Consider the following 144,179-nt stretch of genomic DNA (forward strand, 5'->3'; position numbering starts at 1 on the left):
TCTTGGATCCGGAACATTTTTGGTAATTTCATCAACACTCTTAGGTCCTCTTTCCCAATGTAATCGGTATCCGTCAGGGGAAAGTTCTCAGGGTCCTCAAGGTGTTGATAAAACTTACCAATAATTGGATCCCCCTTCTGAGCTGTAATCAAATCAGCATCAGGGGTCTCCTTGCTCCATTGGGAAGTTGAAAGATCATTGTGAGCATTTGTCTGGGACCTAGTGATAGCAGTGACCTGGATTTCCCCCAACAGGGACTCTATTTCTATTAGATCCCCTTGGATGGCCCCAGTTTTGGCCAGCTGATCAGCTAAGTCATTTCCAGTTTTGTCTGGTCCCTCTACTTTGGAATGACCCTTGATCTTTTTCCAGTAGATGGTCATCCCATTCGATGTGACCAGATCATCAATGTTTTGGATTAACTTCCCATGTTTCAGGGGTTTGTTAGTAGCGCATAACATGCCTCTGGTTTTCCAGTTGACCAGGTGCTCCACGAACCCGTTCCGTACATAATCCAAATCTGTGATTATGACCAGTTTGTGGAGTTGATGCTGGACAGCAGTGAGGATGGCCTGATGCACAGCCATCAATTCTGCCACCTGACTACTTCGGGGACCAATTTTGTATCCAGAGGAGGGTTCTGGGAACTCCTTCACCCATGCATTCCCTACGCCAGCCACCAGTTCCTTCTCCCCGTCGTTGTCAACATGGTAAGAGCATCCATCCACATAGACAGTGGGCATTGCCTCACACTTGTCTTCTTAAAAGACTTTTTGTGGGGAATTAAGGTATGCCTCCATGTTGTCCTTGATTTTTAGACTTTCATCCTTGAGACAGTTTTCTCTGGCACAATCATGCAAGTCGCACAGACCTTGCGCGAGTGGACTCTTCTTGTTTTGGCCATATCTGACCTCCACAGGAAAGCCTTGCATTGACAGAATCCAGGAAGTAATTCGGGAATTACTCACATTTCCGGCCCGGATTCTGTCACTTTGGAGATATTGCAGAGGCTGGTGTGGAGTCTCCACTATGATGTGTTCCCCCTGGATAAACGGGCGGTAATTCTTCAATGCCCACACCGTTGCCAGGAGTGCCTTCTCACAATCGTTGAATTTTTCCTCCACAGAGGAAAAAGTTTTGCTCGCATAGGAGATTACTTTATTGACCTTGTCATGCTTTTGGTATAATACTGCCGTCAAGCACGTATTAGAGAACCCTGTCTCCAGGAAGAACACCTTGTTTCTGACAGGGTAAGCTAGGCAGAGCGCTTGTGAGAGGCGTCTTTTGAGTTGTCTTACTGCCTCGGATTGTTCTGGACCCCATTCCCACTTGACCCCCCCCTTCAGGAGATGAATCAGGGGTCTGGTGATCTCTGCGTAGCCCTCAATGAACTTTCTGCTGTAATTAGTCAGTCCAAGGAGGCTCCTTAGTTCCCGCAGAGTTGTGGGGTCTTTCAGTTTCTGAAGTGCTTCCACTTTCTTTTCCTGGGGACAGAGACCCTGAGGAGTAATCCATGGCCATGCCCCAAGAAATTAACACGGGTTCTACCCCACTGTGCTTTCTGAAAAGAAAGTTTTGCTCTGGCGGCCCTCAACTGGGTCAGAACATAACGGATCTCCACTATGTGTTCCTCCACAGATGAACTTTTGATGAGGACATCATCTACATAAGCCAGGTTACCCCTTGCACTCAGGTCGGGCATGGCCTTGTGTAGGAAAATGTTGAATTCATTGCCGGAGTTGAGGTATCCGAAGGGAGTCCGGGTCCATGTGTACTGCTGGCCCCCAAAGGTAAAAGCCAGCTTGTATTGGTCCTCCCTACTGACAGGCACAGTCCAGTATCCATTGGTCAGGTCTATTGCAGTGAATACCTGTGACCCCTGGATCTGGGCCAGCCCTTGGTCAATGTAGGGCAGAGGCCATCGGGAAGTATGGACCCGTTTGTTGAGCTCCCTGAGGTCGGCGCAGAGTCTACACTGGCCGTTTGGCTTCAATATTCCCAGCACCGGATTATTGAAGGTGCTGTGTATTGGACGAATTATTCCCTGGGACTCAAGGTTCTTAATTATTTCAGTAAGGGACTCCATGGATGCGAGAGGGAAACGATATTGCTTCACAAACACTGGAGTCATTCCAGGGTCCGTGCGAATTGTTGTTGTGTGGATGTCCGTGCGACCACAGTCATATGAGTCTACCGCAAAGAGATCTTGGAAATCCAAGAAAACTTGTTTCAACTTTTGCTTCTGTTCCAGAGTCACACAGGCATCAGCTAGGTGGACTCTCTCTTCCACCATCTGCCTGAAGCCTGGAAAGACTTCTGGTTTGGCTATTTCAGCTGCCTCCTCCAGCTGGGTGGAGAAGTCCCTGGTCAGAGTGCTGATTTGGACTGGAGGCCGCAGGTGGGAAAGGCAGCCCTCATGGACCTGGAAAATCACCTCATCCCTCCTGAAGTCACAAGTCACATCTTCCTTACCATAAGGGCAAGACGTGTACACCAGGAAGTTACCCCCATGCCGGGTAAAAATCCTATCTGGTGTTGTATTGTCATCACTGTCACTGTCAAAACAGTCCTTGGGGATTGGTCCTAACAGTTCATTTCCTAAATCAATGGAGAAATGTCGGTCATCAATCGCCATTCCAATAATGGTGCCTGTGGCTAGAGTAATACTCTGTAAGTCGCTGTTATCCACCTCTATTGGAATGGTGTCATGTTCTATGTTGACGAATGGTGTTGGGTTTACCCCTAACCCTTGCTGTTGGAGAGAAGCGTTTAGATGTATGTAAGCATCAGGGTTTTTCAAATGTTGTCCTCTTTTAACTTTCACTTCCAGGGAGAATTGTCTGGTCTGAATTTCAACTGCATAAGGTAGCAATTGAGCTGACCTAAATGCTTTTTCTGGATCATCAAAGCCCGTGGGATTATCCGCTAATCGGGACCAAGCTTTGAAGCTTTGAAGTTTATTAGGTCCAAACTAATGGCAAAGTGATTGAGAATGTCACTGCCTACGTAAAAGGTGGCAGTGACGTCTCGCACGACCCAACAATTATGGACTATGCTCTTGTTGCCAATGGAGATTTTGAGCATACACCTGCTTGGCAGGATATGTTTGGAATTAGGTGCTTCCAGGTCCATTTTCCATTTGTCTATCAGTTTGAATGTGGGAATGGCTGGATCTTTTGGGAGTTGGCGGAACATGGCTTCGCTGATGAAGCTCTTACCGTTGTTCATGCACACTCGAGCGAGAACAGAGTCCTTCCCATCATTTAATTGAACAGGGATGAACAACTGCTCTCCAATTTGCTGAATATCAGCCAGGCTCTGAGCTGATTTCACATATTTCTGTACTATAGGAGTGGGAGTTTCTGATTGTGGATTAGTAAAGAATGTCAGGCTGTTTCCTTCCAGTGTGGAATACCACCTTAAACTGGAAGGAAGGTTGATTTTCATAAATAGAGAAGACCCCCCATCACCAGTCTGTTGTCCTACTGCTATTACTGTCACATCTGGAGTTTGGTTGTTCCAGAAGTGAAATTCTGCTTGGTCAGATTTTTGTTCAACCATGTGGCAGGTGCCATTTAAACTAACACGGTTGACACTTTGTTTTAATTTTATTGGTCGGCTAGTCTGGGTCCAGAGGACCTTGTTTACACAATCTATTAGGGGTGACAACCTTCTCAGGAGGTCATTCCCTGGTAAACAAGGGGTGCCCTCTGGAGTCACTACTATGACCGGGTGTTTCACCTTGTGTCGCCCAATTTTAATGTCCAAGTCTGCAGTCCCCTCAACGGGAATTTCCTTCCCGTCAAAGTTCTGCAGTTGTCCAGGAAGAGAGGTGAGAGGAATACGGTAATTCTCCCTCCTTCCTGCATTTAGTACCTCAAAGGCCCGTTTGGACAGAAGGGTAGCTTGGGATCCAGTGTTCACCAGTGCCAAAATTGTACCCTGCCCCTGTACTTGTACCGGGGCATAGTATCTTCCCTCCTTCTCCTCAAGGGGGCACAGATAATGCACATTTTTGGACAACTGGTGGGCTAACTTTCTGGTTTTGGACATTGCTAGCGAAGAGATTTGGGCAGAATTCTGTGGAGAGCCTTGGGAATCTGAAAGAAAATGTTGGCAACTGGAGATCAGGCCATTGTGGGTTCCCCTGGTTCCGGTTCTGGGCTGCCCCCCCTTTTTGGAGGCAGTCACCAGGATGGGTTTGAACCAGGGGATTTTGGTATTGTCGGTTCTGGGATGAGATGATGGGCGGCGGTAGCTCAGTCTCCACATCTCCCCAGTCTGAATTGGCATCCCTTGGGACCCATTTTTCCTTGGGAGGAGTTCACCCATCTCTAAAGGAGAAGATCCTTTCCCCAGGATCCTCTGAGGATCCCTCACCCTCAAATTGGAAGACCTGTACCTCCTCCACAAAGTGGGCCTGTTTGGGTCCTTTGTTTCGCCTACCCCCCCTCTGCTCCTTGGGAGGCAAGCTTTCAGGGGTAGGAGATTTTGTTTCCGGTTCCTGGTTTTCCAGGGGCTGTTTACAAGTTGGGAAGGAAGCTTCCTCCAAGGCTTTACACCCCCGTCCCCTTGTGCCTCCTCCCTGGGAACCGGTGTGTTATCGGGGTGCTGCCTCCGTCATTGTTCTGGAGCACCAGCTCCCGAGTTTGGGGCATTCTGCGGTGACATGCTCATCTGAGGGTACTGTTGAGCCCTCAGTATGTGACCCAGATCTCGTGCCATATTTTGGACCTGGCGCTCAAGTTGTGAAACCCGCTCAGGCTGATACGGGGCTCTATTTTCTCCCCTGGGCTGATCCCGGGAAGGGTAGCTATCCCTTCTCTGGTAGTACCCCTGGTTGGGAAGATTTTGGTACCCCTCCACCCTTGGCCTCCCCTCTCCCGGATTAGGTTGTCTGGGCTCAGGGAATTGGGGAAAGAAGGATGGATGATTTTGGGGCTGGAAATTGGGTGGATACCTGGGGAAAAAGTTCTGCCCAGGATTTGGTGAATTTCTGCCCTCCTGGGGGAAGTTAGGAGGGAAGTTCCCCGGGTCAGGTGCTTGGCTGGATCCCCCCCCTTGGGCTGGAGGAGTCCACACATAACCCAGGATTGGTCGGTTTCCCTTGTAGCGGGGACTTACATAGTCAGGGGGGCGGGGGACCCCATTTGTGGGACTACCTCCTCGACTCCCTGTCTGTGACTAGCCCGAGGGCCTTCTGGGCTGTGAATTATTTGGTGCAGGCAAATTTTGTTTTTAGGCCCCCTCATCTCCAAATCTAAAACGGGGGCAACCTTTACCTCTGCCACCTTGGCAGCAGCCGGGGTGCTGTTGGTTTTGGGGTTTTTCGGCGCGTTATTTTTATTTTCGATAGGCTTCTGCACCTCTTAGATCCAGGTAGCCTGTTCAATGACCCAGTCTAAAGATCTTTTCTCATGAAAATCTCTCACGAGCTAGGTCATTATGTATTTGGGTAAGGCATGGAAAAACGTATTGATAAATTCTCTGCTATCCGTGTGCACCCTTCTGGTGGTCTGCGCAAAAGCACGTTTTAATTCTTGCACAAACTCTAGTGGGGCCTGATCCTCCCCACATTGCAAATTGTAGGCTGCCTTGCGAGCCTCTTGAGGATTTCTGTGAACAGAAAAATGTTTCAAGATGGCCGCCTTATAGGAGGACCATCTTAAATGATTTTGGTCCTCCAGCCCCGCAAAGAAACTGGAGTATTCTGGGGAGAATGTCCATTTGATGTACTGGATGCAGCTACTGCTGTCCTTCAAATGGAAAGTCTCCATCATTTGCTCATAGAGCTCCAAGTGTTCCCAAACGGAATACTTGGCGTTCTTATGATAAGGAGTGATGACACTCCTTATTGCCTTTATTTGCTTCAATGGGTCCTTAAGCAAGGCCCTTTTTGCCTTATTGGCCCTTTTGGTTCGGGTAACCCTGGTCCATTCATCCTCTGACTCAGAGGCACTGCTCCCAGAGGTTCCTGTCTGATCTTCCAGGTTTTCCCGGATTCTGCGAGCCTGGGAATGGCTGGCAGAATGTGGGGACCTGGTGTCCTGTGTCCTGCGCCGTTCAGAGGAGTCTTCAGATTCCTCCTTGCTGCCAGGATTTGATGGGTACCCCCCCACTGACCTAACTGGGCAGAAGTTTTCAGGATGCCCTTAATGGGCCTACTCTCCTGGGGTTCCCCACTAAATTGCACGGTGCTTGGGTGCCCATACCCGGATGCCCGCCCATCCATTCCTGGGAGGTACTGGCCTATGAGCCCCATACTTCTAGCTGGATAGTAATCTGCCATCCCCGTGGCCCTGGGCTCATGTGCGCAAGGGGACATGGGGGTGGCAGAGTCCAGGGACTGGGAGAGATGAAGGCCTCTGGTACTAGGGCTCCTGAGGTTATGCTCAGGAGATTCTCTTTCCCAGCGAACCTCATCTCTATCCGCCCCTGCTTCCTGTTGCAATGCAAGAGCCTGCACTTTCAGTTCCTCAGTTAAGGCCTTACTAGACTCTCTCAGTCTCTCCTGCATGGCTACCTGTTGCTGGAGCCTATCATTGTGCTGACAGAGAGCCTCATTTTCTCTCTGTGCCTCCTGATTGGTCCTGGAGTACTGGGCCAGTCTCTGCTGCAGGAGGGTTACCTCCTGAGCTGTGTCCCTATTGGCCTGCTCCTTTCTTGCCAGAGCATCCTCCACCCTCCTGGTGTGCTCTAACAAGTTCTGGTGTTCTTTTTGGAGGTCACCCAGTCCCTGGAGGGCCAGGTGATTTTCTTCCATTTTCCTTTTTAAGTGGCAGACTTCCTGGCCTAAGGTATCCCTTTCCTGACTAAGAGCCTCATCTCTGCCGCCAGGTCGTCCCTTTGCCTTTGGAAGGCACCAGCTTTCTGGCGCTCCTGGTCAACCTCTGCCTGGGTATCCAGGTCTTTCAAAATCAGTTTATTGCTCTCTGCCTTCTCCCTATCTAGGTGGCTTTGCAGGGTGACTACCTGCTCGGCACATGCCCTATTGAAATCTAATTGTTGCTCCAGCTTTTTCTGGCTCTGCAGTAGGGAGTCCAAACCTTCTTGGTACTCCTTCTGCAAGGCCAGAAATCTGGTATCCTGGTCCGCCTTTTCCTGTTGCAGCACATCCATATGCTCCTTTATTTTAGTGATTTACTGTCTGCTGTCCTTTTCTGACTCCTGGCTCCTGAGCAGCCTCTGCTCAGAAGAGTCCAGATCAGATTGGGCCTTCTCTAATGCCATTTGTTGCCTATTTGCCAGATCTTGGCCTTCAGCACATTTGTCCTGCATGGCTCCCATATATAGATACAAATATGCTGCTATCCTGGCAATCTTATTATGTTCATCTTTGGCTTTAGGGGCCATATATAGTTCACTCAGGGCCACATGTAGGGGACCCTGATCTCTCCATGTATCTGACCCTGTTTCAGTGACCTGTTGTGCGATTGCCTGCAACCAGAACGTTTGGTCCTGATGAGTCCACTCACCTCTCACAAATAGCTTATGTAAGAAGTACTCTCTGGCTATTTTCATATCTACCAAGGTCGTCATTCTGGAATTTGAGTTCCTTCCTGACTTACAGAAGTTTGTATTTTATTTTGCAAAACAGACCGTTTCCTTAGAGCGTTCCTTTGAGGAGTGCTTTACAGCGTAACATAGCGTGGTGATCCGACCGGATGTATGTCTCCTGTCAGTTAGCACACTGTATTAATCTGCACAAGCGATAAATCTAACCCAGATTATCCCGGCTCGAGCCCCCACTTTGTAAGAGGATTCAATTCAACACTACAGCTAAGTCAATGCCTAGTCTGGGATACTGAATGGAAACCCTTATTGATATATCTTTATGTCCAGTTCATGAGTTCTGGATGAATACCCCTATATAACACCCCTCTCTTAGAATCCCCCTGACCCCACTGAACCAAGAAGTAGTTCTGTTTTGCAAGTGTAAAAGGATTATTTGAGAAATAAAACAAAATATAGACACCACGCTTTTATAATAAATTAATAATCGATATCGCCCTTATAAATATAATGTTAATCAACAAGGGGTAATCTGACACTAGCACACTTCTTTATAAACAATGCGGAGTTGGTGTAGGATGGATAAAGTAGCAAAAATACTTTTATGATTTCAAGGGAAAAGCAATGAGGAATAAAATGCAGTACAGAAATAACTTGATATGACTTCAACAAAACAAGCAATCACTTTTCTTTGACAATTCACCCCCCCCTTTATGCAATGTAAGGAGATGAAGAGAAGAGCACACAGTTCTTAGAAATGCAATCAAATATAATTCAGTTCAATTCCCCCCCCCAGCAACTTAGAGAAATCAGGTATGAGTTTTAAAACACCGGCCCAAGTGCTTTGAATGTGGGGGCAAGGAAGTGAAAAACATGCTGAAAATGCTTTTAATTCCCTTCAGGAGGTTCAGGGTGAGTGAGAGATACTTGGGATGAGTTCAGGCTCACTTTAGCAATGATTTAGGGATGGTTCTTAAGAGGCAAACAAATTTTAGCAGTTCAGGCAAAAGCAGCTATCTTTTTACAAGTAAAGAAATCGGGCCAAATCGCAAATCGCGGTAAAATTCGTGAGTGCGTGAATCGTGATTACGGCAAAAGTATAAGCAAGTCGGTTCTAGGCTTGTTGGCAAGCTGAGATTCTAAGCTTTCAGAGGAATGTTAAACCGAGTTCGTAGCCCAAACGGTTCCCGAGATATGAATGATTTTGTAAAGGTTGTTTTTCGGATTTAAAGTAAACTCAAAATGACAGGTGACAGCTTTGCAGCTGCAGAATTGACAACTGACAGTGGTGCAGCTTTACAAAATGACAAGTGACAACTTCTAGGAGGCAGTTCTGGTTAGATTAAAATAGATTGAATTATATTACTTTAAACTAAGAGATTTGGTTTTGCCCCGTCCTAGCTGTACTCACAATATATTTGGAAGGTCTGGGTCGCGCCACATATCTGTCAGGTTTTGGACTTCAGTTCCGGTCTCGCCACGGATGGTCTCTGCGCACAGCGTCTGGTCTCTGCTCTGCTGGTCTGGTCTGGCACTGGTCTGGTCTGTCTGGATACAGCGGTCTCTGCACGGCTCCTGGATCTCTGCACTGGTCCTAGCAAAAGTTCTTGGCAAGGGATTCAAGCAGCTCGCCCGGCTGTGAGTAGCTTGCAATGATTTGAGGCCTGCTGCAGAGAACTCAGCATGTGGTTTTAGGCCTCTGATTTAGGTTCTAAAGTATAAGTTCTAGGTTCTGGAGTATGTAGCCAGAACTGGATTTTGAATGTCTCTACCTGTCCCAGCAGTCTCTTTTTATGTGCTTTGAAAATGGGTGTGTGCCTGGGCCTAGCTAAGCCTGCCCCTCTCTACTTGTCATTGGCCCAATTCTCCCCTCTCTCATGATTGGGGGAAGGAAATGTGAGTCAGAGTGATGCTGTAGGTTTTATGGGTCAGAGGATCCTCCCCTGGTCAGTTTCCACACAAATCTATATTTGACCCAAATACATATTGCACAGATACGCAGTTGTTTAAAATTACATGCACCCATCACATATCACATGAGGTATACTCTGTTCAAACTCTGCTCTTCCTGGGGGCTTGCATTCAGAAATGGCAACATTTTGTGCTTTTTAACTGGTTTTGCAATATTGGTTTTTCATTAAAATTTATACAAATGTACACCCTCCTACTGCACATATCTCAGTAACTTTCCAGGTCGCTAGCTTAAACACAGTGTCTACAATATCAATAAATAGTGGGGTTTTGTCCCAGAACATCACACAAATTGGAGTTTGGGCTTGAATTGTAGGCAAAGTTTCCATTTTAAGGTTCCCCACATTTCACATTTCTGTCATCCGGTTACCAAGAGTTATCAGTGTTTCTGTAAAATATATATTTTGCTTTCAATTCAGTTCTCAGAGTGATGGAGTCTGCCTCCAAGACTTGGGTGGGTCAGTGATCACATGTGTCTCCTGGCCGGCAGGTCTTTGTTGACAGGAAACAGTCAAAATCAACATATTCTATTCAAGTGCAAGAGCCTATTGTGTGGTCTCCAGGAGGCTGCCAGCCAGTCTGCCTTCTATCAATCAAGAGGTCATGTGAGTTTCTAACTCCTGGTGTGAATCTCTGGAGGTGAGAGGTTTCCCAGCCTTTTGGCCTGTTAATCAAATCAGATTGTCTCTGGGAACAGCAAGTGGTTAAGTTTTTAATTAAATGCAGTCTTTTGATGTCTCAGTTGTCACAGAAGGCGGATTGGCTTCTGAAGTAGCAGTTCTCCTGTCAGAGTTTAGACCGCTAGCACCGCCTTGAGGTATTTATCGGTACTGCATCCATTTTTTTGGATCAGTCTTGAATTAATGCATTCCAAACAAGAGATTTTACATGGAAGTATATTATCCAGGTTCAGCACATGGCACTGGTGTGGTTCTGCAGTAAAATCATTTTGTGCCCATTGAAGAAATGAATTCCCAATAGTTGTGGGTTGCTTTTGGCAATCAGCATTGCCCCTTTTGCAATGGTTTCAGGCTACTGTGTGTAGCCCAATGGTGGTTTTAGGCAGTGCCCTTCTGTGCCCATAACATCGGCAAAAATGGGTGGCAGCCTATTCTTCATGCATTTCCCTGTGCATTTTCTGGGAAGCTCTGGCCATCATGATGTTTTCAATACCAGTAATGCACAGTTTTTGTGGTAGGGCTCGGATGCATGGGTAAAAACATCCCACAATCTTGTAGCCGGGCAAACAAAACAGCATTATCAATGGGCGACAAAGAAATGCCTTTTGCTTGGAAAAATTCCACATTTCCTGAACTAATGAGGTCATTGTTGCAGAAGAACATCCCAGCAGCAGACAAAAAAGTATACATGCTTCTGTTGATCAGACACCTTCCTTCCTCTGGCTCGGAGCAACTTACAGTAGCAATGTCCCATACTCTGTGTGCACCCCACGTTGTCCTCCTCATGTCAGGTGTAATGCATTCCCCATCTGCAATGGCGCCTGCCAACTTTCACCCTGGCCACATCTTTGCATGCATGGCTCCATGATGTTCGGTTGCCAGTGATGAACGGTATGTGTGTCTCTGTACATTGTCCATATTGCAACTTTCTGATGCTGCTGACCTCCTTTCATGGGGCAATGTGGAAAAACACTTTCTCAAGCAAGGGTCTTATAAGGGCCTTACCATTGCAAACACAAATGGTGACATGTGCCTCCATATTGTGCAAGAGGGGCAATGGTGAACATCATATGCTAATGTACGCATAGCAGCTCACTTCTGCTGTTCTACCAAGTGTACAATGTACTCCACAACCATTGTGTGCTACTCACCAACTTCAAAGGCATTCAGAGTGACAACTGCATCACTGCATTATGTTGTGGTGACTGTGATGAAGGCCTAGGCTGATGGGTGCTTGGCCTACGGCCTACACATGCACCGAACTGTCTAGGCCTTGGGCACACTCACCACAACAAAACAGAGCCATGCAGGCGACCATGTAGGCATGTGCCAGAAATCTCAAAGACAACATACACACCAGCACTTCCACCCAACTGCTGCACCATAAAACACAGAGGCAAGGACATGTGTTCCATTTACCGTAATGCAGAAACATATTGCTGTGTTAGGCACCGCTACCCACTTCCAATCACAAAGCATTATAAGAATGCCAACCAAACAAGACAATCTTCACAACATTGGGCTAGCTCCCAACACTCTAGTATGTGCATAGAACCAATGGTGCGTAGTGCACTGCAACACTTACTAATCTGCGCAATGCACACTACGCAAGAACATAAAAAAACTAGTTGCACCATGACCTCTTCCATTAGTGAATCCAGTAGACACATTGCACGACTGGTCATAGCATCATCTCCACCCATACACCGACAACTGTAGGTTGTTCTACCAATCACCACACACATGCAACCAACATTGTGTGCACTGCAGCCGAACCACACACAAAAAGCAACAATGTGGCACCTACTTTCAACCAGTGGACATACCTTTTCAACCAGTGGACCTACTTTTCTGTGTTAGGACTGCAGCCATGCATCAGTGGGCTACAGACTTACCTCATACAGCACACCATAGTACACACTGTGTTTAAATCCTCATGTCTCATGGAATGTGCTCCCCTTCTGCAAATGTGCCTGCCACCACTCATCACAGAAAGACATCGCCACTGCAGCTGCCAAGCCATAACGAAGGCTGCCTGCAATGACCACACAAGAATGTTGCCTGTTGAAGTATCCGCGCATTGGCTGAGCATTCACGGATAGCGCTGGCACACCACTGTCTTCTTCTAATGCTATATATCACATGAAGCACATCTCACTCCTGCAGCCTTTCCATCCCTTCTTCCCACCTACAGATGCCCTACACTATGTTTTTCTTCCCCTTTTGCTGCCGCATTGTCCTCCAATACAACATGCCGCCATCATGGAACACTTTTGACACACATACTGTCACCGCACACTGCGTTGCAATCAACATTTTGACTGCATGGTGAACAGGGAAATGGGACGCTGGGGCAGAGCCAAATATGACTAATTTTACTGCGTACACTGCTACGTACAAGAGGCCCAGCAATGCACACAATGGCTTAGAACCTTGCCACACACACCACAACACTATCCTCTGATACACCATGGCGGCGTTTCCCAAAACCTTTGATGCACAGCATGCTTCCCTCCAGCCAACACCGGCCGGGTCCAATGTTTGCCGACCACAAGGCACACTGCAGGCCAATGAGACTTCGGTCCATGGAGCGAACATGGAAATGGGTCCACAGAGCGGACCCAGATATCACTAATTTTTTGGGATGTACATTTCAGTTCTTTGCAACAAAAGTACTGGATGGATTTCCACCAAGCACACAAAAGCATGCTTTCTGACCCAAGCCCCTGCTGCAAATTTTGTGAAAACCCGTCCAGCCATTTGGCCTGTAGCCGTGCACAAAGTTTTTACCCATTCAGTCTATGGAAAAAAAAAATGTTGGGATCCCTCCCCTATAACTTTGCCCCCCCTGCACAAAACCTCACCCAACATGGCGAAAAAATTCAGAGATGGACATACACTTCTTTTTTGCAGAGTTTGGGGAGGATTCCTCGAGGGGGAGCGAAGTTATAAGCCGCCAAAAAAGTGCTCTTCCTATGGGTTCAGCAACATAACATAACTCCACAGCTGCTACCGCGGGCCGTGTAATATGTGTGTTATTTATTTAGTCATTTCTAAAGTTCACTAAACCAGGAGGCATCAAGGCACTGGTTACAGGAGTTACAACATTACAACAACAAGAAACATTTTAGTGTAAAGTCTGAGGCAGGTTGAGTATCAGAGTGACACTTTCTTAAGGGATGCAACACCCCAAGGTATCTTGGGACAAAAACAGCATCTTAAGATGCTTACTAAAAGCCCAGCAAGATTGTTCCGGTCTTAGAGTTAACGTGAGAGCATGCCAATTATTAGCGGCAATGACCGGGAAACTCAGACCACTCAATCTTTGTAGTGTAAATCTTGGGGTTGTGAGGCGGTGCGTGTTGGAAGTCCTAGTGAGTCTGGCAGACTGTGCTTTATTGAACTTTTATGAGAGGTATCTTTGGGCAATGTTCGAGAGGTATTTGCGTGTGATAACTAGCATTTTGAATAGAATGTGCTCCCGAATCGTTAGCCAATGTGCATTTCTTCTGGCTGTTGAGATATGATCTCGTCTCGGCATGTTCTCGGTGGCTCTCAGCACATTATTCTGTATGATTTGCCACTTATTGATTTTTCGTGCAGACCTGCCTGCAAATAGGGCATTACTATAGTCTAGTCTAGAGCCAATGAGCACTCTAGCAATGACAAGATGACTGATGGTAGAGAGAAAAGGTCTGCAGGCATTAATTAGCTTCATGGTGTAGGGCACTGAAGAGGTGACAGTGTTGACGTGCCTAGTTAGCAACAGTGTGGCATCTAGGTGAACCCCAATGGTCTTGACCTATCCCGCGACTGGGATGCTGATGCCGTCGATAACGAAATATTTGTATGCTCAGTCAAGATTTTTTAGTAGGCATTGTTAGCCAACCAGGAGTAGTTTGGTCTTGTCATCATTGAGGCATATCATGTGTGATGTTATACAACCCTGGATGGTTTGGTGACTGAGCACAGTGTGTTAGAGTCAGTGACATAATCGCCTGTGATAGGCAAAAGTAGTTGAGTATCATCAGCATAGTTTGTATAGGATATTGCCTGGAAATATAGGATGTCAAAGAGGGGTTTAGTGAAGATATTGTACAAAGTTGGTGACACACATGAGCCTTGGGGGACACTGCATATGGCAGGAGCTGGGGGTGCTGAACCGGAAGGAGACAACACTCTCATGGATCTATTAGTCAGAAAGGAGGAGATCAGGCAGTTTCTTTTGTGGAAAAGTGAGCTGCCGAATAGAGGTGTTGGCATAGGATTTGGTGATCTACGAGATCACAGGCAGCTGATAGGTCAAGCACAAGGAGGAGGGTTAACATGCCAATATCTTTGAATTCGTCCAATTGATTCTTTAAGTCCAGTAAAGCCGTTTCTGTGGCATGACCAGGCCGAAATCCAGATGGGCACAGACCCATGATGCTGTTAGTTTCAAGGTGCATCTGGATTTGTAGGTATGCTGCTCTGTCCAACATTTTGAGGAGGAATGGGATGACCATTTTGAGGAAGAATGGAGTGGTAGTGATGGGGTGATAGTTCGAGGGATGCCCGGGTATAGACTGTTTTTCTTAGTAATGGTAGAACCCATGTATCTTTTAGGTTGGTTGGTACTGTGCCAGAGGAAAAAGAGTCATTGATTAGTGTGGAGATGGAGGGTCTTTAATGGCTGTAGTAGGGCAGATTTTCTTCTTGACATTTGGAGGGCTTGAGCCCTTTAATGATCTTGTTAACCTCATTTTCTAAGACTGGTTTAAAATTTAGATAAATGGACGTTTTGCAAAGAGGCTGAAGTCTCTGACTCAGTGTAATCAGCAGAGCTACTCAATGTGCCTTTCTTCAGCAGAATCTTCTTCTGTAATGAGGACATTTTGACTAATAGGGGAATTTGTATGTTGGTAGAGGGGGAGGGCAGGTGATTCTAGTTCCCGTAGTATGGCAAAGAGCTTCCGGGTACTGGAGTTAGCATTTGCACATACTACAGATTGAAGGAACCTGTGATTAACAGAGATTGACACATAGTTAAAATTCCTTTCAATAGCACCATTGCTAAAGAGTGAAAAACCCTGTGGCTAATGGAGGCACACACAGAATTAAAATCTCTGGGCGTAGTGGGGCGTGTCACAGTGAAGATCCACAAATCTAGGAGAACATGCCACAGAGTGTTGCTGCATGACACTAGCGTAGCCTTCAGAAGAATGACAATCACTGTAATCAGTGAAATCTGCCATAGAATTAAGATCTATGAGAGCGAGAGCCGCCTGCCACAGAATGAAGATCTAGGAGAGCAGGGGAGTCTGCCACAGAATGAAGATCTAGGAGAGCAGTGGAGGCTGCCATAGAATGAAGATCTAGGAGAGCAGTGGAGTCAGCCACAGAGTGAAGATCTAGGAGAGCAATGGAGTCTGCCTCAGAGTGAAGATCTAGGAGAGCAGTGGAGGCTGCCATAGAATGAAGATCTAGGAGAGAAGTGGAGTCTGCCACAGAGTGAAGATGTAGGAGAGCAGTGGAGTCTGCCACAGAATGAAGATCTAGGAGAGCAGTGGAGTCTGCCACAGAGTGAAGATGTAGGAGAGCAGTGGGGAATATCCACTAGTCTATCAGAGCCTGCCACAGATGGATACATAGTGAAAGATCCGGTGGCATATTATGCCCCTTGCATCACATTATGACAATAAATGCTGTTCCAAGTGCACATAGGTGTGTGACGTAGCCTGTGTATCAAGTTACCTGGCAGATTTCACCCTTAGCTCTGCCACACTGATAGCACTGGCGTGGAAATTGCAGCACACAGTACTGATCTAAGTTGAGCTAATTACGGGATAGCGTCCACATCCGTGGGAGAAGCAATCCTCAGCCTCCCCCATCCACACTACAATCCATCACTTCCACAGGCAACAAGACGTAAGACAGATTTAAGATGCAAATCAGCTCTGAGTTGCAGTACACCAGTTGTATGTGCGCCTATGCATGCAACAAAATTAAAAGAAATTGGGTTAATACCTCATTCAGTTCAATTGCTTTATGTTTTGTTCAATGCAATTGGTTTTTAGCAGTTGCTAATAATAATAATTTAGAATAGATGGGTGATCAGCATTCATTGGTCAAACACAAATGACACTAGACCTAGGCCATGCAATTGAAGAATTTAAAAGTTTTGACCATTTGCGCTACACCCTAATTGCTAAGAGAACAACTATATAATGTTCTCATGATGTGCTAGTACTCTGGCACATAATTAGACACAGAAACAGCGCTGAACACTTTCTTAGTACATATTTTTCTTTACTAGGTTGTCGCCAACACGTGTGTCGACCCATACAGAACAGGACCCCACCATTCCCTCATGTTACTGAACATCTCAAGACCTCTAGGATATAGATCCCTCCCTTGATGCTGCTTGATGTGGCTACCCCAGGACAACATGCATGCTTTATAGGTGAACCGAATATGACAAGACTAATGTCCACATCATCAAAGTGTGCTTAAGATGCTTACGAGATGTACTGAATATGACAAAACTAATTTCCACATCATCAATGTATGCTGCAGATGCTTAAACGATTAACCTAACATGTCAAAACTAATGTCCACATTACGACTGTATTCTTTAGATGCTTAAGAGATGAACCTAGTATGTAAAAACGAATGTCCACATCATCAATGTGTGTTTAAAATGCTTAAGAGATTAACTGAATATGACAACACTAATGTCCACATCATCAATGTGTGCTTAAGATGCTTAAGAGATTAACCTAACATGTCAAAACTAATGTCCACATCATCAATGTGTGCTTACGATGCTTAAGAGATGAACTGAATACGACAAGACTCATGTCCACATCATCAGTTTAAAAGATTAGCTTTTATTTACTTCACCTGAAATTGACTCACACTCTTATTATGGTCAATCAATGCTAAAAATCTAAGGGATCACTATTACATTTACTGCAATGCCAACATCTCCTAGAGAACATACCTGTGTTACTCTCCTGCAGCACTGTGTCTTGTGTTCACAGAGAGGGAAGCCTGCGTTTCACCAGCAGCAACTGAGTGCAAACTTCGTAAATTACGAGGTCTGCAAGTGAGTGCTTCTGATGGCCTGTACTTATACAGGAACCTAATTGAATGTTAAGCAAATGTCACTTTATAATTATATCAATTGTTATGTATTCTATCTATAGATTGTAGCTCCTGTGGTCAGAATAGCTAATCAACATTTGTGTTGATGGAATAACAGCATGATTTGGTTTTGCTCCAGCCTCTCACAAATATAAAGGAAAATAGATGTAAACTGAAAGGTTTAAGGATCTGTTATTTTCAGAGTGATTCTAATGACAAACCACACTTAATTAAATACATTATCTTTTGGAACCTATGCCTTGTAATTGCTCTAGACTTGTAAACAGTGTCTCGCTGAGAAGAGAGGTTTATTCAAAGCTTTTCTGAATAATTGAGGCCATCAGGTCACCTGTGTTTCTTGCATTCTAAAGTGCATGAGCAGATTGCCTGCCCTTGCAATTCAAGTTTAATGGCTTGGTCAAGCCAGTGCAATAAGTGATGGGAACAGATGAACTCTAGGCAGGCGGTGGACAGAGCAGGTCTACTATGGGACCATGTGACTGGTTCTCTCATAAGTCCCTGCTGACCCTTGTGCACCCAGATTGAGGGGTGATAATCTCAGGTGTGACTGCAGCTGATATGCCATCCTGCCCCAGCAATGTCTGCACTGGTACACTATCACATGTGAATCAGATATGATCGCATACACTGTGCTTGCTGCTGTATGTGGGCTTCTGCAAACTGCATAGCCCTCAGGCCTGTAATATGGAAATGCTTAGCAGAGGTCCTGTGATATAGAAATGCTTAGCATAGGTCTCATCGTGTGGGACACAGCAACATTTCATGGGACCGCAGTCAGCTGCTCCTGCAAACTGCATCTACCTCAGACCTGTAATATGGAAATGTTTAGCATAGGTCTCATCATGTGGGACACAGCAGCATTTCATGGGACTGCAACCAGCTGCATTTGCAAACTGAATCGACCGTGGGCCTGTAATATGGAAATGCTTAGCATAGGTCTAATCATGTTTGACATAGCAGCATTTCATGGCACTGCAGCCAGTTGCTCCTGCAAACTGCAACAACCTTGGGCCTGTAATATGGAAATGCTTAACATAGCTCTCGTCATGTGGGACACAGCAGCATTTCATGAGACTCCAGCCAGCTGCTCCTTCAAACTGCATCGACCTCAGACCTGTAATATGGAAATGCTTAACATAGGTCTCATCATGTGGGACACAGCAGCATTTCATGAGCCTTCAGCCAGCTGCCCCTGAAAACTTCATCTACCTCAGGACTGTTATATGGAAATGCTTAGCATAGGTCTCATCATGTTGGACAGCAACATTTCATGGAACTGCAGCCAGGTGCTCCTGCAAACGGCATCTACCTCAGGCCTGTATTTTGTAAATGGTTAACATAGGTCATATCATGATACACACAGCACCATTTCATGGGACTGCAACCAGCTGCACCTGCAAACTGCATCGAACTCCGGCCTGTAATATGGAAATGCTTAGCATAGTTCTCATCATGTTGGACAGAGCAGCATTTCATGGGACTGCAGCCAGCTGCTCCTGCAAACTGCAATGACCTTGGGCCTGTAGTATCGAAATGCTTAGCATAAGTCTCATCATGTGGGACACAGCAACATCTAATGCGACTGCAGCCAGCTGCTCCTGCAAACTGAATCGACCTGAGACCTGTAATATGGAAATGCTTAGCACTGGTCTCATCATGTAGGACACAGCAGCATTTCATGGGACTGCAGCCAGCCGCTCCTGCACACTGCATCAACCTCAGGCCTGTAATATGGAAATGCTTAGCATAGGTCTCATCATGTGGGACACAGCAGCATTTCATGGGACTATAACCAGCTGCTCCTGCAAACTGCATCGACCTTGGGCCTGTAAAATGGAAAAGCTTAGCATAGGTCTCATCATATTGGACACAGCAACATTTCATGCAAATGCAGCCAGCTGCTCCTGCAAACTGCATCAAACTCAGGCCTGTAATATGGAAATGCTTAGCAAAGGTCTCATCATGTTGGACACAGCAACAGTTCATGGGACTGCAGTCAACTGCTCCTGCAAACTGCATCTACCTCAGGCCTGTGATATGGAAATGCTTAGCAGAGGTCTCATCATGTTGGACACAGTAACATTTCATGGAACGGCAGCCAGCCGCTCCTGCACACTGCATCAACCTCAGGCCTGTAATATGGAAATGCTTAGCATAGGTCTCATCATGTTGGACACAGCAACATTTCATGCAAATGCAGCCAGCTGCTCCTGCAAACTGCATCAAACTCAGGCCTGTAATATGGAAATGCTTAGCAAAGGTCTCATCATGTTGGACTGAGCAGCATTTCATGGACCTGCAGTGAACTGCTCCTGCAAACTGCATCTACCCCAGGCCTGTAATATGGGAATGCTTAGCATAGGTCTGATAATGTTGGAAACAGCAACATTTCATGGGACTGCAGCCAGCTGCTCCTGCAAACTGCATCGAGCTTGGGCCTGTAATATGGAAATGCTTAGCATAGGTCTCATCATGTGAGACACAGCAACATTTCATGCAAATGCGACCAGCTGCTCCTGCAAACTGCATCTACCTCAGGCCTGTAATATGGAAATGCTTAACATAGGTCTCATCATGTGGGACACAGCAACATTTCTTTGGACTTCACCCATCTGCCCACATTCAGTCCACTTTGTGTTGAATGATGCACTAATCTGAGCATTGGCAATTCCTACTTTGCCTTTGTTGCTCTAAATGAAAAGATGTGCTGCACCTTGATGCATCCTAAACAAATGCCTTATACCGACATCCGTCTTGCAGCGCCTGCACCAGAACATTCCCCCCATCCATTGCCACCGGTTCCTCTAGAATGTACTTTTCCAAAGTTGAATCTTGTAGAAAAGGTGATGTTTCCTAGAATACATTGCACGTCATTTCCCACAGTCTGCAAGGTGTACAGAGATGGATTGTCACTCTTCCATGCACGCCCTTTTCTTTGACGCTGTTGACATTTAGGTTCATCAGCTATGAGCGTACCTTGCAGTCCTTCAATGTGCCCCTAAACTCTCTGTCTGGAAGTGGGTCATGTGGCGAGGTGAAGCAAGGAAGTGGACAAGGAGATGGCATTTTGGCTGTAGACTTTTTATTAAAATCAAAGAAAAAAAAAACTATCTTTCCCTGTAGCTTATGGGTCACCCCTATCTAACCCAATGATAACTACAGTTTTCATAAACAGAATGGTTATCAAAAAATAATAGGATTACATTGTTCGGCTCCAAACATCTGTTATCACATTTAAACATCATCATATGACTGGACTGACAGTGAGGCAAATGAATGCAGAGAACCAGGAGCTGGTGGAAAGTAGAAGAGCTACTGTACAGCGGTCTCTTTTCAAACACGGCTTTTCAAAATAGACACTAATGCTTGTGGATTAGAACACATGATGAAAATATAAACATCTATTCATTGATTGCGTTTTGATATTTCTTTAACCAAGTGAGTAGTCAAAAAGGGGAAACATGTAAAGCTATGTACAACGAGCAACAATGCATAACATACATAAAATAAAACACATGTTTTACTTAGATTTTGGTTAACACCAACTCAACTCATGTGAGACTTCTGTCTATGAATTCAGACAAATCAATCAGCAATTCCAGCAATGGATCGCTACTTGTCTAGGCTGACTGAAAATTAAATCAAGTGTCCAGTCTACGTAGCTATTTGACTAAATCCTTTCCTATACTCCATGTCATCAAGGAATAGGGCAGGCTCATTTTTCACTACTAATCCGGCCGGTATAATATTAGCCGTCAAGTACTTGCGTAAAAAATGGCCATGTATATCTGCGTGCATACATGTTTTCTTAAGTTTTAGCAGTTCCTCCCCTGTAGGTTGCGAAGTTAGAGTCAAAATAATAATGGCCATCCTCTGTCCAAAAACCCCTACTATCACCCTGCCACTAATCAACACAAACAGTTTAACAAACAAAGACAGTAATACCAGAAGAATGGCTCCCTTCTCCTGGTACAATAATTCAGTGCTTCATGGTTCTCCAACAAGCTTTTGATCTAGGTTCTGATTCAACAAAATAGGTATGACCAGGCGAATTACTCACTTCTACTGGTCTGTCTAGATCAACCTTGAGGGCTGTCTCTGAACAGTCATTTGACCCAGTTTTTAAAAGTCTCTTTACTTCTTGACAGTCCTTTCTAATCTTCTCTTTACTGGCACTGGTAGGTTTAGGGTTTTCTGTCCCTATATTATTCTCTTACGGTTGGGGAGTTGACTCCCATACAGTGCTTGACTTTTTAAACGCTATTTAACCTTGTTGAGGTCCCCTGTGTGACAAGGTAAAGGACTCTTGAGACAGTCTTGACTTTTCCTGTTTTGGATTTTATTTCTGTATCGTGGGAGATCACTCCCAAGTGATTCTGACTCTTGGTTCTCTGGGTGTCACCACTGTGATAAGGGAGATTACTCCTGAGTGATTATTGACTTTTGTTTTTTTTCGGTATGACCATTGTGACGAGGGGGCTTTTTGACACTTGGTTCTCTGCTTATCACTACTGTGACGAGTGAGATTACTCCTTAGTCCTTCGGTTCCATGAGTTAATATCCCAGCAAAAATATTGGCATACAAGAATGGTGCTGTATTTTTGCAGCAATATTAACCCATTGAACCTGCGGGGGACACCCTTGCAAGCCCCATATTATTTTAAAGAGAGCGGGTGACACCCCTGCAACACCCGCTGCCATTTACCCCAAAAATTATCACCACAAATAATATAACCTATGGCCGTTCCCGACCATAAGCTAATATTATTGTTGGGGATAATATTACCTGACACCAGTCGTTTATGACTCTTGGTTCTCCGCGTATCACTACTGTGATGAGGGAATTACTCCCGATGGATTACTGACCCTTGGTTTGACTTAGGTACCTCCCCGGACCTCACCCAGGTATACCATAACTCCCATTAAACTTGATTAGTGCAGGGGCACATCACCAGCTCTTCCTGGGGTTTTGGATTGGTCCCCTTCTGCATGTGTCCTCTGTCTGTTATCCTTAGGCTTCTCTGGTCTCGGTGTGGCTCCGCAATGTTGTTGCTGCTCTGGCAGTCTCAGCGCAGTTTATGGTTCCCACGGTCCACCTTCTAGAGGTCACACCCCCACCTGCTTCTTTGCAACTGCCAGGGGAGTCAGGTCCATACTGAATCATGGAAGGCTTTGCTGTTTCCTGTGTGAGACCTTCTCGTCTGAGGATCAACTGCCACTCAGGACTATCACTGTACCGGGTTTGAATTTGCCAGGCTGTGTTGGAGGAATGCTGTTTTCCCTCGTGGCACTCCCTGCTTTCTCCTTGTGCAAGTCGTTCATCAGTTTGTATGTCATGTAGCTGGGTCCACCCCAGCATAACTTTGAAGTCTTCTTTTTTTTTTGTATCTCTTTATTTACATTTTTTTTTAAAGGTAACAACAAACAAATAAACAACACACAAGTAACATATGCAATTCAGCAGAATAAAACCATCCTTATAAGTAAATAACAATCAGAATAAAAAGCAATAACACATTTGAAGCAAAAAATGAATCCAAATCACTAACATCTAACAATGGCTTTCCAAATAACAGATGAGAAAAGAAAATGTACACAAAAAACACATGGGACGTGACCAGACGCATATACACAATACAAACTACCACCCTACCAGACGACAACAAGCACATTCTCATACACTCTGTCTAATCTTCAGTCATAAAATTCATTAAACCATCCCCACTGTTCCACATAGACATCCTCTCTATGCTGCTTTTTAAAAGTTATCTTCTCAAAAGTTGAGAGAACGTGTACATTAAATAGCCATTCTGCCACACATGTTTTTTTTCCTGGTTTTCCAGACTTTTAATATTTGTCTGGTTGCGACCAAGAGGACTTTATTAATCCAACCTAAGGCTGCACAACCAATAAACCTACAATGTTGTGGGGATTTCAAAAGCACTGTAATTGGGGTTCTCGGAATTACAATATTCCATATCAAATCAATTTTATCCAGCAGGTCATTCCAAAAATCCCTCACCCTGTCACAATTCCACATCAATTCCCCATCATATGTAACAAGGTACCTTTCTCCTTCTGACATCCCCAGCAACTTTCAGTTTCTAACAACCCCAATCTGTGCATCCGAACCGGCGTCCAATAAAGGTGCCCTAATATCTTCTAGTGAATATAATGCAAATTCAAGTCAACTTTCGCCCTAACAGGAACTTTCCACAGATTCTCCCATTTCTTCACTGTAATAACTCTACCCAATTCCTCAGACCAAGTGAGCCTCAACTTCTCCCATGATCCTGCCAGATGAGTGTCTAATGGAAACATTTTCAAAAAAGTTGACACCTTATGTGGCACAGACTTGAGGAGGTTGCACCCTTCCGGCCTCTGCGTCATTGGAACCCCTAACATCTGTTGTCTTTCTGAGATCAAAGCCGCCAACAAACCGTATCTCCTCAACTCCCTCTTATGCAAGCCAAATTTCACTCTCACGTGTTCAAAAGTAGCCATTCTACCATCACACCAGACATCCCCAATCAACAACACACCTCTATTAATCCAACTGCTCCAGCATAACACTTTGTTATTGATCTGCAAACCTGGATTGTGCCAAATGGAAGCTTCCCTATAAAAGAACAATCCCTGTCCACTTCCCAATATCATCAATTTTACAGTGCCTTGGTAGCAACCACTGTCTGCAAGCCAGGTATAGGTTTAGGTAATCTCCTCAGTGAATACAAACTCTCAATCCGGTACAACCTCATTTTTTGATGTTCTATCTGTGCCCATAACAGAGTCAAGGAATTATTCATGTTAAAATAAGCAAGTGATTTTTTTTAAAATAAATCCTTTGCAGTAATTTTTAAGGACAGGGAGCTATAGCCTCCCTTTTGCACACTACGAACAAGTATATAACGAGGTATTTTCAACTTCTTCCAACTCCCCACAAAAATTCCTGGAACACCTTATCAATACACCCCAAGTTTTTCTTTGTAAATTTAACAGGGAGCGACTGAATGATATACAGGACTTTCGGTAAAAGCACCATTTTGATCGCGCTAATTTTCTCCCATTTGTAGTTGCAGTTTCAGTCCATCAAACAATTACGAACAGGAGTGTCTCTGGCAGGAAAAAACACAGTTTTCTCCAAATTAACCTTGTAACCTGAAAGAAAACCAACCTCCTCAATCATTTGCTTCAGAACAGAGCCCCCCTCAATTGGATTACCAAGAACAATCGTGACATCATCTGCATAAGTTAGAACCTTAATTTCATCTTCCCCAACTTTCAAACACTTCAGAAGCTGACTTTGCCAGATGTAAATCAAGAAGGGTTGCAGTGCCCGATTAAAGAGGTAAGGAGACAGTGGGCACCCATGTCACGTGCCTCTGAATAGTTTAAACAAGGCTGACAATTCCCCATTCACCCAGACTTTGCATTAATGTCCAACTGTAAAGCCCTCCTTCTTTTTAACCGCTACACCACCCGGAGCATTATCAATTTTCTGAACAAAAGATCTCTCTAAAAAAACCTTCAATTTATTAGCCAGCAATCTGCCCCCACAGTCTCCTTTTTCCCAACATCACTGTTTCAGGTGGTAAAAAGCACCCCTATCTGCTTGTGTATCAAGCTCACATCTCCACAATTGCCTAGCCTTGTCACCCTGAATGCGATCTTCTGGAGACCCCTTTTGAGCATACGTTTTCTGCAAGACTCCTAACTCCAATTCAAGTTCACTCAATTTAATTCTCCCCTTTTTCCTTATTCTAGCGGTCCAATTAATGAATTCCCCGCTAACAAAAGCTTTAAATGAGTCCCATACAATCAGGCTATATGCCGAGCCACGATTCTCCTCAAAGAAGTTCTCAACAGAATTACATAGAGCCTTCAAGGCATCTTCCTCTTTCAGGATGAAAGGTTTATGTCTCCACCTGCCAAAATCTGTTCTGCTTGATCCCATATTTAGCTTAATCCCAACCAATGAATGATCCAAGATATGTCGTTCACCAATGTCTACCTCAATTACAGCTTCAACTAGTGTATCAGAAACAAGAAGATAATCTAACCGAGAAAAAGAGTCATGAACCGGAGAGTAAAACGAGAAGCCCTTCTCCCCATGGTGTAGATATCGCCAGGCATCAACCAAGTCAAACATCTCAAGAAATTCCCAAAATTCCTTACTTAATTTTCATCCAGTGAAGGGACATGTCGAAGATCTATCAAGCTTAGAGTCTAATACACAATTGAAGTCCACCCTAACACCACCACCTCACCATTCATAGCATTCAACATTTTAACCAAGCTTGCAAAGAAATTACCTCCTCCGATACAGGGATCATAGATAGAACCAAGAGTGATAAGTCTGCCCTCATAAAGAAAGTCAATTAAAATGACCCGCTCCTCCTCATCCATAGCTACCTTATCCACATGGAGACCTAGCCCACTTCGCACCAAAATTCCTACCCCTCTCGATTTTGACGAATGGCAATTTAACCACTGCTTTGACTATTTCGAGTTAGAAAAAAGATTCCCTGAACCTACCTCCAAATGAATTTCCTGCAAAAGAACCACATCAATTCGAGCTCTTCAAAGTTTGGCCAATACTTTCTTTTTACCGGGCAATTCAAACCTTTTACATTCCACGTACCTAATAATAATAACCCCATCTTACCTTACAAATCCATAATAGTAAACCTCTATTTTGAGTCAAACATTATAACCGCACGTGGACTGACTTCCACCAGCATTTGCAGCATGAAGCAGAGCAAGAAACAATGAATTTGTATGCAATTTAGATCCAGTTGTGAGACATAAGTTCAGAGGTGTCTGAAGTAGCATTTTTTCCCCAACAGAAACAAACACAAACACAAAACATAAAGACATACAAAAATATCTATTGAAAAAAATCCAACATAAGTCAGACCTAGTCAAAATACTATTATATACAAATTGAAAAACATTCTTAACAATACCCCCCAGTAGGCTATGCCCTTATTATAAGAAAAAAAGAAAACACTATCCTTCCCTCCATATGTATGAACAATTGTGCTCTATGTCTACAAATGCCTAAGCAGCATAGGAGATTACTAATTCATTCATAGGGTCATAGAATTGTACACAACTATGCCCGCAACTAGGCTATACCAAGAAGAACAGCCAAGTGAACAGTGATGCTGCATACTATTGCGCCAATTGTTTTGAAATCACATAAAATAGCAACAGAACTTATAGCGTGAAAGCCATACCATATATACAGGAATAAACATTGTCAACATCTGAAATCACTTGCAAGCCTAGGCTAACAAAGACTGTAAAAGTAATGTACACGCGTGGTGCGTGCTTAACACCATGGTATCACTCAACACCCTTACAGAATGTAGGATGCAGTTTCCAATCTGAAACCACCTTGAAGGCCGGGAAGAAGAATCAAGGTAAGCTCTAAAAGAATGAAGTGGGTAAATATGCCCAGAGGCTCTGGCTTAGTTTATACAAAACTGAAAACCAGGTCAGTGGCAACCCTCCTATAAACGTGTAGAGCCAAGAGATAGGAAGCACACAAAGACATTGCAGCCCCCATTAGAAACCACCATAAGATGTACATATACTGTCAAGTGATCAGAGTACACATCAGGGTGATGAGTAGTACCAGCGAACAGCTGATAGGAGAACAAACCACATCAAAAATACAAGGTAGATCCAAGTCTGCCATAGGGCAGGGGAGTCATTGAACTAGCATGTGAATGCAATAGGAATTGTACTGGGAATACCGCATGCAGCGCCGGCAACCATAAGGCAAGGCCCTCGAGTGACTGAGGGGCCGATTCATGGAATACATGTGTGCCGAAAATCTTGGCGCAAGCAGGCGCAGGCAGCCGCAAGCGTCAAAAAACAGGCGCACGCGCACAATGTGCGCCAGCCGCATGCGCCTCTTGTGCCTGAATTCTATGAATCGGCCCCTGAAAGTCCAATGTACAGAAGGGAAGGCGGAATCACAATGATACGATGTAGATCGCTGCCGCTGGTAGAAAGCTGGTGCAATGTTGGTTGTATCCATGGAAAGTCATATACATCTCCAGAATCTATGTGGTAATATTATTCAGCAGCACCTCAGTGACCTCAGCTTTAAGATGTTCTTTTTAAAGACATCTTAAATTGTGTTCTGATCCATTAACACATGCACTGGCATAGAGGATAAATTGGTCTAATACTGCCACCTCAAACACTCGATACAGCTCAGCTCTGGCCCCAGCACCACAGCGCGATATTTGGGTGTTAACTGTCAAACGATGTGTAGTGAGGAAAAACCACTTTGGTACACAGTTTACACCCACAAGGAGGGCGAGTAGAGAACCCACATAAACATGGATTTTCCCATAAAACAAACGAGTCCCCTGGGCACCTGCAAACCACCAACACTGTGAGGGGCGATCAAGATTAAGGTGCAATCTGGAAAAGGAATGATAGTGCATAGCCAGAGTAAAGCTCTCGCTCTGTTATTACATACTGCATTATTGACAAATACTGTTCATCTGCACATGCTCAAACACAATGTCAGCATACTTCTTTCCATCAGCATGGATGTAGAAGAAAGAGCCCATTGCCACCACAATTCTGGACCGTTCAAAGTAGTTACGTTACAATTACACGGTTCAAGCTAATAAAATGCGCCCAATTAAAAAAAAAAATAACAAAATAGCCTAAATGAAATTACATTTAGTTTTTCTAAACTAACTCTCGTAGTGTATTAGTATTAAAAAGCATTTTGCATACATGTATGTATTTAAAAAAAAGCTTGTTCCAACGCATGACTTCAAACTTATGCAAAAGGACACATCTTACGAAATACAATTCTATGGTGCTTTGCTAATGCAAGAGTACTGCAATGTAATCCAAATGTCACACTTTCAAGATGGTTTCGGATGCGGAGAGAAGACTTTCTGCACCTAACTTCAAAGTCTTTGTGCGGTGCTATCGAATTAATCCTTATGCCTCCTTGAAGTCAACTAATCACAGTTTCATTGTAATTCAACATGTTGTTACTATGCATGTTTCCTTGGCTCTTCATTGTCTCAGTCATACCAGGTCTTAAGGGAGAGACAGAAAAGACCTTACAACAATAAACAGTAGTATTCTCAGGTTGGGCCTCAGAATTATGTAGAAGGATCATGGCTTCTGGAAAAATGGGGTTAGTGAGTTCCTTCATGGAACAGCAGTCCTTATTCCCAGGAGGAGAGTCTCTCTCGGTGCTGTCCCGCTATCCACCACCCCTAGGGGGAATATTGGATAGGGACCTCACCTCCATAGCCTCACCGGGAAGTGCTCCCCTCTGGGGGGATGTGAGGAGATCCTTTGAATCATCACAGCCCTCACTCTCCTCTACATCCATCCCCTTCTTTTTAATGTATTAATTGACTTTCACACAAACTCAGCGCCACACAGGTATTTTAGGGTTTGTCTTAATTTTTTTATTCCTTAGTCATTCAACTCCCGTGGGAGAGTCCTTTGTGATAACACGTGTTTCGGCACAACCTGTGCCTTTTACAAATCTGGGCAATTGATGTCATACGATCACATCATACATGTAAAGCGACAGAAACTAGCACACATGGTTAAACAATTAGAACAAGGTAGATAATCATATTCAAATCACTGAGATGAGGGAGTGGTGAAGGGGAGGAAGTTTCGGGTTGGATTGAGAAAGTCACATTTTGCAAACATGGCATGATAAAAATGAATATAGAACAAACAAACAATAAAGAAAAGAGGAAAAGAGAGAAAGAATAAAAGGAAAGAGCATATGATTAGATCACTACTTAAGTGACTTATTCATTTATCAAATTTGATCATCGTGCGTCGTAGTTTATTTTGCCGTAATTACGAGGTAAAAGTACCATAAATATATTTTGGGTTCCTTATAGACCATTTCACCCCCATTATATCTTGAATTCCTTAAACCTTTGTGATTCTAGATGTACATGGTTTGTTTGGGGGGCCCTTCCGATATATTCACATATTATTCTGAAGTTGTTAGTGCAAAGATCATTGCATCTCTTCTGATGGTTAGCCATAAGTAGGTGTTAATGTCTTACCTCTAGGTTCGACAGTTCTTAAAGACTATAGTCTTTTAGATAACAATAGGATCCCTCCTGTAACATAATAGTACGTCTTATTTAAAGGGTTTCATACAATTATACATACATTGTCCCCATAAACAACCCTGTACAATTGTGAATGTCATTCGTGCCAGGATACTATGCGTTGTTTTGTATGCTTTGAATATATCTGGACCCCTGTTTAACATAGAGAGACTGTCCAAGACATGCCAAATTTAACATCATCCTTCTATCTTTTTGCATCATCACACTTTTATGGGCGGTCAGCCAGTTTTTGTATTGCTGTTTACAAGCTCGACAATGCTTTAATTGTATTATAGCTGGTGTTTTTTTTTAGTTCTCTTATTTCCTTCCTTAATAGCTTTTTCTGTATTGCAATCTCATTATCATATGCATGCATATACGTGCGATTACAGTTTCTGGATCTCCCCTTTTTTTCCTTTAAACTTGTCAACAAAGGTAGGTAATCTGTGGTACCCTTATGCTAATTTACCCTCTCTTTAAAGTTTTTAGTTAACTGACTAACTGCCTCTAGGTTTACACGCAACCTGATCTTATTTGCTTCACCTTCTACTCTTACCAGCCCGTTTTTTGGATCTTTCTTGTATGGGGCGTTCCAAGTCAATCTCACCAGATCATGGTCACTACTTTGCATATTCTGTGATACAAAGAAATAATACAAAACTGTGGTTTGCTCCCCTCTATGCCATGTTGGGACGCTTGGAATGTCAGCAGCTTTTTGGCCATTTAACATTTGCAGATTTGGAATTTGAGTTTCTTTTACATCCCGTTCCCCTCTTGCTTTCTTTTCACCCTCTACATACTTTCTTTTACCAACTTACTGCGTCCCCACCTTTCTAAATTCAATATTCAGATCCCCACACAGAATCAACCACACATTCTCATATTTACAATACATGGTATCAATCACTTTCATCACTATACTCACACATTTTTCAGTTTCACATCTTTTGTCATTCCAATAGATGTTAATTAAACCCAAGAAGTGCTTGCCTCTGTCCTCAGGTTCTCTTCAACCGATGATCCTTGATTTAATATAAGGGTTGCGATCTCCAGGCCTATTCCATTTTGAATCATTATTAGGCCAGCCATATGACAGCCTTTTGGCCCCTTTATTGTGTTATTTGTGAGTATACTATACCCATCCATTATGGGGCTGTGTGTTAGCCAGGTTTCTTGCAAGCATAATATATCGTAATCCAGGGTTTCTATCCCCACTGTATTGAATAAATGGAAGAAACCCCTTGTATTCCGGGTACCCATCACAATCTTATTGTCCTTGGTATGGCGTTAGCAATTGTTTCTTTCCACCGCCAATGCGCCTGCCAGCCAATCCCAAGATTTACATCGGGGTTCTTTGTTTTTGTGATCCTCAATTCTTCGTTTAACCCCACATGTTTGATCAATTGTTATTTTAATTGATCTGGTTGGCAATTTTCCTCTTAGTTTTTCTCATTATCCAATATCTCAATGCCATTTGGCCTTGTACACATTTGATGGTTTTCCCTTTTATAGTGTGAGATCTTAATTATTCCTTCCTTTCAAGTCCCTCAATCTTTTCCCCATTCATCGGAGATGTCAAACCCTAATGGTCTCAGGCTAATGGGCAGATTCGATGAGTAATTTTTGGATTAAAGGTGAAAAAACAATTAAATACGTAGGGCAAATGAGAGAAGAGAGATGAAGAGACAGGAGGAAGAAAGCATTAGGGAAGAGGCAAGGAATCGAAGGGCATTCGATGAGGAAATAAAACGAAAAAGGAGACCGAGAGCATGCAACATTGATCGCATTGACAAAGAATTAAGGAACCCGAATCCAGTAGTATCATGGAAAGACATAGAGGAATTCTTCGAATCACAGGAGCCGATGCCAGGGCCTTCTTGGGTAAATTTGGAGGAGGATTTTGAAGAGGAAACTATCAGAGATAGAATTGCGAAAGCATATAATGAGATGAAGACAAAAAGCTAATTGAAAAATAAACAGAAAGATTATCAATTTGAGATTACCCAATTGCGAGGAAAGGTGGGAAGTCCTGTTAGTTCTGAGCACCAAACATTGTCTTTGGACAGGCTGACACTAAATAGGGATGAGAAAGAGGGTAGTCACATGAGTTGGGGACAGGAGATGTTGCACGAAGAAAGGGAAACCTTCCGTGGGGAAGAAGCGACTAGTGCATGTGGGTTTGAGGAATGTTTATTGACAGATAAAGACGTTAGATGGTCAGACCTAGGCCTACCTAAACTGAAAACTCCAGACCCAGTGGCGCAGCCATGTCAACCTAAAGGGCGATCCCAGATTGTGCGGGCTGAATGCTGCCATAGGTAAGTAGATTAAGGTCACTGCCAGGAAGAAGACGATTGAGGAACATCGTCCCTACTATGGATAGGCAAACGATGGAAGCCGATTGCGATTTTGGGATTTCACAGTTTCCTTTATTATAGATAGGAGGGGTCAGACCACAATATATTCCATGGCCTCAGATGGATAAGGACAATAAGGACAACTTGAGATGTAAGTTGCCCAGTTTAACATTGGGTGCCAGAAAATGGATCTGTGGGCTAGAAAAAATGACAGGAGGTAACATGTTAGCTATAGGGGATATTAAAGGTCTCCTTGCAGCTATCCTTGGAGAAAGAGCTGATGACATTTGGTCCAGAGCTGGATACGCAGGAGTTAACGCGCAGAACACAGCACACAATGGCGCACAGTTTAATAATTGTAGAGCAGCGGTCTGGAAAGCGCTTAGATTGCAATATCCTGATATGTCAGATATGGGAGCTATAATGGCACAAAAGATGCACGAAGGGGCGGATCCGCTTGCCTGCATTCAAAATGTTCAAGAGCAGTGGTCTTTGGAAATGCGGGAGCCATGGGGGAAATCTATACCAGTGTTTTATCATCTTTTATGTCAGGGATTGCCAGAGCAAGTACAGAGCCGGCTCAAGAAATTGGGGGGTATGGAAGCAAAGTCACGACCAGTAATCCAGCTGCCCATTGCGCATCATTGCCGAGTGCTAATATCCTCCTTCTTATTATTTTTCTCTTGCAACAAAGTAAAGGAAGCCAAATTAGTTTAGAAGAAATTGTCTAAATATGCCATTGAAGGGGCAATGTTAACCAGTGGAGATGGGACAGGATTGCAACAGACGGTAGGTATGCCGCAGGTGAGTAACCAACGGCAGCTAGAGCAAGGAGGAAATGGATTTATGCAGAGAGTTAGAGGAGCCTTCTGAGGAAGATGAAGCTTTCAAAATAACCAACAATATTTTCAGAATAGTCAAGGTAGTAATGAAGGTATGCAGGATGGGCAAATCAGGAGATTCCCTCCTATATGTTGGACATGCGGAATGACAGGTCACACAGCACATATGGGAGCCAAGGGTATGTACAAAATCGGCAATTCTTGAGAGGTGGGAACATCGAATCCTCCAGCATATAGCCCACAAAGAAGCAATGGGTCTGTCAAAGATCAGACAGTATATCAGACACAAGCACCGCAAACACAGCAGGCTTTACAATCAGAGCAAGCACCATTGAGTCGGCCACAAGTTCAATCACAGTATGCACCCATGCAGATAAAACAGAGCGCAAACACGGGAGAATTGTTAACTCCTAGGATAGGGGGGTCACTGTCGAGAGTGGGAAACCCTTCACAGGTACAGGGATAAGTATGTACCAATAATACGACAGCTCACTGTGGGACTTGATGTGTTCAGTACTATCGTTAAAGCCTAATCGTAATGAGGAACGAAGGGTTGACGTCACGATAGGAGGCAAATCCTTTTCTTTCTTAGAAGACACTGGAGCAACTCGCTCATGTATACGAGAGGGAACATTTTTATTATCGGGTAATGCCATGAATGCTCAAAGAATCACATAGGCTACAAGCAGAGTTCCTTTTGCTGAACAATTGCCAGTTTTGATAGGAGAATGTGACATGTCTGTTCCATTATTGTATTCGAAACAGACAACAGTTAACATACTAGGTCAGGATTTAATGATGAAGTTGAATATGGCAATCTCGTTCACTGATGAGGGCATAGTGTTTGACACCAGGAATACATTTTTTAAATGTAAGCAAGTTTATTATGGCATTTAAAGGGGAAATAGCCTTTGTGAGGGAAGCCATTGGAGCCTGAGGTTTTTTATTATGGAGTGTGTATTTTGCTAATGTGGCTACCTGGATTAATGGGCAAGGTAATGAGAATACCTTATGAATTTGTATTCAGGCCACAGATATCCATGAATGAGGAAGAGGGACAGATATTCCCCTTGGAATTACAGGCAGCCATAGTACGAGGAGAATTGGCCATGCTCGAAGGATTTGATGATGAGGACAGGCCATGGAGAACAGTGATTGCTGTTAATGAAGGGTTTAGATTGACTGACATCACTGACGAGGATATGTTTAAGGACGACCCATTAGATGACAAAGTGGTGTTTGAAATAAGCTTCACATATTGGATTAGAACAGAAAGGAGAGAGATCCCACAGCGAATGACGATAATGCGGCAACATCCCACATACTTTGATGAGGATATGGGAAAAGTGCCAATTTCTTTATGGACAACTATGATATAGGACTACTGAAAGAGGTAGGAGAGGTTGAGATTAAGTTGAAACCAGGAGCAATTCTCCCCCGAGTAAGTCTATATCAGCCATGATGGATCAAGGCATTCTAGTGACGTCAGAGTCACCATGTAATACTGCAGTGTATTTGACCAAAAAATCGCAAGGAAGGTCGTGGCATTAAATTCAGGATATGCGCCCAATTAACCAGATTGTAGAGGCAGAGTTCCCTATAGTTCCGCATCCAGCGACGATTCTATGTTATATCCCTGTAGAGGTATGATATTTCACGGCGATTGACTTCAAAAATGCGTTTTTCTCAATCCCCTTGCATAAGGACTCCCAAGACCTTAAGTCGTTTTACATTCCGTTAGACTAAACTGAAAAGCATAAGGTTTCCCCAAGGGAATTGTGAGTCTCCATCAATGTTCAACAGAGTCCTGCAGATGCACTTAAGCAATGTAGATTTGCCGAGTGTTGTGTTGCAGTACGTAGATGACATTTTAGTTTGGAGCACGTCTGAGGAAGAGTGCAGACGAGACCTGATTCAGTTAATGATTATTCTTGCAAAGAAAGGATATAAGGTGGACAAAGAGAAATTGCAGTATTGTCAAAAGGAAGTGTTGTATATAGGACAGTTAATCTCACATGAAGGAAAGCTACACCTGAAATGGCTGAGGCAATTTTGAAAACAGCAAAACCACACACGATAAAGCAAATGCAGCAGTTTTTAGGACTGTGCAATTATGTTAGAGCATGGGTATTTGATTACAGTTCATATACAAAGCCATTGCTGCAAGCCCTGAAAAAGGCACAGCAGAGTTTAAGAAATATTGAATGGACTGAGGAAATGGAGGAAGGATTTGATGAGTTGAAAAGAGCAATGTGTATGGTTCCAGTTTTAGGAATTCCAAATTATGCAGAGGAATTATTTTTATTTGCACACACAAATGGAACAGTTATGACAGCATTGCTTACGCTGAGGACTATGTTGGGGTACAAGCTCCTGGCGTATTACAGTGGGATTTTGCCCCCAGTTATGAGGGGTTACTTCCCGTGCAAACAGTCATTGGCAGCCGCCGTGTTCACTATTGAGAAGTCTGCCAGTATAGTGATGGGGTGTTCGATGATGTTATTTGTTGAGCATGCTCATTTGCTGTCTTAGAGAAACCGAAGGGTACCTTGACTTCTCAAAGAGCATCTGCCTATGAAGTGGTAATTTCGAATCCGACGATCAAGATAGTCAGATGTAAAATGGTGAACCCTGCCATGTTTGTCACCGAAACATTGGCAGATGGCGAACAAGTACATGATTGTTCGAATTATGTAGAGTTCTATGATGATATCCGGAGAGTGAAAGAAAATGCTCTCGCTGCGGGAGAAATTGTTTTTATTGACAGTTCCTCAAGAATTTATCAAACTGATGGACAAATATATACAGGTGCTGCTGTAGTAAAGCATAAGGCTAACAGGGAGTTTGAAGTAATTACAAGTGCAAGACTACCGTCTCATTTCTCAGCACGGGCTGCAGAATTGGTGGTGCTTATTATCACGCTCGAGAAACACACAGACCAGGAAGTGACAGTGTATAGTGACTCTGCCTACATAATGTCAACCGTGCATGAAGTATTGGCACGCTGGAAAGTGAGGGGCTACCTCCGAGCGTACGGCACTTTGGTGCACCATGCCGCCCTATTGGATAGGCTTAATAAAGCACTATAGCTCCCAGCAGCCATTGCAATAGTTAAGTGCGCAGCACACACTAAGAGAACAGACTTTATCTCATCCAGAAATCAAGTCGCAGACAAAGAGGCAAAAAGGGTTGCATATTCATTAGATACAATGGGCCTCATTACGACCCTGGCGGTAAGGGGTTAACGCCAGCGTTAGCTGCGCCGACCCCTTACCGCCAATTCCGAGTTCCCCTAGCGCCATGGAGGTTTTAACACCCGATTTTAGCGGGTGTTAAAATCCATGGCGCTAAGGGACCACGGAGTTAATTACGCCACCGTAATTTACGGTGGCGTAATTAACGCCTTCCCCACTCCCATTATGCCCTATGGGGCAAAAATGGGAATGGGGAAGGGTAAATGGGGATTGGGGACTTACCGCCCCGCCAAGGTCGGAATGGGGCGGTAAGTCCGCCAACCACCATGGTGTAAACATAGTTTACACCATGGTGGTAAAGTCACGGCCCAGGCGGTAACTTACCGCCTGGGTCGTAATGAGGCCCAATGACCTTTGATACGCCTAATGTGAAAGAGAAGATTGTGGTGATGATTGTGAATGAAAGTTTTAATAATTTGTCAAAGACAGAGATTATGGAAATACAGGGTGGTGTTTCACAGGAAGCAAAAGACCTGTGAATACGGAGGGGATGTTTTTTGTCCCTCACCGAAGCATTATGGTGACCGGACAGCAGTGGTAAACCGGTAATGCCTGTAGCCTATTAAGGGTGGCGTTGGAACAGCTACACTACCCTGCGCATGTCACTAAGGAAAGCCTCGCAGCAACCATTGCAGAGGATTGATTTGTGCTGAACCTGTTAGAACATGTTATGTAGTAAATTGCATTGTATGTCAAACGTTTACTGCTGGCCACATGCTGTGAGCACTCAGAGGAGTCATCCCTCGACCGAATGGTCCTTTTCAGCATTTACACATAGATTATGTTGACATACTGCAAGTCTGTAATGGTTATAGGTATATGATAGTGGTGGTGTGCCCTTTCTCAAGGTGGATCGAGGCTGGCCGATGCACACATCCTGATGCCACTTGCATCGCAAGAATTCTAGTTTGAGAAGTCTTTCCGAGATGGGGAGTATGTGAGGTGCTGAGATCTGATAATGGCACCCATTTTGTAAAGAAAGTATTTGAGCAAATTAGTTTGGTACTTGGCATACAACACAAGTTTACTTCAGCTTATCACCTGCAAGGAAATGGAATATGTGAGAGGTTCAATGGTCTGTTTAAAGAAAGGATAGCCATGTTCAAATTGAACCTTAAGAAGAGGTGGCTGCATTGCCTACCCCTTGCATTATATGCACTTAGAAATCAACCTGACTCAGACCACCACCTCACACCCCACAAACTATTCACTGGGAGGTGAATGAGAACACCTCTAACTCCTCAATAGAGTATCAGGAGTGATGCACAGACAACTGCAGAATTGTTTGGAACTGAGTTACAAGAATATTTAACATGCATGACCATAAATATCTCTGTCATTTCAGACCAAGACAATCGGACAGGGTATCGGGCTCAGAACAGAGATGAAGACCATTCAGCAACCCGAATGCAAGAATTATCTGTACAAAAGGTCTTTCCAGGAGACCAGGTACTAATCCACAATTTCACCAGAAAGTGGCACAAGCCTAAATTTGGTGGTCCTTTCATTGTGGAAAACACTACACCGTCAGCTGTAAGAAATGCAGGAAGAAGAGCGTGAATTCATCAAGGGGACGTGAAAGTCTACGCTGGAGAGACCATTGCACCCCCACCCCATTCGGAAGCAAATCAAGGAGAAGCAGTTCTGCACGTGCAGACATGATAGATGACGAGGAAGAAGGATGTAGAGACTAAAGACAGACAAATGGAGTGGAAAAATCACGGTTTTTGAGCCACAGATGTGTATTGACATTTAACATTGGACTGCAAAAGAAAGAGCAGAGAAATGCCAGACTTGGATTTTATATCCGACGACTGGAAGAGAGAGCAGTTCCCGGACTCTTTTCAAACAGAGTACTTTTTTGGAGGATTCTATGGTACTCACTGATGTGGACATACACAGACTACTTTTTGCTGTCTTCATCTTCATACTCAGACCCAGGTCTTGTTGGCCGTTGTGGTGATGTTCGTACTTTCCTCCAAGATCCTAAGAATGGTCCAGCGATTAGACGACTTTTGGCAGCAATTCTAGACCAAATCAGATAGTTGCCTGAACATTTCTTCGAGCATACAGATGGTTCTGCTTGATAAAGATTTTCACAAATTACATGTATTGATTCTTTACCTTTTAATTTGCAAGCATCCGTATCTTGTTGGACGACGCAGAAGTACTTGTATATTTCTGAGGTATCCCAGAAATCGACCTGCAATAAATTGGATGATTCGTGAACTTTGCAAGGAGGCTCATTCACCGCCTGGTGCATCTTTTTGACCAACCAGATGGTTTTGTCCCATGAGGATGCTCATAAACTGTGTGCAATGGTTCTCTGTTTCCTGAGTGAAGAATGTCCACATATTGTTGTTAGGCAAACTGATGTACGTACATTTCTGAGAGATCCAAGGAATCAGCTTGCCCTTAATCAATTGATACGTGACATAATGAAGCAGGTCCATCTTTCATACAGTGTTTCTTCATAAATAAACAAATGATGTTGTCACAGGAGAACATTAAAGATTTATAGGCGCTGATATTTTATTACTTACTCGAAGCACATCCCTACCTCGTTTGGTGAAAGGACAACACGCTTGTCTTTGTTAAGAACACTATTGACCATCCAGCAATCACCCAGTTACTTGTGGAACTTGTGTAAAAGATACAGCAGCTATTGGAATGGTTTATGAGATTGCATGAATAAAACATTTTTCTTTCCTTAAAGTTAGTCACAGGCAAATCATGTGGTCCATAAGCCACTTAGTTATTCCAGAGAGTAGGCAATGACGACGAACAGAGCCATCACGTGGGTGGAGAATCTTTTATTGGTGTATGATATATGCCTGCTTGATGTTTGTTGTAGTCATTTTAATTTTGGTAATACATGCTGCATATGTTATGGGTCTGACAAAAGTCAGAGTTCCTCTAATTCTCCCTACTCCTGAAGGTAATGGAGAGGTTCGAATTGCAAGAGATCCTAGGCCTGATATGATTGTCCCTACTCCAATAGCTTATGTGGAAGCACCTGGCTCTGTGGCAAATGTCACTTAATCTATAGACCTCCTGCCCAATTGCCTTGTTCGAGGAGGATATTTATACCTTACTCTCTAATAATCTCAAAACCACCTCTCAATTACTACTTTTAGGTGATTTCAACTTGGGTTTCAATGACCCACTAGACAAATATGCCACAGCCACCGCCAATATTCTGTCCAAACCTGGCCTATCCCAATAAATAACCGAACCCACATGACTAAGGGAGAATTCTCGACTGGGAAGATAAGGGCTACAACCCCACCAGAACGGTTGGGCCTGGGCGAGGAAAGGATCTTGTGGCCGTCAGGTAAGAGCGTGTCAAAGCTAGTGACAGAGCTGGCCGTGAACCATTCCTCAGTGAGACCGAGGACATCGAGGTCAAGTTCTTCAAGAAGGCGGCAGATATCAGAGGAATGTTTGACAGCAGAGCGAGAGTTAAGAGTGGCAATGTGAAGAAGGTTGCCATCCTTGAAGGACTTCCGGGGAGGGGTACAGATCAGTGGTACGCCCTGCGGAAGTGTGGAAGGAGCCCGAGAGGGGGCAGAGAGGGAGGAGGAAGGCAAGGTAGCCAAGGAAAGGGAGGGGGGACAGCAGGAGAAAAAAGGAAATTGACGAGGCGTGGGAAGCATCTATCAAAGAGGTGCAGGTTGGCCTGAGGGCCTTGGACCAAGACCGTCCCATTAGAGTAAACATTAATGATGACCTTAGAGGAATGAAAGGAGGCCAAGAGGACATCCCAATGGGTGCCACCATTAATGGGAGAAGAGGAGAAAGGAGAGAGCACAGAGACCATATGAAGGGTCCATAAAACAGGTGAAGGCAAGACAAAGAGGATGTCGGTGAGAGTTTCCTTGGAGGTGGCACTGGTGTAGGTGTCAGCAATAGTGAGGCCTGAGTTGGAGACCAGGATGTCCTTTTTAAACTTCTTCCTACCAGATTTAGTAAGGAGAGCAGGATAGTCAATAGAGAATCAGTTAGAGAAGATAGGAGAGACAGAGAGCACCATAGAGTAGGTGGGAGAGGAGGGGGTGGAAGGAGAGGGGGAGACACTGGTGAGAGTAAGCAGAAAAGATAGCGATTGGACAGATTCTCAGGGTTAAAGAGCTCGCAAATGCTCAACTTTATAACCTGTGAGAAGCCACCTAAGTTTGAGAATCCTGAAAGGGGAGAAAAAGGCCTAGTTTTCACAGTGCAAAATTATTTTTTAAATACTCATACAGTGCGTATTACAACAAAACGGGGGACAGCACAGCCGTTTTAAGAGTCAGAGGAGGGGTTAGGCAGGGAGACTAGTGGGACTAACCTGTAGAGACTACTGGCAACTGGCATCCCCTGCGGACACCTGCAGACACTAATAGGGAGCCGCCTAAGTAGGGGCTGCCCTTTGCCTGGGGGCCCTTAGCCGCGGGGCAGCCGGGCAGAGGCTGCCAGGGTGGGTCAGAGATAAGGGGAAGGGGGCCAAACAGCGGGAGTGGGCGGGTAGGGGGGCGAGCAGGAAGGAGGGACACAGGGAGGAAGGGAGGCCTGGAAGAGGAAACACGGACGGGCAGGGATACAAACAAAACAAGATAGGATTCAAACAAATGCATGTCATGGTACCTGATCAGGGCCCCAGGAGGGCAGAAGATTTCTCGTGCAGCACTACTCTCACCCGCTCTGCCAAGTGAGAATGGCGGGCGCGGTAGTCAGAGTGCACACTACCTGGAACAACGGGGCTCCGTGAGCCAATCAGGGATTTGGCCTTGGTGAATGGAGTGCATCTCATCATTCAGGCATGCATGGCGACTCACGGTCTTTGCCTGAATGAAACTAGGCCAGGACTACTCATCCTTCATAATCGAGGGCAACCTCATCAAGGTTGCCAAAGAGGTAAAGACCCTCGGTTTTTACCTGGATTCCTCTCTCTCCTTTGCCAAACAAGTGAATTCCATGGCCGCGGCCACTGCCTATGCTTATCAGAACTGGCAAACCTTTTCTCTCAGATGACAATTGCATCATACTGCCTAGAGCCCTTATACTCTCTAGGCTAGACTATTGCAATACCCTCTTCATTGGTGCCAACAAGGCAATTATCCAGAGGATACAAATACTCCAAAATAACGCCCTCAGAGCGGCACTTGGCGTGGCTAGAAGATCACATATATCTGTGATCAGGCGCCAAAATTATTGGCTCTCCACCCTTAACATAATCCAGTTAAAAACTGCATCCCTCACCACAAAGCACTGAACAAGGCAGCCCCTAGCTATCTTGTGGACAGATTCCATAGGAGAACATCCACCAGACTCACAAGACTAACCAACACCAATTGCCTCACCATCCCGAGATTTAAGCTCTCAAAGGTGGGCGTCTGTAGTTTTCCCGTCAAAGCGGCTCAACTAAGGAACTCCCTGGCACACCCTATTAGAGAAGACCAACCCTACCTGAACGTTAGACTTAGCTACATTAACTGGCTCAAGTCTACTGATCTCTAAGACTCGCTTGTCTATTATTCACACTTTGTATTGTACCTATATGGTCTGCACTTTAGTACTATTTCTGTATATTGTATACTGTATATTTACTGTATTCATTGATTTATCCTTTGCTTGTACAAGTACCACTCCTGTATTTACTCTGTAACCTGTGAACCTAAGCTTTGCATAATCTTGTAACTGCTGCACCCTGATACCCTTGGGTCTGGTGCGCATTATAAATGATTAAACAAACAAACAAACAAACATCCTTCTTCACAAAATAATCTTTTAGGAATTCTTTTTGAGCACCAGATACAGATCCTTAGGGAAAGGAAAAAGAAGAGATCTTTTGTAACTAACCCTGCACCAGTAGTACATGCAAAGTCACCAATTTCACTGACAAATGTACCTTCTAGTAAAATGGAGTTATGTTGATGTACTTCATGACATGATCATCGAGGCTAATGTGACAAGGAGGAGACCTAAGAGATATGCACCAGTGGATGATTATGAATTAAACAATGATCTATACAGAACAGCACACTTAGGAAACAATGTATGGTATCAGCACATGAAAGAGGTGGGCATGAGAACTTCTGAGGAGGACTGCTATGTATGTGCACTCCTGCCTTATAGTATGGGAAAATCTAAAGTTTTCATAGCTATTGAAATAGATGTCGAAACAGCACACTGCCTATCTCACATAGCACTCTGTCGGGCGAAAGGCCAGTTTATGGGCCGAACAGCTTATCTGAAATGGGCAATTGAATGGACAGATCCAGATGAAGATGATTATGTGCAAGATACAAAGACAAGATTAAGGGCCTGCACAAAAAATAATGTGATAAAGTATGAACAGCCTGGAGTGAAAGGAGCTGGAATCAGATGGGAAGTAAACAGAAGACTTGAGAGCCCAGGAAAAACAAAAGAGGAGATTCGAAGATGGAAAAAAAGAGGTCAAATGCAGATCTGGGGTTCAGTACTCTCTCCAGATAGTTGGGAAGAAGGTGTGGTCCTCTGCAGAGCATGGGTAGTCATTGGTTTCTACAAACCAACCATTGACATTGTACAGAATGCATGCAAACCTTTATGAAAACACAATTGAGCAAGGACATATGCAACCCACAAGCACCTCACCACTGAATCCTAACAGTCAGTGTACACAACAAAGTGCACAAATTGTGACAGCTACTTTAATTCTGGTTAATACATATATAAGTAGCCAAGAGTGACAACAACTAATCGTAGTCAACAAAGGATGCTCACAAGTACAAAATAACATGTAGACATAGTATTCACATGGAAAAACAGAACCAAAATTATTTCCGTTAACAATTTGGGCAAATACAATTCCTATTCATCATTGTAGAACATGACATAACAGAATGATAAAGTAAGTGCGATGTGACGTGTACAAGTATGTTTAAGTGACAAAATGTATATGAGGTATTTGTTCAACACAACAGTGTTTCGGCCTCAGGGCTATCTTGGGTAGCAGCAAATGAGTCGGCCTTCATCAGGACAGAGACAACAAGTATATGTGAGAAATCCTATGAGTTCTGTCAAGAAAAAATAGACAGAAAACAGTGTCGGGAGTTTGTGGGGTTGCAACAATTTTTAGTTTATGCATTATAATGGCAATTAATGCCTTATTTATTCAATGAGTCTCTTGCGGGAGACTGATTCATGAGACCACAGTGCTTACCGTAGTCAGGTGCACGATGGCACACGATCTGAGAATCCACGTCTTCAGACACCAAATAAAGAGAGAATACTCCGGCAAATGTTCCAGTCTGTAAAGAATGACCAGATACCAACATCAAGGAGGATGCGTGGTTATGCCATTGTCTAAACTTATAGTTACTAAAAGTGAAGGAATTTAAAGTCTTACCAAAATTGGAACAGTGTGATGTATAGATTATTCAACCATCACGTTTATATGATCGATCAGCTCGCAATCTTAATTCAGGGCTTCCCAGTGCACTAATATTGGGGGTCGATTCAACATGTATTAGTCTATGGAGATAAAATAACCAAAGGCTATCATGAGGACACAAGTCTTATGATCAGGTTCAATAGTGGTTCGCTTGAATAGGCACAAAAATAGGGTCTTACCATGGTGCAGTCAGTTATTGAAATAAATCACACTGATCCCGATCTGCATCAGTGTCAGAAATTCACCGAATGTGCTGTAAGGCAAAGGGAGGCAATGATTAGAAACCTAAGTTTAAAGTGATCCACGCAAAAAATTACACATCCGACATTGTGTTGTTATAATCTGGTGCTCAAAAGTTCTTAATTATCTGTGCAGGAGCTAACGCTCGTGATGAGACCTGTGCAGTGTCAGAGCATACCAATAGGCTGTAAATAAACAAATATTGCTGTGCTCTTGCATAGTGTAATACCCGCGTGGAGTGCGGCATATCAAGTCATGCCGTGTGGCCGGGCAGAAGTCATTGACAGCGTATGTGGATCACACAACATGGTGCATGAAATAATCAAGCTCTCGAATAGAAGGTACGGCTGCTCAAATCAGCCGAAGAATCTTACCTAATGCGGCTCTCTCAAGGGCCTGCAACGTTGCGGGGACTGAAAAAGATGGCCTTGCGTCTGCGATTGCTAACGCTAAGTCGGTTGCTATGGAAACGTTTCATATTTATAGTGGCAGCCATTTTGGTGCTGCTACGCGGCACGTCATGACTCAGCAATACAAATGCATAGTATAAAAGTGGTTCTGTGCAAAATTGTGCCACAATGAACAATTTGTTGATATACTGGTGTCAATCCACAAATTATGGACGACAAAACAGGCTTTAATGTGGTTGTCATGGCAACCAGGACCACGTTGTTCTGAGCTTGTAGGTGGTGCTGTCCAGAATGTAAGAATTCGGCACTAACCGATCGTCTACACATGTGATTCAATTTTCGAACCACTGTCCAAATATACAGATTTTTTTCTGGAACCATTTGTGGACAAGATGGACTCTTATCTGAAGGATTGTAGTGGCACCATCCTCATGTTAAACAACATCAGCATGGGTGAGGAGTACATTTTAGCGACCATGGATATGGAGGCTCTTATACATCCATGCCGCAATGAGAAGGCCTTGAAACACTCAGGATTTTCCTGGACCAAAGAGTGGAAATACCTTTGTTGGGGAGAAGCTGGATCCCCCCCCCCAGGGCAGTGGGGGGCCAGCAGCCATACCCTCACCAGCTATGGGAGGCCCCAACACCTCCCATATGGCCCCCAGAAATGCAACAGAGTCCCAAGCAGGCAGCAGCATGTTTCAAACTGCATTTATTTCTAGGCAAAGATAAAAAAAAAAAAAAAAGAAAAGCACAGAGCATCGTGCATCGCAAGTTCAGGCGCCGTCTCCCCCGGGGGCTGGCTTGCAAGTCAGCTTTATAATCACACTGCAGGCTGACCTCACAGAATTGGATCAGCTCCCAGAAACCTATCTCCTCCTGCTATTGGCTGCAAAGTGGTAGGTTACCTATGTAGCCTTTATAGAGAGCCTGATAATTGGATATTAACCTCTTGCGTCAGTGGGTTGATTTAGCTGTGCCAGCCCTCATTACCTAATTCTAATCTTGTTGCAATGTGACTTTGTTCCCATAACTTTTAGCTGAACAAGCAGTTCGCACCTGGGCTCTGGGCTGCGCCATTGTTGTTACAACTCATGTTTCAATGTTGTGCGAGTCCTTGAGAAAATGTCTTTCTTTCCCAGAAAGAAAAAAAAAGCACACTGGGTTGCCGTGATTTATTCGCATTTGTGGATAATTAAAAAATGTCTGTCTGCAGAAAGCAATTTTATCTTGAACTTGCGGCCTTGGCAGGTCGGACTGGGTTTTTGCGAGGAATGTTGATGAGGCTCCCGCAACCAGTGTTCAGTGAGTGAAATGAACTGTCTGTGCATTTAGACAATGTTAATTCATATAGGCATTTGCAAGCCTTTAAACAGGGATTTTTGTGTTTGTAGATTCTGATATTGCAGCATTGATTCTAATGTAGCATGGAAGATGCACTGTTGGTGAAGTGGGTGTGTTTCAGCATATTTGTCACCCATGGGTGCGCTGGTGCCTGGTTCAAATGATAAGTGCGCTCCTTGTTCTTCCTGCTGCTCTTCTATGTATGCGCTTGGGGTGAGGGGGCATGGGTTTGGTCTCGATTTTCCCTCTTCAGTCCCCCCTCTGGTCGACTTTGTCGACCACACCACCAAGCAACATTCACCTCCTTCCGGTCTGCATATCCTTGCCAATTCCTTGAAGTGTCCATCATTTTCTGCATTGTTGTTGATGAACAGTACATATAGGAGTGTTCTCCTTCTGTGTTCCACCACACTCACTTCCCTTCGTACCTCCTCTGATCACAGGGAGTGGCCACCTTTATTACTGCTGGAACCATGTTGCACACCGCTATCTTCTCCCTTAGTCCGGCTCTTCCTTTCACCATGTCTCTTATTTGAATTCCGATGTCTTCTTCTGTTGTTTTCTTGCAATGTATCTCTATCTTGCACAATGGTGCTGTGCTCGGTACTCGTCCTTCCGTTATCACCTTCAATCAACCAGGCAGACATGATGTCATCCATTACCATGCAAGCACTAGCTAGTTTTGTGCTTTCTCTTTTCAGATGCATTTTTTTTTGCTGATCATTCTTTGGTATGCTGGTACTTCACCCAATCATTCTTCTGTCTCGCTCGAGAAGTAATTCCCCCCTCTTTTTACTCCTCTGTCTGTTTCTCTTCTTCCGTTGTTTTCCATCTTGGTGAATGTGTCATTCTTCACATCTTCCTTGGTCATCACCAACAAGGGCATGCTGATGCGCACCAATGAACACTCTCCTCCCCAATTCAGTGGTAGTTTCTTTTGATCTTTGGATGCATGTGCTCAATAGTAGTCCATAAGTAGTGATGTTCCTGCTCTCATCTCGCAACTTCTCTCAACCTTCTCGCATCCAGCATGATTGTCCACTTCTTGTCACTGTTGTGCTGGTAACATAACGTTGGTACCTTAACAGTATACGTCCTTCTTCAGTGACCATCTTTGCTCTTTTCTCCCACTCTGTTAGGCACTTATCATATTTTTGTCTTTTTCATTTTATTTTTTCTTCTTTCTTTTTGTTTTTCTTTCTTCTATTATTTATTTATTTATTTATTTTATATTTTTTTTTCAATCTCAATGTTTCTGTCTTCCCTTGCAATCTTCTTCGCACCTTGTCATACATGGGCGTCGTGCTCTGCTGTAGTAATTTCTGTTGTAGTCAATTCTCTTCCGGCATATGTTAAAGAACAGTCAGGACAGCTCTCTCCAGTGGTGTCCCTACCAATTTTGTACATGTGTGTCAGGGATGGCACTCGAATACGAGTGGCACAAGACACCCAGACGAGTTTGGGTGTTGAAATAAAGTGGACAGATAGGAACACACACCGCGGAAAGGAAAGGGAGTGAAGAGTAGGGAAGAGTAGCAAGGGAAAAGGTATAGAGTGAATACCCTCTTGGGGTGTATGCAGAATAGGAAAAGAGTATTCCACGAACCTTGGAAATACTCTAGCCTTCTGCACAGTTTGCTATAACAGAGTCCCACGCTGTTTGCTCATAACTTGGAACAGCAGCTATGGGTGTCTGTGATATAGAAACGAGACAAGGGAAGGGGCAGAGGTTGACTGATGGGAACCAGCAGACAAGCTCTGTACAAAGGGTCTACAAACAGTACAAGAGAAGATACAACAGACAAATCCAGGAAAGGAGATGATAGCAAACTAGCAGAAGGATAGGAAGGGAAAGTCGAGTAACAGGATATGATAGCAGAGGACAGAAAGGTAGGTGGAGCGTTCAGAGGAGCAGGAAGGCAAGGAGTAAGCCCACAAGAGTGGGACGGTAAGGTAGAAATATCAGAGGAAAAGGGCTACGGCAGCCGGAGTGAGGAAGACTGCAGAGCAGGGAGCCCAGAGGAGAAGGGCAAAGGCAGCCGGAGAGAGGCAGGCTGCAGAGCAGGGAGCCCTGAGGACAAGGGCTAAGGCAGCCGGTGTGAGATAGGCTGCAAGCAGGGAGCCCAGAGGACAAGGGCAAAGGCAGCCGGAGAGAGGCAGGCTGCAGAGCAGGGAGCCCTGAGGACAAGGGCTAAGGCAGCCGGTGTGAGATAGGCTGCAAGCAGGGAGCCCAGAGGACAAGGGCAAAGGCAGCCGGAGAGAGTAGGCTGCAGAGCAGGGAGCCCTGAGGACAAGGGCTAAGGCAGTCGGTGTGAGATAGGCTGCAAGCAGGGAGCCCAGAGGACAAGGGCAAAGGCAGCCGGAGAGAGGAGGCTGCAAGCAGGGAGCCCTGAGGACAAGGGCTAAGGCAGCCGGTGTGAGATAGGCTGCAAGCAGGGAGCCCAGAGGACAAGGGCAAAGGCAGCCGGAGAGAGGAGGCTGCAGAGCAGGGAGCCCTGAGGACAAGGGCTAAGGCAGCCGGTGTGAGATAGGCTGCAAGCAGGGAGCCCAGAGGACAAGGGCAAAGGCAGCCGGAGAGAGGAGGCTGCAAGCAGGGAGCCCTGAGGACAAGGGCTAAGGCAGGAAAACAGCAGAGCGTGATACGCTGCAATGTGGAGAGCCCGGCAGGGCAAGGGCGAAGACTGGAAGACAGCAGAGAGTGATCCGCTGCAATGTGAAGAGCCCGGCAGGGCAAGGGCGGAGACTGGAAGGCAGCGGAGCGTGATCAGCTTCAATGTGGAGAGCCCGGCAGGGCAAGGGCGAAGGCTGGAAGGCAGCAGAGCGTGATCCGCTGTAATGTGAAGAGCCCGGCAGGGCAAGGGCGAAGGCTGGAAGGCAGCAGAGCGTGATCCGCTGCCGTGTGGAGAGCCCAGAGGAGCAGGGCTGAGAGGCAGGGAGCCTGGAAGGCAATGACTGGAGGCAGCAGGGTGGAGAAGGCAACAAGGCAGGGAGCCCAAAAGGCTAAGGCTGTAGGCAGCAGGGTGTAACAAGCTGTAAGGCAGGGTCCAAGCAGGAGTGAGGATAAACAGCATACAAGGATCCGAAGACACTCGCGAAAGGTGGAGGAAGGACTCTCAATGCAAGAGGCTGAGCCACTGCAGACAGCAGCCTTATATACTCCCTAGCCCAGCACAGAGGCAGGCCAATTGGTTTCACCTGGCGAATCACACCTGCAGGCAATCGGCCACCTCCCTTTCTGTTCCTGGGCTGGTGGAAGCAGGACCAGACTCTAAGGCTTCTGGGGGGTGTAGTTCCATAGAAATCCAATAGGAACGGCCAGTAAACAATGCTTGCGGCCAGGTGCATTATGGTATGCGTAGTTAGATGACAATAATCATTAATTAGCAAAGTCCAAATGGAGCAAAAATGGATGTGCCCATGGCGCATGCATGACAGTATGCCCCTCTCCAGGCCCCTCTCCAGGCTCCCTGAAGACCGACCTGTAGGAAGAGTGTCTGTTCCACAGTACAAGAGTCTTACTCCAAAAAGACACATCATGAGGCACCAGAAACGAGTAATAAGGTGAGAGTCTTGAATGACGGAGCCGGTACCAATGTTCTGAACCTTGGATGTAGAATTCAGAAAAGATGAAGTCTTTGGAACACAGACCCCAACTGTGTGTGCATGAAGAGAGGAACTGTGAAAAACTGCTGCAGGCTCCAAGATAGATTTTTCCTTGATGGGCAACAGTATGATGCTGGAAAGTGGAGCCATAGGTACAGCAGAGTTGGTATCTTTAGGAAGGTTTTCCAAGACAACCGAAGTAGTAATGACAACATTAGGGTTTGCCATAGAGAGTTCAGAGGATACAGCAGCGGTGAGATCTTGGATGGCTGTAGGGGGTATCGAGGCTGTAACAACTAGGTGTGAGGGAGCCATGAGAGAGCCAGCGGGCTGGAAAACACCTGAGACTGGTAGAGTAAAGTCTGGCAGTCTTAGTGCTATAGATATACCAGCAGGAACAATTGGAGTAGTAGTTTCAGGATTCATAATAGCTATAGCGACCTCAAGATCTGTAGTAGGGACTTCAGGAGTCTCAAATGTGTCCGGGGGTTTTGGAACCACAGCAGTAGGCAGATCATGAATAGCAGTTGGAAGTTCGAGTGATATAGCAGCTACAGACAAATCAGGTGTTGCAACTACTGGTAGATCGGGTACCACAACCACTGGCGATTCAGGGGGTATCGAAGAAACAGAAGATGTTAATTGCTCAAGAGTGATTTCTGATAGCACAGCCACAATTTGGCAAGCCCCGCTTGCCACTTCCGCATGCTCGGTGTGAACTGTGCCAGTCTCTTCAGCTGCCATTGTCATTGCAGAGGAGGTTGTAGGTGTGGGTACTGGACGATAAGCAAGGGTGAGGGCGGAATCATCCTTTGACTCAGAAGGATTTTCAATCAGTGGACCATCCTTGTCTTGCGGTGTAATGACTGTGTGCGTGATATGACCCACCGGAGGAGTTAATTCTTTTCTATCAGTACAACAACCTGAGCTTCTGCGGCTGGAAGGTGAAAGAGCTGTGTCAATCTCTAGAAGGGATACATATGATATGTTTAGGTCTTCCATCTGCTTGGTAAATGTCTGTATACTTTTCTGTATGGCAACTCCAGGCCTTATCATGTCGATCTCTAAAGATAAGATGTCAGGTGTTGGACATAGTGTCAAAAGGTCTGGTGACTTGTGTCCCTTCATAAGATTCTTGTGATACAAATAAACAAAGTCATCATAAAGGTCTTCGGTCTTTCTTTTAAGTCGTAGGAGTTGTTTGTGTAGCAGGTAAGTATCATTAGTTTGATCTACAGCTTCAGAAGCGGGTGTGGCAGAAAATGTGGTTGTAGCAATGGGAAGACTGACCTTATGGTTATTGTGGTTAATAGATACTGTGGAAGTATTAGGACAACCGATGGTTAGTATAGGTCTTTTGTACCCGGAACCAGATGCACAAACCTCAGGATAATAACTGCCTTGTCCTGTCGAATAAGGTTTTCCAGCATTCTGGGGAGCTTGCCAAGCTGATCTTGCGCATATTACACTGGCAACAGCGTATTCTGGTGTAGATTCTCTCACAATGAGTGATATGTCCTTGGATGTTACGGTGTTAGAAGGCTTGTCAGAAGACGCAGGAGAGTTTTCCACTGTTTGGTCTAATAAGATCTGTAAGAAATCATTATCTTGCTGTAGCTCTGCAACAGATAAGGACTGCGGATCATAGTCGCAAATGTCATAATAATTGTACATGGAAGAAGGGTCAGCTAGCCAGTGGGTATAGTACCGTGCTTGTAAATCTTTGTTTTCTAAGGCGAGACTGTCCTTTAGACTAAGTTTCTTGTTTGCTGTCCTTAGGGAAACCATAGGTTTATGCGAAGGTTTCTTAACTCGAAAGGGAAGCATCTTTGGTCTGTGTGTGCCCTTCCGGCCAATGGAATAAGACATTTTTGGCTCTTGCATTCTGTCAGGGATGGCACTCGAATACGAGTGGCACAAGACACCCAGACGAGTTTGGGTGTTGAAATAAAGTGGACAGATAGGAACACACACCGCGGAAAGGAAAGGGAGTGAAGAGTAGGGAAGAGTAGCAAGGGAAAAGGTATAGAGTGAATACCCTCTTGGGGTGTATGCAGAATAGGAAAAGAGTATTCCACGAACCTTGGAAATACTCTAGCCTTCTGCACAGTTTGCTATAACAGAGTCCCACGCTGTTTGCTCATAACTTGGAACAGCAGCTATGGGTGTCTGTGATATAGAAACGAGACAAGGGAAGGGGCAGAGGTTGACTGATGGGAACCAGCAGACAAGCTCTGTACAAAGGGTCTACAAACAGTACAAGAGAAGATACAACAGACAAATCCAGGAAAGGAGATGATAGCAAACTAGCAGAAGGATAGGAAGGGAAAGTCGAGTAACAGGATATGATAGCAGAGGACAGAAAGGTAGGTGGAGCGTTCAGAGGAGCAGGAAGGCAAGGAGTAAGCCCACAAGAGTGGGACGGTAAGGTAGAAATATCAGAGGAAAAGGGCTACGGCAGCCGGAGTGAGGAAGACTGCAGAGCAGGGAGCCCAGAGGAGAAGGGCAAAGGCAGCCGGAGAGAGGCAGGCTGCAGAGCAGGGAGCCCTGAGGACAAGGGCTAAGGCAGCCGGTGTGAGATAGGCTGCAAGCAGGGAGCCCAGAGGACAAGGGCAAAGGCAGCCGGAGAGAGGAGGCTGCAGAGCAGGGAGCCCTGAGGACAAGGGCTAAGGCAGCCGGTGTGAGATAGGCTGCAAGCAGGGAGCCCAGAGGACAAGGGCAAAGGCAGCCGGAGAGAGGAGGCTGCAAGCAGGGAGCCCTGAGGACAAGGGCTAAGGCAGCCGGTGTGAGATAGGCTGCAAGCAGGGAGCCCAGAGGACAAGGGCAAAGGCAGCCGGAGAGAGGAGGCTGCAGAGCAGGGAGCCCTGAGGACAAGGGCTAAGGCAGCCGGTGTGAGATAGGCTGCAAGCAGGGAGCCCAGAGGACAAGGGCAAAGGCAGCCGGAGAGAGGAGGCTGCAAGCAGGGAGCCCTGAGGACAAGGGCTAAGGCAGGAAAACAGCAGAGCGTGATACGCTGCAATGTGGAGAGCCCGGCAGGGCAAGGGCGAAGACTGGAAGACAGCAGAGAGTGATCCGCTGCAATGTGAAGAGCCCGGCAGGGCAAGGGCGGAGACTGGAAGGCAGCGGAGCGTGACCAGCTTCAATGTGGAGAGCCCCGCAGGGCAAGGGCGAAGGCTGGAAGGCAGCAGAGCGTGATCCGCTGTAATGTGAAGAGCCCGGCAGGGCAAGGGCGAAGGCTGGAAGGCAGCAGAGCGTGATCCGCTGCCGTGTCGAGAGCCCAGAGGAGCAGGGCTGAGAGGCAGGGAGCCTGGAAGGCAATGACTGGAGGCAGCAGGGTGGAGAAGGCAACAAGGCAGGGAGCCCAAAAGGCTAAGGCTGTAGGCAGCAGGGTGTAACAAGCTGTAAGGCAGGGTCCAAGCAGGAGTGAGGATAAACAGCATACAAGGATCCGAAGACACTCGCGAAAGGTGGAGGAAGGACTCTCAATGCAAGAGGCTGAGCCACTGCAGACAGCAGCCTTATATACTCCCTAGCCCAGCACAGAGGCAGGCCAATTGGTTTCACCTGGCAAATCACACCTGCAGGCAATCGGCCACCTCCCTTTCTGTTCCTGGGCTGGTGGAAGCAGGACCAGACTCTAAGGCTTCTGGGGGGTGTAGTTCCATAGAAATCCAATAGGAACGGCCAGTAAACAATGCTTGCGGCCAGGTGCATTATGGTATGCGTAGTTAGATGACAATAATCATTAATTAGCAAAGTCCAAATGGAGCAAAAATGGATGTGCCCATGGCGCATGCATGACAATGTGTGCATGTTGTTGGTCACTTCTGATATGTGTGTTATGTGTATGTTTTACTCCCCTTGTGTCTGCCTTTAACTCTCCTTACTTTAGCAGCAGCTTTTCCTCACCCACTGACACCGTAACTCTTCCTGCTTAGGTTAGGGAATGTTAGCAGGGGATACAGCGGTAATGCTCACTATTACATATAATTTTCAAAGTACCACCCCCATTATTTCGTTCATCATTAATAGTCCCATCGTGAAGGTAAAAGTCCTTATTTGCGTGCCCATATCCACTTACGCTGCTGGGTCCTTGCAGCTGATGAGATGATAAAGTTGCCCGCCTGAAAATCGCAAGAAAGGCGTTAATACGTTAGTACTTGTTAGTAACCTCAAGCTCCGCGAGCTAAACAATCACTAAGGGCAAAAATCAAACCTCCCCCTGGACATTTCGTGTTTTCAAAATTTCTCAATATGGGTAGGGAAAATCTTGGGCTGTTTATTCAATGGAAGCAAGGAAATATACTTCAGGGAAACATGCTCTAAGGGGTCTGAGGTTCTTGATAGGGTGGGCAATTGAGTGGGGAATGCTGCACAATGTTTTAATCAGTAGGCCTCACAGTTTCTAATGGAAGATAACATTAAGGAAATTTCCTACACATTTCTAACAGCATACATACGCAACAACCTGCATGTGCGGGGAAAAGAGAAGAAACAAAACAGTGTTACAGCTGTAGGTGCACAAAATGTAATATGAAACTCAATTAAACTTTGGAAATGCGTGTGTCGGTCCCTATTCTAGTTGCCAGTGTGCGTTGGACCATGGGATGGCCATGTTTCCCTAACTCGGGAGTGTTAGTGCTATTTTGCAGTTCATTAAAATCTCTTGCGTTGGCCCTGTTGATCGTTGCTCCCTCGTTGCCAGGGTGGCCACCGCTTTGTAGGGCTTGACGCCTTACACTTCTAACAAAGTCTGTCAGGAGGGGAAAATGTCCCACTGTAGTCCATAGCCATTGGGTGTTGGTTGTCCGTTGTCTTCAGGCCTGCCCTGGGTCCTTTGTATCTGGCGAGAAATCAAATGGAAGCGCGTGAGACCTGAGAATTTACATATTCTTCATTTCTTGACCTAACCTCTCTGCACTACTCTCACACTATTCAGTGTCCTAGTGGGAGGAGCCAATGGTACACCTATGCACCATCCTGTCACCACCTGGTGGCGTTCAATGGCGGTCTGACTGTAAATTATTACACAATTCGGAATGTACCCAGAAAATTGGTAGGCACTTAATTTATGTGAAGATACTCATTACACACTTCAATCATATATATGCAATTTGGGTGCTAGTGTACAAATGGGCCTTTGGATCTTTATATTTACTGTGCTTTTGTTGTAAGCTATTTATAGTGCGTGCCTTTGTCCTGTGGGGCATCAGGCACTGACAAGCTAAATAGGGAAACATCAGGGTGGTAAATTTGTCATATAGGGTGGCTGTGTTTCTAAATTAAGTGCACCATGTTACTTAGTTAAGATAATCGCAGGGTTTTTAAATCTTTTTTTTTTTTTTTTTCTATGGCTCCTCTCACACTTCTCAGGGCGTGCCTCGCAGTGAACTGCAGGCACTTTAAGCTGGTACTAATGAAATCCGCTACCAATTTACTCCCATTCTCTCTATCCCACCCCATGTCCACTTTTTAAAGCCTACCTACTCTGTTACTTACTCATTTGATCTAGTATTTTATTACTCCACTACTGTAATTACTGTTACATTTAAACAATATATATTTCTCCCCCCAATATCTGCTCTCAAATTTTAATACAACCATCATTCTCCAGTTCGTGCAGCAATGACCTCTTTCCCTATGTGTGTTGGCTAATGCATTTGTGCCAGTGTTATTTTCAAAAGCGCTAGTGGTAGTACCACTTGCACTGTTATTGTGTCGCCAAATTAATTCTGTTGGGAACATTGATCATCCACTCTTTACCCCTATTTCTCTCCTCCTGTGGTGAACTGTCAATGAAATGTAGGCCTCCCCCCTCAAGTGCACCTTCTTCCACCTTGTGTGTCTCATTTAATTGTTCTGTGTTAATTGTGTATTCATGAGCCCAGTCTCCTCACTGAAAGATGTGTGCTCAAAATGTAACTAAATGTACTCTCTTGTGATGCGCTATCATTATGCACCCCCCTCTGTACCGTGCACCCCCATTATTCTTAAACAATCTTCCTTACTTTCAACATGTGTATGCCTGGTGTTTAACAAGTTATGGATTTCTCTGTTAATAAGGTGGTCATATCCACATTGCTCATGATGTCACAAATGTCTCTTCCCTAATGCCTGGCCTAGTCGCCCCACTGTCACCCAGAAAAGAAAATGTTTTGATACCTATCACCACCCCTATGCAATTGTCCTCTGCATTATTAAGTGTGCGTGAATGTGTGTGTCGGCACGCGTCTCGCCCGCTCTGTCGGGGAGGTGGAGCATGAGTGTGTGTGGCAGAGTGAGTCAAATCAAGTTTGTCTTGGGCTGTCCTATTAGCGGTATAATGTCAATCTATGTCCTTTGAAAGATTTGTTCCCCATCAGGAAGACCCCACCCAGTCATGTAACCGGTACCATTGCTATTGTGTCAGTGTTCTGTATGGGTGCTGGCTGCTGTGCAGTGCCCCTGTGTTGTGATTCTAGTCAGTCCTGGGGTAGTGGTGCTGTCATTTGTTGTGTCTGTACATGTAGTGGTAACAGTACCTCCGTTGGTGCTTGTGGTGTCTGCTGAAATGATCCCATCCTGCCCCATGTATCCTACCCACATGGGCGGTGCATATTGTGGTGATTGTTGACACTGCTATTGTGATTCTTGTGCATGTGTGTTGAAGCTGTTTTTAACTGCCCCTCCCATTGCATGCTTGAATGATTTATTTTGTGCCTACTTGTCCTCATCTGCCTTTCTCTGCCCCTGTGTCATCAAATATTACACTCCCGGAGGTTCAGAAGGGTGAGTCCCCTCTCCCCTCTGCTCGCGCTGGTTCAGCATCAGTTGACCCCTCGCATCTTCCCTTTCCTTCGTGCACACAGTTCAACTGTAGCCATGTGCTTTTAAAGCTATTCCCGTGTAAATGCTGTGTATGTGTGTCCTTAGCGATTGCTGCACGCTTCTGGAGAAGCCGCCTATGAGCAGCCATGGTCTTTTTAATTTACCTTCAGTACTTTTGAATCTTTGCACACTATGTTTTACTGACTTATTTCAGCATGGAAGCTGTGTGCTACACAACAAGTGAAGGGGTGTCATTTCTGTATTGTGTGATACATTTTACCTCTATTCAATTCGAAAATTTCGATAGTCCGCTGTTCAGGGAGCAAAAGTTAGAAGATAATTGAACATTATTCAACTTCTGTGAGCCTTCTTGGCTCCGCACCTTAGCCAGTGCACTCCACGTGCAGCCCATCTTCACCAAACCATTGCCTTCTCTGGCACACCCCCACAATCTTGTGATTGTGTCTTCCACACACCGCCTCTGGGTCACCTATTCTCCAAATCCAAAACCACACCACTATCTCCTCACCATCAAAACTTTGTGTCCTTATGCATCAATCCGAAGGTGACGTCACCAAACTAAAAACACAATGCAAATGAACAGACAAATGTGCATACACAGAACAATAACCCATTTCTCCCAACCCCACAAAAATCCCAAAATAAAACCCCACAATCCCCACAGCTGTCTTCCTGTCTCAACTGGAACAAGGTAAACCACAATAAAACTCTTATAATTGGACTGCACATGCTGCTTCGCCTCACGTGTGATACGCTCCTCACCAGGGGACCTTAACCAGCCAACTATCTTCCGCACTCGGGAACAATCTAGCTACCTCCTGCGGGAAAACATCATCCACTCACTGAACTAAAACGCTCAATTAGCAGGCCACCTCATGCACACCGGCCACCTCAGGCACACCGGCCACCTCATGCACACCGGCCACCTCAGACACACGGGCAGACGCCACATCCCCATGCTGGCACCCACCCTTGCCCCGGATGATGATTCGCAGCCCATCTGCACAGCTGAGGAGGGTGCATCAAGTGATGGAAGTGTCCCGCCCATGCAGGCCGAAGCAGTACAACAGGGTGAGGGGGACTACATGGATGAGGTGTCACCCTTCCATGGCCTCCAGTACAGCCCTCGAGAACTGCACAGCCCCATGCGCTCCCCAACTCCCTCCATGGCTGAGCTCAGTACACGCTTCCAGCACTACGAGCAACAACAGGCCACCCTGACGCAGCTGGTGGAAAGTCAGCTGGTGGAGTCCAGGCTGCAGCATGAGGAGTCCAGGCTGCAGCGGGAGGAGGCAGTGCATCAGCGGAAGGAGGCCAGGCTACAGCGTGAGGAGGCCAGGCTGCAGCATGAGGAGGCCAGGCTACAGCGTGAGAGCAATGCTATGTCGGTGCGGCGGCTCTCCAGGTCTATTGGACGATTTGCGTCCACCATCGTCACCCTGGCAAGCCATGTCAGGGAAGATAACAGTGTGCAATCCAGCATTGCTGAGTCAGTGTTGGCAGCCCATCAGGGATTGCAAGGGCGCCTGTCCACAGTCACACCGACAGTCACCTCAACCAGCACCACCCCATCCAGCTCTGCCACTGCCAGCCCACGTAGGCGTTCTAGTCGGCTGACTGGATCCGCAAGCAAGGACACGGCACCGCATAAACACCCCCGCAAATAGTGCCATGTGGGGATGCCAGTCAACATGACATTTGGGTACACCATGGGTGTAGGGTGGTGGTCACGTGTGGGTGGTGGGTGCCCACGGGTGTACAGTTTACCTACCAAATGCACATTTTTTACTTGTGAATTGTAAATAAAATACCTTTGAAAACTACTATGATGAGTGGACATCTGTCATTTCATATGCAGTACAATTAAATGGTATTTCCGTCCCTAACTTATTATTGTCCCTACGGGTCGGCCATGTGTTACCAAACATCAATCGGTCGATAGTAGATGCTTTTGCAATGGACCTTACCCGAGTTTCCGTCCACTGAACGAACGAAAAATCTCAATCTTACATTAATAGACAATCATCTCCATATTCATGGTTCTCAAGGGATGCAGTGCACGTGGACAATATGCAAAGATGGAGTGTAATAATCAAGTTCTCAGGGATGGCTTCACACAGAATGTTGCAAAGTACGAATGTATGTACGTTCACAGTGAAGGTCAGCTGCCTCGATTCATTGCTCGCGGGCCGGACTGGCCCACGGATCGCAGTATAAGGTCCTATTGTTGTTTGACCTTGACAGACTGGGGCCGTGCCTAGAGACTTCTTTTGAAGGAGGGGTGCAAGAACGTAAGAGAGGATAAGGATGGAAAACCTGAAACTAGACCGACTTCCATCTTTGTTCACTATTAGAAAGTTCGTTGTCACAGAAGGAGTGGTATCCAGGCACTGCATTGAGGCTAGACAATGCAACATGCAAATATTATGTAATTAACCCTTTTGATGATTTCATACCAGAATATATAAACAATAGCGTCTCGTTCAAGCGAGGTTAAGTTGTCCTTGTTCGTTGGGTGTTGCATTTTGTACCGCGCACTATGAAAGCCGAGGTGGTAGCCTGGCGCTCAGGCGGCTCGGGAAAATGCAGAGGAGAGGAGGGGGGGGTTAGTGTGAGTAACGTAACATACTCCGTTGCACTATCCTCGCTAGTCAATAGTTATATGGCAAACCAAATTAAAGCTTAACGTCAATGAAGATCGGCAGTTGATACTAATCCATGTATTTCGTTACAGGTACGTCGTTCCCTACTGCCCATGCCATCTTTACCACAACCCTGCCGACGGGTTCTTCAACTGCCAGGTGCTGCTCCATGTGAACAACTTCACCACCCTGACCATTTTATGGGACGATCGCCAAGGACCAATATGCCCACACGCGGTACTAGCGGCTAGAAGCAACATACCAACCGTTACGGTGGCGTAGTGCCTCGTTGTTGGATCAGCCTTGCGATCATCAGTGCAAGCATAGTGCTTCTTCCATCGTAAACCAACACCCTGTTTACCGCAATGGAACAGCGCGTGACTCAGGATACAAATCTCAGATTATCCTCGAAACATTTGATGTCAAATAAAAGTACTTTACCAAATTTACAATCTTGCTGTTTTCTTTCAAACCGCTGTTTCATAATCCGAATTGTGGCGCTCTGTGTAGTGAGATCATCTGGGTTGTTTTACGGCTTCTGTGTAAAGTTGCGTAGGACTGGACATGACTGGATGCGTTTGGCTACGCGGCCCAGTTACGTCACAGAGAGAGCCGTTGGATATGAATGCTCGGTTGATCGCAGGGGCAGGTCAGCCAGGCCGATGGGGCAAGTGATGGGATTGCCACATGATGTCGGCGCACAGCAGCCTGATTCTTCGTTTCTTCAGTGGACGAAAAGTCGGGTAGGGTCCATCGTTCATTTTCGTAGATCGACCGATTCATGCATGTAAACACATGGGCGAGCCGTAGGGACAGTTAGGATTTGGTCACGTAAATACCCTTTCATTAAGTGGCATCACCATATCCAAGTTATGCTGTGGATGTGCTGTCTCTCAAAAGTAAATGCGAATCAGTGCATCACGTGCACGTTGTCCATCTAGTGGACCCCCAGGAGGTGGTTGTGCCATCCCATCCCCATCCCCATTCCCATCCCCACCGTCATCCCCATCCCCATCGCCATCCCCATCCCCATCTCCATCTCTGTCACCATCCCCATCTTCATCATCTCCGTCTGGGAGCATTGGAATGTTCCTGCGCAGGCACAGATTGTGCAGCATGGCACAAACAAGTGTAATTTTACCCGTCTTCACTGGGCTGTACAGCAGTGCTCCGCCATGTCTGCTCAAACAGCGGAACCGGGCCTTCAGTAGTCCAAATGTCCTCTCAATCAGGCCACGTGTGCGGACTTGTGCTCTGTTGTACGCATCCTCATGCCTGTTCCTTGGCCTCCGTAAAGGCGTCATCAGCCATGGCGTGAGTGCATATCCGGCATCTCCTACATGGGATGTAGATGTGGGAGACATGTCAGTGTTTGTAGTATCATGTCTTCATCAGATGCAGTGCAATCTTGTGTCATAGTTTATTCATGCGTATGTGTCATGCTGTGTTTTCACTGATGGGTGTTGATCTTCTATGGCCATCATGGTGGGGGTTTGCAGCTGGACATTGACCGATGCATTGGTGTGCTTGTGGCTCGTGAGTGGGGCATTGTGCAGTGATGTGCATACATGGCAGGGTCACTCCACAGTGATGGCATAGTACATGCAGGATGTCTCATCTACAGCCATCATGTGCATTGTGAGGGCTGCATATTATGGGTGGGGGTTGCTGTGGCTCCAGGTGTGTGTGTCAGCGGGAGTTCAGGCTGTGTGTGTCAGGTGGCAGGGTGTGTACGGCCACACTGTGGCTACCTGTCATGTGTTGCTTTGTGAAGTTTGGGTTCTGGTGTCTATTCAGTGGATGGACAGGGGGTGGTGCATGTGCAGTCGCAGCAACCCACTCACGTAGCTCATTGCCCTGGTCACACACACACCCCACACTTACACAGGTCCGGCACATTGGCAGCTGTACTCACCTAATAGCCACGTGCTTTGTCCAGCATAGCATTGCATGTACCGTGGCAATGTTGAATTGAGTCATGGGTTGAGCCCGGGAAACGCACGCAGCGAAGTACTTGCAAAGTACTGTTGGCTGCCGACTGTGTCGTTGCTTTGCCCTGGGACTTGGACTTGGGACTTTGCCTTGCCTCACTACTTGGAGCACGGCCGGATTTTCCACACAAAGAGCCCTCGACCGGAGGACGTCTTTTTTGGTTGCATCGGAGTGCCTGACTCAAGGAGTTCCTGTTGGAGGCGGCCCCACACCCTGTGAAGTCCCCCTCCCCTTCGAGCCTCTTTATCAAGCAGCCTCTGGCGCACCCGCGCCGCGCACCACAAAGTACTTGCAAAGTACTGTTGGCTGCCGGCTGCGTCGTCGCTTTGCCCTGGGACTTGGACTTGGGACTTTGCCTTGCCTCACTACTTGGAGCACGGCCGGATTTTCCACACAACGAGCCCTCGACCGGAGGACGTCTTTTTTGGTTGCACCGGAGTGCCTGACTCAAGGTGACTGTTTGCATATGGACTTGAATCATTGACCTTGAGTGATTATTGCGTAGTGTGCCTGCCGGGCTGTGTGCCCACTGACTCTTGCTGGGTTGGGTGGCCTAACGGGCTGTGTGCCCTCCTACACTTCCTGGGTTGGGTGGTCTTACTGGTGGTGTGTTGCCATTGCGAGTTGTGTTCTTGTGGGTGGTCCCACGGTTATGAGCGCCCTGCCACAGACCCCTAATCAGCCTGCTTTGTTTTTTCTTTTTTTTTGAAGGAGTTCCTGTTGGAGGCGGGCTCACCCCCTGTGAAGTCCCCCTCCCCTTCGAGCCTCTTTATCAAGCAGCCTCTGGCGCACCCGCGCCGCGTACCGCGAAGTACTTGCAAAGTACTGTTGGCTGTTTGCGGGTCGCGGGGCGCTTTGAGGCGGAGGTGTTGTGCTTGTCACACCTTATGGAGGGCTGGTGGCGAATCTCGCCATGGGGCTCATTGAGGTACACCACTAAATTGTACCAGTAGTCTTGAAATGCTCATTTGTGTGCTATCAGGGAAGGCGTTTGTCTAGAGTAGAAGCACAGAGGGGTTATTCTATACTTCCCCTACGTTCCTTGGTTCCTCCCTGCCGACAGGAGACTGTGGGCTATAAGCCTTTGATCCTGTGGGTTAGAGGTGTACGCACTATCATTTTGAAGTATTGTATGTTTACCGCTGTAAGTGTACAGTTCCTTGCATCCGGTATACGCATGGTTGCGCTTGCTGTCACATGCGATTTTGTTGTCCCGTTAGTTCCAAATAGGGCAGATTCTTTTGCCATACGGTACAGAGTAAAGTTTGACACTCGAGCTATCGCTGGACACCACTTCTTTCTGTTCGTAGTTGTTGTATTGGCTAGTGACTTTAACCTAAGTATTTCCTGTCACTACTGTGGAAGGTGTTGTTTTGTTGTCCCCTCAGGCTATATTGTGTATATACAAACGGGTGGGGTACTACTATTTGTACTTGAGGTGCGTCTAGTTTTCTAGTATGAGCCCAATTCTTAGAAGTGGTTGCAAAACAGGTTCCACTGCGAAGACTAACAAGAATCGCGCGGGGAATAGAACCCCTAGTAATTCCCTCCCTTCGCCAACTGGTACTAAAAAACCTCCGCAAAAATGTCCAACTCTCAAGTGGAGAGTACTGCTAGGGTGGTTCCGGACAAAGTTTTTGTTTGCAATGCTGTAGTCCCTCTGTTAGAGAATTCTTTTTCTTCCCCTGGGCTTCCCAATTCCTTGGCTCAGCCAACATTCACTGTTCACGATGCTAATGACATGGATGGGGTGGTGGGTGATGTAGATGTGTTCTCACAGGACCCAAATTGTGCCCTGACCCATGAACAAGGAGGTCTCCCTTACAATTTAGACACCTCTATGATGGCACCTTCTGTCATTAGTGAATTAGCAAAAAGAGTGTGCCTCTCTCTTGGCCCCTCTTCTCCAGCCTCGAGCTCGTTCCCTTTCCGGGAACAAGTACACTTCCACCTGCCAACAGAAAGAAGCATAAATATTGATGTCAAGCAAACAGACGAGTCTGCAATGACGACGGCAAAAGGTTTGCAAGCAATGCCTGTGCCTCATTATGACAACTTTCAGGTTGACGAGGGTTTGCCAACAGGGATGTTTCTTCCATCTAGAATCAACCCTTTTTCCCTTGGAAATGAGGATGCTGATTTGTCTGCTCCAAAAGTGGAAGCTAGACCGGCCTCTACTCTGGAAGATTCTTCTTCCATTACCCATCAAAATGAGTCTTTCAATTTTCCCGTCATCTCCCACATACTTAACTTGTTGGACAAGGGGCATGAGCTCACCCATTATTCAATAAGGGAGATGCAGGGTTCGCTAGGATCCATGAAAGACAAGATGTCAAAATTGGAAGGCTATATCTTAGCTGACAACCAATCCAAAGCCTTCTATCTGGCCCAATTCGAAAAGATGCTGGCAAATGTCAATTCCACCTTGCGACCCTCTCGAGATCACATTTTGACTTGCTCACAAGCTACCCAAACTGACTTTGGAATTCATCTTGCCTTCATGCCTCAACAATCCTATTCACAAGTAGTGCAGGGAGACAAGAGAGTCACCTTAGACTATGGGGACTCAGAGGCCATTGACCTTTTTGAACTAGCTAAATTACAGCATGATCGGCTACTGCAGGTGGAACAACTCCTGTGCAAGATGGCTGGGACCCCACCGCTCCAGGGCGGTCTCGCTTCTTTTACCGAGAGTCCTGAAGTTGTGGAGGAGAGTGTCGTTCCTCCGGACAGTCCTTCGGTGTTGACGGCGCTTATTGATCCCCTGGTCACGAACTCTATTGTGGCACCTATTGCGATGCTGGAAGTCGAAGAGGGGCCGGTGGAACATGAAGGAGGGCATTTCATCTCTCGCAAGGCAAGAAAGTCTTTTTTAGGAGCCCAAAAACGTCTCAATCAGACAAAGGCCATGCAGAGAAAAGTAGCCATCAATGCACCCCCAGTTAGGCAAATGCAGATGCCCCTTGTGCCCTGCTCACCAACTATTGTTAACAATCTGAGTAACAACGACGATTTGGGTTTAGACTTGGGCGACCTTGACGAGGAAAGCAGGAAACACCTGCAGATTGCAGCCCTAAAGAGCGGGAATGTGAAGATCACCGCTGGTGGCGCTCATAAGACACCAACGGCAAAAACGCAACCGCTACTGCACTGCTTCTTTCCAAATATCGAATCGAGAAAAGTCCTTACTAGACAGCCAGTTGGCACAAAGGTGCCTCCGGTTGCAAGCCCTGCATCTGCCCTTGGGCCCACCGAACCTCCTCCTGGTGCTCAGGTGAGTGACTCGGTCGCCCTGCCAGCTACTGCTGCGGCAAGCTTAGCATATCCCTATGTGCCCCCTACACTTTCAGCCGGAGGTCATGAGGTTGACGTTGCAATTTTGGCAGAGGCTGCCATTGATAGGGAAGCACAAGAAGACTTGGCCCAGCATCCCAAGTCTGCCCAGTTGCCGTCGGATCTGATCCGGCATGGTGCAGTTGGGAATCTGCAGAAGTGCCCAGCCCCAGCAGCAGAGACCATCAATGACGCTTTGTCCTTTGCACAAACGCCCAAGGATATGAAATTAATCATTGGGTGGTCTGGTAACCCCGAGATTAATGGCCCTGCTCGGATTAATAGGTCATTCCTGATGAACTCTTTCTTTCAGATTCCAGCCTTAAGAAATCTATCATCCAAGGACCTGGATTGGGTTAAGCTGGCGACCCATAACAACCATAGAGTGCTCTGCAGAGTGCAATCCCGGATTATATCCAAAATGCTCTTGGAGTTCGCAGATGATTTTTATTTAATTCGGCTTGTTCCGTGACTGTTTTTGGATATGGAAAGTGCCTGGGAATGCCCCGCGGAACCCGCTGCGGTCCTTTTTGAAGCTCACGCTAACCAACTAGCTGTACAACTGGCCTCGCTTAACCAAACACTTAGTGGTCTAGCGTGGCTGGAGCCCTTGCTAAAAGTGGCGGCAGTCATAAAAGGGCCTACTTCTGAATCATAACTGCACAGTCTCGCTGTTGCCTCGTGGAATTGCTGTGGTTTAAGCAATCTCGGGGCATGGCACAGACGGGTTGTGCCCGATCAAAAACCTGATATTTTATTTCTGCAGGAAACAATGGCCATGTGTGAACTCTGCCTGGATGGCTATACTTGCTTTTCGGTCCCTGCCTGTCGACAAAAATTAGGCCGCCCTGCAGGGGGAATTGCCGTACTAATCAATAATGTCTTGAAGGCAGTGTTAGCCCTTATGGATACCTCTGACTCATGCCGATTGGTTAAGGCCTCGTTTGAGCACTGTTCTATTTCGACTCTTTTTCTCTTGTCAATTTATTGGAATCCAAAGGTGGTGTCGTTGAACTTGCTTGTAGAAGAATTGGATCGTATGTTCCTCTTGCTGCAGTCACGTGTCCCAATCACAAAATTGTCATTGGAGGTTATTTGAATTCTTATCTGCCCCTTAACAATCTTGCATTGCCTACTTCCACCTCCTCCGCTTATGCCCAACAAGCCCGCTGTAGAGGAGACACCTTGGCACTTTTTTTAAGGAAAGGGGGATCTATCCTATACAACTTGCGAATCATTCAAGTAGATCTTCCTGGAGGCGTAGTCAAGCTGCATCTATCATTGAATATTTGCTGGCCTCAAGTGCGTGCACTGGGCTGCTCGACCCTATCCTTATTCGGGATGTGGGTCTGAGCGATCACCATATGTTGACTTCGCGCCTACACATTGAGAGTGTGGCCTATGAGGTTTCAGTCCAGGATTGTTTGGTTAAAGGCGAAAGGCACACTATCTCTGTAAACTGGCATCTGTCAGTGTGCCGGAAATTGGTGTTCCTGGTTAACAGGGACCTGTTGGTGTCCCATGAGGATTTTCTCTCTGTTGGTAACATGGAAAAAATCAATGAGATCAATTTATCAATGATTCATGGGCACCTAGCCAATTTTGTGAAAGACTTGCGTATCAATGACAAGTTGCGGGACTTCCACGTTAATGTCGACGCAGTCGCACTACTAAAAAGGCAAAAAAACAGCGAGCTGCACAAGCTAAAACGGATGCCGTTGCACATTTCCGGCTATAACAGAGAAAAGAACTTTATTGTTGCTCGATTTAAAACGCAATTAAAATCTCTTCGACAGGCTGCTTTCACTCTAGCCAACCAAAATATGATTGAGATGCTATGCAAAAAAAAAACTCGTGATGTATGGGCTATCCTAAGAAATCCGGCGGGAAAAGTGGATACGCGAATGGTTGCGTCTATCACAGGCGTTGAATGGGAGCAATTTTTTCATCAAAAATATGCAGTGCCTGAAACACACCTATCGTCGGAAGCGCTGACAATGCAGCTGCCATTCCCACGTGTTTGTCTGTGGGTTCTCAAATATATCATATGGGCAATTGCCCAACTGAAATTTTCGAAAGTGGCTGGGCCTGACGGGCTACCTCCTTGCGTGTTCAAGGACGATCTGAATTTTTGGGCCAGGTACTTGCTGCCACGCTTCCAGCTAGTTTATGAATCCGGTAGAATTCCCAAATCATGGTTAATGGCTACAGTGATTCCTATCCACAAAAAGGGTGCTTTAAGCAACCCGACAAATTTTAGACCTATCGCCTTAATCGACACATCAGCAAAAATGTTTGCAAAGCTGGTTCTCTGCGAGTTGGAAGCCTGTTTAAGTGCCTCTCCCATTCTGGCAAAAGCTCAAGTCGGCTTTCGGAAAGAAATGGGCACCCAGTTAAATGCCTTGACTCTTGCCCATCTTCTTCACGCTGCTCATTCCAAGACTAATGCTACCATTTATATGGCAGCATTAGACCTTTCAGCTGCCTTTGATATCGTCTTACAAAATCGTCTCTGGCAGAAGATGCTAGCATATGGTATTCCTGCTGCATTAGTAGCAATAATTGCAGCATTACATCAAAACACGTCTTACAGGGTCCGCATTAATTCTGAGGGGCTTCTGTCAGATATCATCCCCACGTGTATAGGGGTGAAACAGGGGTGCAACTTGGCCGCGGTTTTATTCAATCTCTATCTGGCTGACATCGAGCAGATATGGCTAGGTACCAACTCCTTCCCGGTAGCTTTGGGTAAACTTCGGCTACACTGGTTGGCTTTCGCCAACGACGTAATCCTATTCGACAGGGTACCTTTTGGTCTCCAAAATAAATTAAATATCTTCTATGAGTATTGCACTCTAAACAATATGACCATCAATCCAGCAAAATCTCATATAATGGTTTCTACAGCCAAGAAAAAAATAATAATGTAACTTTGTGATTAATGAGCTTCCTATCACGAAAAAAGAAGAAATAACCTATCTAGGTTATCACCTGTCGAATGGAATGTCTGTCGGTGCATGGCGCACAGTGTTGAATTCTAAGCTGGCTCCCTTGCTGGCCCAAATGAGAATTATTTTTCGAAGATACTGTAGATTATCCCTCAGCCCCTTGTTCCAATACTAAACCCTGAAGGTAGAACCTATTCTGCTATATGCAATTGATGTCTGTCTTGTGAACTTGGGGCCTGTCTTAAATTTGCTCCAAGGTAAGTTGTGGAAAACTATCCTGGGTTTGCCTGGTTACCTCCCCAATCCTATCATTCTACATGAACTGGGCCTTTACCCTTTAGAAGACAAATATCAGTGGTGTATGGTAAATACCTTTTGTAAAATGTCACTCCGCCTCCAAATTCCCTCTATGAGGGTTTTCATACAATGTTAGCTCAGAAATATCCAACTTCGATGTGCGAGTTTAAGGCCCGAATACAGGCCATTTTAATCTCATTGAACATGTCGCAGCAAGACCTAATAGATCACCCGCATAAGGTCAAAATGCGTTTTTTTTTTAATTCATGGGCCCACAATTCGGACTTGATTGGGGGATATTCCTCCTTTTCTATCTATGCCACATTTAGGCAGGCTGTTTGCCCTAGACTACCATATTTATTATGCTGCCCTGATAAAGCGGCAAGAAGAACCTACATGCGCTTCCGCTTAGACCTAATCCATACGGCCTATAGGATCAGGAATTGGTCCGTTTATAAGGCCCAGGTACAGTGGGAAGTGTGTAGATTCTGTCTTAAGCATTCCAAGAGTGAAACCCTGGAATATCTTTTTATGTATTGTAACTTCTTTGATAATCATAGGCGTCGCTGTTTGGGTGCCTTTTTGTATTCACACTCTACCTTTGAACGTCACTTAGTTCGGCTTCGTTACATGCAGGGTAATACCACCTCAATTATTCTAGCAACAGTTAGACTTGTTCTGCTCATTGAAGAACAGCTGCTACAACGCAATCTGGCCTTTAGGAGTGGGTAGGATTCTGAGGAGTTGCCTGGATCCTGGCCAAGTGTTTGTGTAGCATTTATTAGATAGCCAATTGTTTTCTAGCAGCAGGTGCTGGGGCCATCATCATCATTTTGTTCTTCTTAGAAGTGGTGTCCTTTAAGAAGTTGTCCTATAAAGTTTTTAAGTGTAAAATGCTCTCTCTCCTCATGTGGGAACAAAGAAAGCTCCAAGATGCTTGGTGTCTGTTTTCCTTTTGGTTAAAAGGATCCTACATAGTTCTCATGGGTTTGATTATGTGACTGTCTACATTTTTTTTAATTTAGTATTTTCGGTTACCCCCTAGAGTTGAAGGTGATTTTGACTGTTGTTGAGTCTTTTTCAGGCTGTCATGTGTTTTGTATGTGTGAATATTGTTGTTTTGTGTCAATTTATATAGCAGTGATTTCCTTTTAACATGTGAAATACTTGATTTTAAGATGTAATATTTGTAAAGGTGTAAATTAATTTTGCTACCAAAACAAATTAAATAAAAAAGAAAATGTGTAATCACTTGCGTGGCATCACATACCATCTGTACATTCAGGGAGTGGTACTGTTCCCTGTTGCGGAACACCATTTCAATTGCACGTGGTACTGTCAGCTCAATGTGGGTGCAGTCGATTGCACCTATGCAATTTGGCATGCCTGCTATGGCATGGAAGGCCAACTTGGTGGCAATCACCTGGGGGGGGTACGGGGTAGGGCTATCTGTTCAGATACATGGCGCAACAGGGCATCCAGTACCTGAACCAGGATTACTGAGAAACAGGGTTGTGATAGGCCGTGCAGCTCACCGACTGTGTGTTGATTGTACCGGTGCCAAGAAATTGCAGTACAGACATGACCTTCAGGAGGGGGGGGTGGCGCTGGGGGTGTCTATGTGGCTGCTGATGTCATCCTCTATCAGGCCGGTGATGTACAGGATTGTTGGATGGTCCAGCCGGTATAATGTGTGGATCTGTCCTGGGGTGAGGTTCCAGGGTGAGGCCCTGATGCGTGGTATTGCAGGCTGCCTGTGGGGTGCTGCCGGCTGGACTATGGGGTTTGCATTGGGTACAGGGTTGGCTGGTTGCCGCCTGCGCCTCCTACGCCTCCTCCTCCTCCTCCTCTGCAACATTACTGCCATCATGTGCAGTGCTGCCTGTTGGTTGAGTAGGCCTAGTCCCAATGCTGCTAGAGCTGCTGCCTGCATGGTTCTGTTTTGATTTGGGCTGTGTGTGGCCCTTTTGTAGGCTCGCAGTGGCCTGCTGGGTCCAGCTGGGCTGATCTGGTGCACCTCTGGACAGATTCAGGACACCAGGCACAGTTTAACGTCATGTTCGCTGTTGCGGCGGTACTGCCAGCGTGATCACGGTTTTAACGCCATTTTGTTGTCGGTGTTTCCATGTCCGCACTACTTGTGATGCTCACTGTGTTTCGTGTTGCCGGCAAAGGAGGGATTTCCGTGCAGGCGTAGTTTACGGGAGCTTTGACTCCGCGGTGGCGGTTGGGGGTGGTGCTGTTTACGGGTTCGCAGGTCATGATTAGGCGGACACGGAAACGGTGCCGGTATGGTTATACCGCCAGCGTTAAATCCAGACTGGACCACTTGTAATGAGGCCCATAATGTCGGATTTGTAATTTTTTGCGCGGATCACTTGAAACTTAGGTTTCTAATCACTGCCTCCCTTTGCCTTGCAGCACATTCTGTGAATTTCTGACACTGATGCAGATCGGCATCAGTGTGATTTATTTCAATAACTGACTACACCATGGAAAGACTCTAATTTTGTGCCTATTCAAGTGAACCACTATTGAACCTGATCATAAGACGCATGTCCTCATGATAGCCTTTGGTTATATTATCTCCATAGACCGATACATGTTGAATCGAGCCCCAATATTAGTGCACTGAGAAGCCCTGAATTCAGATTGCGAGCTGATCGATCATATAAACGTGATGGTTGAATAATCTATACATCACACCATTCCAATTTTGGTAAGACTTTAAATTCCTTCCCTTTTAATAACTTTAACTTTAGGCAATGGCATAACCATGCATCCTCCTTGATGTTGGTATCTGGTCATTCTTTACAGACTGGAACATTTGCCGGAGTATTCTCTCCTTATTTGGTATCTGAAGATATGGATTCTCATATCGTGTGCCATCGTGCACCTGACTACGGTAAGCACTGTGGTCTCATGAAACGGTCTCCCGCAAGAGACTCACTGAATAAATAAGGCATTAATTGCCATTATAACGCATATACTAAACATTGTTGCAACCCTACAAACTCCTGACACTGTGTTCTGTCTATTTTTTCTTGACAGAACTCATAGGATTTCTCGCATATACTTGTTGTCTCTGTCCTGATGAAGGCCGACTCATTTGCCACTACCCAAGATAGCCCTGAGGCCGAAACACTGTTGTGTTGACCAAATACCTCATATGCATTTTGACACTTATACACACTTGTACACGTCACATCGCAATTACTTTATCATTCTGTTATGTCATGTTCTGCAATGATGAATATGAATTGTATTTGTTAACTGAAAGAATTTTGGTTCGGTTTTACCATGTGTATACTATGTCTACATGTTATTTTATACTTGTGAGCATCCTTTGTTGACTTCGATTAGTTGTAGTCACTCTTGGCTACTTATATATGTCTTAACCAGAATTAAAGTAGCTGTCACAATTTTTGCACTTTGTTGTGTACACTGACTGTTAGGATTCAGTGGTGAGGTGCTTGTGGGTTGCATATGTCCTTGCTCAATTGTGTTTTCATAAAATTGTTCCTTCCTGGGTAGAGCAAGGCATTAACCAGGCGCCCTTTGTTTATTAATCTGCAAACCTTTATGGCCAAGACTTGCTAAATTATTGACCTAGTTCGAAGAAAAAGGAGGGCCCTTGCAGATAGTGCCCATGCAAAGTGCAAAGCTGTGTGTCCGAAATAAGGGCACAAAAAAATGGGAGAAAATCAGAACTGCAGACAAATTTTGACATACCATGAATGAGCGTTGGGACAGCAGTGATAATGGATCACTACTGGGCTTGTGGATCCAGAACTTATATGTAGCTGCCCAAGGATTGGGGAGGACAGTGTTCTATAGTGAATGTTCATGTTCCAGCATTGGTGATTCCGAAAAGTGATCTGAACATGGGTGAATTCCCAAAAGCAGATGCACACCTAAGGAAGAAGAGGTCTGCAGAACTTTTGAGTTAATTGAAGAGGGAGAACTATTTCTCAGCAAAATCAATAGAAGCTTTTGATTCTATCCCATATGAACACAGATTGTTCAGCAAGACTTCATCGATATTCACGATAATCTTCATGGCCAGGGTCCAGACAGATGCAAATACTAAATGGTTGCAAATGACCAGATGGGAGTTGTTGCAGACAATTAATACAACTATAAAAGGATTCAATGCAATCAAGGAAGAGCTGAGAGGCATACGACTAATGACTCTTCCGAATAGGTAGGTCCTGGATATGATTAAAGCTATGGATGGAGGTGTTTATGCCAAAATTGTAGAATCATGTTGCACAGTTATACCTTCTCATGACGACGAGAATGGCACCTTGACAGAGACCATTTCAATGTTGACAGACCTACATGTCCAGATGATTGATGAAGTGGAAGACATTGCTGAGGGCAGTTGTTTTGGATCACTTTTCTCATGTATTCTACAGTTGGATGGCAGATATGTTCAAGTTCCTTGGAGCCCTGTTGGAGATGATCATGCTTGTAATTTGTGTGGTCAGAGTTATTATCGCTCAGTGCAGGAAGACTGCAAAGAAAGCAGTGGGAATGAAAATAATAATTGATGTCGAATCTGGAGGAAAACTCAAGGAATTGACAGATGAAGAAATCAGAGACTACATGAAAGCCAGCATACACACACCTGAATGTACAACGTTTCTTTATCCAAGACACTGGAAGAAGTATGTGGGAACCTGGAGTATTGACGAGCATGTGAAATCTGCAGGATGCCTGAAAGGAGCTGTGAAGATTTGGGTCCCAAAGAAACAGTTTTTCAGACAAGGATGTATTGATGTAAAGATTGATGATGAAGTGGTCGATGAATTGCCCAGAGGGGGGAGTGTAGAGGTACAGTCAGACATCGTCACTCAAAGCTCCGCCCATATGTTGCATATATGTTGGGAACCAGAGATGACAACATGCGCAGTTCCGGTTAGAATACCAATACTGCAGAAAACCTTCGAGACAAGATGTTCATTGAGAAAACCCTTTCTAAATGCACAGCGACATAGGGGCTCATTACGTGTCTGGCGGTAGCCGTGCCGGTAAAACTGGCAGGCTGCCGCCAGATCCGTTAACAGTTGCCAGCACCTGGCTTGCCGGTAACATCAGGGTATTACTGCCCCGGCTGCCGGTAAGTCAGGCGCCTGTAACTATGTTGCTCCCCATTTCCATAGAGCCCCATAGGACTCTATGGGAGTGGGGACCACTGAAACCCTGGCACCGGTAATAACGGTGCCGGTGTTTCAGTGAAAGTCTGCGGGCGGGTGCCGGTCCGCCCTCCAGGCCAGACCTGGCGGGCGGAACCGCATCCCGCCCGCAAACTCGTAGTTTGCTGGTCCGGAAACATCAGTGCCGGTAAGCTTACCTGAAGTGTTTTTTCTGGACCGGCAAACTTGTAATGAGAGCCATAGTATTCTTTTGGATGAAATACCAGAAGAAATGTGCATTTGAACAAGGAGAGGAGCCTGACGACGTCACATGAAATAGAAGCTGACGTATCTAGAGGTTGAATGAAGGGAAGAAACGTAAAGCATTCTCTAAGAATTGGAGGTATAGATGAGCAACATTTCGGGCTTCAGATGAAGATGCTCATGCTACAGAAACGCTGAAGAATATGTAAATCAGTTTACACGTGTACAGTTGCAGAAAACGCAAGTATGGAAATGTATTCATGAGGCTGGCTATGTAGTGAATTACATTGCGGCTATGCGCCAATGTATATACATAGGAATGTATATAACCTGAATGATTTCACAACATACTTTAGCAGGCTCTTGAACTTTGTGAACAAGAAAAAGAGTTTCAAAATGAGTGGTGCAGTTGGAAATTACTGATGGCAAGGAAAGTTTCAGAGAAGATTGGGTGGGCCCAGAACCAAGTAGATAAGACCACAGTAAAACTGATGCCTGTCAAAAAGGCTACAGCGAATGTGAGAAAGGAACACGCTTCTGTTTGAAGCAGCATGAAAAAACACTAAAGGTTTCTACAGTTCACCATTTAATAGGATTAAATGCTGCAAATGGCTCGAAGAGAGTGGTGTCCAAGTCACATGGGTGAGATTGAAATAGCTTGGGTCAGACTGTGCCGTAACTAGAAGACAGAGTGAAGCTACACTCCCTTTCTTTCCCAGACAAAGTCAACAGTTACAAGGCCAAGTTCAAAAGCTTAATTGTCTGATAGACTGAACAAGTGTTGATAGATGGTGGGTTAATTGGAGGGGAGGCATCATCACGCCGAGCTTCCATGTACCTGGAATGGTAGCTTGCGTGCTGCTAGAGTGTGGAATATTCTAGAGGGGTACAAGGGTGCCAAACAAATTGTGGTGGGCAATGAAGAGCCCTATAGTTTGGAGAACCAATTAATCGTTCTGTATTTAGTGACGCCAATGAGGACCAGTTATTGGGGGAGGGCTCTGATGCCCACCTGACTTAGGTACCCAATCATAACCAGTGGCTATATAGAACGTATACCTAGATGTTCACTGAGAGCCAACCACAGGTACTCATAAGTTTTGTAGTTTGCGACATGGTATGATCTCAGTAATGACAGGCGTTTGTAATAAAAGAGTTGTTTTTGATGAAATGCTTCGAGATCAAGCTGTGCAGTGTCAGATGATGCCCGTTGTACTCCCTCTTTTAGATAATTGATATAAAAATCGAAAAAAGCACTTTGCCAACTTCCTGAGTCGATTTGATTATTGATGTTTGAGTAATGCATCCCCATCCGCCTCTGAGTATTGCTGCCTCATCTTAAAGGACTCTTAGGAGTAAGAGTTCACATCCACATCTGTCTCTGGGCAATTCGTGAAAAGATTATTTTGGAATTAGCAAACATTTCCTTCAACTTTCCCAATGTCTCCTCCATTCCATCACGTTCCCCAAACTGTTGCCACCACGATAAATGATAATAATGTCTGGACGCGTCAATTGGACCATATTTGCACAAAATGGGTGCAAGTCCACACACTTCATGTCACGCACTCCGTACCAGAACACTTCCAATTCAGGAAATCCAGGATTTTTGGCCATTTCGCAATGCACAGAATACACCTTCACACAGTGGGCCCAAGAGTTCCCCAAAATCCAAACTCTCTGCCTAATGAAAGACATTCCCATGGCCATTTTTGATCATCTCAACTCCTACCAACAAAACTCCTGCTACCCTCTCTTCCTGTACACCACACCCAGGAAACCTGATTGGCTGATCCCCCAATGTCTGCAGAAACATCGAATGCCCACTGCCTCCGCAGCTCCCTCTCCATGCCAGGCAGCACCAAAAGATCCAGATGTGGCACATGCCATCCGCGGACTACAGCAGTTTCTTCAGACATGTCGTCCAATTGAACGGGGCATGGAGGGAAATGAAACACAATGTAAGTTATTTAACTTTAGTGGTGGCTCTGAAAAGAACCTTTTTTTGGTGTGCGGTTGTATTTTTTTCATTTTTTCATTTTTGTTTTTCATTTCCTTACAGGAACCTCCTCAATGCATTCCTTACATTATAAAGGATAATTGCATGTCCGACATCTGTGAAGTGAATTCCATCTGGACAAAAAAATTCACACTCTGAGAATTGATATTATCATTCTCAAAAGATGACATTCCTGAACCATACAAAAAAGCAGATACACCTTTTATTGACAATCTGTCTTGATTGTCAATTAGAGGACTGCAAAAGTTTGTTGGACATCTCCATGTGCTTCTCTGATTTATTTCCAAAACAATAATCTGACCAGCAGGAAACAGTTGCATTAGGCTTTAAAAACAAATCTTCAGGGCAACTTGCAAAGACACTGAAGTCACAAACCCCAAACTGTCCCCTCCACAATGGACAATCACAATATCTGGATATTTGAAGTGCCATATTCTCAAAAAATGAAAGCAAGCTTGCCCAGTTTGAGCCCCAAACTGCATGCCAGGAAACTTCCACCTGTGCCAATCCAATATTTCCAAGGATGCCCTGATTATCAGCATATACCTTCAATGACTGAATTGAAGAGTCCCCCACAATCCACCCACTCTGCCTTTTCAAACACTTTGCCATAGCCTTTATCACTGCTCTCACAACTCCTGCAAACAAAACTCATACTACCCTCTCTTCCTGTACACCACACCCAGCAAACTCGATTGGCTCATCCCCACAGACCCCTTGCCATGCCTGATATCCACAAAAGACCTGGATGTGGCACATGCCGTATGCGGACTGCCATGGTGTCTGCAGACCCACTGCAGAGGACTGCCCTTCTACCTCTTCCACTTCTATGTTCTTAACACTACCTCATTGGCTGCTTTCAAAGAGTCACACAACCCTCCACCAATCACATCCAAAACCTCCACACCTACCCTGTCATCTCTCTTTAACACTTCATATGTACACTTAAACTCTAAGAGTATATATCTCCCGTTAATAAAAACACATCCGCATCAAAAACTACTGTGCAACTGCCCAAGATTTCTATTTCTGTTTGGTAATGACCTGAAAACTCTTGGAGTTGTGTCTAGTACCCCCAGGCCTCTCAGTAAAAGGAGACATGAGCTCACTAGGCCTGCCAGGGAGAGGACCTTGAGAGGCTCTCCAGGGGAATTGATAGAGGAAACTATCACCCACAGTCCACAGGAATTACTAACTGCTATTTCCAAGAAGAAAGAGAGTCAAAGGGGAAACCTAAGACCTCCAAGAAGAAAGCAGATACACCCCTGTGCTACCAACAAGGGCATCCCAAAGATTGTCCAAAGTCACACCTGTGACCCCTCCACCAGCTGAGGCTGAGTTTGAGGTACAACCCTGTGTGGTTGATTCAGCTTCTGAAGAGTCAGATCTGGAAGAGGACCTTACTTTAGTTGGAGATCTGGATCCTGTTGACCATCCTGAGCTGCAGTCTTTACTGGCAGAAGGTGGACCCAACAGGGCAGACTTCAGAAGAGGACAAAGAGAGTGTCCTACTCTTGAAGGTCTCAGACAACAGGCAGCTTCTCAGCTCGATGGCCAAGAGGCTGGGAAGCATAGGTTGCACTGGGAAGATGGCCTCTTCTACAGTGAACCGACTGAGTCTATCCCTGGGGACTGCAAAAGACGTGTAGTGCCCCTAGAAAACAGACTCCAGATCCTACAGTTGGCCCATGAGATACCTTTGGCTGGTCATTTGAGGTTCAAAAAGACCATGGAAAGGCTCTCTCTATACTCCCACAGGCCTAAAATGGGTTCAGAAGTTGACAAATTCTGTAGAAGCTGTCACCATTGCCAAACCGCTGGCAATAGTGGAGCCAAGAATGTGGCACCATTGGTGCCTTTCCCAGTGGTGGGAGTTCCTTTTGAGAGGGTGGGCATCGACATTGTTGGTCCCCTTGACTCTCCCACGTCTTCAGGAAACAGGTTTATCCTGGTTGTAGTAGACCATGCTACTAGATATTCTGAGGCAATACCTATGAGAACTATTATGGCTCAGGCTGTGGCTAAGGCTCTACTTGGTATTTTTATCAGAGTAGGGTTTCCTAAGGAAGTGATATCCGACAGGGGATCCAATGTGATGTCCCACTACATGCAAGCCATGTGGAAAAACTGTGGTGTCACTTACAAGTTCTCTACAGCCTACCATCTACAAACCAATGGACTGGTAGGGAGGTTTTTTCGTACTATGAGGAGCATGATAGATGCTTTAGAGTAACCCCTTAAAAGAAAGTGCCTTCTCTTTGCTTATAGAGAAGTCCCTTAGGAGGGAGTTGGATATAGTCCCTTTGAACATCTATATGGCCATCAGGTCAGAGGTCCTTTGGCCCTAATTAAGGAGGGGTTGGATGGTGCTCCTTCCCCCAAGCCAGTCAGAGGGACTGACTATGTGATAGGTCTCCAGAGGAGAATGTCACACATGATGGCAGAAGCTAGTGATAACTTGAAAGCAGGTCAGGCTCTGGTCAAACATTGGCATGAGCAGAAGGCAAGCATGGTTGAGTTTGCTCAACACCAGCTTGTACTAGTCATGGTGCCAACAAGGCAGAGGGCCTTGCAGGACAAGGGGATGGGATCCTTCAAGGTGCTGGGAAAACCTGGAGAGGTGAACTATCTGGTAAATTTAGGCAGATCTAAGGAGGCTCCCAGAGTCTTTCACACCAACCATTTGAAGGCATATGTCTCGCGACCAGAAGTGGGAGCTTTGCTTCTAGCTTCATCTCAAGAGGAGGAGGAGAGTGAACCTCTACCTGACCTACTCAGAGGTCAACCTTTGGATGAGAAAATAGAAGAAGTTAATCTCTCTTGTAATCTGACATCTGAACAACAGGAGGAGTGCAAATGTCTGTAAAATCAGTTTGCCTTGCTGTTTTCACTTTCCCCAGGCTTGACCCCTTGGGCCAGCATGAGATTCTCACTGGTGACTGTTTACCTGTGAAAAGCAGAGGTTACAGAATGTCAGACCATGTAAGAACTCACATAAAGGAGGAGGTCAACAAGATGCTTGATCTCGGGGTTATAGAGCCATCTACAAGTCCATGGTCTAGTCCAGTTGTTCTAGTACCAAAGGCAAGATCCAAGGAGTTGAGATTCTGTGTGGACTATAGAGCTCTAAATGCAGTCACCAAGGCTGATTCCCATCCTTTACCAAGGACAGATGAACTGGTGGATAAACCTGGTGCAGCCAAGTACCTCAGTACATTTGATCGTACATCAGGCTATTGGCAAATAGCCCTGACAGACCATGCCAAGGAGAAAACTACATTTTCAACCCCAGCTGGCCTCTACCAGTTTAAGGTTATGCCTTTTGGATTAAAGAATGCATCTGCTACATTCGAAAGGATGGTCAATGACGTTCTGAATGGGATGGAAGACTTCGACATGGCATACTTGGATGACATTGGAGTGTTCAGCCCTACTTGGAAAGAACATGTTGATCACTTAGGATATCTATTGCAGGCTCTTGAGCAGGCCCATCTGACCATAAAGACAAGTAAATGTCAAATTGGCCAGAGCAAAGTGGTCTACCTTGGTCATGAGGTAGGAGGAGGTGAAATAAGGCCACTTCCTAGCAAGGTACAAGCTGTACACAACTGGGCCACCCCTACTACTCAAACCCAGGTGAGAGCCTTTCTAGGTCTCACTAGGTACTACAGGCATTTACTAGAGAACTATGGGACCATAGCTTCTCCCTTGAATGTAGTCTCCTCTCCGAAATTCCCTAAAAAGGTTAGATGGAATGAGGAGTGCACTCAAGCCTTTGAAAACCTGAAGAAAGCCCTTTGTCAAGCTCCAGTCCTAAGAGCTCCTGGTAATCAACAACCCTTCATTGTGCAGACAGTTGCCTCCAATACAGGTATAGGTGCAGCCCTTAGTCAACTGGATGAGAAAGATAGGGAGTACCCCATTTGCTTCATCAGCAGGAAGCTGAAGGAACCACAAACAAGGTGGGCAACCATTGAGCGTGAATGCTTTGCTATGTGTGGTCTCTGAAGAAGTTTAGAACATACTTGTATGGATCTGCTTTTGTGATTCAGACAGACCACCAACCCTTGAGATGGTTGATGCAAATTAAAGGGGAGAACCCAAAACTACTAAGATGGTCATTCTGCCTGCAAGGTATTGATTTCACCATTGAGCACAGGTCAGGATGTCACCACCAAAATGCTGATGGTCTCTCAAGGATGTTTTTAACTGACTAGAGTGAAGAGATTCATCCAGGAGTGGATAAAATCCTCCTGTCCCTTATTCTGGGGGTGGAGGGGGGGCGAGTGTTAGGGAGAATTCTCCAGAATGGCTAATTTCCCTTACATGTTGAGTCCCTCACCAGCTTTGCTGTATTTCTAGGATACATTTTTTTCACCTGGTAAGAGTGTGAGCCCTTTTTTCCCACTCCTACATGTGTTTTGATATGTGTTGTACATTTTGTGCTCATGGACTATGGAGTCTCACCCATTCCATGGGCATCATCTGTTTACTGTGTGTCACACAGCACCTTTCGTGCAGTGACACAGGGTTGTCTTTTTAGACTTCCCACTGTTAAACTCCATTTTCTGGGACTGACTCCTGTCTCCCAGAACATGGAAAGTTACCATTGACTTTACTAGTCTTTTTAAATTTACAGACCCAGTACAAACTATCTTCCATAGAGTACTGGAAAGGGTTAATAGTTATCCCTTTTTGCCTGTTTCCCATGGAAGATTATTTTGTTCCCCTTTCTCGAAGATTTGGCTGGTGGCAGTGGTATCTACCATTATTATTCTACCGCGAGCTATGAAAATAGCCTCAATACTGTTACAGGCTATGGTGGTAGCCTCAAAATCTAACCCGCTGGACCCCATTGATTTTATTTTGGTTCCGGTTGGGTTTATTCACCATTTCTTTTTGTAAAAGTCTTTCTCGTGTTTTACTCTGCGCTCCAAACCAGGTTTGGTTCCTTTGTTCTCTGTCCTTTGGCAGGCTTCTGCACAGAAGCCCTCCTTAGGCGCCTGAGTGTCTGGGTGGACAGGATGTGAGGGAGGGGTTTTAGGCCCCCTGCACAGGGTCTCCTTGGAGACCCAAGTCGCCCTCTAGTTTGATTGGCAAGGTGGCTGTCCTGCCAGGACAGCCACCCCACTGTGTGATTGACAGCCAGGCTGTTTGAATGGGGGAAAACCGCTTAAAAGCAGCTCTCTGGGACTTGGAAGGCAGAGTTGCCACTGGAATGAGAGAACCAACGAGGAGCAGAAGGACGACAAATGCTGCAATTACTTGACATTCCGGTGAAGCCCTGCTGCAGGTCTGAATCGGCCGAAACTCCGTTGACAGAGGTGATCCGCAAGGAGTCTTTTCCCCTTGAGCCTGGTGGGACCAACCAGCTCACAATGCCCATGGACCTCCTCATCTATCTGTGTCAAGGTTTTATATATGGAAATGTACATTTTACGTCAGCAGTGTATCACAAGTTCATGATTCATTCTTTACATGGTTCAAAACAGCATGTGCTTCTGTGTGCTTCTGTGTGAATGCTCGGCTTTCTGAAACCACGAGCAAGCTTCCCTTGCGAAAAGGGATGTCTGCGTCAGGCATTTTATTTATGTATTGCTTAGCCCTTGCATTTGCAGTTACTTGAGGAAACATCTTGACAAAGATCCACAAATAGAATCACATCTGCAATGACCTAATGTACAGACTAGCACGTCCAGAGTTCATGTCTTTGAATGACTTATTTAGCCAAGCAAGCAAGTTTTGCGCATTGTGCGCACAGTAAATTGATTGTGAAGCAAGGCCTACTCATTTTAGTCAGAAAAGCATGCATTCACAAAGGCTTTGGCAGTAATTTGTAAGAATTAATGGACATATAATACAGAATCAATTTTCCACAGGGGGAAATATGGTGGTTGAGCAGGAGGAGATGATGTTTGAGGGGAAATGGTATTTGAGACGTGAGAGGAAGTGGTTGAGGAGGATGTGGATACCAATTTGCAAACATGGTGTGGTGTCTGCCCAGTCACTCGCAGAGGAGCTGCAGGTGGTGGGTGCATATAATGATAGTAACATTGGCAGAAAGAAGGAGGTACTGCAGGAGCAGCAGGGTGCAGTGGCCACAGGGGAGCAGGGGGATGAAGTGGAGAGTGAAGAGGAAGAAGTGTTGGAAGTGCTGCAAGAGATTAAAGAGATTAAAGAGCACCAAGCTGCAAGGCTAGAGATGGTTTCCCTGCAGATAGGTCAGGAGGTGGAAACTGTGGCCACTGCACCAGTGTATGCCAGTGTGGATGTGGCAAGGAGGGCTCAATGATACTGCAAGTGGCTGAAGTCAGATTAGAAGATATCCCCACCCGTGACATGACCACCTGTCTGGTCACATTTGTAGGACACCATTATGTGAACGGAGAGTATTACTGCCAAGTGTGACAGGCAGTGTAATATGCAACCTCTACCAGAAGACATTTCTCTGTGTTAACCAAGCAAAAGTATGCTTGGCCCATTCTCGATGCACAGTAATGTTTGGCAGTTGCACAATGAGGGGTTCCTGGATCCCTGTTCCCTGTACACAGGACTTGGTTCTTCATCAGTCCATTACCCCGTTCTTATCTGTAGCATAACATGGTTTCTTATGCATATCTTTTTTTAAACTCTCCAGTGAATTACCTTAACTGCCCTTGTATATCATTCTCAGACTAGCAGATAAAACAGATAAAGAGATATTCCTGATAACTCAGTTTAGCCCTTCATTTAGTCAATGCACTGTAAATGTTACAATGCTTTGTATAGACCCAGATTCACTGGCAGGTGACAATGAACACAGCCTGTTCCAATACTTTCCAGAGTTTCCCACTAAATGACTGTGATTGATTATGTACGCCAATTAATAATATGGGCTGGTCTCACTCCGTCTACTGGTTGGCATGATTAACAACAGTGTCCAACATTGGCTCTGCTGTTCGAGGCATCACTTTAATAGCTAATGTCAGAGTAGGCAGGACACATGCCAGCATGCCCATTCCCTTTGGAAGTCCAATGCCGTTTTTCTGTGCAGCTTGCACTTGTGGTCCTAAAATTAAAATGTGGCAATCGGGGGCACTAGAGAGCCCAACCAAGAAGGCCACAAGCCTGTGAGCTCTGCTGCACCCTACCTAAATCCGGAACGTTATCCGGCGGATTCCCTTGTTGGAACTGCTGCCTGGGCAGAGATACAGTGTCAGGAGGAACTACAGTACAACGTGGAAGAAATCCTGACGAAAATCCCAGCTGCTAAACCCCGGCACTGAATCCGAGTACTGGCCTCGGTGCGGCCTGAGAACGCAGAGAAGGAAGAGAGGAGGTGCCCCGGACACGTAGCAAACCTTCCTCCAGAGGTGTGTGGGCTGGTGGAAGCTGGGCCTGCAGAGTGGGACAGCAGAGAAGAAAGATGCCCCATGCCCCGTGCCATACAAAGTGTGACACGATGGAGGGCCTGGGGGGTTAGGCGCAGGGTGGGGGAGCCAAACGGCGGGAAACATAGAGGGAGGGGCAGCCAAAGCGGCGCCCCCACCCTCAGCGTTGCCGGAGGAGCGCACCAAAAGGTGCGAAAGGTAAACAGCAGGGGAGGGCAGGAAGCCCGGCCCCCAACAACACAACAAAAGGGCCTGGGAGGATAAATACCCCGGTAAAAACCAAGGTAAACACAAACAGGTCCAGGAGCTCACCTCACTCGGGTAAGCTCCCCGGACCTGAGAAAGGGGGACAAAAGAAACGTTTCGCCTCGGCGGGCTTACCGTTCTCTGCGTCTTTTTCCCTTTTCAGTCATCGATCTTCAATCCTTTGTTTGAGTGCAGCAAGGAAGCCGGAGAACGAGCGGGATCATCGGAGGCATCGGAGGAAGCAGCTCGGCTTCAGAAGGAAGGACGCCAGCGGAGCAGGGAAGCGGCTCGGTCTTCAAAAGGCGGTTCGACATGGGAGTTTTCAAAGGAAACCAGTTGCGCAAGCGACATAGTGCTGGGGCGTGCACTACAGGAGGCTGCGCTCTGATCCCCTGATCAGTGGATTCGGGATGAGGCGGGGCGAAGCGCACTTGCAGGAGGCTCACGCTCACACCGAGGCCCGAGTGCTACCCCTTTGATCAACTAGTACAAGCGCAATGCCCGCAGAGCGGAAAAGGTCACATTTCGCGCCTTGAAACACTTGTGTATAGGCGCGTTACAAATACCATATCATATCATATCACATGACAAGGAAGGGGCGGGGCTACAATACGGAGCGCACGGCAGGCAACGCCCGCAGAGGGCAGCTGTGAAGCGAACGAGCCTGCAAGAGCTTGTCAACAAAATATCAGGCACGGTGGCGCATTGGTTTGCACGGCTGTATTAATGAATTAAGTTTATCAAAGGTGGTGGGTTCGGATCCCACCAGAGTCGAATGTTGACATAGGGAATTATTGAATAGACATTTAAATAACATTTAAAAAAAAAAAAAAAAAAATCACGCCAGCAACACTGAATCGAAGCTTGGAAGCAGGAAATAGATTTTAGGCAAGATAAAAGGCCAAAATTTGGGGTTCAATCCCAGTGGGTCAACAACTTAGAAGGAAGGGTCGAAAAAGGCAAAAATGGCAGAAGAAAGAGCAAAAAGAGCACAGGAATTCAGCGCATGGGCTAAAAAGGCAGAAAAAGAGTATGGGGCACAATGGGTGCTAGATGTGGTGCAGACGGAAGAAAGGGCTAGGGCAATGTCGCCCTTGCTGCTCGAGGAGTCTGGTGGCAGCGAGGAAGAAACTGCTATACCTCAAGGCCAAAAGAGGTTAAGAGAGATAACAGGAGAATCACAAGAGCCGGAGATGCCAAAGAGAAAACGGAAGAAAGGAACCAAGAAAGGTATTGAAAGTTCTAAATGCATGTACTACGGCTCAGGGTAAGTCGCCCAGAGACAGTAAAGGAGAAATAAAAGAGCGCAGAAGGATGGTATCTGACACAGAAAGTAGCGAAGACGAGGAGAGGGATCACCTTCAAGCATGGGTAAAAACAAAGGGGGTTATAAGTAAAGAAAAACAAAGAAGGGATAAGACAGGTAACGATCAGGGGACGGGTGAGCAGGGGCTAACAGACAGCGGGGTTCCTATCCCACAGGGGCTTCCCCAAATTCCTGGTCCCCAGGGGTCACCTACCGACACTACAGTAGCTATGATAGGGACCGCCATAGTAAAAACAACAGAACCCACCACAATTATGACCAAATATGGCAGGCCCACGATAGGCAAGGATGCTCAAGGGCGGTCCGTAAAAGCACAAGCCTAGTACATTAGCGACAAAGTGAAGGAGAAGATATGGAGAAAAGAGTTGATAGATATCTTCTCCTTGTTAGATGTACAGAAAAGGGGGCATGATGTATCAAAGGAGGACATAAAAGAGGATGAGAAGGGCTTATTGAAAAGAACAGCGGTGTCAAGGAATTTTGATAATTGGACAGCAGCATTCCAGATAATGTCCTCAATCATCTTGCAGAAATTTCCCGAGGACGGCCCATCACTAGTGACATATCAACAGAGAGTCTTGAGGGTGTACAAAGCATTTGGGGGTGATGCATGGAAAGAATACGACCATGAGTTCAGGAAAGAAATGGATTGCTTCCCGGATATAGGGTGGGATGAAGAAAATTACAATCTATACATATTTAACGTACTAAAAGAGAAATGGGATACCAGGGAACAGTATAATGCAGGGAGCTATTATAGAAAACAGTATAGCCAGAACGATTATAGAAGCGAGTACAGATACAACAACAGGAGATACGATAACTATTGGGACAGAGCAAGAGAGCAGAATTTTCGGAGTAGACAGTACGAGGCACAGAGAGGGTGGCAGAGCAACATACCTCCGACAGCACAAGGGGGTGGTAGAGGGAGTAGCGGGACGGCAAAATCAGAGCCAGCACAATGCCGCAACTTTGAAAAGGGAATACCATGCAGCTGGGGGAAGAAATGTAAATTCAATCACAGATGCGAGAATTGCGGAGGGGAACATATTACTACCAAATGCACCAGAGCAGCGACCAGTAAGTACAGGGTACCAGAAAAATGGAGCTAGGAGCATAGGAGAGAAAGGGGCCTCACCAGTAAAAATCGAGAATATGGAAAGGTGACTAAGGGTGTTCCCAGACCAGGATGGAGCAGAAACAATATGGCAAGGTTTCCAAGAGGGCTTCTTAATACGGTTTAATGGGCAGGGCTCCCAGAACACTCCAAAAAACCTGAAGTCTGCTTTAGAAAATAAGGTATTGGTGGGCAAGAAAATCAGGAAAGAAATTGAGCTAGGGAGGATGGGAGGCCCGTATAGTTCTCCTCCTTTTAAAGAATTTATATGCTCGCCTTTGGGTTTGGTCCCAAAAAAAGAGGCAGGCGAGTTTAGGCTGATTCACCACCTTTCATATCCACCAGGGGCCTCGGTTAACGACGGCATCACACAAGAGGCGTCATCAGTAAACTACTCAGATTTCCTGGAAGCAGTGCAGTTAGTCAGGGAAGCAGGACAGGGAGCTTGGATGGTGAAAGCAGACATTAAGTCAGCCTTTCGCCTATTGCCAGTGAAGAGCGAATCACAGAGATGGTTGTGCATGCACTGGGAGGGCAAATACTTTGTGGACAAATGTCTCCCTATGGGCTGCGCCATCTCTTGTGCATACTTTGAAAAAGTGAGCTCTTTCCTGCAATGGGCTCTTACAAAAGAAATGAAGGGAGCACAGGTAGTCCATTACCTGGACGATTTTCTATTCGTGGGGCCACAAGGTTCCGAGCTATGTAGAAATACCTTGAAGAAGTTCACGGCATTAACAGAAGAGTGGGGTTTTCCGCTTGCAGAAGAAAAAACAATGGGGCCAACTCAAGTGATACAATTTTTAGGCATCGAAATTGACTCACGGGTCGGGGTGTGCAGGATCCCGGAGGAGAAGGTGGTGGACTTGCTAGGTACAATCACAGATCTGAAAGGTAGGAACAAGGCCACAGTAAGGGAGTTGCAATCACTGGCAGGGAAATTGAACTTTGCAGGGAGGGTCATACCGCAAGGCGGGATATTCCAGAGAAGGGTCGAGCAAAGAACAAAGGGTACTAAGGTGGGCCACCACAAGGTGCGGATCGGTAGAGCAATAAAGAAAGACTTGGAAGTTTGGGCAGAATTTTTAAAAACGTTCAATGGTTCAGTGATCTGGCGCACACCGGTAAACGAGGAAAGCAAAAGGGTGTTGTTCACAGATGCAGCGGGTGGTTTTGGCTTTGGTGCAATATTGGATACAGAATGGTGCGCAGAAAGATGGCCAGAGGCGTGGCATGAGGCTGCATGGACAAGTAATATTACACTTTTAGAGCTATTTCCGATCTGGGTGGCACTGTGTGCATGGGAAGCAAAACTAAGCAGCAAGGAGTTAAACGTATGGTCGGATAACATGGCGGTAGTGCATGTGATAAATAACGGAAACGCTTCTTGTCCGCTGGTCTTGGAGCTAATGAGGGCAATAACTCTGGCTTGTCTGAATAATAATGTTAACATAAGGGCGAGACACATCGCCGGTGAAGCAAATATGGTCGCTGATGCCTTGTCTCGTTTTCAGTGGAGCAGGTTCCGGGAACTACGGCCAGATGCAAGAAGGATGAAAACGCCCACGCGGGTACCGCTGGAGGCATGGGAAAAGGGTCGGTTAGCCACGAGGCTGACTCAGAAGAGGAAAAAGGCCCGAGGGAGCAAGTAGTGGAAAAATTGGCCAGAAATGCGATAACATACAAAACTGGTGAGCAATATAAAAAATATGTAAATAACGTGTTGAGAGAATCAAAAGTGAAAGATGTGGGGGATATCACTGTTTCCAATTTGTGTGACTTCTTGGGGAGTGCATTTTCACAGGGGAAGAGGAAAAGCTGGGCGGCAGCACATTTGGCCGCAGTCGCTTATACGGCAAAGGTGGCTGGGTTTGCAGACCCGACATCGAGCCCTCGCCTAAAATACGCAATGAAGGGGTGGTCTAGGCTAGAAGGAAAGAAACCAGACAACAGGAGGCCCCTGAATTTTTTGAAAGTAGTAAAATTGTTGCAGCTATTGCATAGCACATGCAGCAACAGATATAAGAGTATGCTGTTCAGGGCAGCGTTTGCATTGGCATACTATGGGGCATTCAGGGTCGGGGAGCTGGTAGCAAGCAGCACGTTGGCGGGAGACGGGCTAGCACGGAGCGACATCAGCATAGGTTCTAAGGGTATGTCCATAATATTAAGGAGATCAAAAACGGACCAAGGAGGGAAGGGGCGAACAATTGAGCTACATTGTATTAAAGAAAGGAACCGCTGCCCCAGATGCATTACCGAGCAATTTCTCAAAGTGCGTCCTGAAGTTGGGGGGCAGCTATTGATACATAAAGACTGTAGAGCACTCAGCAGATATCAATTCCAAGCCGTACTAAAGAAAACCATAGCGAAAACAGGGTGGGACGCAGCCGAGTTTGGGACCCACTCCTTCAGGATAGGGGCAGCCACCTCTGCATGGGTAGGAGGGCTAGGGGCAAAAGGAGTAAAGAAAATTGGGGGGTGGAAGTCACAATGTTTCAAAAGGTATGTGCGAGAATATTTGATATAATTCATCTCCCATCCACCCACGCAGATGAGACCCCCTACAAGTCGGCATGGATAGTTGGTCATTCATTCGTGACGCGTGCAGGCAGGTGGATCGAGGACTTCAGAGAAGGTTTGCATTTTAAACGGACAATAACTTCCTGGTGGGGCCTCCCAGGAATGCATTGGGAGGACATCCACGACAGGCTATCGGATTTGATCGGGTTCAGGGATCCCCCGGAATACCTGGTCATCCACCTCGGGGGCAATGACTTGGTTAGAACAAATAGGGGCGAGCTGATGCGTAACATGTGCGAGTCCTTAAGGGCAATAGCACACTGTTGGTGGAAAACGGACATTTTCATGTCAGAGATAATTGCCCGCAGAATTTGGTATGGGGCACGCAGAAGGCAGGCCATTGAGACAGCGCGGAAAAAACTAAACAAATCTGTAGAAAAATACTGTAGGAACATGGGTCTCCATTTCATAAGGCATGGGCTATCACAGAATGACCCAGAGTGGTTTCATCATGACGGGTTGCACCTATCCAATAAAGGGTTGGGCAGATTTACGGACAACATCTTTCAAGCATTGGCAGCTCGTGGTTGCAAATAGGTTCGCTGTTTGGGGGGACCTGAGCGGGTTAGGCAACACCCCCTCAGGCGTGGCGGCACGTGTCCAGGAAGGGATGCCACAGGACAACGAAAACTAGCCTAAGGGAAGGCTCAGCATCCATAACCCCTGGACACGATGTGCCCAAAAGCGATTATTATTAATGATGTTTGGCTGTCATGATTATTGTGTGGCTTTAATTTTTGTAGAAAATAAAAGGGCCTACGGCCACAATTTTTTCCACAAAGCAAAAATATGGTCTGCACTATTCATTTCATTTATCACAGATAACAGGTGGCAGGTATAAGAGCAGGGGGGAGCCCACACTACTCAGCCTAAGACCACAAGGATATTATACCAACTGTTGGAAAATACCTTGGGCTGTGTGGCGTTCAGCATATCAGCTGAAGGAGGGGAAGGATCGGACACCTGTGAGCGCTCACATCAGCGCTGGCCACGCCGAGGATCCTCATTGAGAGCCCGACACCGGGAAGGGCTCAACTCAACGCTATGAAGAGGGGGCAGGGCTGCCTGTGACCAGTCTGAGACCCGGACCACCAACAGCGATCCTGCGTGCCGTGCACCCGTCAAACCTGGCTGCGAAGTGAAGAGCCCCAAGCCCGGAAGCTGGAGAGAGGGTGGCCAACGGCTGCCACACTGAACCCGAGCAGGGGCTACAGCAAAGCGGCACCTGGCCTGGGGTGATCCCAGAACCCAGAGACTCCAGACAGGCCGCGGTCACCAGTGAGGACCGCACATCATAGCTGATCCCCCACCCGGTGGGTGCACTGTGCCGCGGGGCACTCGCACATAGCTGCGGGGGACAGAGACGAACCTGCAGGCCCGTGTGGCCCGAGCTGGTGGGAGAAGGAAGCTAGGACAAAGCCCCAGAGAGCCTGCATCCACACAAGCAGTGAGGACAGATGCCAGAATGACTGGGTAGGATCCCCTGACTGCGGCAGGGGAGGGGGGGCTGAGGCGCCTCCCTTTCATGCTGGCGAGCACGGATCAGGATGCAGAGGTGAGGCCTGGCCCTTTCTACAAGCATCCTGGGCCGGGTAAGCTCCCTGCTCCGCGGCGGAGCCTCCCTGCAGACCACATATATTCACACAGAAGCAGGGGGTGTGTAGGGGACCGCTGGCTGGATCGAATAGACGGCATCAGATGGAAAGTGAGCACGGAGTGGGAGACAGGCCTGCTAATACTTAATGGGCATATTGAACACTCCAAATAAGGCTCTGCAAACGGGGGAGGACGCAACCCACTGAAATCTGCATAAGTAACAACACAGTGGACCTCACGCTGCCGCGATGAAGACACTGGGGCCAACCGGCTTGCCTGTACCTCTGCAAGAGACAACTGAAGGCATATTTCGGAGTGTAGATGTTAGGCAGAAACCTGTGCAGTTCCCTTAGGGACCACTGCAAAAGATTTAAGACTACAGGCGTTGGCAGTAAACCCACTTGGTAGCAGTCTGTACCACCCAGATTTACCTGGTAGCTGTGGCTGAGCAGTCAGACTTACCTCAAGAAGAGTTAGGCAGTATGCAAAGTATACACAATAGGTACCCAGACACAATAATACAAGCAAACACTGACCAGACCTTTGGTATCAAAGTATATAATTATTTATTTAAAAACACACAGTTTGAAACACTTCAGCACTCTTATTGTAAAATGTTCTAAACACAGTTACTATTGTAATATATACACCCCTTTTCCCTTATCGGATAAATCCTAGTAAAACACCACTTATTTTCTTACAGAGGTGAGCGCTTAACTTGATTGCACTCTGATAAGTTTGTGAGGAAAAGGAGGGAAAAAGACAGAATATGGAAAGGTACACCACTCTAAGATTCAGGAACACTGATAGCAAGGCAGAAGAGCAAAAAGTCACTGGTGAGCCAAAGTCCAAAGGCTGGGCCCCCACTTAGAGAGAGCAGAGCACAAATGCGCCCAAGATCACACAGTTACGCTAGGCTTAGAAAGCAGAGGGTTCAAAAAGAGTTTAGAGAGGCTTAGGAAAGTTTAGCCAGAGTGTCCCAGGCTAACCCAGGTTCGAAAGCCGGGGGCTAAATCTACCCCGTACAGTCGGTAGCAAGGGAAGCCAGGCGGGACACAGTACCTTAAGTGGGAAGGATCCTCCAGCGGTGGCAGTTGTTCCTGATAGTGGGTGCAAGTTGCGTCGTCCAGGGGAAGAGAAGATCTCGACTTGGAGGAAAGATGAAGGTCGTTGCACTACCAGGGAAGAAAACAGCCGCGGAGTCTTCTGGTTAAAGGTGGTACCTTTGATTCGCGGTCGTGGTAAAACGTGGTATCCCGGTTGCCGGGGTGCTTGGCACAGGCAAGGCGGCCACGAGGTACGTCGGGAAGGCGAAAAGACGGTGAAACTGGTTATCCCCACCAGTCAAAGGAAGAAGACTCTCCGGCAGGAGATCTCCTCTGTCGTTGGGAAAAGTGGTGAGACAGTCCAGCAGGGCTCCACCGGTGGTGGTGTCGTGGCAGGTCGGCTCAGCTTCTCCCTCGTCGGATTCTTAGGTCCTGTGGCGACTTCTGAAGTTCCAGTCCCCAAAGCCCTGCTTTTATGCAGCAAACCCCCATTCACTCAGCCTACCGGTCACTCAAACATGCTAAGTGGTGAGCCGGCCGGCTCACCACTTGGGCCAATAAGGATGGAGTGCGACTTGAGTTGCCTACGCAACTCAGTCCAGGGTGCCTAAATTCCCCTCCACCCCTCCTAAGTACCCCATACAGAGTGGCACCACTTTGGAGGGCTTCTGTGGAGAAGCCCGACAAAAAGTGGAACAAAGGGCTCGACTTGTCGACTTGGGTTGGAGTCACAGAAGAGAACACAAACGCCATTTTAGAATCAAGTTTTGGCAAAAAATACCAACCAGAGAATTAATATTAATTAAATAAACCGGCGGTATGTTCGAGGCTACCGTAAATAATGAAATAAAGATAGTAGCATAAAACAATGGGACATCCCATAGGAAAATATTCGCGGTTGAATATAAAAAGTAGTATCCACTGCCACCAGCCAAAACTCGATCAGGGGGGACGGAGACGTGCCCCCTCGACTAACAGACCCCGGGGCAATTGAATTGCCCCAGCCAGTACGTCCACAATATGATGGTTTGTACTGGTTCTGTTCAGAATTTAAGACTAGTAAAGTCAATGGTGACTTTACATGCCCTGGGAGACAGTAGTCAGTCCCAGGGTATGGAGTCTATACTGGGGGGTCACTATGACACCCCTGTGTCACTGCACTGAGGGTGCTGTGTAACACATATCACAAAAACACATGAAGCCCTATGGAGTAAAAGACCCCATAGCTCATTAAACACATCTAGATTCAAAGAAACACACTCAGATCATGCCCAAGAGTGAGGGTAAAAGAGTCTCACTCTTGGCAGGAGAAAAAAATAAACCCCAAAAATCCAGCAAAGCTGCTGGGGGACTCACTAGGTTAGGTCAGCCTAAACAGAGAATTCTCCCTAACAGTAGACAACTGAGAGATGTGAACTGGGACAAGCACGGATAGCCCGATGGGCCGTTCACACGCCCTCTTGTGCGACACCAGTGTGGTGGGCACAGGGGGACTAACACACACTTCTGTGAACACAGGAAACACGGGGCGGGGTACTAACATACACAATCGTTTCCAATTCCGAGAAGAATTCTCTGAGTTTATGACAAAAGTCCATCTGAAACAATTTTTCTCAGACAAAAGTGATAACAGCGAATCAGATAGTGGCCTACATAGGAAATCTGAATACTGTCCTTCATCGCAAACACATACGGCTGAAGCACGAGTTTTTGAAAGTAGGGTGATCCAAGAAGTCACCGCTTTGGAAGATCAAACTAAGACAGAGAAAACATTTCAAAACCTCACCCAGGCAGAAAAAACCACCCTAAACACATTACTTTTCAACGACCAGATAGTAATCAGAAAAGCAGATAAGGGTGGAGCCACGGTTATCCTGAACAGAAAGGACTATATAGACGAGTGTATGAATCAACTGGGCGACAGCAACAACTATCAGAAATTGGCTGAAAACCCTACGCTCAAATTGGAAAAACTAATCCATCAAAAGGTAACAAAAGCGGAAGAAAGAAGATGGATAACGAAAAAAGAAGCTGTGTTTCTAGTTGTCGATAAACCAAGGACTCCACAATTCTACATACTCCCCAAGATACAAAAATCTCTGACTAGACCACCAGGGAGACCGATTGTGTCGGGATGTGATTCAATTTTGGAGCCACTCTCTAAATTTGCAGATCACTTTATGCAACCAATGGTGAGGAAGATGGCCTCGTTTGTAAAAGATACAACACAGATAATAAACGAGATGGAAGGTAGACCTTTTGACAGCAAATCTGAGATGTTGATCAGCCTAGACGTAATAGCTCTGTATACAAATATACCACAGAGAGCATCGCTTGAGGTATTGGAAGAAAGATTATTAACAGAAACAATGAACACCAACACTCCAGTGTCTTTCATTATGTGGTGTGCCGAGATGGCACTTATGGAAAGCTATTTTCATTTTAATGGTTCATTCTTCAAACAAATACAGGGCACGGCCATGGGAGCCACCCTAGCCCCAAGTATTGCGAACCTGTATATGGAAGCCTTTGAGAAACACTGCATCTATAACGAGACTAATCCATACAAGAAGAACATATTGGTATGGAGGAGGTATATAGATGATGTGTTGATCATCTGGAGGGGTGATGAAGATGAGGCAACCAGTGTCTTCGATTGGATTAACCATCAAAACCAACATTTAAGATTCACGGAAAGCACAAGCAAGGTAGAGATTAACTATCTGGATATTACCATCAAGGTGGATCCAGCAAGGGGAGAACTCTTTGTAAAACCATATAAAAACTCCACGGATCGCAATACTTTGTTGTACTATACAAGTTTCCATCCGAGGCACATGTGTGACAACCTGCCCTTTGGTCAGTTCATTCGACTAAAAAAGAACAGCACTAATAGTGCAGATTATAGAGAAGGAGCACAAAAATTGAGGTCGAACCTACACGAAAGAGGCTACCCGGCTAAATTGACAAAAAAAGCAGTGAAGAGGGCAGATAATAACAACAGAGAAGCCATTCTCGAGCAAAACCCAAGAGAGAAAAATAAAGATAACTTAGTGTTTGTTAAAACGTTTAGTAATCTATCTAATAGAATTCAAAAAATAATCCGCCGTAATTGGGGGATTCTTGAGAAAGGCGAAGTACCTCTGCAGAGACCGTTGATGGCATTCCGACGAAGTAGATCTGTAAAAGATCAGGTTATGCGGAATGATATTACTAAACAGATCAAACCACAAATGACACTAACAGAGACCTGGGGGATGCGAGCTCCAGAAGGGCATTACCCATGTGGATCGTGTACCTGCTGCCAACAGACAAAAAAAAACATGGAAATCGATCTAGGTCTAAAGAACCCTTGTAAGCAGAAAGTTCTGACTAATTGCAACTCATTGTTTGTTGTATATGTCATCTGGTGCCCCTGTAATAAGATATATATAGGGAAGACGGAAAGAAAAATTAAAATCCGTATCACAGAGCATAAAAGCTGCATAAGAAATAGAGTCCATTCGGCTCCCCTTGTGGGACATTTCATTGAAATGATACACAAAGTAGAGGAACTAAGATGGTCTGTGGTCTAAGTGGTTAGACCGACAAACGATTTGAACCTTGACAGGAGAAAGTTAGCACAGAAAGAAAAAGAATTAATTTTTCTCACAAAAAGTACAGAATTGGGACTGAACGAGAAGAGTGAATAAATAAAATCAACTCTGGCCTGTGCTGTTTTATGTACACCCTCTCTAGGTTGACTGTGAAGAAAAAACGACCAAGAGTAAGGTCCAACAGGAAGTAGGAAACAGTCAATGTGGTATAGCCAGTTTTGTAAGGGAACCCTAAAATCCACTCCCATGGGTCCCCCATCCATATTAAAATGACTCAAACAGGAATCTCAGTACTGGTTGTTTGTCGTGCACATACCCCCGTGAATATCATACGATCACGACTACAATGTGGGGAAATGCCGTGGCGCGGTGTTGGTGACCCGCCAGTCAAATAACAAATGACATTAACCATCGAGTTGAAACGATGTTAAGCGAACGTTAAGAAAAAATGAGGGGCGTAGGATGTTTGGACATTAAAAACTAAACCAACGATACTCACGTAGCGGGAAATATGTGTCAGCCAATGCCGATGGAGTTTTGGCTGCCGACTTCAATAGAAACCATGAGGTTTTCCCGTGCGGTGGGATGATGTAGCGACCACATTTGGCTGGGCTAAGTGGGGGCCGAAGGCAAGATAGGTTATGACATAGTCTTTAAAGAGAAAGAGACCATTAAGGTGCTGTCTCCCGATCACGTGACTAATTGGTCATGTGGGGGGCGAAATCCAATAAAAAGCGAGAGAACGTAATGAGAACAGGTAGAAACGGACACCAGGCGGAGATAGGAGTGTGACTTGAGAGAGAGGACAGCCACATGTGAGCAGCGGCTGCAACCCCGTACAAGGCAGCAAAGGCAAGCTCGTTAAAGGTAAGAGCATAAAGCCTTTTGGCGATATCCCCACTCTAATTTTAAATGAACAGCGGTACGAAGAAGAATCACGACCGAGTACCTGATGTGCCTCTCTCCATTCTAGAAAACGATATATAGAGAGTCGTCCCATCCCACGTGAGAAAATTTAGAAGATTTATCTAAATGAGGAGCGGCACGGGATAAAGTCAACTATTAAATAGAACAGGAATCCACAAAGTAATCACGCTAGGTCAGTATACAGATATGCAGGGTAGTTTTGAGCACGATGAACTGACAAATAGAATAAACATCAAGCCAGGCTACGCAAATTGGTTTACCTGTGTTTTTGTCTTAAATAGGAATGCCTCCCAGTGATCGCAGATAGTGGTATCCAGTTGAGAGCCAAGCACACCCCAACATCAGTCAGACTTTAACTAGGAAGAGGATTGTAAATCGAGGGGGACCCCCCAAGAAGACACATAAGAAGAAGTCAGCCTGTAGAAGGTAAAGCAAATTCATAGACAAACTTGGACAACTTAACTGTACCGCATGATTGGGTTAATTGATTATAAAGTTGTGAAATACTCAGTGTCGTAGTTAAAGATTAGACCTGAAGTGATAACAGCATGGGTGTGGTCTTGAAGGACCTAGTTGCAGATAGGGGTGGAGGTGTGAAGATATAACAGATGTAAAGAAGGTGATGGTCTAAGTAATGACACCCTTCCGCTGATGATTGACACATAGCAGGTTGTGCATGATATAAATGTCGACCGGGATATTATCTCGAATACTAAATTTCGATTATCCCACACTTGCTTCCCACAGTGTATTCGTTTTTGAAGGTTGGACCCTAAAGAAAAGTGCGATGGGATCTCATTGAAATTTGACCCCGCAAGAAATGAAGTCTACAAGAAGACTGATACGATTGTGCATTTAATTGAATGTTGTGTAAATTTTACCCCTGAAGAATTTCCTTGTCAATAGTGTGTAAGTGTGTAAGGAATGAAACATGTCGGGTAGGGTATGGATGTGGTATGAAAGTAAGCATGATTTTTAGGAAGAATAAGTGAAAGGTTTTTACGGACTGGGTTGCTTGTCTCGACGATAGGGGTGAGCAACTTGCAGATCCAGGTTAAGAGATGAATTTTTGATAATTGTTAAAAGGTCAACTGTTACATGAGATTAAATGTACACAACAATATTGCATGGTAATGGTGCAGATATTGTGATTTGCATACTATCAGAAATACTCCTTTTTAAGAAAGATTAAAAAATTGGAACTGTGAAGAAGAAAAGATAAAAGAAAAAAAGTTTTTTACTGTTGAAATATGAAAAATAAAATACTATTTTTTGATACAATGTGGTGTAGTATGAGAATTTAATGGCTATTAACCTCATACAGTAAGGTTCAACCAAATATGGACTTGGGGAAGCAAGGGACCGAGTGAACATTGTGTATTGTTTAAGAGTTCTGTTTATAGAGGGCTGTTCACTATCGGTCATAGGAAATATTACCTCTAGTCTCTCTTAAGTTTATTGTGGGCACAGGGGGACTAACACACACTTCTGTGAACACAGGAAACACGGGCGGGGTCCTTGCTATAAGACCCACAGCATCACCTGAAGAGAGGAGAGCACGCAGCGCAAGCCTCCCGCACCATTAATGGCTGGGGCTGATCACACACCTGCTGCAAAACCTACTACCACCTGAAAGGTGAAAACCCTGCCGTTCAGTGAGTGCTGCTCACATCTTGTCTTCACTGTTCGTGGTGACGTACAACAGCAAAGGCCATAGCTGGTATGATATGATATGATATTTTATTTGTATCGCGCTCGTACACAAGTTTTTCAGAGCGCAACTAGGCAAGGGAGGGGAACAGGGGGGAACACAGCACAACATAAAAACAATCTTACTAGGCCCAGTGACATTGAGAACACGCAGGTGCATGGGAAAGGGAAAAGGGAAAAAGTGCATGGAAGGGGGAGAGTGGAAAGTGCGGAGCCGAAGAGCGCAGATAAATAAAATAATTAAAAATAAATAGAAAATGGAGGCAAACTGTGGTAGTGCAGCCAGCAAGTGGCAAGTGCTGTGTTTAAGGCAGCAGACTGGGCAAGGCTGAATAAGTGCAGAAAAAGAAGAAAAATGGGATGGGGGCTGTATGGGTACAGATACAGTCCCCAGTGCAAGGTGTGGACAGGAGGCAGTGCAGGAAGGTGGCAGGGTGAGCAGGTACCTGGGCCCAGGGGACAGATGGAGGCCAGGTGCGCAGTGCCAAGAGAGAGCAGATCAGCAGGGGAGAAGGGGAGTGAAGGCAGAAGCAAAGAGGAAGGTTTTGAGGTGCTTCCAGAACCGGAGATGGTTCTCCTCAAGTTTTAGAGTGGCAGGGAGGCTGTTCCAGAGGGAGGCCCCAGCCGAAGATAGAGATCTACACCCAGCTTGTTTCTTTAAAAAATGATTGACCCGGAGGCAGTTAGAGGTAGAGGAGCGAAGAGCTCGAGAGGGGAGGTATTGTTCTGACTTGAGTGTCGTGTAGACCGATGAGACCTCCGTCCCCAAGTGACGCACAGGGGAACAAATAGAAACCCGCTGTGCGACCCTTGAGGCCACAGGTGAGAGATGTCTTCCCAGATCCACGGAGCCTCTGGAACACCGATGCTGCTGTCAAGAAGGAATGAGGTTAAGCACCAGGCAATCACAATACAGGCAGGTAAACAAAAGAATCTAAAGTGTCTTACCTATCTGGTGTAAGGGAGACCCAGGTAACCTAGTAGGGAGGTTCGAGGCTCAAAAAGATACAGCGGTCCCTGAAGTGGTAGAACCGCAGGTAAGAGTGGATACGGGTAGGCCACCTGTAAGATAGGGCTTGACTTGGGCGTAGAAGTACAGCAAGATACTCAGGGATGATCCAAAGACAAGTCGATGTGCAGTCCAAAAATCCGGCAACAGGTAAACAGTTCCAAGCAAAGGTACAAAGGGGTGTCCAAGAGAGTCCAAGATAGAGTTCCGTGGTCGAGGTAGCAAGGAGCAAGTAATAACGCCAAACAGGGTCCGAAGCCAGCTGAGAAGCAATGATCGTCCTGCCTCTCAGTTCTTTATACTGTGTGTCCCTGGGTCATGTGACGTCTCTGGGCCATGTGACGTCCACCAAGATCACGTGAGGAATGCCACACTGTATCACGTGACCGACGTGATGACGTAACGCCGCCCCTTCTGCGATATATCCTCCAAGGCAGTTGCCAATGCAGGAAAGGTTGTAATCGAGCCCGTACACCAAAGAAGGTACGGTGTTTTCGGTTCTGTGGGTTCACCGAATCCCTTGAGCCTCGAAGCTGGGGTGGAGATGTTGGGGGAATGTGAGCAGTGTTCTGATGTGGGGAGGCCTGATGTGCTGAGGATCGCCTAACATAGCCCCTCCCCAACGGCCCACGACCCCGTGGGCAGGATGGATGGTCTAAATGGAAACCGGCTACCAAGCGAGGGGCGTTCAGGTCAGAGGCGGAAACCCATGAACGTTCCTCCGGGCCGTAACCCTTCCAATCCACCAGATACTGGATCCCTCCCCTAAACCATCTGGAGCCCAAAATGGCCGACACCTCGAAAACATCAGGAGAGGTCAAGGACACCGGCGCAACAGGGGTACGAAGACGGACAGAGTCGGGACAAGGTTTGAGGAGGGAGACATGAAACACAGGATGGATGCGCCAAGAGCTGGGAAGCACTAGACGGAAAGCCACCGGATTCACAACCTTTGATATCACATAAGGACCGACAAAGCGAGGTAGCAACTTCCGACAACCCGCTAGGCGAAGATGACGTGAAGACAACCAGACCCTGGAACCCACCACCAGAGGGGGAGCAGCCCGACGTTTGCCATCCACACGGGCCTTCATAGCAGCCTTAGCTTCAGTGAGATGAACCACTGTACTAGCGTGTAAGGCAGAAAGATCCCTAAGACATGTCGTGGCCGCAGGGTTCGCAGAACCAGAAGCATCAGGGACCGGCAAGACCTTGGGATGTTGACCATAGAGGGCGTAAAAAGGAGAATAACCAGTGGCTGAATGAGCCGCATTATTATATGCGAACTCCGCAAGCCGTAAAGCGGCCAACCAAGAGGTCTGATGTTGCAATATAAGACAACGAAGGTATTGTTCCATAGATTGATTCGTCCTTTCGGTCTGTCCATCGGTCTCAGGATGATAGGCCGAAGAATACCTGGTATCAATGCCCAATAGCTTCGTCAGGGATCTCCAAAACCGAGAGGTGAACTGTGACCCTCGATCAGATATAATGACCGAAGGAAGGCCGAATAGCATGAACACATGTTCAAAAAACAAATCCGCTAATACAGGAGCCGAAGGGATACCTTTGCAGGGAACAAAACGGGCCATTTTAGTGAACGTGTCCACCACCTCCCAGATGGAGTCAAAGCCCTTCGACTTGGGGAGATCAGTAACGAAATCCATCGTCAACGTATGCCAGGGCCTGGGAGGTACCGGAAGCGGAAGCAACAACCCAATTGGTCGACCCCTTTGATGTTTAGCCTGAGCACATACTGCGCATGATCTAACATAACATTCTACATCGCGCTTCATAGAAGGCCACCAACACCAACGCTTGAGAAGATCTAAAGTGCGCTCTTGTCCGGGGTGAGCGTTAAAGGGAGCGTCATGAGACCACTCAAGGGCCAGATTACGTGTGTCAGGTGTGGGAAGGAACAGGCGTTCATGTACGAACGGTAATCCATCAGAATACACTGGGTCCCATTCTCGCAACTGGTCAGAATGATTGCTAGTCCAGGATCGAACCGAGTCTATCAGTGACAATGAGGGAGTACAGAGACAAATCACATGACTCTTTCCGAGAACAGTGTCGGGGAATGTAGGCAATTGGACCCCCCCCCGGGGAACGTGACAAGGCATCCGCCTTCCCATGTGCCGTTCCAGGACGGTGCATAATACGGAAGTCAAAAGAGGAAAAGAAAAGATGCCATCGGACCTGTCTGCTATTAATGCATTTCAGAGAGGCCAAATCCTGTATACTGCGATGGGATGTTTAGCCCCCAGAAGATGATGACGCCAAACACGGAAAGCGTCCATGACAGCCAAGAGTTCTTTCTCCGTAACGGTATAATGAGACTCAGTACTGGAAAACTTACGGGAGTGGTATGCCACTGGATGTAATTTGCCTGTATTAGGACATGTTTGTGACAGTACCGCCCCGAGGGCAAAGGAAGAGGCATCTGCCTCAACTATGAACGGAAGATCAGGATTGGGATGTTGGAGTACCGGTGCGGTTATAAAGGCGGTTTTCAAAGTCTCAAAAGCCTCCTGCTGTTCTCTCTGCCACTGATATGGTACCCGAGGACTAGTCAGGGCCGTGAAAGGGGCTACAATCGTAGAAAAGGAAGAAATGAAACGCCTATAAAAGTTGGCGAATCCTAAAAAGGCCTGCAAGGACTTGAGTGTTTGAGGTACTGGCCAATCTAAGACTGCTTTGACCTTAGACTCGTTCATGGATAACGCCCCAGGGGTGATGTGGAAACCCAAAAACTCAACAGAGGTCTTATGAAACTGACATTTCTCAGGTTTGGCAAATAAGGAATGTTTGCTTAAACGGGTTAATACTTCTCGGACGTGTTTTACATGGTCATCAAGATCACGAGAGAAGATCAGGATGTCGTCCAAATACACAACCATGTACACATCCAGAATATCCCTGAATATGTCATTCATGAATCGTTGGAACGTGGCCGGGGCGTTACATAAGCCAAAGGGCATGACAAGATATTCGTACAAGCCGTAACGAGTACAGAAAGCAGTTTTCCACTCGTCTCCCTCGCGAACGCGTACTAAATTGTATGCGCCGCGTAGATCAAGTTTGGAAAAAATGGAAGCATGTGTTAAATGATCTAAGAGTGGAGTAATTAACGGGATGGGATATCTATCCTTCTTGGTGATCGCGTTAAGACGCCGATAATCTACACAAGGACGTAAATCCCCCTCCTTCTTGGGTACAAAGAAGATAGGACTTGCCGCTGGTGAAGTGGAGGGGCGGATGTGTCCTAAACGCAGGGCGTTCTATACATATTCTTTTAACACCAGTTCCTCCGAAGGTGTCATGCCTGCGCCATGGGCACATCCATTTTTGCTCCATTTGGACTTTGCTACTTAATGATTATTGTCAACTAACTACGCATACCATAATGCACCTGGCCGCAAGCATTGTTTCCTGGCCGTTCCTATTGGATTTCTATGGAACTACACCCCCCAGAAGCCTTAGAGTCTGGTCCTGCTTCCACCAGCCCAGGAACAGAAAGGGAGGTGGCCGATTGCCTACAGGTGTGATTCGCCAGGTGAAACCAATTGGCCTGCCTCTGTGCTGGGCTAGGCAGTATATAAGGCTGCTGTCTGCAGTGGCTCAGCCTCTTGCATCGAGAGTCCTTCCTCCACCTTTCGCGAGTGTCTTCGGATCCTTGTATGCTGTTTACCCTCACTCCTGCTTGGACCCTGCCTTACAGCTTGTTACACCCTGCTGCCTACAGCCCTAGCCTTTTGGGCTCCCTGCCTTGTTGCCTGCTCCACCCTGCTGCCTCCAGTCATAGCCTTCCAGGCTCCCTGCCTTGTTGCCTGCTCCACCCTGCTGCCTCCAGTCATAGCCTTCCAGGCTCCCTGCCTCTCAGCCCTGCTCCTCTGGGCTCTCCACACTGCAGCTGATCACGCTCTGCTGCCTTCCAGTCTCCGCCCTTGCCCTGCCGGGCTCTCCACATTGCAGCGGATCACGCTCTGCTGCCTTCCAGTCTCCGCCCTTGCCCTGCCGGGCTCTCCACATTGCAGCGTATCACGCTCTGCTGCTTTCCAGCCTTAGCCCTTGTCCTCAGGGCTCCCTGCTCTGCAGCCTGCCTCTCTCCGGTTGCCTTTGCCCTTGTCCTCTGGGCTCCCTGCTTTGCAGCCTATCTCACACCGGCTGCCTTAGCCCTTGTCCTCAGGGCTCCCTGCTCTGCAGCCTGCCTCTCTCCGGCTGCCTTAGCCCTTTTCCTCAGGGCTCCCTGCTCTGCAGCCTGCCTCTCTCCGGCTGCCTTTGCCCTTGTCCTCTGGGCTCCCTGCTCTGCAGCCTTCCTCACTCCGGCTGTCGTAGCCCTTGTCCTCTGGGCTCCCTGCTCTACAGCCTACCTTTCTCCGGCTGCCAACAGCCCTTGTCCTCTGGGCTTCCTACTTGCAGCTTATCACGCTCCGCTGCCTACCCCCTACCTTTTTCCCAGCTGGGTCCTCGGCCTAGCAGCCCTCTACAGCCCTCTGCAACCTTCTACATTCGGCGGCCCTGCCCCTCAGGGTTCACTCCTTACTGCCCGGCCCTTCTGGGATCCTTGCTGTGCAGTCTGCTTTACTTTGTTGCCCTAAGCCCTTTTCCTCTGATATTTCTACCTTACCGTCCCACTCTTGTGGGCTTACTCATTGCCTTCCTGCTCCTCTGAGCGCTCCTCCAACCTTTCTATCCTCTGTTATCATATCCTGTTACTCGACTTTCCCTTCCTATCCTTCTGCTAGTTTGCTATCATCTCCTTTCCTGGATTTGTCTGTTGTATCTTCTCTTGTACTGTTTGTAGACCCTTTGTACAGAGCTTGTCTGCTGGTTCCCATCAGTCAACCTCTGCCCCTTCCCTTGTCTCGTTTCTATATCACAGACACCCATAGCTGCTGTTCCAAGTTATGAGCAAACAGCGTGGGACTCTGTTATAGCAAACTGGGCAGAAGGCTAGAGTATTTCCAAGGTTCGTGGAATACTCTTTTCCTATTCTGCATACACCCCAAGAGGGTATTCACTCTGTACCTTTTCCCTTGCTACTCTTCCCTACTCTTCACTCCCTTTCCTTTCTGCTGTGTGTGTTCCTATCTGTCCACTTTATTTCAGCACCCAAACTCTTCTGGGTGTCTTGTGCCACTCGTATTAGAGTGCCATCCCTGACAGAATGCAAGAGCTAAAAATTTCTTATTCCATTGGCCGGAAGGGCACACACAGACCAAAGATTCTTCCCTTTCGAGTTAAGAAACCTTTGCATAAACCTATGGTTTCCCTAAGGACAGCAAACAAGAAACTTAGTCTAAAGGACAGTCTCGCCTTAGAAAACAAAGATTTACAAGCACGGTACTATACCCACTGGCTAGCTGACCCTTCTTCCATGTACAATTATTATGACATTTGCGACTATGATCCGCAGTCCTTATCTGTTGCAGAGCTACAGCAAGATAATGAATTCTTACAGATCTTATTAGACCAAACAGTGGAAAACTCTCCTGCGTCTTCTGACAAGCCTTCTAACACCGTAACAGCTAAGGACATATCACTCATTGTGAGAGAATCTAAACCAGAATACGCTGTTGCCAGTGTAATATGCGCAAGATCAGCTTGGCAAGCTCCCCAGAATGCTGGAAAACCTTATTCGACAGGACAAGGCAGTTATTATCCTGAGGTTTGTGCATCTGGTTCCGGGTACAAAAGACCTATACTAACCATCGGTTGTCCTAATACTTCCACAGTATCTATTAACCACAATAACCCTAAGGTCAGTCTTCCCATTGCTACAACCACATTTTCTGCCACACCCGCTTCTGAAGCTGTAGATCAAACTAATGATACTTACCTGCTACACAAACAACTCCTACGACTTAAAGGAAAGACCGAAGACCTTTATGATGACTTTGTTTATTTGTATCACAAGAATCTTATGAAGGGACACAAGTCACCAGACCTTTTGACACTATGTCCAACACCTGACATCTTATCTTTAGAGATCGACATGATAAGGCCTGGAGTTGCCATACAGAAAAGTATACAGACATTTACCAAGCAGATGGAAGACCTAAATATATCATATGTATCCCTTCTAGAGATTGACACAGCTCTTTCACCTTCCAGCCGCAGAAGCTCAGGTTGTTGTACTGATAGAAAAGAATTAACTCCTCCGGTGGGTCATATCACGCACACAGTCATTACACCGCAAGACAAGGGTGGTCCACTGATTGAAAATCCTTCTGAGTCAAAGGATGATTCCGTCCTCACCCTTGCCTATCATCCAGTACCCACACCTACAACCTCCTCTGCAATGACAATGGCAGCTGAAGAGACTGGCACAGTTCACACCGAGCATGCGGAAGTGGCAATCGGGGCTTGCCAAAGTGTGGCTGTGCTATCAGAAATCACTCTCGAGCAATTAACATCTTCTGTTTCTTCGATACCCCCTGAATCGCCAGTGGTTGTGGTACCCGGTCTACCAGTAGTTGCAACACCTGATTTGTCTGTAGCTGCTATAGCACTCGAACTTCCAACTGCTATTCATGATCTGCCTACTGCTGTGGTTCCTAAACCCCCGGACACATTTGAGACTCCTGAAGTCCCTACTACAGATCTTGAGGTCGCTATAGCTATTATGAATCCTGAAACTACTACTCCAGTTGTTCCTGCTGGTATATCTATAGCACTAAGACTGCCAGACCTTACTCTACCAGTCTCAGGTGTTTTCCAGCCCGCTGGCTCTCTCATGGCTCCCTCACACCTAGTTGTTACAGCCTTGATACCCCCTACAGCCATCCAAGATCTCACCGCTGCTGTATCCTCTGAACTCTCTATGGCAAACCCTAATGTTGTCATTACTACTTCGGATGTCTTGGAAAACCTTCCTAAAGATACCAACTCTGCTGTACCTATGGCTCCACTTTCCAGCATCATACTGTTGCCCATCAAGGAAAAATCTATCTTGGAGCCTGCAGCAGTTTTTCGCAGTTCCTCTCTTCATGCACACACAGTTGGGGTCTGTGTTCCAAAGACTTCATCTTTTCTGAATTCTACATCCAAGGTCCAGAACATTGGTACCGGCTCCGTCATTCAAGTCTCTCACCTTACAACTCGTTTCTGGTACCTCATGATGTGTCTTTTTGGAGTAAGACTCTTGTACTGTGGAACAGACACTCTTCCTACAGGTCGGTCTTCAGGGAGCCTGGAGAGGGCCTGGAGAGGGGCATACTGTCATGCCTGCGCCATGGGCACATCCATTTTTGCTCCATTTGGACTTTGCTACTTAATGATTATTGTCAACTAACTACGCATACCATAATGCACCTGGCCGCAAGCATTGTTTCCTGGCCGTTCCTATTGGATTTCTATGGAACTACACCCCCCAAAAGCCTTAGAGTCTGGTCCTGCTTCCACCAGCCCAGGAACAGAAAGGGAGGTGGCCGATTGCCTACAGGTGTGATTCGCCAGGTGAAACCAATTGGCCTGCCTCTGTGCTGGGCTAGGCAGTATATAAGGCTGCTGTCTGCAGTGGCTCAGCCTCTTGCATCGAGAGTCCTTCCTCCACCTTTCGCGAGTGTCTTCGGATCCTTGTATGCTGTTTACCCTCACTCCTGCTTGGACCCTGCCTTACAGCTTGTTACACCCTGCTGCCTACAGCCCTAGCCTTTTGGGCTCCCTGCCTTGTTGCCTGCTCCACCCTGCTGCCTCCAGTCATAGCCTTCCAGGCTCCCTGCCTTGTTGCCTGCTCCACCCTGCTGCCTCCAGTCATAGCCTTCCAGGCTCCCTGCCTCTCAGCCCTGCTCCTCTGGGCTCTCCACACTGCAGCTGATCACGCTCTGCTGCCTTCCAGTCTCCGCCCTTGCCCTGCCGGGCTCTCCACATTGCAGCGGATCACGCTCTGCTGCCTTCCAGTCTCCGCCCTTGCCCTGCCGGGCTCTCCACATTGCAGCGTATCACGCTCTGCTGCTTTCCAGCCTTAGCCCTTGTCCTCAGGGCTCCCTGCTCTGCAGCCTGCCTCTCTCCGGTTGCCTTTGCCCTTGTCCTCTGGGCTCCCTGCTTTGCAGCCTATCTCACACCGGCTGCCTTAGCCCTTGTCCTCAGGGCTCCCTGCTCTGCAGCCTGCCTCTCTCCGGCTGCCTTTGCCCTTGTGCTCTGGGCTCCCTGCTTTGCAGCCTATCTCACACCGGCTGCCTTAGCCCTTGTCCTCAGGGCTCCCTGCTCTGCAGCCTGCCTCTCTCCGGCTGCCTTAGCCCTTTTCCTCAGGGCTCCCTGCTCTGCAGCCTGCCTCTCTCCGGCTGCCTTTGCCCTTGTCCTCTGGGCTCCCTGCTCTGCAGCCTTCCTCACGCCGGCTGTCGTAGCCCTTGTCCTCTGGGCTCCCTGCTCTACAGCCTACCTTTCTCCGGCTGCCAACAGCCCTTGTCCTCTGGGCTTCCTACTTGCAGCTTATCACACTCCGCTGCCTACCCCCTACCTTTTTCCCAGCTGGGTCCTCGGCCTAGCAGCCCTCTACAGCCCTCTGCAACCTTCTACATTCGGCGGCCTTGCCCCTCAGGGTTCACTCCTTACTGCCCGGCCCTTCTGGGATCCTTGCTGTGCAGTCTGCTTTACTTTGTTGCCCTAAGCCCTTTTCCTCTGATATTTCTACCTTACCGTCCCACTCTTGTGGGCTTACTCATTGCCTTCCTGCTCCTCTGAGCGCTCCTCCAACCTTTCTGTCCTCTGTTATCATATCCTGTTACTCGACTTTCCCTTCCTATCCTTCTGCTAGTTTGCTATCATCTCCTTTCCTGGATTTGTCTGTTGTATCTTCTCTTGTACTGTTTGTAGACCCTTTGTACAGAGCTTGTCTGCTGGTTCCCATCAGTCAACCTCTGCCCCTTCCCTTGTCTCGTTTCTATATCACAGACACCCATAGCTGCTGTTCCAAGTTATGAGCAAACAGCGTGGGACTCTGTTATAGCAAACTGGGCAGAAGGCTAGAGTATTTCCAAGGTTCGTGGAATACTCTTTTCCTATTCTGCATACACCCCAAGAGGGTATTCACTCTGTACCTTTTCCCTTGCTACTCTTCCCTACTCTTCACTCCCTTTCCTTTCTGCTGTGTGTGTTCCTATCTGTCCACTTTATTTCAGCACCCAAACTCTTCTGGGTGTCTTGTGCCACTCGTATTAGAGTGCCATCCCTGACAGAAGGAGACAAAGAGTAGATCCTGCCCGAAGGAACAGTGGAATCAGGAAGCAATTCGATTGGGCAGTCATAAGTTCTATGTGGAGGAAGTACCTCAGACGAGCCACGATCGAAAACTGATTCGAAAGCCCGATATTCTGGCGGAATCCCAGACATCAACCCCCCAACAGTATGGGACTGTATGACTTCTGGATCGTCAACGGTCAGTGTGAGTTGTGCTAAGGCTCCCAAGACCCGAGAGGGTGTGTCAGGGGCTTGATGGACCGGGAGACAATAATTCTGACAAATATCGGACTCAAAGAGTACAGTGCCTGCTTGCCAATTGATCAGTGGATTATGTTCACGTAACCAGGGAATCCCTAGTATGATACCGAATTGAGGTGCGGTGATCAAATCAAAACTTAAGGTTTCTGTGTGTATGTCTTGTATGTTCAACAAGAGGGGTGCAGTTTGATGTCTAACAGGACCAGAAACCATGCGGAGCCGTCTACGGCTTGGACATGTTCCGGTCGTGTTTTTACCACTAAGGGTAGATTGAGGGAATGGGCCAAATCAATATCTATGTAGTTACCAGTGGCACCGGAATCAATAATGATATTGACTGCATGAAGAAGGCCAGTAGAGGGACATAGAGTAGCCTTTACGGAGATGGGTTGAACACGAGCAAAGGCAAGAGGGGTACCCGGAGAAGATGATGGGACACTCGACCTGTTCTCCGGTTCTAAGGTCGAGCCATCCGAAAAACCTGACTCTTCTTGGGACGTCGAGGACACTCTTTCACGAAATGTCCAGTGGTGCCACAATAAAAGCATGCATTATCTACCCTTCTACGTTCCCTCTCAGATGTTGTAATAGGACTGCGTAACCCTCCCACTTGCATAGGTTCTTCAGTACCGGAAGCGGGAGTACTAACAAGAGTAGGAGAGGAAGAGGTCCCCAATTCAGCTCTACGCTCCGATCTGCGTGCATCTACCTGCAGGACGAGATCAACCAATTCCTGATACTGAGTAGGCATAGAAGGGATCACTGCTAAAGCGTCTTTCATGGTGTTACTCAACCCCCTATAAAAGACCACCGCCCACTTGTTTTCTGGCCATGATGTTTCCGCAACTAGCTGATTGAACCGGGTGATGTAATCTATCAGAGTCCTTTTGCCCTGAGTCAATTCCAACAACTCCAAATCCCTAGACTGTGCCTTGTGTCGAGTATCGAATACTCGGGACATTTTCTAGGACCAACAAATCAAAGTCATAAAGAACTGGACTATTGTTTTCTAACAGGGGATTAGCCCAAGCTGTAGCTGTTTCAGCTAAATGGGAAAGGGCGAAGGCGGCCTTAGCAGTGGACGTGGGAAAAGCCAAAGGCCTGCATAAGAAATGTAACTTGCACTGGTTAACAAAGGTTCTGAATTTCTTGGGATCGCCCTGGTAACGTTCAGGAGCAGCCAGGGGGGAAGGAGTTGGGAAGAGTATTGGAGTCGGGACTGTAGAAGTAGCCAAGGGAGGGGGTGCAGTGGAGGAGCTGCCATCTCCAAACTCAGGGTCTGCAGGAAGGGAATGCTGAACGCTCTGTATGGTATCCAACCTTTGATGGATCACTGTGTTCGCGGCGGCCATATCTGCCCTTAATATTGTAATTGCCTGAACTAAAGCAGTTATGGGTTCGTCCGTGGATCCCTGCATCGTCTAACATGACTATACGGCTTCTCAGTCTGTTCTGACTTGAGTGTCGTGTAGACCGATGAGACCTCCGTCCCCAAGTGACGCACAGGGGAACAAATAGAAACCCGCTGTGCGACCCTTGAGGCCACAGGTGAGAGATGTCTTCCCAGATCCACGGAGCCTCTGGAACACCGATGCTGCTGTCAAGAAGGAATGAGGTTAAGCACCAGGCAATCACAATACAGGCAGGTAAACAAAAGAATCTAAAGTGTCTTACCTATCTGGTGTAAGGGAGACCCAGGTAACCTAGTAGGGAGGTTCGAGGCTCAAAAAGATACAGCGGTCCCTGAAGTGGTAGAACCGCAGGTAAGAGTGGATACGGGTAGGCCACCTGTAAGATAGGGCTTGACTTGGGCGTAGAAGTACAGCAAGATACTCAGGGATGATCCAAAGACAAGTCGATGTGCAGTCCAAAAATCCGGCAACAGGTAAACAGTTCCAAGCAAAGGTACAAAGGGGTGTCCAAGAGAGTCCAAGATAGAGTTCCGTGGTCGAGGTAGCAAGGAGCAAGTAATAACGCCAAACAGGGTCCGAAGCCAGCTGAGAAGCAATGATCGTCCTGCCTCTCAGTTCTTTATACTGTGTGTCCCTGGGTCATGTGACGTCTCTGGGCCATGTGACGTCCACCAAGATCACGTGAGGAACGCCACACTGTATCACGTGACCGACGTGATGACGTAACGCCGCCCCTTCTGCGATATATCCTCCAAGGCAGTTGCCAATGCAGGAAAGGTTGTAATCGAGCCCGTACACCAAAGAAGGTACGGTGTTTTCGGTTCTGTGGGTTCACCGAATCCCTTGAGCCTCGAAGCTGGGGTGGAGATGTTGGGGGAATGTGAGCACTGTTCTGATTTGGGGAGGCCTGATGTGCTGAGGATCGCCTAACAGGTATTTGCGGAGGGATAGCTGAAGGTATTTTGGACCCAGGTGCCAGAAAGCCTTGTGGACAATGCAGAGGGTTTTGAATTTAATCCTTGCATCCACTGGGAGCCAATGGAGAGATTTCAGAGCTGGAGAGATACTATCCCAGGGCTTGAGGCCAAGGACAAGTTTTGCAGTCCTGTTCTGGATAAGTTGTAGAGGGCCGAGAGTAAAGGCAGGTAGATTTAGAAAGAGGCTGTTACTAAAGTCCAACCTAGAGAGAACCAGAGCTTGGGAGTCAGTGAGCTGAGGGAAGGAGAGGAAAGGAAGAATACCTCTGAGGAGGTGCAGTAGGAAGTTTGTCTTTTTAGAGACCTCAGAGATATGGGCTGAGAAGGAAAGTGTGGAGTCAAAGATGACCCCAAGGTTCTCAGCCTCGCAGGTAGGGTAGGAGGAGGGCCAAGGGAGGCCAGCCAGAGAGTGAGGGAAAAGGATGGAGATGGTGTGCCGATGAGGAGGATCTCCGTCTTGCTGGCATTTAGACAAAGATCATTAGCGGCACACCAATCTTGAATGGCAGTTAGGCAGTCAGAGATGAGAGAGGGAGAGGAGGTGGCCGAGTGCAGCCGGAAAATGAGTTGAGTATAGGCAGCAACTTGGGGACGCAGGACAGGGTCAGATACAGCTGGTGGAGGTGGGCGTGCTGCCACCAGTTTGCGGAAGACTTGAACTGCCTGGACCCACAAGGGCTGGGATCGAGCCACAGAGCCCCAGCTACTGCTATCGCAACATGACTGCTGAAGACCACGCCTATGATTTTGGGAGCAGGGGCAAGACCAACCTGAATCTTGCAAGCGAGGCTGCAGTGGTGCAGCGCCACATAACTCCTGACGAGGTCACCACCAACTGACAGAGTCCTGGTCAACACACTGCAACTTCAACTATGGCTACTAGTGGTGGAACACAGCACTATAGGTCTGAACAAGACTACCTAACTCTGTGAAGCGATTCAGCGGAGCACGCCTCAATCTAAGGGAGGAAGACTTTAACATGTGGGGAGCAGTGGCGGCCCCCCACTCGTCCATTCAACACCAGAACATCAGTCATGTCCAAATCAGGGAAAGGAGGCAAGCACCAGGCAAAGTTGGACTTTGACTCTCCCGCTTCGGGTAAAAACAGTAAAACAATGGAGGCTACATCAGGGGTGCACCCTCAGGCCCTACCTCAAGACCCGGCAGGTGCATTCCAGGACATTAAAGCGTTGTTCACACAATTGCAATCCAGTATCCAGTACTTGAATAGTAAACTAGACTCGCTCACCTGCAAGGTAGACCACATGCAGGTCCGATTAGATAAACACGGCGAAAGATTGGATGAGGCAGAGAGAAGAGTCTCGGAAGTGGAAACGGGTCCACCTCCACTACTAGAGAAATGTCGGCAGTGAGCAGAGCCCTGAAGGAGCTTACCGACAAGCAGGAGGATCTGGAATCCAGATCAAGGAGGAATAGCATCAGGATTACAGGGCTTTTGGAAAAAAAATGATCAGAAAGACATGGTGACCCTAGTAGATGAAATACTGCGGGAGGCCCTGGGCCTTGAGGGGTTCTCAGAGTTGTGTATAGTGGAGAGAGCTGACTGGATACAGAGCAAAAGGAAACCCATCCCTAGGGCGCCACCACACCCGCTAATAGCAGGTTTTCTGAACTATCACGACTGGGATGTGGCATTGCTTAAGGCTTGAGAGAAAGGGACAGTTGACTACAAAGACAGTACAATGAAACTGTTTCCGGATTTCTCTGACAGAGTGCAGGTGTCGAGGAAAACGTTTCTGGAAGTCAAGAAGCAGCTGTGGGAACGGGGGATGAAATATGCAATGCTCTTCCCGGCTAAACTACGAGTCGAATACAATGAACGGGCGCTGTTCTTCAATGCACCGGAGGAGGCCACATGTTTTTGGAGACACTACTTAGAAAGAGGGAACAATGACTGATGAGGCTCAGCAGGAGCATATCGTTTTGAGTTGACAAAGCGCTGCTGTCGGCAATGTTACATCCTCGACATATTAGAGGGGGTCCGATCAACCCAAGAAGGTGTGGTGGGTGGTCGGCTCATAGTGGCCCCTCGAGCAGAAGCTCAAAAGGGCACATGTTGGGGGATGAGATACAGATGTTTAGTTGGTGTAAGGGGCATCACGTTTCACTGAAGAGTTGGGGGTTTTGGTGGGGGAGGTGGGAACACAAGGTACACCTGCCATAACAATCACATCCCACCTGACACAGGTTACAGCTGGGTTGCAGACACATGTGTTGAGTCACCAGCCAGTCATGCAAAAGGTAAATCACAAGAGAGACAAGAGGTCAACACAAGCAGCCATGGCCGCACAGGCACCAACAGGGGTGGAGCAGCTCCTTATTTTATATGACAGACATAGCCACGCTTAACCTCTGCACCTGGAATATAAGGGGGTTAAAGTGTCCCACCAAATGCTGGAAAATACTGCTGTATATGCAGCGACATAGGGTAGGAATAGCATTTCTACAAGAAATTCATTTAACTTCAGATACGGAATCTAAGTTTGGGAAAACCTGGGGTTACTACAGGTACTTTTCATCATACTCGTCTTACGCTCGGGAGGTGGTCACCCTAATACACAGCAATGTGGGGTTCCATCAAACCAAAGTGGTGAATGATGCGGGAGGCAGAGGTCTCATTGTTCAGGGTACCATCCAGGGGGAACTGTATACGTTAATTCATTATTATGGCCCAAATCAGGATACAGAGGATACACTAGAGTGTGTGGATCGGCAATTTAGGGAGCTGGCGCCGGGGAAGATTATCTGGGCTGGTGATTTTAATACGGTGATGCAACTGGCATTGGTTAGAACACTGGGATCTCAAGGGCCTGGGAACAGAGGGACCAACCGGTTACAGGGTATGACCCTCTCATGGGATATCGCAAGCAAGTGACGAGGCAGCACACATGCCACTCGGATCCTCTCAATTCGGCATCAAGGATAGATTTCTTTCTGGTTTCGCATTTGCTAATGGATCGGCTGGTGGAGGTGGGAATTCACGCCCGTATGCTCTCCGATCATGCTCCTGTGATGCTAGTGCTGGGACTGTCGGGAAGGGTAAAAGAAAGGCCTCCCTGGTGCTTTAAAAGTGAGGGACTCACTGATACAGTCTTTCGAGATATCTTAACCTCAGCCATAGACGTCTTTTTTTAAGAGATTGTGGGATTGGTGCTGTCGACAGGGACCCTGTGGGAAAGTTTTGAATGTGTGATAAGGGTAGAATGTATTTCCAAAGAAACAGGGATTATTAGACAGATTAGACGGGAACTAGAATGCAAAGAAGCCAGTGTATGTGCACTGCAGGCAGCATCCCCGAACCCTACGAATAGGGAACAAGCTGAAATTCAATCCCAGTTACAAGAATTTCAAGATTTAGCACTCAGGGAGGTGAAGTATGTCAATGGTCAAACTAACGTATGCCAATATGGGGAAGGGCATAAGCCCGGCTGGACATTAGCCAGGGCCACCAGGGTTGAAGGGCTGAGCGGCACGATTCAGGCCATTGCAGATGAACAGGGGAAAGACCGATTCAAAGACGCCGAAATAGTGAGGCAGTTCATCCATTTTTATAACCATCTATATTCATCCCAAATACATGATTCACAATCAGACATAGAGATGTACCTGGAGCAGGTGGCCTTACACTGGTTCTTTCGAGGACCAGAGGGAACAATTGAACCGCCCATTAGCACTGGCCGAAGTGTTAAATGCCATTAAATCTCTACTAGATGGGAAGTCGCCGGGTACCGACGGGTTCACGGCAGAATTTTATAAACATTGCTCCGGGAAGCTGGGCCCCCATCTATTGCGAATGTATCAGAAGAGTCTGGAGAGGGGGCCCTTAACGGACACACTGAGGGAACCAGTGGTAGTAGTACTGTTGAAACTGGACAAACCCAGTAACGATTGCTCTTCCTATCGCCCAATCTCGTTAATTAACATGGACAACAAAATTCTGGCAAAGATCTTGGCATCACGGTTATCACTATTGATGCCGACAATGGTTTGGGCAGATCAGGCTGGTTTAATCCCAGGACGATCTACCTCTTTCGGTCTCTGAAGGATATTTGGGATGATGGCGGCGGTATCACCCAAGGACTCAGTGGTGGCAGGCTTATTGGACGCAACTAAAGCATTTGACTCGGTCGAATGGCCGTTCCTGTATGTAGTGTTACGACGGATGGGAATGGGTGATGGGTACATCGCCAAATAGTCAAACTGATGTACACACAGCCGGTGGCCAGGGTAAGACTGAATGGTCAGATGACATCACAAATGGCCCTAAAAGAGGGACCCGACAGGGATGCCCGCTCTCACCGCTGCTTTTCGCTCTGGCGATCGAACCATTTGCTGAGCGGATACAGGAAATACACATAAATCACGGGGGGAGGTTACACAATCACAGGATCATAATTTCACTATACGCGAAGGACATGGTGCTATTCATTAAAGACCCTAAAATGACTTTAGATCCAATAATGAGGGATGTCCAGAGCTTTGGGGAAATATCTGGTCTGAAAGTGACAGCCTCTAAGTCGGTACTTTTCCCGCTGATGGAGGCAGTCAACCAATATCAAGACGGCTGGGGATTTCAGTGGCACATGATCCAGTCTTGCTATCTGGGGATCGATGTTGCCAGGGATGGTACGGTGGTATACCACAGCAATTACCTGGGAGTCTTAAGCGTAGCCCAAGCTGCAGTGACACGTTTGAAAAACCTCTCCCTAAATCTGTATGGTTGGGTATCCCTGGTTAAGATGACACTGCTTCCCAGATTTCTCTATATGTTTCTGAACGCTCCAATCGGGGTGCCCAGGGAATACTTTCGTAAGATGAAGTCAGTAATCTCACAATTTTATGGGTGGGGAAACCTGCCAGGGTATCTTGGGACGTGCTGGTGGCGCCAGTGTCTGAAGGGGGACTGGCGCTGCCTGACTTTGAAATATATTACTATGTAGCACAGGTGGGATAGCTTAAACACTGGTATGAAGTACAGGGGCAAAGGAGGCACGTGGAGGTGGAAAGAGCGGTGGCAGCTCTGGACTTCATCAGATCAGTCATTCTCACAGCACCAAGCATAGTGCACTCGACACAAGACCTAGTGGAAGTGACCTGCAGAGCATGGACACACCTCGAACATAAAAAGAGGGGGGAGGTTCTTTTCTCACCCAGACTTCTCGTGGTGCATGTACCGGGCATTCCGGTGACAGCAGAGTCTGGTTTTGTGGCTCTGATGAGAAAGCTGGGAATATCGAATTTCGGGGAACTATTTCCAGAAAGGGAATTTGTATCCCTTGAAGAGTTGAAAGGGAAAGGGAAAGGGGTAATGTCAGCCTTGGATATATTTCTGTACTTCCGCTTAAGGGTGAGCCTGGCTCAGTTGTGCACCACAATCCCAGAACAACCCCAGGTCCTCCCCATGCTGGATAAACTATTGCAAGGTATGGATGGTAGCTGTTATGCTCACCTGGTCTCCGCTGGGGCGCCGGACGATGCTGGGTTGGAAATTATACTTCTGTGGTCACTGCGGTCTAAGATGCACCTTGGGGAAGTCTGCTCCTAAGATAGGGGAAGGGAGCGAGTGATTAGAGAAACGTTCGTGATTGGAGTGGCCCCCCGCCCTCTGGTCACCAGCCCTTCCCCCAGGGGTATCTCTCACCTTGTATTTGTGAGCAGTGAGCTCTCCGTCCTGCTTCTCAACGCTGGTGCAGGTGTCCTATGGACCTAGTTACTTCACTGGTCCGCGGGCCTGTGTGTGGAGCCCAGACCGGCTGCGGTTCTGACTCTGTTTTGTGCTGTTTTCAGGTGAGTGAATGGTGTCTTTTCACTGTGAATTGTAAGAGTCTCTTGTATTCTTTCCCAGTTGTCTTTCGGACTCTCTCCTGTCCCTTTCCTCCTTTTCCGTTTTGTTCTTCTCTTCGATGTCCTTTCCTACATTCGGAATGTGTCCGACTAATGTGATGTTCTTTTGTCTCTGCAGTTGTTGCCTCAGCCGGTGTTTGCGACGTGGACCGCGTGTAGTCTATTCTTGCGGCCGGGTGAGGAGCGGCGAAGCACTGAGCCAAGACCCACGAAGATGACAGGTAAGGTGCGCGAAGAGCTTGGTTGGGGTTGAGGCAATTATGGAGATTGTTAACCTGCTGTCTTGTTTCTTCTCTGTTCCTATGTTGCAGGCTGCAGTGGTTTCCTGGAGCGGTACGCAATTGAACAGGCTGGATGGATATCGATGTCCACTGCTTACCGGTAAGTGTAGGGAATAATGTTGTTCTGTTCTTCCTCGTTGTAGATCAGCAGTGTTATTTTCCAGAGCAAAGATTTCCGGGCCGGAGATCAGGTAAGCTGGAGCTGGACATGGTGAGCGTTACGCTGCAAGGTGCAGAATAACGTGAAGCACGATTTCCAGCCGGGGCGTGGCTTATATAGCCAGCCACTCCCGAGGGCCCAACCACACCCAAAACACTAGTCTGCATGGATGTTTTGGGGAACAGAACTGTAATGCAGTCCTCCATGTTGGACTCAGATCAGTCCCTGACACTTGCCTTATTTTCTGCAACGAGACTGGAGCCAGAGGTGCCAGGTGTGGGACCAGGAGTTCTTACTTATGGCCTTTGAGACCCGTGGGGCCATTCTTAGACACTGCAATGTGGCCTGGGGGCAAATATGTAAAGGATCACTAGGGGTAGGGTCACCAGGGGTCTGAATAGTGACAGTAACAAGGTGACATCCGGATTATACGCAATGTACATAAGCACTAGAAGTAAGGACTGAGCTCCACCAAGGGCAAAGTGCGATAGATCCTTGGGGAGGAATATCCCGGAAGATATGTGGACATACTTCTGCATGGGTAGTAGAAAGGGAGCCATTAATGCACGACTTAAATGAATCCACTTTAAATATATTCACCAGTTTTATTACACCCCGGCTAGACTAAAGGAATTCTTCCCAGACTCTACAGGGGGATGCAAAAGGTGCAACACTGAACAGGCAGACTTCCTTCATGTATCTTGGAACTGTTCGGTCATACGACATTACTGGGAGGAGGTATTCGATGCAGTCAGCAGAGTAACAGGCCAGAACCACGAATGGGACTACTGGGATATACCAAAGAGGTTCCCAAGCACACCAGGAAATTGGTTAGTTTATTACTTAACCTGGCCAAACAGCAAGTAGCAAAGCAATGGGGGGAGAAGAGAGGCCCGAGACACTCACAATGGAAATCAGACATAATGTATTGCTGTGATATGGAAACTGGTTGGGGATCCTTCAGTCGAAAACGGGGCAATGCCGGTAATATTTGGCGTGCATATACACACTTCCTTATGCAGCAGCATGCAGACACGGATGAAATGTCACCCACACATGTAGATAATATTTGAATGGAATGAGGGAAGTATAATGACATAGAAATAGGACATATGCTGCGGCTGTGGAGAGACACTGCAGCAGCTATGTGGCCACCAGAAGGTTGTGACTCATTGCAAGGATCAGCTCTATTTCAGGACTCATGCACAGTGATATATCTTGAGACCGTGGGGGTGCATCGGGGGAGGTAAGGGGCAATAACGGGGAAAGTAAGAACATTGTGCTCACTGTTTGTTTCTTGTTAGATAATGCCAATAAAAAAGAAAATGTGGCAATCCAGGATTACAAGTATGGGAACACATAAAGCAGACCCAGCCAAGCATCTCTGAAATGCATGGGTTTCATTAGGTGTGTGGTAAACTTGCAAACCCTGCAGAGAGTGGGATGCTCTTTGTGACAGTCTTCCTTTGCTGCATAGAAATGAGCTATTTCATCAGTCTTGCATTAACAAAGTTGCTTCCAACACTTTCACAGCTGCCTTACTAATGTGCAGGTGCTGAATCCTAAATAGCAATAGGTTGCACATGACATTGTAAGTGAATTACTTGACAACCCGTTTGAAGAAAGTCCAGTCTTGTGTATCTTGCCTTAATGCTGTGTGACAAAATAAAGCTGTGCATGTAATGTTGCTATGTTACGATGCCAACGTGTTTTCAAATGAAGCATTGTCTTCTGCTCTCACTTAATTCATCACATGTTGGTACCTAATGTAATGCATTTTCAATATGCCTGTACATTTTGCTGGATCATATGCATTTTCGAATGTTGGAAATCAGTTTTTATTCTGAAGAAATTCCTAGGTACATTTCATGTATGCAATATGTTTTACTTGCAGACATGGAAACTGCCTAAGGCTTCCTGGCGACCAGTGGCCCAAAGCCAGGAAGGTCAGCTGCATCAACAAGGTCATAGTTTTCCTCTCATACAGCGATGCCCTTGGTGTGACATTGACTCCTATCACTGATTTCTTCTCTATAATCACAGCTGGAGTGCTCAGACCCTTCCTCCAACACCAGGGCACACTGTTAGTGAAGGGCGATAACTGGGGTCCCAGTTTATTTATTTTTAAGATTTATAAAGTGCACAAACAACCCAAGGGCATTGTGGCGCTGTTACAAGAAGGCATACTTAGTTACATGAAAAAGACAAGAAACAAAGGGGAGGAAACAGTGGAGAAGACATAGAGAAAGCCTGAAAGTGGTCAGTGGTCACAGTGAACCTGCTAACAGTAAGGTAACACAGTGTTAATGCCAAAGGTACACTCCATAGTGCCACTGTTACAAGGAGGCTGGGTGGGGAGGGTCTGTAGGGTGAGATTACACTCTCCTTGTCTCTCTAATCTTGGCATTACTGTGCTCCCTCTTATTTATTGGGCATCCTGCTAGATGGACCTGTCTCACCCAACACGCTACATTAAGGGCTTATGTTTACTGTTGCTGTGTCTTGAGTATTAGTGAAAACCATCACTCTTGTCATTGTCTTTAATGCCACCAGGTCAGGGAGCAGTTTCAGCAGACGGCTGGGTCACGGATGTCTGGATCAATCTTGTGCACAGGGGGACAGGTAGTGATATTTTTTCATTTCATGGCTCCTCACCTCTCCACCTCACCCTCACACTGACATGCAGTCTATAAGATGATCCTGCAGTGTTCCGAGGGCTCTAGCACTGCCTTCTATGCTGTGATTGGTTACATGGGACTGTTGGAATTTTGCAGCTTCGTGGTGGCTTTCCTTGACAGGAACCTCCCTGACAGATTCAACAAGGCCCAGCTCATCACATTCAGCATGGTGGTGTTCTGCAGCGTCTGGCTCTCCTTCATCCCAGCCTACCTCAGCAGTAAGGGCAGGTACTTGGTGACAGTGGAGATATTTGCCATCTTGGCTTCCAACGCTTGACTACTGGGCTGTATATCCATCCCCAAATGCTGTATCATTCTGTTCAGGCCGGATAAGAACACAAGAGAACATTTAGCCTTGAAGAGTAATTTGCATATTGTGCTTATATGCATATTACCTATTTACTGCTTGTTCGGATAAATCATTATTAGTACACTATCCAGACCTATAAGAAAGTGCAAACACAAGAGCACCATATGAAGCTGGACAGATATGGATACACCATTCAAACACTGGTCCTAGCCCACCTGGATGGGGGCAATGCACTTCTCGAAGGCCTCCCGTCGTCCTCCCGTGTGCCCCTGAGAAGTGTCCTACACGTGGCTGCATGCCTCATCAAGGGTCAACGCTGATAGGACCACATCTCCCCTGCCCTCATTGACCTTCACTGTCTCCCACTGCACACACAAATCACTTTCAGGTCTTGCTGCATCATTTATAAGGCAGTCTCCCTAAAGTCACCCAGCTACCTCGTGGAGAAACTCAGCATCTCTGGCAGACAGCGCACCACCAGAAGCCAGGACACGTGCAGACTTTATATCCACTGCTGCAAAAAGGAAAGGACCAGAAAACAAGCCTTCTCTGCCTACGCCCCAATACCACGGGACCTCCTTCCCGTCAGCGACAGATCCGCCCCCACACTCCTACAATTCAGACAAGAACTCAAGACCCACCTCTTCAAGGAGTCTCTCCTCCTCAGCACCTAGGCCATCACATCGCCCCTCGTGCCTCCTGTCTCGCTAGATGCCACCTGCCCCTGTACTCCCTGCCACCCGGTGCAGTTGTACTCCGCTTCTGTTCCCCACTGTATCCTACCCCGCTGCATATCTGCTCTGTTACCTATGAAAAGCGCTCCCTTAAGTATATGTAGTGTTGTTGACCTCTATAAAGCGCTCTGTTGCTTCTCGAAGCTAGATCCGCGCTCAATAAATACAATAATAACAATAATAATGATGATAATAAAAGCTATGGAAGTGAAAATGAAATTCTTCTGAACATGCATTTCAAAAAGATTGTAATTCCAATGTGTTTCAATCAAATTGAGTACAGTATCCACCTGGCCTCTTTGACTATCATTCATAGGGATCTTGTAACTAATTGTTCATGCACACACAGAAAATAAGATACTTTGTAAGCAGGGTAAGCTTAGGTGATGTGTTTGAAGGTGGTATTCATCTAGGGGTTGACCTGTCTTTCTAGATGCGGTTACCTCACTCCATAACCCACTGAGATGTTACCACTTATATTGCATTGCATGCTCATAAGTCTGACTGTGCTAACCAGTATCTCTTACTTTCAGAGAGCACACATGTAACATGTCCAGTGCACATTGCTTCTTGTAATTGTACATGTCTCAGCATCAGGGTTATGTCCTAGTTCCTGCCAAGTGAATTGTGTTTCAAAGCGCCCACAGGGCAACAGGGAGGGAGCATGGGAATGAAAGGCAAATATAACAATGAAAGAAAGAGGGGCTCCTACTAGGCCTTGTAAGCATTCAGAAACGTGCAGGTCCACGTAATTTGGTGATATTAAACTTTAGGTCGATAGTTGCTGGCACAGTCGGCATCATGTCGCCCATTATTCTGCTCAGGAATCTCCATGATGGTCCCACGTACAGTTATGCGTTTCAGAATGAGTATTAAGAAGAACAAAACATTGTATTGTGTAGTCTTTATAAGAACACATTTTTAAAATATTAAATAATCGAAAAATGTAGTGAATATTTCTTTTCACCTTTCCTATGGAGCCTTTCAGAAAAGCATGAAGCTAACTGAAGATGTTTCTAACAAATAGTGCCCATAAGAAAATAAAATCCCAGGCTCGCCAGGTTTATACGTTAGTTGTACATAAAAACATTTGTAGCACATTTGAAAAAATATACTGTTCAAGTATTACAGTCTAAGTTCTCCAAATATGAACCACTGCAAACATCTGTCACCCGTGCCATGAAAACTCAAGACATCAACACCTGCGACTGAAATTGAGCAGCCCAGAGAGCAAATATTTGGGATTTGTTTATCTGAGTAATCAACATGCATTGCATGCATGTTAGTACTTTAACCTGAACATATCACTTAAACTGCTCATAATATATAACATTGATGTGGCAAATTGCTGTTATTGTCATCATTGTTTGGGGCTCTGAGTAGTATGATATGCATAATGTGCACACTGCAATGCCACATATAAGTAAACATGCATTATTCCACCGACAGGCTGTACTTACCTGTAAGTGGACATGTCAGCATTGGCAAAACTCAAGAGACCACAAATGGAAAACAAGCTAAGGGAAGACAAGAGCTCAGCATCACCTCTGAGGATGATTTCACACTAGAGGACATGGTATGTCTGTCTCTAATGATGGCCCATATATATCCTGCTGAAACAGTGCCCCTTCATTAAGTGTCCCCCCCCCCAGCTATGCATAATACACACCAATACATGTTAGTTACAGGCCCGAATAGAGGAACAAATGATGACACAAAAGGCTCACTGAGTTGATTAGATCTAGGTGAGATGAATGGACTTCTGGTGTACACAGATGAGTTGAGGCTAAAACACCCACTGAATCCTCACACATATACAAACCAAGAGCCAGCACAGTCATCATTATAAAACGAGCACAGTTAGCAGCCACACCTCCTTCACCATGTGCAGTGACGTGGGCCAAGGAAAGGCTATAATCTTAAGAGGGGTGTGAATGTGGTTCAGTAGCAACCCAAACAGCAAAGTATAACAGTCCAAAATGAAGGAATGTCCAATCAAGTTTCCATAATTACACACTCTAATTAAACACACCATGTACAATAATAAGTAACTAGAAGAACACTGCACACACCCACTCATGTGGAATGAACGCAGAATAAGTAAACGTTGCAAGATGCAACACTCCGAGTAATGGATCAGGGGTGTAAGGCAAGTAGTAGCCACAATATTCTTTAAACAGATTAATGCAACGTAGCCAGTATCTGGGACCCAAAGATAGACCAATGGGGCAGTTAGCAGTCAATAATAACTTTCCTGGTTCTTGGTGATCCCACAAAGCAGAACCAGACTTCCGTGTGAGCAATTCAATGACTGGGAGAGTGCAAAAGGAAGGTCCGCAGGGTCCCAGGGGTTTGAATGTGTGGAACGTTTCTTCAAACACAGTGTGAAGCAGTTCAATGTCAAAAGCAATAGGATGCCAGCTAGCTTTGAGTCCTAATCCAGGGGCTTAGGGATATGATGAGTTCTTTGCTCCTGCTCCCAAACATGGGGGAGGCAGGTACACAACCACAGAAGTCCTTCAACACAGTGAGTTTCCAGGTGATGCAGAGAGGCACACCTTGTTCCAGCAGCAGGTTACCCCCAATGTTCCCATGGGAGGGTGTGAGAGCAAAGTGTGCCCCTGCCTTGGACTACCTTAGTTGGATGTTGGAAAGGACTGCTCTGCCAATTGGGTTGAACCAAAATCTTCTTCAAGGGTTGAAGTCCAGAGATGAATCTATGAAGGAGTTGGAGATAACTTATTTTAAAGGCAAACGCCCACAGGTGATTGAACTAAAGCTAGACTGCTTTGGGGTCCAATCCCTGATCAGGGAATCAGTGGACTTTGTCTGACATTACGCCCAAAGTCTCTTCTGCTACAGGAAGTGGAGGGGAAAGGAAGGAAGGGTAGAGGCAGAGAGAAACAAGAAGGTGGAACCGTCCTCCCACTGTAACAAGCTTCCTTTGTCTACACTAGCTCCACCCCCTGTTCCTTCTCAAATGAATCAATGGCGTTTAGATATGTACACCCTGGTGTGAGGCCAAGCCTTTGAGAGTGGGAGTGCCCTTTGTTTCCTGTTTTCCGGCCAGCTTCCTGTGTAGTGTGTAGTGGCTGTCTTTCTGGAGATGGGGAGTTAATTCCTCGCCGAAGGGCATTCATAGGGGTTGCAGCACAGACCATTCAGAGAGTTGCAGGTTGCGTTCCTCAACTTCTATCACTATGACCTGTGATGCACCTTCTAGTTAATTAACTTGGAGTTCTTATACATCTCTCTTAATGATGTAAATACCTGATGATGAGATTTAAGATGGAGTTGCTTGTCGCTTGTGATACATATGTCTTTATTTCTTTAGATGGTATTCCCTGGAGAAGTGTCATTTTGATGCTAAAGGCTTTGGAAAGCACAAGGCATGCTGCTGGTCATCTACAAGAAGAAAGTGGCTGTAAGAATGGACTGAGAGCCATGTTTATTATATAAGAACAGTTTGGACTATCACTCGAAGATTGTTTACTGAGTTCAGATACTGTGATTGATAATGGACTCGATTAAACACTCTAATACTGATTTTATTTTCAGTGCATATAGGGGATAAGGGACATATGTTTGCCCGTTATGTGTTTAATCTGCTCTTCATTTGCAGAAGGTACTTGACCCTTGGCCCTGTTGGCACCCACTACATTTATATTGATTTATTGAGTGGAATAATTGATAAATAAAGGACTGGCATAAGTTCAGTCTGCGACAGGTTGCTGGTGTGTGCAGCCGCGCTATATCATTGGAAGTTCTTCCTTCAAAGAAATCAAGGGGACTGTTGAAGAGGAGGATCCTCCACAATTCACTGGGGGCGTGAAGCACGTGCGTGAAGGACTGGCCTAAGTACAGTCTGCGACAATCCGCAACAGGCTGTGGCTGGTTGTAAAAGCAGAGGCATAACGTGTGAGATCTCCGCATTGGGACGGGACGGTGAGCAGAGTAACTATATGTAAAATAAACTGTATCTGGTTTATTTTACAGCCCCACTGCTGTACAGCAGACCAATGAATTCCTTCAACAAAATAGCAGGGCCCCAGCGGTGCGCAGGAGCATCGCATTGTGAGGGCTGACGCGGCTGCCCTTTCAATGGCAAACATTAAACATAACATTGTTATCTCACAGCTCTCCGGGGTGAAAGCCTGCGCCCTCTGTAGAATATGGGCCGGTAGCCCGCAATACAGTCCTCAGTAAACAGTGCCAGCGGCAGCTGGGTGGTGTCTGAATTGCATAAAATGCCTTGCAAGTTAAGAATGAGAACCTCTGACTACAACCTACGAAATAAAGCCCCGTACAGAAAGACTAAGACCGGGAACAATAGAAAGGGGAAACATACTAAACCAGACTACCCTGCAACAAGCTCTCCTCCTAATGAAGATATGCACAGTAAATCACAGCATTCATCCCATGTGGGTGGGGGAGGGGGCAGCGGAAACAAACGCAGCAGCCCTGCCAGTAGTACAAGTGGAGACTTGACAAAACAGACAACATAGAGGAACATTTAGATCCCTCGCTGATTACGATAATAACAACAACTCCTTGCTAGAGTTATGCTTTTCTAAACAGAAATCAATAGCTAGTGAAGTGGGACAGGTCAGTAATGGAGTGGAAGGAGACAGAAGTGACGAAAGTATTGTAACTGGAATGGAAAACACAGTAAGAGAACTGCAACCCACTAACGCCCCTAGTAATACCCAAAGGTTATCTGCATCCCCGTTGCAGTACAGAGAGGATGAAGGCAAAGCAGAAGCTGGCGCCCCCTACTAACACCCAAAGGTTATCTGCATACCCGTTGCTGTATAGAGAGGATGAAGGCAAAGCAGAAGCTGGCGCCCCCTACTAACACCCACAGGTTATCTGCATCCCCGTTGCAGTATAGATAGGATGAAGGCAAAGCAGAAGCTGGCGCCCCCTACTAATACCCAAAGGTTATCTGCATACCCGTTGCTGTATAGAGAGGATGAAGGCAAACAGAAGCTGGCATTCCCTACTAACACCCACAGGTTATCTGCGTACCCGTTGCTGTATAGAGAGGATGAAGGCAAAGCAGAAGCTGGCGCCCCCTACTAACACCCAAAGGTTATCTGCATACCCGTTGCTGTATAGAGAGGATGAAGGCAAAGCAGAAGCTGGCATTCCCTATTAACACCCACAGGTTATCTGCATACCCGTTGCTGTATAGAGAGGATGAAGGCAAAGCAGAAGCTGGCGCCCCCTACTAACACCCAAAGGTTATCTGCATACCCGTTGCTGTATAGAGAGGATGAAGGCAAAGCAGAAGCTGGCATTCCCTACTAACACCCACAGGTTATCTGCATACCCGTTGCTGTATAGAGAGGATGAAGGCAAAGCAGAAGCTGGCATTCCCTACTAACACCCACAGGTTATCTGCATACCCGTTGCTGTATAGAGAGGATGAAGGCAAAGCAGAAGCTGGCGCCCCCTACTAACACCCAAAGGTTATCTGCATACCCGTTGCTGTATAGAGAGGATGAAGGCAAAGCAGAAGCTGGCGCCCCCTACTAACACCCAAAGGTTATCTGCATCCCCTTTGCTGTATAGATAGGATGAAGGCAAAGCAGAAGCTGACGCCCCCTACTAATACCCAAAGGTTATCTGCATCCCCTTTGCTGTATAGATAGGATGAAGGCAAAGCAGAAGCTGGCGCCCCCTACTAACACCCAAAGGTTATCTGCATCCCCTTTGCTGTATAGATAGGATGAAGGCAAAGCAGAAGCTGGCGCCCCCTACTAACACCCAAAGGTTATATGCATACCCGTTGCTGTATAGAGAGGATGAAGGCAAAGCAGAAGCTGGCATTCCCTAGTAACACCCACAGGTTATCTGCATACCCGTTGCTGTATAGAGAGGATGAAGGCAAAGCAGAAGCTGGCATTCCCTACTAACACCCACAGGTTATCTGCATTCCCTAGTAACACCCACAGGTTATCTGCATACCCGTTGCTGTATAGAGAGGATGAAGGCAAAGCAGAAGCTGGCATTCCCTACTAACACCCACAGGTTATCTGCATACCCGTTGCTGTATAGAGAGGATGAAGGCAAAGCAGAAGCTGGCATTCCCTAGTAACACCCACAGGTTATCTGCGTACCCGTTGCTGTATAGAGAGGATGAAGGCAAAGCAGAAGCTGGCATTCCCTACTAACACCCACAGGTTATCTGCGTACCCGTTGCTGTATAGAGAGGATGAAGGCAAAGCAGAAGCTGGCGCCCCCTACTAATACCCACAGGTTATCTGCATCCCGTTGCTGTATAGAGAGGATGAAGGCAAAGCAGAAGCTGGCATTCCCTACTAACACCCACAGGTTATCTGCATACCCGTTGCTGTATAGAGAGGATGAAGGCAAAGCAGAAGCTGGCACCCCCTACTAACACCCACAGGTTATCTGCGTACCCGTTGCTGTATAGAGAGGATGAAGGCAAAGCAGAAGCTGGCGCCCCCTACTAATACCCACAGGTTATCTGCATCCCGTTGCTGTATAGAGAGGATGAAGGCAAAGCAGAAGCTGGCATTCCCTACTAACACCCACAGGTTATCTGCATACCCCTTGCTGTATAGAGAGGATGAAGGCAAAGCAGAAGCTGGCGCCCCCTACTAACACCCAAAGGTTATCTGCATACCCGTTGCTGTATAGAGAGGATGAAGGCAAAGCAGAAGCTGGCATTCCCTACTAACACCCAGAGGTTTTCTGCATACCCGCTGCTGCATAGAGAGGATGAAGGCAAAGCAGAAGCTGGCACCCCCTACTAACACCCAAAGGTTATCTTCATCCCCATTGCTGTATAGAGAGGATGAAGATAAAGCAGAACTAACGACTCAGTAGACACCACATTCTCCAATAATGAGGAATATGCCCAAATAACCACCATGCGTTTGCAATGAAAGTAATGCTTAAAATGAGTGGGAAGATCTTGATATGCTATGATATGATTTGATAAGTCAATTATAATGCACCTCCACAGAAGTGATTCTAGGCGCGACAAATCAAGGGAGGGAAGACAGAGGGAGGACAAAACCAACGATCTTACTAGGCCTTGTGCCATTCAGATCGTGCAAGTGTGATAATGCAAGGTGCAGGGGGGCAGCGGGGGAAAGTGCCAGAGAGAGGGAAGAGGAAGTGCAAGCAGGGCAGCATTGTTCTGAGTGAGTGCAGGCAAGGCATCACGGCTCTGGTTAAGTGCAAGGAGGCATGAGACTCTGGGGTTAATAGTTACAGCCATGTAGGCAGGGCTTGGGCGACTGATCGTGGAGGAGCCTGGTACCCAGTGAGACTCTGAGGGTAGCCAATCCACCGGTCAGCACAGCAGATAGGTAGGTCAGCAGGGGAGAGAGAGAGAGAAAGTAGAGGCAAAAAGTGGTCCAGCTCAAGTTTGGGAGGGGGAGAGAGCCCAGTCCAGAGGGAAGCACAGGCAGAGTTGAAAGATCTACCCCCACTCTCTGCCTGGAGAAGCGTCTGACCCTCAGAGAGTTTGAGGGGGCTGAGTGAAGAGCTTGAGAAGGATGGTGTTTTGCAAAGAGAGAGTTTGATGTAGTGCTGGTGCTGGTGCCAGAAAGCCTTGTGGACGATGCAGAGGGTCTTGAATTTGATCCATGCGGGAACCGGGAGCCGGTGGAGAGATGTCAGGGCTGCAGAGTTACGTCTTGCAGTCCTGTTCTGGATTAGTTGCAGGGGGCGGTGAGTAGAGGAAGGCAGATTGAGAAAGAAGCTGTTGCAGTAGTCCAGCCTGGAGACAACCAGAGCTCTGTAGACAGTGACAGTGAGAAAAGGAAGAAAAGGAGGAATATCTCGGAGGAGGTGAAGCTGGTAGTGGGCCTTCTTAGCAAGGTCTGTGATGTAAGGAGAGAAGGAGAGAGTGGAGTTGAAAAAAACACTAAGGTTTTTTGCCTCGCAGGATGGCGAAAGAAGAGGGCCCAAGAAGATCGGACAGAGTAAGAGGGAAAGCGGGAGCATGGGTCCCAATTTGCGGGATTTTAGTCTTACTGGCATTAAGGCAGTGATCGTTAGTGCGCACCAATCATGAATCACATATAGACACCTCTAGACCGATCATCGCTTAGACATGCAGACAAACATGTTCACACAATTTGAATGATCCCATACCCTTTGTGATTTATATACAACACTTTCACTTTTTATTTCATTACATGGACACCTCCTGTGTGGAGGGTATTTTCATCTAAAAACATGTATCACAAACAACATTACTTTGTAAAGTGCATCATCTATTTCCATCAATCACGGGTTAGTACATGGTACCCCCCTTTTTAGTGTACCAGGAATGTCCTTTGTTGGTCAAAAAACAGATATCACAGATGATCGATTAATTCACGAACATCTATTATCAGAGATACCAAGAATAGATGAACAAACACAATTATTTCTTTCACCCCCTTGAAGTCTATGACAGTATGTTTATGTGGTCATTTTGTTTATATCAGTCCTCTATACTGAATTCTGTGTCATTCGCTTCTACCTTTTCTTTGGGGATCTCTGTGGGGATTCTTGATGCTCATTATCCCTATGACTTTCTGTCATAGGATGTGTATATGATGTTGTGTCGATGCTCTGCATTTCAGCCTTCTAATCAAGGTATGACCCCGTCCAGAGTAAGGTATCCCTGATGTACTTCCATATGGCCATCATCAGGACAAAAATGTGTTGTTCCTTCACTGACCCTCAATCTTCTAACTCAAGTGTCACCCGAATAATCTAAACAAATTAAAACACCACAGATGTAACACCTATTAAAGTGCCTATTAACACTCTCTGCTTTACATAAATTGATCAATCGCTCTACTGACCTTATTTCAGTAGCTTCACAGGGAAGGCTTTTTCATTGTCTCTCATTTGTTGCCGCTCTTCAGTTGGTCCTTTTCTTCTTGTGGTATATCACAGGTAGCTAGTCATGAGAATTAATTCCAAAACATCTACTGCATAGATCTACATTAGAGAATCTTTGTGATGTGCTTTGTTTATATAACTCTGTACACTGCACCTCTATCTGCTGTGCGATGCGCTGGTGCGTCCAGTTACACTTCTTATGCCACCAAATTGATTCCCCACATGGTTCGCACCTGTAACGTAACCTTTTCATACTCTGAGGAAGCAAATGGTGAGCAGTCTTTTCTTGCCTAATTCTATCTGGACACGAATGATAACTCGTCGATATTTCTTGCTAGAAAGCAAACGTGACAAATTAAGTGGCGAAATAATTAAACAGAAGTAAAAGCGAGGATGCCTAATCAAGCCTTAAATACAAACGATAAACACTAAAATAAAGAAGTGAGCACTGGCATTAGGAAGCCAGACAGGGGGATGTGTTAACATGCTGGTTAATAAATGAAAGCATGAATACAAGAACCCCAGATGATTCTAAGTTGAGCAATGGTAGGCAACAGGATCCAGATTCCACAAGAAGCTCATCCAATGACGTGGTAACAGCTGGGAGCCCAGCAGTAGTGCAAATAGGGAGTAACACTCAGCGAGAGCTCGGCAATGACAACGCTAAGTCTATCATCGTAAAGAAAGAAGACATAAAGATAGGCCAACTGGTTATTACTGTAAACGGTTGGGCGCAGGGAGTTACAAAGAGACATTCTTATATATTAACAGACCTGACTTAGTGGGGCTATTGCTGAGAATACACCCCCTTGCAAATTCTGTAATCCAAAGACTTTGAGTACATTGAGCCGGTCGCTAACACAAAGTTTACAATGAGTAGAGTGCATTGCGGTATAACTGAAGTGTCGGACATGATTCGTGGACAACATAGCAGGTTTGTAGATCTGGGTACAAATTAGATCCAATTGAAGGGTCTGAGACACTAATCTGCAGTTCGACAACAGCACTAGATAATTTCTTGAAATTGGCAAAAAAGGTGGCGTGGGGTCAATGCAAGAGAACGTTGTTGACGTCCCAAAATTGCTGATAGGCTCCACTGTGATGACAAATACAGGGACGAAATGAAAAGGGTCAATTTGAGCGTGGAACACCCAGCGATTCCTCACATTAGTTAGCTGAGCTGTGTGTGCCTGAGGATGGACTGGTGGGTGTCTCCCTGGGTAACATCCCAAGGTAAGGGTAACATGATTTTTGCTTCTTATCCGGGAATAAAGGGATGTTCTTTTGTGTCTGCCTTGGACATGAACTTCGATGAGTCTGAAGATGATCTACTGGCACAAAACACTTTAATGGGGTTTGAAAAATGAGAGCAGGTGCATTCATTTTCATTTTCACAGAATTATTTGTCAAATGTAAACCTCAATGGTCATTGCTCTGTTTGCAAAGTTCGCTTTGATTTCAACCAAAAAAGTCAGGACCGCTGACCAGGCTGTTCATCTGCTTCTCCTCTCTCATAAGGATAGCTTGAAAACGTACAATACGACCTGACCAGCTTGTCCGCTATGGAATGATCTCCTTCTATCAGAAAACAATATATATCCTATGTTTGATAACGTTTATCCTTAGTAAAATAAGTGTAGTATTCCTTTTTGCATAGCAAGTATTGTGTAATGTGGCATGCTGTACACATATATGTTTGCACTGCTGTGAATCCACTGAAACTCTTTGCATAAACCCTGATAATTAACAACACATAGAAAATGGCAAAGTTATGGACCCTGCAGCCTGGTGCCCTGCTCTCCTCCTGGGTCTGTAGAATCCTAACACCCCAGAGCCGAACTTCATCACCCTCGTTTTCTTCCTTAAGAATCAGGTGCCCCCCAGTGTGTGGGGATATTCCTGCAGGATTCGCCTGATGGCAATGTATGTCTCCAAATGCCAAGGCTGCCATCACCACATTGATGGGCTTCAATCTGCTTGGTAACAATGTACCCTCTGTAAGATAGCTGTGCTATTTCTCTGGCTGCTTGACCATCATATGATATGGGGGGTACTTCTTGTTATTATTACTATTATTATTATTATCTATGTTTGCAGATATGTTCATTAGCTCATTATATGGACTTGGGTTGAAGAGAGAATCACACCATGTGACTGACCATTCCAAACCATAGTTATTTCTGCAGATTATTCTACATAAAACATTAGCAGGCAATTTGAACTAAATCACTGAACCACTGGAAACATCTGTCGCCTGTGCCATGAAAACCCAAGACATTAAACAGTTCAGGGAGCAAATGTTTGGGGTCTGTTTATGTGAGTAATCAACATTCATTGAAGAAAAGTCAGTACTTAAAACCTAAACAGATCACTTAAACTGCTCATAAAACATTACATTTAAGTATCAAATTGCTGTTATTGTCATAATTGTGGTGCCATGAGTAATACGATATGCAGAATGTGCACACTGTAATCCCAGATACAAGTAAACAGGTATTATTCCACTGATAGCCTGTACTTACCTGCAAGTAGATATGTCAGCAAAACTCAAGAGATCACAAAAGGAAAACTAATGGCAAGGAAGAGCACAGCATCACCACTGAGGATGATTTCACTATATGTGTGTGTGCAGTGGTGCTGTCCTCCTACTGCTCCTGCCCACATGAATATCCCCTCCTTCAGTGCAGCACGAGCTGCCCAGGCCAACACAGCCCCGTCAATGAACCCTCCTACTGTTTCTCACACCTCTTTGCCACTCAAGCACCCCAAACAAATCACACAGGTCTTTGTCATCGTAGACCATCACTGACACATTCCTCTCCCAATCTCTTCCCAAGACCCTTCCGTATACCCCCTCCCTATTCTTCCCAACCTTGTCCTAGCCTTTTTCACTCCCCCCAAACCGCCATCCCAGACCAACATCCCTATCAACCTCCCAAACTCTGAATATTCCACCTTTACATTCCACATCCTCCCTTACACCCACCCTGCCCAACCCCTACCACTCCCCAATCCCTCCATACACCAGAACTCTCCCAAGCTATCTTGCTACTCATTAACGTCCAATTGTTTTCCAAAAATAAATACAACATCTTTGACCTCATATCCACTGAAAACCCATACATCCTATAAATCACTGAAAGTTGGTTTACTGATGACTACAATCCCATCACGCAAAGTCCGCCCGGCCTTGCACATAACAGGTCCAGCAGAGCTGGGCGACTAACCATCCTCCACAAGCAACACCTTTCAGTAATATACACCAAGAACCTAACTTGCAGCACTGAATACAAATCACTTCTCGCAAAGATCCAGCTAAGCCCTTCTCTCACAGACCCCCTCTCAGCCACGCTGATCCAGCACCTTTCGCTCACTTTGCTGTGAGATTTTATCATTTGGTTTGATGTTCCTACCAACCCTATGATCGCTCCCTCACTGAAAATTTGGAAACTCTCAGCCTAATACAACTTATATCCCAACCAACTCGCATTGCAGGGCAGACCCTTAATGCATTATTATGCACTTCAGACCTAGCCCTAAATTCCTGTCTCCCCCTCTTATCTGGATGGATCACCAGGCTATACTCTTCTCACTTCAACACCACTCCCCCACTTCCAGCAAATCCTGTCTCAATAATGACTACGACACCCATCTCTGGAATAAAATCATCATCAACCTTGAACTGCCGAATTCCCTACGACTTACACTTCCTGATATCTCTCATAATGAAGGATACCCATCCATTGACCTCTTGATCAATGGCTTGCCAAAGCTCTGACCCCTTCAAACCGACCTGCCGCCCATCTTAATGATCAAGCCCACACCCTAGGTGGAACACCTCTTCCCTCGAATCCCTTAAAACCCTCAAAACTTGCCTAGAGGAGGACTAACCCCAGTCCACAAAACAAGTTGGCCGCTGGAACAGGGCCTACCTGACTCAAATCAAGAAAGCAACAACACCACTATAGAAACAAAGTCTCCAACACCAAAAACCAATGCTAGGAAATCCACAAAATCTTATGGGAATTCGCGTCACCTAGTTTAACCTCCCCATTCCCCAAACATATTAGCCTTCTGTGATGAACTATCTGACCATTTTCATACCATTGAGCTTGAGAGGCACTGCAACACATCTCCAAACTAGCTCTGAACGCCCCTGCTACTTCCTACCCTCTCTCAAACCCATACCCTTCCATGCCCATCCTACCAGCCCTCTCACCATTCACACCTATTTCCCACTCTGAATTCAACAATCTACTAGTACAAAGCCAACCCTTGGGCTCTCCAGAAGACCCTTGCCCACCCTTGCTTCTAAAAAAGATCCTTACCACCACCTGTGCAAGCAAAGCTGCCCGCTACATCATCAATAACTCTCTCTAATTCATGCCAAACTGCAAATCATTCCTCTCGGGAGGATAGCTCAGGGGCAACGTGTTCGCCTTGGAAGCAAGACAGATTCAAGCCCCGGGTCCCCGCTTAGAAACCTCTGGGTTTAAGCGTGTTATGAATAGCCAATCGTATCATATCATATCAATCCTCCTTTCACCTACGACCCTGGCCCTGTCCCAAAACGGGTCACCCCTCATTTTCAACCTCTAATTTAGCCCATTTCTAGCATCATCCACTCGCACAACCTTACCAGCTACAATTATGCAGACGACACCCAGATGGTTTTAAAAAATCCCTACACTCCAGCCTCCCACATTCCCGAACTTGCCACTTGCTTCTCGGATATCAATCTATGGATGACAGCCAACCACCTTATCCTCAACCCTGGAGAGAGATATCCTAATATGCAGCAAATTCCACTCTCATTTCCCACCTATGCCATGACCCCAATCCCTTGGAAGCCCACCGGCGGCATCCACATCTGTAAAAATCCTTGGATGTACCATGGAAATTGACATGGACCTATTTCTCTACCAACACATCAACTCATCAACTCCTTAACCAGAACTTGCTGTGTATGCCTCCTTAAGCAAATATTTCCCTATCTCACCTATCCTCCCAAAATGTCTGCAATACTTGCCATCGTCATCTCCCACCTAGACTATTCCAACTCCCTCTACCTCGGCGTCCCAGCACGCCAGTTCAAGAAACTCTAAAAATTCCAAACTTATCCTTTCCCTCTCGCCCAGAGAACATATCAGCCAATTGGCGATCTTGAAAGCCAAGTGCATCACACACCAAGCCCTCCATAATACGGAACCAGAGTTCCTACAGGAAAAGATCATCCACTACCAAACCCAAAGAAACCTCTGAATGGGCTTGGCATTTCTCCATGCTATTCTCCTTTTTCCCCGGCCTTCTCTATCCTAACTCCCACCATCAGGAACACTCTTCCTCTTCACATCGGTAGCATCGAAGACTAACTTTCCTTCACAAAAGTCCTCAAAATCTGTCTGTTTCCCACAATACACTAAAACCCACCCTGACCTTCCAATACCCATTCCTGGCACACAAATATTCATCACCATGACCTCACAGCACCAGGAGGCTCCAGCCATTACCTGACCTTGCACAATATCAAACACTAACCATGATCTTGGTTTTCAAGCATCCCTAGTCACACACAGGCCATCATCATGGCACCCACCTAGGAGCATCCACAAACCATTAAACACACAAGTCACTTCATCTATCTCCATACCACGATATATCTCGCTAAGCATTACGTAAATGTTAACTAACCGCTTGCCATTGTACCCTTTCCTGGACCATGTAATCCCTCCCACACGCTCCACTCTCAAGGGGATTGCAGTGACCAGGGAACCCAACCTATCTGCCTCCCAAGCCTTAGTCCACACCAACTAAGTTTCATGACAGCCCCCTTCCACCCAAACTGCATCAACAAGCAATCTCACAAGGAATTGTGTGTCATGACTATGTCTCGAGCATGAATGGCAGGCGGGGGTTTCTCATGTATTGAAACTGAACGAACTTGGGTAGCTGCCCTGAATCACACTGGGAGCATGTGAGTGGGGGGTTGGGTATCACGCTTGGATGAATCGTTAGGGTTGACCATTCATGGTACTTGTAACAATTGTGAAGGTTTGGGCATGCACACTATTTGTGAAGAACCTCCATGCTCTCCACCTGGAAGAGTTTGAAAGTGTAGGGGAGGGCTGGTCCAGGAGACCCCTCTCGCCTGCGTTTCTTCCCCAGGTGAGGGCTATGGCCCATTGGGCGTTCCCCCATGCCACCCGGGCCCAGGTGGTGGAGGGCCCACCCACTGGAGACATCGCCCACACGTATCGAATGCCCACATGTACTGATCACAACACAAATTTAGCTAGGCCCAAAAACCATTCTTTGCCCGGTAAAAATGGTGTGAGCTCAGCGCACTGTAGCGTGGCCCCCACCCTTGGAGAACATCCCTGTTGCCGCAGCACCCTGGCAGATCCGCTGCGAGCACGTTCCCACGAACAAGACGGACATGAGCTAGCGCAATACGCCAACATTGTAGCAGTTCACCTCCCGTAGTGTACCATCACTATCAGCCTGACCCGGCCAGCAGGCCTGGACAATGGGAAGAACAGTAAAAAGGTCCTCTGATGGAAGACAGTCTTTATATATATGTATATATTAATGTCAAGACCTCTTGCATTATTTCTTTCTTCCACAAAATACAAATACCTGTAGAATGTATTAAAATGAGAGAGTATGCTCCCATGATATAAGCTATGGCGAGCTCGCACCATCACTGGTGGATGCCAATGATAAAGGAACGCTCCAGGGATCTGTTCGTTGCGTGTATTACTGGGCAGCCTACCTCACGTGGTTTCGCGCCATAGCTAAAGCTAATGCTGCTAGAGTACACGAGAAAGCGGATGCAACTATACTATGAACCCATGAAAAGAATGCGCGAGAGTGCACGTATCATGTGTGAATGTCTGAGCCCCTCATATGCCACCACCGTCACGCACAGTGGCGGGTCGTTTTCTATGTACTCCACTTATCTAACCACTACCTCATTTACTACGAATGTATATGCATGTAACTGAAACACTGTAGCTGCTAGAGTCTAATGTACAAGTATGATGCTCAAACTGGGTATAATCGAAACGCACCCAGCAAAGATTAAATGCATGTTTCGAAGTGATTTTAAATAAGTATTATAGAAAGTATTCAAATGATTGCGATGTCTTTATTTATATTCCGCAACGCACGAGGGAGATACCTTTGTGAAAGCGTACAAGGTCTCGATGTATCCCCCTCCCTCCCTCAGAAGGCTGCCAAGACAGGAGAACAGAGCCCCGCTCTGCGCTATCACGCCTCCCCCGACCTGACTGGAGTCGCTTCAAAGACTTGTAACCCCGCACCAGCACCCAAGGCCGCGGCCAGCCACCTGCATTATTTACAGCACAGCAGTAAACCTCAGTTTAAACTCAAGCGCCCCCTCATAAACCCCACAACCCACCAGACTGTCTCAGACTTATGGCCCTGTGCAATCAGGACACCCAACACTTTGACAACACACAGCGAAACATCCATAATCACTTCTAACAAGACAGAAAGACATGTACCACCCGCCCCAGTCCCCGAAGCTTAGCCCCTCGACCTATGGTCCCGGTCAACAGATCACAAGTAACCAGGCCACGATATATTATCTCCAGATCCCTCACAAGGTGCATTCCTCCTGTGTTGCATTAACCTATTAAAAGATTTACTAAAGAGAATAAAACTGTAAATGACTGAATGACTGCAGTGTGCATGGCAGAGGGCAAGTAAGTCAGAAAAGGCATTCATCTCTGCCACAGGCCGCCTCGACACACCAACACCGCCCGGATGAACTCAAGCCGACCTGCCAGGCCCAGCCCAACCCACGAGGGTGACCAGTGACGTCCTCCAGCCAAAGACCAACCACACCGCAGCAGCACCTATAGTTAGTCGGCGCCACCCAATCCCAATGAACTTGTGCCCCCTATAGTATGTAGGTTTTGATGACGTTTTTTGTAAATATGTACGCCTGTCTTTGCTATTGTCAGACAGAGCGCTCTCGGAGTTTGCAGAGTTCTTTGCATGCCCAATTCTGATTGATAAACTCCCATTTACGCTCACCCGCACTCTGTCTTGGCCTTATTCCCATTTTGGGAGAGTCCTTCATTGTCTCTCATTGCGGGGAGGATCGTGCTGTTTGGGGACGCATGCTTTCAGTGGTGACCCCGATAGCGTGATCTTTAGTTTTTCCTAAACTCCTTATAACCGTCCCCGTTTGGCACGAGAATCTCCGGTCGAAAAGGGATACGCACGGTGAGCCGGCTCCGGGAGGCTGCCCGCCAACGGCGACCGGTACACTAAGAAGTGCGCACTCAATAGAGAGGGGGTACGGGATCCCGGTTGAAAAATCCCCTTTGAGTACCGCTCACCGGAGCCGGGGCTGACCGTTGAGCTGACGGCGACACTGCCTGGACGGACCCAGTTTCGGAGAATATCGGTTCAAGACGGGCACGTGAGTACTGAGTGCGAGCGATCTTAAAGGGAGCGGGGAGTGAAGTGTAGGACCAGGAACGAAGAGGGGGTACGCAGATCTACTAAAGATCATCTTAAATTTTTCTTGCTTTTTTCTTTGCATATGGCCATTAGGATTAAGAGGTGAATAAGAGATAAAAGTGATGGGAACCTAGCTCCGAAAGGGGGTGGAAGGCGGCGCCGCATAGTGCTATCTCAACTAGTACTGGGAATATATGAAGAAGTGGAGTATAAAATAAAAGTGTTCAGCAAAAGGGGACACTGAGAGTACATTAGTGACCGCTATTACTTTTTTCCTTTTCTTTAAGGGTAGGGGGGGCGAATAAAGAACTGTGATTAGCACAGACTTAGGGAGACAGTGAGAGAAAAAGAGTCCTATTAGAAGGAGGGGAAAACGGGTTAATATCTATATACATATGGGCATCTAGATACTCAAATAAGGCGATTAGGGACAGCCGGCTAGGGAGGAAAGGGAGGGCAGCTTGAATGGTGAATGGTGCCAAGAGGTGTGTGCACCTCGTACGTGCTAGAGGAGATTTTGACGTTGTGAATGCGTGAACGATTATAAGTGCATAATAGTTAAATGGTCATAATAAGTGTGGTCGGATAAAAGTTTTTTCTCTCTTCAGACAACGCCAATATAGTGGAGTGAGTGAGTACCTTTTTGATTTCCAGTCTGACATTGTCAAACCAAAGGATGGGTTGCTCTTGTATGTGCCCCTCAAAAAGAACATAATAGATATTGTGTACGGCCAGTTTTTGTATTGAGCAGACAGGGAGGGGGAGAGCCCAAAGGGACCCAACATTGCATGTGAAGTAAAATATAAAGAATAATATTGATACGACACTTACATTGTAGTTGCAAACACACGAGGCACATCAACACTAGGAGGGCACAGAGATGGGGGCTGAAACACCCTTATCACATATTTGTAAGAATCTCCCGGGATACGTGGAGCGGATTAAAAAATATCACGACCAATGGGTGACCGAGCTGAAGGGGGAGGGGTTACCTCAGATTTGGCCCAAGGGAGGGTCGTTTGATAAAAGTGTCCTGGATACAGTGGCCACATGCATTTATCTAAAATACAAAGGAAAGCAGCTGCAAAATAGGAGGGAAATATTAGATCTCTGGAGGTTATTTGAAGAGGTACCACCGCCTAAGACATCAGCACTAAATCCTGATCTCCCGTCCACCACAGACAATCCACTGCTAATACAAAAAGATGTCAAAGAAGGCTCAAGTGTAGCGCCACCAGTAGAAGTAATAAGTTTGTACCCGATAATAAAGAAGCCTGTGCCCGCAGAGGGGTACAGTGATCCCACTTACATACCTCCCCCGAGAGATACCACACCCCTTCGGCCCACGGCACCTCCGCCGTACGAAAGCACGAGGGAGCGAGCCCAGGCAGGCGCACAAAGGGTGGATATAGAGAAGCTCACAGATGATTTAGAATCGAGACTGACGATAGCAAAGGATGAGCTCTCGAGGATAAAAGACATATGTGAACGAACAGCACTAGATGCAACTAGATCAGGGCGTACGTCCAGAGCGCAAGGTGAAAATAGAAAGCCCGAAGAGGGGTGGAAAAAGGGCGAGATTTTGTTCAGAATTGAGGAAGAACCAACGCGAATAATAGAAGTAGGGCCCGGAGAGGGAGATATTGCACGCGAAGAAAGAAGGGGGGGAATTAGAGAGGAGTTGCTGTGTGACATAAGGGACGAGGTAGAAGAAAGCGACAGGTTGAGTATGGCGATAGGAGGGGGAAGCGAAGGGGGGGAAGGTACGTGTTCACTGAGAACCCTGGACGATGAGTGGACGGGGCGACTAAGGAACAGAGTGGGAAAAATGGCATCACTAGGGACATCAACAGATCAAACGGGTCCGGACGGAACGACAAAAGGAAGGCTACAGCTCCCATTGATACACAGGGGAGGAGGGAGGCCTAACTATATCCCATGGGCACAGATGGATAAGGCCAATTTATTGAAGCTGTTGCCCCCCTTGTCAGGAGGGGCAAGTAAGTGGATATATGCCTTTGAGAAACATACTGCCGGGGTACCTAGCCATAGGAGATGTGAAAAGTCTACTCGTATCAGCGGTAGGTGACCAGGCTGAAAGGGTATGGGTTAAAGCCGGTTTCCCGGGAGTAACGTTAGACTGCGACCGCCATGATGGGGCATCCTTTAACACGGTGCGTGCCAGGGTGTGGGATGCCTTACGCGAAACATTCCCTGACACACCGGACTTGCAGTCAGTGATGCAGTGTACAATGAATGACGGGGAAGAGGCTATGGATTACATTTTTCGGGTCCAAGAGATGTGGAGAGCAGAAACGGGCACGCCCTGGTATCAATCGACATCTTTATTCTATTTCATTATAAAGAGAGGGCTCCCAAAGGAAGTGCAGAAGGCGCTTGACAAGATAGCAGGTATTGAAGCAAAGGGATGGCCAGAAATTCAAAGCATAATAGTACACCATTGTAAAAGAATCAAGGAGAGGGAGAAGGAGGTGGCACAGAAAAGATTGGCAGACGAGGCGAAGTTAGTACAGTCAAAGTTAGTGAAGGTTGCAGCAGCAGTAGCCGCGCTCCCACACAGTAGGGAGGGAGATGAGGAGGAGGAGGGGCTGATAGCACTCCAAGGAAGGGCAGCAACTAATTGGGCAGGACTAGCACAGCGGCAGTGGACTGAGCAAGAGCAAGGTGGAAGCCCACAGTGGCAAGAGTGGACCCCTCGAGGGGGACGAGGTGGGTACAGGGGCCGGAGAGGAGGTGGACAGGGGTATGGAGGAATGGGAGGAAATGGATGGCAGGGTCCCAGGGGCCCCCAAGGGAGTTGCTGGAACTGTGGACGATGGGGACATTACTCCAGGGAGTGCAGAAGTAGAGCAAACAATGGGTTCCAGGAGGGGGAGACTTATGGTCATCCACACCCGGGAAGCCCATATGGTCTCCCAATGGGACAGCAGCAATTAAGAAACCCCGGCCAGGGTACCACGGGTCAGCAACAAGGACACCAGTATAGGACGCAGAACCACCCCCAAAACAATGACAGTATGCAATACACGCCAGGTAACCCTTTCGCGACAACAGCAAACGGGGCCCCCGCGCCAGCGCCTTACAGCGGCATGTCGGTAGTTTCCGGAAATGTCTTTACTGAGGGAGGGGCGACGAGATACCCCGCATAGGACAGCCCACAGAGAACACTTGCGTGTCCAGTTCTATCCACCACCTACAATGCAGCAGAGGAACCATTGGTAGGGGCGCAGATAGGAGACAAGCAGTTTATATTCATGGTTGATTCGGGAGCGGAGAAATCATGTATCAGAGAGGGCCGATTCCCGTTATCTAACAGGAAGTTAGAGACGCAGGGGTTCTCTGGGGCTGTAGTTGAAGTTCCTTACACAGAAGCTTTGGATGTGACAGTGGGGGGTAAGACAGTGAAGGCACCCTTATTATATTACGAACATTCCCCAATTAACTTGCTAGGGAGGGATCTCCTGAGCAAACTCAACATGACCATATCATTTACCGAGAGAGGGATAGTGTGTTCCACACCCGGGATATGCCCCTTGCGTGCAATGCTGGTAGTACAAGCCTACACAACCACGCAGGAAATACGAGGACTGCCACAAAATGAGAAAATGTTTATCAAAGGGCTGAAGACTCTGGCCCTCATAATTCCCGAGCTGAGAAGCATGGACTGGAGGATCCCGGCGGAGTTCCTTTTCCGCCCCATAGTATGCCCCAACGCAGCACCAGGGTCAGTGGTATCGTTAGATTTGCACGCTGTGCAAGTGTCAGCAAAAAGAATAGCTGTGATCGGAGTGGACGAGGAAGGGTGTGAGTGGCGCACAGTGCTATGCACAAACGCCAACATCGCCCTGCGAGAGGTAACAGATGAGGATCTCTTCTCAGATTCAGAAGGGGATGGTGAAATAGTGATGGAAATAGCGATGCCCTGTGATATTTTAATACAAGCAAGGGAGACTCCCGTCCACTTGATGACAGTGGTAGGAGCACCACCGTCGTTTTTTGATGACAACATGAGGCTCGTACCAAACAACTTATGGACAACAGGCCCCCATGATGTGGGGCTGTTGCATGGAGTACAGCCTGTGGTAATAAAGTTAAAGCAAGGAGCAATTTTACCACGAGTTAAACAGTATCCTCTGTCTCGTGAAGCTGAAGAAGGGATAAAAGAGACAATAAATGCCCTACTGACCCAAGGGATAATAGTGCCTTCAAACTCCCCATGTAACACGTGTATTTATCCGATCAAAAAAGCAAAAGGGGGGTCTTGGAGGATGATACAGGACTTACGCCCCCTCAATGATGTAATTCAGAAAGAGTTCCCTCTAGTCCCGAACCCCGCATCAATACTGTGCAGCATCCCGAAGGAGGCATCACATTTCACAGTAGTGGATTTGAAAAACGCATTTTTCTCTATTCCCCTGGCTGAAGAGAGTAGATACCTTACCGCCTTCACACTGGGGGGTAAAAGGTATGAACATTGCAGATTGCCACAGGGTTACTGCGAAAGCCCGAGCATCTTCAATCGCGTATTACATGAAGACTTAGGAAACCTATCAGTTGAGAGCACCATTATTCAGTACGTAGATGATTTACTAGTCTGCGCACGAAACGAAGAGACATGCAGAACAGATTCAATAACATTATTGACTTTGCTGGCCAACAAGGGGTACAAAGTGGACAAGGGAAAGCTACAATACTGTCTGACAGAGGTCCTATACCTAGGACAGCTGATTTCGAGAGATGGGAAAAGAATAATACCAGACAGGGTAGAAGCCATAAGATCAGTACAAGAACCCACAACAGTAAAAGACATGCAGAAATTTTTGGGAATGTGCAATTACTGCCGAGCATGGATATTAGATTATGCAGCATACACCAGGCCCTTATTACATGCACTAAAGGTGGCCCAACAGGAGAACAGGAAGGTGGAATGGACGGAAGAGATGAGTTCCTCCTTCCAAGCACTAAAAGGGTTGATTTCAAGCGCCCCAGTACTCGCAAACCCTGATTATGGACGCGAGTTTTACCTATTCTCACACTGCAAGGAAACACTGATGACAGCAGTCCTGACACAAAAAACATCCTTAGGACACAAGCCATTGGCTTACTATAGTGGCACTTTAGATGCCGTGATGCAGGGCCATTTCGCGTGCGAGCAATCACTCGCTGCAGCCGCGTTTGCGATTGAGAAAAGTGCCACAATAGTAATGGGCTGCTCTGTGACATTGTTTGTGGAACATTCATTATTTGCCATACTCGAGAGATCAAAAAGCACACTGACCACACAGCGGGCAACTGCCTACGAGATTATACTGTCCAGTGCCAACATCCATATAATGAGATGCAAGACAGTGAACCCCGCCACATTCATTACAGAAGCGTGCACACTCGAAGACATGCAGAACCACGATTGCACAACCTACACAGGAGGAAGGGGGGAGGAGACAGTGGTGTGTGAGAACGCTCTAAGCGAAGGGGAAGTGTACTTTGTAGATGGGTCCGCATCTATTGACACGGACACGGGAGAAAAACACGTTGGCATGGCAGTGGTGAGGTTAGAAGACGGTGAGTATGAAACACTGGTACAATATCGTCTCCCATCACATTACTCCGCGCAGGCAGCAGAACTGATTGCGCTAATAGAAGCACTACATGCAGCAAAGGGTTGTGCAGTGACGATATACACAGACTCAGCTTACATGACAACGACAGTACATGGAGGTCTAGCGAGATGGGGGCGGAGGGGCTATAGGAGGGCGGATGGAACACCTGTACAGCATGCAGAATTGTTAAAAGAGTTAATTGAGGCCCTGCAAAGCCCCACTGCAGTAGCCATAGTCAAATGCCAAGCACATACGTCCAACACAGATGTTGTGTCTTTAGGGAACGCGGCAGCGGACGCTGCCGCCAAGGAGGCTTCCTATTTTCAGAAAAATGACACAGGTGAATACATGCTCAAGGACAAAACACACGAAGAGCCCACAGAGGGATATAATGCCATGCCCATACCACAAATAATAGAATTACAGGAAGGAGCCAGTGCAGAGGAAAAACTGTTGTGGACAAAGCGAGGGTGCAGCAAGTCAGGAACAGACCTGCTGTGGAGGCAAAATAACTCAGGGAAGGTGGTAATGCCAATTCAGCTACTAGAGATTGCATTCCAACAGCTACACTTCCCTGCACATAACACCAAACAACACATCGCAGCAGAAATACAGGAAGAATGGTTCGTACCCTGTCTCCAGGAGCATGTGTCTCGATTGGCAATGGAATGTACAACATGCCAAATATACAATTCAGGGATGACATTACGTACTCTCCGGGGAACAATCCCTAAGCCCATTGGCCCATTCAAGGAACTACACATAGATTATGCAGATATGGGGGAAAGGTGTAATGGTGCACGATACATGATTGTGGTCGTGTGCCCATTTTCAAGGTGGGTGGAAGCAGGACCCTGCGCGCGCCCCGATGCCAAAAGCGCCGCCAAGTTCCTAGTAAGGGAGGTATTCCCGAGCTGGGGAATTTGTGACGTGATCCGCTCAGACAATGGCACTCATTTTGTGAATGAGCTTTTTAAGGAAGTGACTACATTGTTGGGAATAAAACACAAATTATGCTCAATTTATCATCCTCAAAGTAACGGCTTAGTGGAAAAGATGAACGGACTGTTGAAGGGCAGGTTATCAAAACTATGCTTTTCATTAAAAAAGAATTGGATTTACTGCCTACCGCTTGCGCTATTCGAGTTGCGAAACCAGCCAAGCAAAGACCACCATTTGTCCCCGCACGAGATCGTGACTGGGAGACGGATGAACACAGCACATTCACCACTGCGCGAACACTCAGACGCTCACAGAAGCGCCGCGATATTGGGAGATGAGTTCACAGACTATTTAAAGAAACTAACAAGGGGGGCGTGGCCAACGCTGATGGCGTAAAGACGTGACTGTGTGGAGCTCCCGTCCCGATCCTGGCCTAGATCCTTTATTCGACCCTTATTCCTGGCCCGATTGTGTGCCAAAACTTATACCCAAGTGGGGGAAGTGATTCTGACCCCGTTCGGCGCTGGAACGAGAAGAATCGGAACCAGCGTCCCCGAAAACGCAACCTCGGAACTGACGCCCCCGAGCGAAACAAGATGGCGGACGACAGCGAGGCCTGACGGAGGGGCGGACCGAGCGGGCTGCGAGGCGAAGGGAAGAGGTTCCATCGGGCTTCGCCTCCCCTGTCCCTACGCAAGTGGCGGAAAGTCCCCAGCAAAGTCATCGTCCGAAAGACCGGACACCCTCGCTTTTCCCTGCTCCTCGGGACTCGTCCTGCCGCTGGATGCCACCGAGCACATGAGGAGACCACCACACTGCCAAGGGGAGCGGACGGAGTCACATCCATCGCCCCGGGACCACTGCGGAGGGGACACGAGATGTGCATAGCCCACTGACGCGATCTGCTGACCGCGAGGAGCTCTGTGCGAAGGAGCGGCGGAGACCTAAACAGGGGCCCTCCTCCTCTCCCCCCGAACGGACGGCCCGAGGACTGAGGAGTGAACAGTTTACCCACCAACGCACCGGTAAGCCTGCAGACCCTATCCTAGCGCTTGGGAGCCGGAACTCGCCTGTACCATAGACGACGGGGCCCAGCGAGGCCACGGCCCGGAGTGTCGGGAAATCGCTGAGTGCCCTGTCGCACTGCCGGGGGAACACCCTGCATCGTGTCGCCAAGGAACACCGCTGCTCTTTACTGAAATACGCCGTCCTGTGGGGCCGACGGAGGGCTCATCCCTGTTACCACACTACCAGGTGGGACAAATGTCTACTTCGCGCAACAAGAACAGGGGTGCCACAATCATGGACTCATTCTCAGGGGCTAAACCCAAACAGCCCAACCAACATGAGATCCCCACGCAGACTGAAACCCCAACAACCGCTACCGACCCCAGCAACGCCCAAGTGCTCCAAGCTATCGCAGCACTCCAAACGTGCATGGAGACCAGGATAGACGAACTCAAGGTGGACATGCAGCTAATCCGCCAAG

The sequence above is a fragment of the Ambystoma mexicanum genome, chromosome 6p, assembly GCF_040938575.1.
Source record: "Ambystoma mexicanum isolate Mex_15411 chromosome 6p, UKY_AmexF1_1, whole genome shotgun sequence".
In the NCBI taxonomy this organism is placed as follows: Eukaryota; Metazoa; Chordata; class Amphibia; order Caudata; family Ambystomatidae; genus Ambystoma; species Ambystoma mexicanum.